This window comes from Aphis gossypii, chromosome 2 (assembly GCF_020184175.1).
Source record: "Aphis gossypii isolate Hap1 chromosome 2, ASM2018417v2, whole genome shotgun sequence".
Lineage (NCBI taxonomy): Eukaryota > Metazoa > Arthropoda > Insecta > Hemiptera > Aphididae > Aphis > Aphis gossypii.
In genome coordinates this window covers 38,010,692-38,129,382 of record NC_065531.1, presented here as the reverse complement: position 1 = coordinate 38,129,382, position 118,691 = coordinate 38,010,692, and the positions used below count along the sequence as shown (strand labels likewise).

Below are 118,691 nucleotides of genomic sequence, written 5' to 3'. Positions count from 1 at the left end.
ATAAATGTATTTCATGTTGTTTTTTGATATAGCTATAAAAGTAATTTATTATGTTTTTATAGTAAAAGAATAAGTTAAATTAATTTTTATTATATAATAAATAATAATATACGTAAAAGTTTTAAATCCCAACACAAATAATATTTTTTAACAATAAAAAACGAATAAATATCATTGTTTAATTAAAATATAATTTGAATTTTAGATAAAAAAAAGAGTTATGGTGATATATTTTTTGATTTTTGTTTTTGGTTTGTCTTTGAATTAATAGGTACATATTTAAGCTTTGTTTTATGTTTTAGTTATAGAAATTGAACATTAATATTTTTTATTTCTTTCAACTGCAAAACATTTTACAAATTTTTTTGATTTTGTCAACATTTGAACATTAATACTTATAAAAATAAATTGTAGAATATAATATTGTAATTTACACCTTCTATAAGAAATATATAATAATATTATCTATTAGTTAGCTAACAATACATACCTCCTCTGCCTCCTCCTTATCCTATACAGTATACACATTATAGAAACATGGGTATAATAGATTTATTTAATATTAATTCAAAGTGTTAAATTAAATAGAATTTTTTATTCCACTTAAATATTCTATTAAATATTTTATCAATTTAGTTCTAATTCTATACACGTAATGTAGGTACTTATATATGAATTGACTTAATATTTTCGCAAATATTCGTATACAACTTGGTTCTTTTATCAAACAGCGCAATCATATTATTTCAAAAACTATTAACATTTTTTAATAGTTTTGTATAGTTCGTAAATATTTTTGAATAAAAAAATTTAAAAGCAATTTTACTTTGTTTTTATCATTATTCTTTATTGTGCTTTTTGCTATTTTCAACGACAACATAGATTATTAAGTTCATATTTCAAAGAACTAACCAAACATTAATAATAATAAATTATTATAATAAAATAAAATTATTCAATGTATTCGTATTTCGATAAATAAAAATCAAATTTTAGATAAATAACTAATTCTTATAACTCAATACGAGTTTCAATTTGAGCGAAGTAGAAGACTAACATTTTATTCCTATACCAGTTTAATTCCATTAATATAACCTCTTGTACAAAATTATTCGAATTTTATAAATCAAGATAATATAATACCTACTCCAAAAAATATTTTGCTTTCGATTAAGAAATTAAGAATATGTGTTCACTTAAAAATAGTAAAATCATAAATTATTTTTCAAAAATGACAACATAGTTTTCTAAAAAATCAATAAATCTCTTCGGTTAAACAATCGTCCAATAACTAAGTACATACTTATACATATATATGTAAATTTCATATCAGACAGTTTCACGTAACGCCACCTAATATTTGGTACCACGTTAAGGATAAATCTTACTATACCTAATAAAGATAAATAAATATAATATATTATATATATATATTAATATGTATATGTATATTAATTCAGCAAATTGTATAATGTATGTATTATAAAAAATATGATGAGGTAGATAACTGTTGTCTGTATTTAATTGCATATAAATATAATATATGCTCATTGCTAGGCGTTATGTCATTCTAAGTATCGAATTTTGTTCCTATAACACCTACCGGATACCGCACTATTGATATTTAAAAACATTTTTCATTCGCTGTACGAATAAAATATTGAAACGTAATATTTTCATGCAATTATTGTCACGTGCGCCATATGATAAGCGTAGGAGTAGCTTCTAACTATGACAGGTATGTGTGTCGTGAATGTATGGTGTTACCTAATAATATATGATGGTCGATATGTTTAACAGAAATATACTATAAAAATAACTCGTCAGAATAAAGAAAAAATTATATTTATAAAAAAATATTACCGTGCTTATAATTACAATTTATACACAAAATTGTTAAATAAGATATTTTAAGTAGCTTATAGTTTATATATAATATAAAATATAAATATAATATAATATTGATTTAGATTTTTTAACATTGAGAAAAATCCTTCAAAAAGAGAAGAAATGTATTACTACATATTATTATAATCGTATTAAAATACAAATGAACAATAATTATATCCAAGGATTTGTAAAGAATATAGATATAATGTATATGTCATAGGCATATAGTCAAAGAATTTGATTTTTATGTAATTTCACTATCCGATTAGACATTTAGTTAAATGCCTATTTTAAATAATAAATAATAACATTTTGTGTTATTTTAAAAATTTTACTATATTTTCTATTAATTATTTATTGCTATTTTATAATAAATAAAAACTATATGTTATTTATTAATATGTAAAACACGTAGGTACATGAAATATGTTTAAAAACTTTGTAATTATAATTTAACCTTTTTATTCATTTTTTATACTATTGCAGTAGTGCACTCGTACTATCACAACTAGTTATGTAATTAGGTACCTATATACATTTATGATTTAAGTTTTAAAACAATAGTACCAATGGACATGAAATCAACATATTTTCCATATACCTACGTGTTATACATATTAATAAATAATACATAGTTTTTTTTTTTTAATATAAAATAGAAATAAATAATTAATAGAAAATATAGTTAAATTTTTAAAATAACACAAAATGTTTCATTTTTATTATTTTGCCAGACTTGAAATAGGCATTTAATAAAAAGTCTGATTTGACTATATTCCTACGACATATATGTAATAAATATATATTTTATATTTAATTTACATTTCTATGTATATTAATACTGCTAGTTATTACTATTACATTTTATTATCTTATCTATATCCATTATCCACTATACGAGTATATATTCTGTAAAGAACAATATAGAAATGTGAAAAAGATAACATTTTTAACCAAAACAAGTATACTGCAAGAGAGACTTTTGATAGAAAAGACACCCATCGCACTGACACTAATAGGTATTATTGATATAATAAATATAAATTTTTTTTTACAATAATTTCAATACGACATTGGTAATATCACTAATATCATATTACCAATATTAGTAGGTACTTAATATTAATATGTTAATATGTTTGAAAGAAAAAACTTTGACTTTTTTTTAAGTATAAAATAAATTAAATTATATACTAATATTGAACATTAGCTAAACAATCAAAATTTATAATTTAATTCAAATGTATCATATCCGTAATGGATATGAGATCACTGTAATAGTGATCTACTCAATAACGATAAACGTATACATTCGGCGCATACTAGTTGCCTCCCAAAATATACGAATTGCCTTCCGTCCTTATCGTAAATAAAAAGTTTAATTTACACTAGTTGCCTCCAATGACCAGGTAGTTCATAATTATATACGAGTTGCCTCCCAAGAATTTTCACACTAGTTGCCTCCCATATAGGATTAAGTAGTGGTTCGTAAACTTCACTAAATAGTTCTACATAAATAGGTAATGTTTATTCATTATTAAGAATATCAGACTTGGTTAAATATTATTTGCTGTCTGAGATACGACATTTATAAAAAAAATTACTCAACTATAAAAATAATAAATCAATAAGTCAAACAAAATAGGAAGTAGTAGGTACCTATTATTAGTCAATAAAATAAATGTATGCCAATTATAATAATATAATATGCATACCTACCTAAAAAAAATTATTTATAACATTGTTGAGGCTTGTATTTTTTAGCCAATATTTGTAGGTACTCAAAATTTGATATTTTTTTTACTCAGCTTTTTTATTTGGGTATCACTCTAACTATTCGACAGAGCAATTAGTAGTTACCTAGTTTTCCCCTTTTTTAATAATTAAAAAATGTTATAATAATATATATATATGTGTGTATAATATATAAAGCCATACAGGACATCCCGTGAGGATTTACCGATTTCAATACCTCCTGAAGAACTGAAATAATGGAGATATCATATTTTTGTTTTTTGTTTTTGATATATATATATATATATATAAGACTTACAGGGATAAAGACTTCGAGTATTTCATATTTTAATTTAATTTTAATGTTTTGGTAAAAAGTTTAAAAAAAATTGAAGATATCCATTCCATTTTATTGAATTATTTTTTTTGAAAATGTTGACATTTCAACATTTTATTTTTATTAACATCATGATTTTTATTATTTTTTTTAGTTATGAAAATTAAAAATTATTGTCTGATAACAATAGTTATTAAAACCACATGTTTAATATTATCACTGACACCATCATATGGTATTATCTACTTAAATAATTCATAATTTTTTATCAAAATAAAAAAAATTATTAAAAACTATGAAATCAATGAATATAAAAGATTGAGATGTCAAATTTTTTAGAAAAATTAACTTAACAAAACGGATGTCTTCATTTTTTTTCAAAATTATAATATAAAAAAAAATTTTTAAAACTTTTTTTCTAAAACATTAAATTAAAATAAAATATGAAATACTAGTAGTCCTTGGGTCTGTGAGTCTTATAAAAAAAATTGAATTAAGATATTTCCATTATTTTAATTTTCAGGAGATATCACAATAAAGTCTTCATGGGACACTGTATATATATATATAAATTTCGTGTACGACGGGTGTGTCCGCGATGCACCCCGAAACTCCTCAACCGATTTTGATAAGATTATGATCAAAGTATGTGATTTACTATAACTCATAAGATAGGATAGTTTTTATTTCGATTCATGACGTCATTTTTATTTTTTTATTAGAAATTAATTCGACAGGCTATATTTTCAAGTATATCATTCATGATTGTGGCTAATAAAATTTTTTAATATGAAATAACAATATTTGTCAATCGACTCCGAGAAAAACGGGCCAATTCGTTATTGATTTATCGGCATACACTGACTGTAGGTGCAAATATTCAAAACTATTTTTCTTTATAAAAATCTGTGGTACTACTCATAGGTATGTTTACGGGGGGGGGGGGCATTGGCCCCCCGGCAGATTGTGCCTCCAAAATGGGCGCCCATAGGTAACATATTAAGGTGCAGTATCTTTATATTTTGATTAATTGTAATTTTTTTTAGTTACGCATTTATAATAAAAAATATTCCTAAAGTTGTGAAGTTTGTAACAAAAAAAATAGGTCTCGTAATTTAAAAATTTGTTGTGTCCCTTCGGCCACCAAAGTCTGAACACGCCATGGTACTATACTACTTCATGTCTATCTCAAAATCTATATAATATATATATTATATATACATTTATAAATGTGAAAATGGAAATGTTTGGCACGAATGTTCTCTGAAACTAGTAACTACTCATTCGATTATCTCGATTTGCTTCAATGAAAGAGTAGGTACATTACAAAGCAAGTTTTAACTTTTAAGCCAATTTTTGATTCTATAAGATAATGAAAAACTGAGTTATTAATTTTTTTAATTATCGACAAATACGCACATAAGGATATATTTTTTATTATTAAGGATATTAATTTAGGATATTTTTTTATTATTAATTATTATTAGAAATTAGTATTTTAGTGAATAGTTAATGTAGTATAGCAATACATAACTTTTCTCTTGTATTTATATTACACTTCCTAGTTTTTGGTTTAGAATAAAAAAAAAAATCAAATTTGGGTGCTTAAAAAAAAAATTATTTTAAAATATGCTGCTGTTAAATGGTCAGAAAGAATAACGTTAGGCGGGATCGAGGACAGCTATGTATAAGGTTGATATGTCGGAAAAATCATCTACACACCAAAAATATTATTTATCCATGTACGCGTTACGGTAAATATTAGCATTAGCAACCAAATTTAACATGGATGCATTTTATACGGGCACAAAGTGCATGACGGATAGCTCGCATGGGCGCCCATTAAGGGGGGGGGGAAATAGAGCAATAAAATTACCCGCTCCTGGGCAAAAAATATTATGAATTTATAGTTCATATAATACGTTCGATAGGAATTCATTAGGATTTATGTGGACGGTCTGACGATTTCGATAATATTTAAATATTAGATGCGAATAAAAAAATCAAACAATAAACAATAATCTATACTACAAGAATTATTGCGTAATAATAGTGATAATTTAAGTTGTTTTGTAACATGAATAATGGAATGATGTCTTAACGTAAAATTAAACATCTTGCTATAGTTGTTATAATTTTTATTTTATTATGATTCTTACATTTTAGTATTTTACACAATTTTAAGCGATAGCTCATATTTTAACTTAATATAGTCAAAGATAGTATACCTATATACTTTTATTAAATCTATTTTAGATCTGTATAAATATAAAATGTTCAACAATATTTATTATAGCATTTCAAAATTGTTTATGATGACATATGAACATCACACTTTTAATGTACATATCACTTACCTATAAATATTCAAAACTATGTAATAGTGGTCTACTCGAAGAATGATAGTGAACATTTGATCATTTTCAGAAAAATACTATCGATAGAGGATTTGAATACTTCGGAGTCTCAAGTTTGGAATTTAATTGTTGTTATTCATAGAGTTTAAGTTGTTTACATTGACAAGAAAACAAGTGAATTTCGTTTCCGTTTGTTTGCTTTCTTCGTTAAAAATCCGAAATCGTGGATTATTAAATCACAGACTATATGAAAACTATATTTAAACTATATTTTCATAATATAGTCTGTGATTAAATCGTATTCACTATTCAAACGATGGCGTACTCTGTGAGACAGCTGTTGCCGGCCAGTGCGTGCGCTCGCCTTCGGCGAGGGGGAAACGGTGCCCGGCGACACTGTAAAGTTCAATCCTCTCTCAGCGCGCGCGCGCGCGTGTGTGTGTGTGAATGTGTAGTTCGTTCGCCGCCGCCGCCCTAGTCTACGTCCGCTGCCGATTACTGAATGGCGATAAAAAAACAACAACAAACCCAGTGCGTTAATAATAATAATAACAAAAAATAAATAAATAATAAAACATAACGTTATAAGAAAATAAAAACGGATCGCTAACAATATGGCAATAATGTCGACGACTTGAGGCGCCAACGTATAAGGAATTCCAGCATTGGCACTATTGGCAGTCCCCGAGCGCGTGTCTCGAGTCAGTAACTATAGAAATAATATCATCAAAGTAAGACATTTAACAAGAACACGTATGTATTATATTATTAACGTAATTTCGTCTGGCGGGAGGCGGAATCTTAACTAGGCGCGCGCGCGCTCGAATTGTCAGCGGTTACATCAGCCGCTGCCGCATCACCGAGAAACTCGTACAATTATAATCGTCGCGCGGCACGAACGCGGATTTTCGAATTTGATTCGCGTATTTTATCGCTTGCCCCGTCACGCATTCCGTCCGTCGCCGATCGCCTCCGTTTGTAAAACTTCGCTGCCGAAAGACTATCCTCGCACGTTAGGTACTCAATATTCGATTTCCGTTTTGGTCTGTCTCGACTTGTCGCGGTTAACCGTCTTCCGACAGTCGACGACTAATATCGACCCGCGTCCCTGGCCCCTGCGATCGCGATCGCAAGTCGTTTTTCTCAAACGCCGACGCCGCCGCCGCCGTCGTCGAGCCTATCCCAATCGAACTCTCGTTGTACGAGCGCACACGCAACACACACACACATGCACACAACACACACACGCGTGCGCGAATACGATACTACGACGATAATATTATAGTACACGACCGTGACTCTGGAACCCGAGACACGCTTCGATCATGCTTTCTGCGACGTACAATAGCGCCCCGTCCATTCTGCTGAAATGCTGATCCTGTAGCACACACGACGACGATATCGTCAGGTATTTTTTCCTTTGGGGTTTTTTAAATGCCCGACAGACTCCTGTTACACTTCCTTCGTACTCGTAGTCCACCCCCCTCCCCCGACCAACAACTGTCGACGACGATTTTGTCTTGCAAAAGTATTCGCTACCACCCAAAAGTCTCTTGCGCGTGTTCGTCTTGTGATCTGCTATTGCCGATTGTTTTGTTTTTGTGTGGCTCTCTCGTTTTCATTTGTGCATATATTATGATTTGTATTAGATGATCTGACAAAACGAAACACACTTGTACCACTGTTGACCTTTGATCGTGTAACCATGGCCGATGTACTGCAGTCCATTTGCAACCCGTTGCCACTGTCATCCAGCCAGTCCTCGATTGTCAAAGAAGGATGGCTGTTTAAACGAGGTTAGTGTTATTGTAATTAAAGCCAATACTCCTGCACTTTGTTGCTGTTGTTAACCTAGCCCATACTACATTGCTGTTTTCAAATTACTACAAAACTTTATTGCATCTTAGGTGAACACATAAAAAACTGGAGGTCTAGGTATTTTATACTGTTTGCCGATGGTTCACTCATGGGCTATAGAAACAAACCTGAAGGTCCAATGACTGAACCTCTTAACAATTTCACCGTAAAGAGATGTCAAATAATGAGTGTTGATCGTCCCAAACCATATACATTCACAATTCGAGGATTGCAATGGACCACCGTTATTGAACGAACATTTCACGTGTCTTCTGATAAAGAAAGGTTAGTATTATTTTTAAACATCTACTATTTTTAATTTTTATCAAACATCCCATCTTTACTTGTATCAATGAAATTTAAATTTTTAATAATGATATTCCTTTATTGGAATTCTAACAAAATTGTATACTTAAGAATATTGTTTTTACAAAGGTAGATACCTAAATGTAACTATAACTAGTTTTAAACACGCGTAAATATTGTACTGAAAGTTATTGCTTTCTTGAAAAACAAGTAATATAATCACTATACTTATATTTTATTAGTTTTAAATTAAAAAATGGAAAATGGAAATAAGCAATTAAATATTAAAAAACAAAAGTCATGCATACTATAGGTATTTAATAGATTTCTATTTGTTTAACTAAGTAAAGCCATTTTACACCTGAGTTTACACTATTAGTGCTTTGAATTCGTCATTCAAATACATGATAATATTTTTATTGTAAGTTGATACCTATATTGTATATTAATTATTTTATTGCTTTTACTGTTGTATGTAAATCCAAATTTACATTAAAATTTAAAATCTCTTATAATTCTTTATAAAATTAGTAGTTAATTATGAAAAAAAATTGCATAAGAAAAATTTATTTTATCTGTGGATTTTTTGTAAGATGTTGAAATCAGATTGAAGAAAAAAATAAGATTGTAAATTACTTAAATTCTTTAACCCAAAAATAGTAGTATTTATACAAGCTATACCAATATTTTTTATATGCTTAGACATACCATTCTTATAAAGATAAAATAATAAGCAATAATACATTAATTTGGTAAATCAATTATAAAACTTATAAGATATTCCAAATTTAAATAAATGTGTATTTGTCTAAACTCATGTACTACCTATTACTATTATTTATTTTATTTTTTTTAATTAGTGTTAAACTTGTGCAGTTATTATGAAATGGATTTAATATTTGTATAAATGAAAATTTTGTTTTATTAGAATTTCTATGTTGCTATTTTAATCATATCTAAATAGTAAACAATAATATCGACATGTTGAAAAAAAATATTTTATAATTTTATGAAAATGTTTTAATTAAAATTGAGAACTGCATTAAAATTCTAATTAAGATTTAAACCATATGTTCACCCATAAATAAGTGATAAGCTAGAGGTTAAACATTAACCTATGACTATTAAAATAAAATTGTTATTTTGGTCCAAACATAATTTAGTATAAAAAATGTTTTGAACTAACTGTTTTTAATACTAAAGCAAACTTATCATTCACTTACTATTAATTAAGATTACAAAACTACAATTTTAAAACATGTTTAGTTCCATTAATATTTCATAAAATTATGATAATATTATTAGTTATTCAAATTTAATACTTTTATACATAAAAGTGTCTAACATCACAGATTATATCTGTTTATTTGCATATTTAAATATATTATTTTTATTTTATAATTTCTTATTAGGTATTAGGTTTATTAATTATGTTTACAAATAATTAAGTATTAATATATTTAACCATTCTGGTGAACATATACATATTTTGTTGTGTTTAATTTTTTTCTAATTTGCCAATTACAGTATCATATGTTAAACTAATAAATGTAATTTTTGTATGTTTTTAATATATACCAAGTATCATCAACTTTCTGTAAAGGTCAGGTAAAGATATTAGGTAGTTTTTATCTTATAATGACCCTATTTGTCATATTATGGTGAAACATGTTAAATGCCTTATTTTTATTTTTTACTACCTATTTACAAATCTATTAAATATAAAATAGTTTCAAAGTACATAATTTGTTATCCAAAATAACTAGGTACAAACAATTATAGAGATAATACTATTAGCAAACACAGAGCATAAGTGATTCAAGCTACTATAAATACATCATAAAACATTGTTAATATTGTTTTTATTAAAAATTGTTATTTTTGTTTTTTTAGAACAAAGTATACAATTATTTATTAAATTATAAACTTTAGTATTTTGTTATATTTTTATTTTTAATTACTAATATTAGTGCTCACATTTGTATTCAAGGTAGGCAATATTTGACTTTTTTTTAGTTAAACGAAAAAATAATATGCTAACCTAGTGTTCCATTCTCGTATATAAGTACTGAACAAATTTAAAACGTGAAATGTTAGTTTTATGAGTACCTAGTTCTAAAATGCTATTTGCCCCGCACATTTTTCTTGAAACAAAGTTTTCAGAAAATTGCTAATGTATTTTTATGTAGTAGGTAGATACCATTCAATAATTGTAACACTTCATATTCATAAATCCTAACATTTTGTGTCACTTGTCGTTAATATGAAATATTAATTTAAAATAACTGTATTTATTTAGTATTGATACAAAAAATAGTAAACATAAATAAACAACTTGAATTCTTAAGTTATTCTATATTTAATAGGTATCTTAGAAATTAATATTATCAATACGTAAACATAATAATTATATTATGCTACAATTAACATAATTAGGTTGATCAAATTGGATTTATCATAATATGATGAATAATGATATTATCATTAAAAATAAGTTTTAAATTGAAGTTAATAATATAAAATTAATCTATATCTATTTTTATTTCAAATTTATTTTATAATTATTATTTATTAAATAATAGTTAAATGAAAAACTAGTAAATATTAGCTTCTTAAGAATATTGTTTTGTTGACACTATTTATAAATAATAAATATATAACAACATTTAATTATATAGTAATTTTATAAATCTTTATATGTTATGATTGTTAACATAATACAAAAATTCATATTTTTAGAGAAGAATGGATGACTGCTATTAAAGGTGTATCAGAACGTTTGTCTGATGTTGATGAAGTTGAAATGGAAGGCGTATCTCATTCGACTAGCATGTCAAGCACAATGTCAGGACCCAGTTCAGATGACTTCAGTGCCAAATTCTCTGTTCAAGGAACTTCTTCAAGTAAATCCACTGGAAAACGAAAAGTGGTATGTTACATAAGAATTATAAATATAAGTATTGTATTTTTCACCTATATTTTCTTTTTTAGACTCTTGAGAATTTTGAGTTTCTTAAAGTACTTGGAAAAGGTACATTTGGAAAAGTGATTTTATGCCGAGAAAAGGCAACAGGTCATTTATATGCTATCAAAATTCTTAAAAAAGAAGTCATCATCCAAAAAGATGAAGTTGCTCATACACTAACTGAAAACAGGGTTCTCCGCACTACTAGTCATCCTTTTCTAATTGTAATTTATATTCTACTGAAACTTATATCTAATTTTATTTATATTTATTGTTTAATTCTGTTTATTTTATAGTCATTGAAATACTCATTTCAAACTGCAGATAGATTATGTTTTGTCATGGAATATGTAAATGGCGGAGAACTATTCTTCCATTTGTCCCGAGAACGTGTGTTCACAGAAGATAGAACTCGTTTTTATGGAGCTGAAATTATTTCTGCTTTGGGTTACTTACATTCCCAAGGAATTATTTATAGGGATTTAAAAGTAATTATTTTTGTTTATACAAAATAATTCTAACTTTTGATTTCTCAACTAAATATTTGATATTTTTTTAGCTTGAAAATTTACTACTAGATAAAGATGGCCACATTAAAATAGCTGACTTTGGATTGTGCAAAGAAGATATCACCTATGGGTCAACAACCAAAACATTCTGTGGAACACCTGAATACTTGGCTCCAGAAGTGTTAGAAGATTTAGATTATGGACGAGCTGTTGATTGGTGGGGAATAGGAGTAGTCATGTATGAAATGATGTGTGGAAGATTACCATTTTATAACAAAGATCATGACAAATTGTTCACTCTCATTTTAATGGAATCTGTATGTTAAGCATTACTTAAGTAATATTTGTCATAGTAAATATTTTTAAATACTTTTTAGGTACGATTTCCGAGAGGTCTTTCTGCTGCTGCAAAAAGTTTGCTAACTGGTCTTTTAATCAAAGATCCCAAAAAACGATTGGGTGGTGGTCCTGATGATGCCCAAGAAATCATGAGCCATGTTTTCTTTAGTAGTATTAATTGGTTGGATTTGGAACAAAAAAAGGTAATTATTCATTACAAACTATCATTGAAAGAATTAATACAAATCTTATTTTTTGATTTTGTTTTATGTAATAAAATATTACTTTACAAATTTCCAATTAAACTAAAAAAATAAAATTTATACTAGATTCCTCCTCCATTCCAACCTCAAGTATCATCAGACACAGACACACGATATTTTGACTCAGAATTTACTGGAGAATCTGTTGAACTTACTCCACCTGACCTATCATCGCATCACCTCAACAGCATTGCAGAAGAAATGGAACAGTCACAACCATACTTCCCACAATTCAGCTACCAAGACTTAGCTGGATCAATATCAATAAGTGCCAGTTCGTGTTTCAGTCATACGTGAACAAAATAAAAATATGTAAGTGATTCTGTAAAATATTGCTTAACAATTAATTTACTACAAATGATAAACTGACTTTACCCTTCATATTTTTTCTTTTTGACATTAGGCTATTTTCTGTATATAAATTATATTAATATTATACAATATTTTGAACTAGTGATTTTTTTTTTTTTTTTTGAACGTTGGTCAAATACTTATTGAAACTTTTAACATACAAAAATCACTCTTATAAGATCGTTCAGTATTTATAGAATTTTTCATCTAATTTTTTATTTTTTTTTTTTTTTTGTATGTAGTTGTTTATTATAAATTATTGCTGTTTTTTTCAATTATTATTATTATTTTTTTTCTGTCTTGTTGAAAGTATTTGTTTTGTGTACATATTGTTGAAAATTTATTCTAAAAACATTTTACCGGCCTCCCTTGTATGCAGGATACATTTTTATCCTTACAAATTGTAAAACATTTTTTTTTTTTTTTTTATGTTTTCGATAAGGTATTTACTGTTTGTCTTAATCTTATATCATAGAGAGCTCTAGAAATAGTGTATTGGGTTATAAGGGAGTGTGATTGGGAAAAATTGTAGGTAGAAAATGTATACAAGCGGGATTTGTATTCTAGAAATTATTTAAAAGACTTGCAATCAAGTTTTTATATAATTATACATTATGAATTATATTTTGTAATATAGCCTTTACACTTTATGTGAACTTATTGTCAAATAATCATTTTAAACCAAGTACCATTCAAATTCCATATATCATAAATTAAATTGTTATTTTTAATACTGTTAAATGAATGATTATGCATAATATTAAGTAATCAATTTTAAGAGAAACTAAATTGATTTTACTTTATAAAAAACGTATGGTTTTTTTTTTTCTAACCGTGAATAGTTTATTTAGAAGAACAAAAATAAAACTATGTTTACCAAAAAATCTAATCAAATTTATTTAAAATTATAAAAGTATTTTTTTTTTTTATACATATAATTATAAAAATATTTTTCTTGTAGAACCAATAACTAATTGAATATTTATTCTTTTAATTTATCATTATTATTGCGTTTTATAGTTATTTAAAAAACAATTTAAAACTGAATCAGTATTTAGTTAAATAATATTTTAATAATATTAATTAACATTATATTGAAATATGAAATCATTCTTTCGATAGATACTCTGTTTCCTTGTACATTTTTGTATGACCTCACCCCATCAGTTTCCTTATACATTTATTTGTTTTGATACAATACTAAAAATCAAAAAACATCCAGTTATAATTTTGACGTAAATAGTTTTGTCTTGAAATCTGTTTAAAATATTTAAGTGTCTCATATTGTAGACTTATTAAATTTAATAACTGTCAAACATTTAATAATCAAATTATTCATCATTATTATATTAAGTATCACAGAGTGAACACAAATTTAATTTAAAAACCATCTTACCTCTATGATAACAAATATTAACAATAATATTTAAGTGTCTGCAGAATTGAAATCTGAAAAGAAAAGTTTAAAGCTGTTTTTTGATATTTATGTGATAATCTCCCTCATATTTTATCAACAATCAACAAATTTTGAAAACCGTTTAATTGAGGATTTATTTTTATTTTTGTATTACAAAATTAAACAATTTTGAATAAAGTATTATTTACATTTCCAACTAATGTAGAAAATTTTAATTTCACAACTATTATACACTATATTATCAATTTTATTTATAATACATATAATAAACTCATTATTGGTAAACAGCCAATCTTCAATTTAATAATTTGATGCTACTAAGAATTCAATAATTGTTCATACACTAGACTTAAAAACAATGAATTGTTTTAACTTTAAATATATTAAAATGACTAACCAATTTAAAAATGCAAGGTATTAAGGCGTTTCTGACAAGAATTACTATATGCCTCCTGTCTAAAAATTATGTTTTTGGATTGTAGTGTGAAAATGCTAAAAATGACCTCGCTATACCGTTCATACAATTATTTTTAAAAAATCCGAATTTCATTTGATACTTGTAACCAAAAAATTATTTTCACCATACAAAGCGTGAAAAATAAAAAAAAATTATTTTATTAAAATACTGCTCAATGGTGCACAATATGCAGCTGTTTCATCAATATTTATTGTGTGCTAGAGTATACAATATGTGTTCCAAACTTCATACATTACTGTTTATTATTATATTCAGATCTGAAACAGCTGAATTATCCAACTAATATTAGAATAACTTTAATTTATTTGCGATTATGAAGTGATTATTTTAAGTTGAATGTTGTTTTAATATTTTGCACTGTCAATAATATTAATTATGTTCTTAACAATTTTATTTTTATTTTCCTTAGAATCATTTCCTCCCTAAGTATCATTAATTAATTTTTAAATCATATTTTGAAAAAAGGAAATGTTTGTAATTTACACTACAAAAATGCCAAGGAAAAAATTGTTACCTCAAAAAACAAATTACATTTATCAATGATTTCTATTTGTATAAAGTAGAAAACACTATTAATTATATAAGTTTTATCTTTGTGAATTTTTTTTCGCGTAACTACTATTATTTTATTAGTTGTATATTCATTGTTATAAATAGAATATTATGATTTTTTTTTTTAATTTAACATACAGTGGGATATTTATATATATTTTTTTTTAGTTTTCTTATCTAATAAAGGTATTTTAACCTACACAGGTTCTGGATAATAAAATTGGTACTATATTAATTATAAGACATCAATGGGAACTATAACTATTGTATGTTTTTTTTCTTATATATGAAATTTTTGAATTTTTGATGTTTATAAAAACTTAAAAATGTAAGATATTTATGTAGACATATTATTATCATTAGACTAGTAAATGTTTTTTTTTTGTACTTGTGTGTATAGATGATTTAAAAAAATCCACAAATATAATTCTAAACTCTAAATGTGCATTTTCCAAGTACTCTCCTGATAATATAGTTCGCATTATGAACCTAATCATACTATGTGTACAGTAGGCGGAAAAACGACCATGGAAATGACAGTCATGAAGAAATAGAATTATTCTATTTAATATTTTGTTGATTATATTTATAACTTATAAATACTGGCGTACTGTAATATAATAATACATAAAGACTTTTCTACATTTACTCCGTCATTATCACTTACATCATTCATGGTTTAATGGTTATGATTGGATTTTGATTCAGGGTCCTTTTTTTAAAATCTGTTTATAAAATTCTCTCATGCATTTCATCGCGTACCTCTAAAAATCTCCGAGTTATTTTATACTTACAAATATACTTTGTTACATACAATTGTAACATAGGTAATTATTGTGTGTTAATCATTTTCTCAAAAAAAAATTAAAACTGTTTGACAAATCAATGATTCGTATGGCTATTTGTCAAGTCAATATTTAGTTTTCACTGTTAAATGGGTATCAATTGCTTACGGCCTATAAATGTATAGAATTACTACGAAGTATGAATCTCATACTGCTATAGAGAGCTTATAGGAGTACTGACCACTGAGCAGTCATCTGCTAGTTGCTACAGCCTACTGAGGTCGCTGCATGGTGTCATTCATACCATATAATAATGATTGATAACATATAACCTTTAAGGTATAAATATGAATGTTAGTATTAATGTAATAATTACTATTGTACAAATAACTTAATTGTCTTTAATATAAATTATATACAACGTTTTGAACCTACTAAAAAAAAATGACTACCTACTATAAAATATGGTATACTATTTTAACATAGTATTAATGCAAGCAAGGAATTAAATCCACAGATATAATATTAAACATTATAATATGTATTATATTCTGATATTCATTATACATATTATTTAAATATCTAAATATCTGATTTAATCATATACCTTTACTGGCTTTTACTCAACTAAGGTATAATAGTATAAGAATAAGATAAATGGATTTCATACATCATGATATATATAAATATAATATAATATATATTATAATTCCCCCCCCCAAAAAAATGATGATATCGGGATATAGAATATTTGCAGATTTATCAACTTTTAAGTTTAAAAATCGCATTTTAATAACTTTTCAGAATCTTATGTATTTTTAATTTTACAATTCAAATTTCAAATAATATTGTGCAAATGCTGCAAATATTATACAATTATAAATGTTTACTTATAAAGCGTTTTCCGGGATAACTATTTAAGATAGGCCGATAGATGTCAGAGGTCAATTTGTTCTTCGTGACAATTTGTATAGAATGTATGTTTTTTATTTTCGAAACATCATCACCCATTGAGCTTTTTCTAAAACCAAATCCTTTAATACCAAAATTTCTGAAAAACGTAAAACTGACGCTAAATTAAACGTTAATTTTATCTTAGCAGTGATCACTGGGTGATCGACAAAACACTAATGGAGAAAAAAAAACTTCGTATGTTTTTAATCTCTCTTATTCTATGAGGCGTTTTCAGGAAAAACTACGAAAAACTTTCTGAATACAATATATCTTTGACATTTTGTTGATGCGAACAATACAATAACCAACAATAGATAACTAAATGTACATATATCATGAAAAATTAAAGGCTGGAAAATTTCAGCATGTAGAGCATTTCAATAATTATATTTTGCTTACTGTCTATTTTGGTCAAAATACTCAAAAATTAATAATAATATACAGTACCTGTTAATAATTAATTTTGGTCTTGTCCACGTCAGCAGATGCAACGGTGCAGCAACAAGTTATCCATATTTTTATGAATGGTTTTATTAAGTATATAAAACGAATGATAACCTATAGGCTATAATGATTAATTAAAAAAAAAATGTAATTATGTAAGTATCATATAAACCATACATAAGTGAAAGGTATACAATTATTAAAAATAAACTGTAGTACCGTTTAACTATTCTCTGTGGTGCCTGTGAAAAATTTTATTCTTTTGGCGCTTAATTTTGTTTCATTTTATGGGTTTAATTTTTATAATATTATTATATATTACATTCTCACGTGTTAATCAAAATACTGCTAAATTTTTTAAATTATTGAGTCATTAGTTAATTTAATGAGTTTTTATAGCTTTTATATGGCTGTATGTTTAATATATGCAAAAATAAAATATAGGTAGTATTTATTTTATAATCAATGGTAGTATTAATGTAAAACTATACTGAGTGCGCTGAGAGAGCGCAAGTTGGTGGCGACCAAAATCGGTTTTACTGTGCAGCCCCAAACGTCACTCTGCCATTGGGAAACCAGTTTTGATAGCAAAGAGATACAAGAGGACGCGCAGAACTTGATAGCCGACTTGCACTCAGTATAGTATTAACACTAATAAATAAACGTCATCAAGTTACAATCCAATATGTAATTTTTGTATATTATACATTAATTAAACTTGATTTTAATAAAACTAAATAATTTTTTTAAGAAAAATAAATTGTACATCAAAAACCAATTTTATTTAACTCAAAGAAGTCATGATACCTTAAAAATTATAACTGAAATTAAAGAAATTAAAAAATACCTAGTGGAGACTATTTAAAATATGTAAGTATTTTAATATGTTGATTACCTAATACCTGAACCAATGTAAATATCAAATATTTAAATAATATAAGTATAATTAATATAGTTTTTTATAGTATTAGTTATTAATACTATAAAAATTAAAATTCTGCCAGATCTATAAGAAAAATTCAAACTAAAATTCTCTGATAACAAGTATACAACTATAGTTCAATAGTTGGTAATTAAAAAACAGGCACGAAAGATTGATATGAAAGTAGAAAGTATAGCAATACATTGTTATCAATAACACATTTAATAGCCATTTTTATAAACATGCCAACATTTAAAATATAATAAAAAAATAGTAAATATTAATCTAATTTTTTGGCTGCTCTGTTTTCTAGTTCGTTCAATATGTGGAATCTTCTTATTTTAGTTATATTTCCATTGACATTTGGTAAAGATTTCATAGTACGTGCAGCTAACTATAAAATATTAAATAAATACAAGAAAAATTATTTAAAATGTTTAATAAAACTTATTATTTGCTTTTCTATTTAATAACTGAAATAATTACTTCAATTTGTTGAACCAATTCAGTGTCGTTATCTGTACTGATATAATTTGTGACTTTGCCATCGGTACCAGCATTTAAACGTCCAGTACGGCCACATCGATGAATATAATCAGCAATATAGGAAGGGAAGTCATAGTTTATAATATGCTTAGTCTGAAAACCACATTGTTATAATTATGTAAGTACAGAAAAACTTCCATTTGCATCGGTGGCGACGGGATATAGAACAAATTGAAACAATTGCATCTTGTCTAATATAAGTGGGTGGTATAATTGTAACACCTCAACACTATAACTGTCAATTGTCATGATAAATATTATAATCAATATACTTTAATCTAATATTTTATTTTATAAAAGGAATGGTCAATGGTAAAAATATTAAAAATTATACAATTTGCTTCAAAGGCTCAAACAGTTAGCACCGCCACTAATTTAACCTCTATGTAACAGTACTTTTTTTTTTTTTAATACCATTAAGTTTTATGAAAAAAATATATTAACATCTTTATTAACAGGCATTCGAACTAACAATTAAAATATAATTACTCAAAAAAGTAAAATGTTACATGATTTTTAAATTATTTATAACAGTTATCTTATCAAACTTCTACAATAACGCGATAAACACGGTCTATATATTTTATAATGTTTCAAGTATTCAATATCAATTGAGAATGTTTGAAAATGAGTAATTTTTATGGAACCCAAACAATAACACTATAGCAAAAAAAAAAAAGTCAAGAAGTTAAAATGTTACGAAAAACAAAATGTTTTCACTCTTTTAAAAGGTGACTTAAATGATTTTAATTTGTTTAAAACCTCAGATATATTTTAAACTAATTTTTAGCAAATGATAAAACTAATATTACACATCTTTCAACTAAATATTCTTAATATGTAACAAATTTTTAATTTTAATTTATACATAAAAATAACTTTTTAGTGTTGTATATACCACACATTTTTCAGTGTGCTAATATTATGTAATAGACAATTATTCTGGTTCGCTTAATAACCGTTATATGGCAATTTTACTGTATACTTAAATACTTTTTACTTTTTATAAAATATATAATCAAATTACTCTAATTGTATTTAATCCTCTGGATCCCACATCCGTGCTAACCATAATGTTTACTATGCCATCTTGATATTTTTTGAATTTGCCTAGTCTAATTTCATATGGCATATCACCATGCAAATTCACTGCTTCAATGCCATTTTCATTTAAAAACATTGTAGCCCAGTCACAAGTACTTGATTTATTACTATAAAAATAAACATTATTATTAATATTTAATAGATTAAATATACTTAGTTTATTATGCAATAAATAAATAAATATTTGTGATATTTTCTGCCATAATATACTAAAGAACACATTTTTTCATTGCTTCACATTTCCTATTAAGATCTTACATTTATAATTCAATTCTAATGAGTGTCAAATAATAATTACAAATATTTTAAATTTAAAAAAGAGTTAGGTAATGTAAGTTATCAAATGATGAAATTCTAGTATAGTATGAATTAGTGTTTGGCTGCAGTCACTAAATAGCATTACAGTGAAACACCATCTGACATTACTAGCTCCCTGATGGGTGACCTCCCAAGATTTTGGCTTCAATGTCTTCCAAATGTGTATGTCCCAAATATTTGTAAAAAATAGAAAAATAAAAAATAAATTGAAAAAAAATATCTATCTAATCTATTCATACTTAATTATTCTAACTAAAATAAATAAAAATATATTATATAAATACCAAAATATTATTGTTGGAGTTCTGCTTTTAGCAAGCTTTTTTGCATGTAATAATAAATTCGATGGTTTCTCACTCAGGTTGATTTTAATAAATTTTTGTTGAACATGAGGAAGAATTGCATGTAATTTGTCTGTTTTGATCTTGTTCAAACTGTCTATCTAAAAATTATAGTTAAGAAAATTAAATACTCTCCTCCTTTTAAATTAATACAGTGTATCAGATCATAATAATATTACATCAATTGTATCACCCAATATATCAGATAGGCTTCTTGGCATTGTGGCACTAACCAACAACAATTGAGTTAAATTTGAATTTTCATTACGACCTTTAAACTGTAATAATAAACATAATAAATAATATATAATGTATGATGATCATAGACGTGTCTAGGCCTCATTCACAGGGCATGTATCTACAATAGTTCCGTACCCAAAGGTGCTGAGGGTGTTACATACCCTTAAAAATTAGGATAGGGTTTGGGGATAAAATCTCTAAATTTCAAAATAAGCTTTATCATTTAATAATAATTAAATAAATTTTTTATTAAGAATAAAAAAAAATTTTTCTTTTATCAGATAAATAAATAAAATGCAATTATTGTATTTAGTATTTTAAAACATAATTTGTAACAATTAGTACCATACATTGGCATAAATAATAGAAGAATCAATGGTAACATGAGATAGTATCATCAATTATTATAGATATAAGTCCAGATGATGAAAATCACAAAATATAATATGAAATCAGAAACTAAGAAAAAATAGTTAATATTATACATTGCAATTTATAATGTAGTTACATCAAATTTTGTGGGTTGTGCCTATGTATGACAGGCATAACCTATAGACAAGGCACACCTATAATGAAGACACTTGAATAATCAACAATATTAAAATCTAAATTGATGTATATGATTTAAAATAGTTTATTGTACTTGGAATCTAGATAAGAAACGAGTCATTAATTCATTGAAACTATCGTCCATTAGAGTATCTGCTTCATCTAGTACAACATGGCGTACATAACGCATTGAATATATGCCTAAAATAAATAATAGGTAAAATAAATGAGTATTGTCTGAGGATAATAAAAGTAAGGATTAAAAATCATACCAGTGTTTGTTAATTTGCTTAGTGCTCCTAATGTAGCAACAATTATATCATTTTCTTCAAAAACTGGATTTAGTATCTGCCTTTTTGTGTGTCCTCCAGTAATTACTTTTACATTCAATGGTAAATCTTCAGTAAACCAATTGGCAATTTCCTATGATTAATAATGTTTAATTAAAATATATTTGTCATCAAACAAAATCAATAATTTATTAATTAATTTAATATAATATAGGGTCTGAACATACTCCGATTTGTTCAGCTAATTCTCTGCCAGGTACAATAACTAAGGCTAAAGGGCTGTTGAACTGATTTTTAAATTTTACGTTTTCTTTATAAGCTAATATTTGTTGAATTATTGGTGCCAAGTATGCTAATGTTTTACCACAGCCTGTTTCAGCTGCAAGCAAAGTATTCTTTCCTTTCAGAATTGATGGAATTCCAAGAGCCTGAAAAAATTAATATGACTTAATATTTTATCAGTTTTAACAATAGGGTTTAAATATTTACTTGAATTTGTGAAGGAATGGTGATTCCGTGTTGTTTTAAAATATGAAGAATAGATTGTGATAGTCCAGTATTTTTAAATTCATATAAATTCTTTCTACTTTGAGGTAAATAATCCTAATTTAAAATAAATTAGAATGTATAAAAAAGTATAATAAAAATATAACTTACATCATTATAAATATGAATAGTAAAATAATCATCTTTAGCCTTCTTATTTTTCCATCCTTTTGATGCCAAAGGAATTTCTTTAAATTGATTATATTTTTGATTCCTCTCATGATTTAAATTTTTTTTTCTACATTTAATTACAATTTCCTAAAACCAATAAAAACCAACAATTCAATTAATTATAATATTTGTATTGTTTTAACTATTATGCTAATCATGGAAAACAAACAGAATCGATTGAATGTTGATCTTCTTCAAATAAATCTTGTTCATCAACGACATCAACGGCATCAACTGTTTCTTTCTTAACAGGTATATACACCGGATCAATGTCAGCGTAACTAAGATCAATAACTTTTTCATTTTTAGAGCTAAAGTAGCGTATCTGTAAGAATATAATGCATTTAAAAAATTAAATGCATTCATATGATCAGTATACAGTACAAAACTTGATAGTTCATTGAGATATCAACAGTAAAAACAAATATTATGATCCATACAGTAAATTTTTGAGTAATTGTTTTTAATCAATCATCAGATTGTATTTTAACTTATAAATCCATGTGAGATGTACCCACATAAGCATATACATGCTTCAATAGAATAATTGAACTAACTCACATTTGGGATACGTTTAGAGACATCATTAGATCCTGTCAAACCATATTCTAAACCCAAATGACTTATGGTATGTGTGCTGCATTGAAATGACACAGGTGCTAAACAGATCCTCTGTAAACTGAATCTTACAGCACGAGCGTGAAGTGCCATTTCAAACAATTATAAGCCGTGGTGTACGTTCTTTATTCTATTGGATACTAACGCATTATTGTAGCTGAAAAACCAATTTGGTAAAGTAAATATTAAATAAGTAAATTGTAAAAATGTACTTAATTTATGAGCAAAAACACTATATCAGTGATAACTGATGAGTGATAATAAAACTGCATAGCACGTGTGCATGGCGATAAGATAATAGATAATATTATGATTGTTTTATTCGTTTTTAAAAATAAAAATAAAATATTTTTATTTTTTTATAATTAATTTTCCGTAATGGCATGTCATACTACTCATACTAATCATACTTGCATACTTATATTAACCATTAGAACTTAGCAACCTAAACTCTAAAGGACAATAAATAAATATTACTTATTAACTTTATACAATATACTTTTGTGGGCTTGTGGCTGTCTATAGGTAATTGGATATTTAAGTGTGGTATTTTTTTCAATCGGCAAATATTTGTAGGTAATAAGTTATAACAAATTATACAGTAGCTATTAAAATATTATAATGAAATTTTAATATTATTTGCTTAATTTTCTTTTTATAAATTCGTAAAATTTTTTTTTTCAAATTTCAAAGACAAAAATAGATTACCTATGTGTGCATACGTGTGTATTGAGTAATCAAAAGTAATGACTTTATAACAGCTCTAATACCTAACAAGTTATTTTCTGAAAGTCAGCAAAATAAAGTTAATAGGTATAAGGGGGTAGGTATATAACACATTTTCATCTAACCTCCCTGGGAACGCCACTGTAAAATATGTATTTTATTATAGTAAAACACAACCAATTTGTTGCTATACCTACACTAGTACCTATACAAATCACAAATACCGCAAGGTAGCATTCTGGAGTGGGACAACACAATGAATAACTATAGCCGCAATTTGGGGGGTTTTGGTGTGCTTAGCATCCCCAAATTGATTCATAATAATTTAGATTTTAATAGTATAGGTACCGATGAGAGATGCATCCAATCTTAAAAAGAAAACTTTTATTTTGTAATCGGAAAACGTACCTAATCAATTTTACATTAGTTTTGGAAGGGTGAAAAATTAACGTTTATATTTTATAAATGTATACAAATTATAAATACAATTAATCTATATTATCATCATGTATTATTCATGCGTAAGTAAACTATATACGTACCTATGCTTATAGGTATAAGCGGTTTTAAAGTAGGTACTATATTTTTTTTTATATCTATGAGTTATCACTTATCAGTATATTGAACATTATTATATTTATAATTAAATAAATAATAATACATAATAACAATAACAATCATACAATTTGGTTACGAATTCAGAATATATGATGCAAAAAATATTATTTTTTTAAAATGTATAAAAATTATGCCTATTTGAAAAAGAATATAGTGTTAGAAATTAAGTAATAAGTTTAGATTATATTAATGGTAAAGTAATAATTATAGTTAATATTGGATTAATATTTAAATGTATGATACCAATGTCGTATTATATAGAGTATTTCATTGCGATGTTTATGTGAAAAAGTGTCACTTAGGCGATTCCCCTCATTCTTTAACTACGTCTTTGATGACTATAGTAATTTGAATTATTAGTATTAAAATATTAGATAAAATAAACTTTATTTTCAGTCAATAAATATATTATTTTTCTTTTACACATTATTTATCCATATTGAAATTATACTAATTAGCAGTGGCGTAGCCAGGGGGGGGGGGTAAAAGAGCCTCCCCCATTGGCTGTATTTTTTATACTGTTTTGAAATATTTAAATTTAAATATGGAAATTGTCTTAGAAATTTTACTAATATATTTCTTGTTATTAGTTGTATAATAGAATATTTGAGTTAAAAAAGTATTATTAAAAGTGTTTATTAATTTTTTTGTTGTTTTTGATTTTCAATAACTCATGTTAAAAGTGTTTAGCCCTCCCCAAAAAATATCCTGACCACGCCTCTGCTACTTAATAGTTGGTACTTAAGTTTTATAAAAACTTCACGGACTTCGAACAATTATGAATACCTAAATTATAATTTGTGTTTTAATAGGATTTTTATAATTTAAATTGTAATGATGACACCTGAAGGCTGAAGTAGTTATTAATATAGAGGTAATGTGCAATATTTATAACTTATTTAGTTACTTATGTTTTTGTTTGATCAAAAAGATGATATAATAAAAAAAATTTCGGTACCTAACGACGACAGTAGGTTCAAGTATATAAAAACGTTACGATGCCATGACGGTATACTTAGTAAATAGCAGGTAACCCCATTATTTTTGATTGGTAAATAATAAAAAAATACAGTCATCTGTATCCGATAATAAAATCTATAGAAGTAGGTAAGTATTTATTATAATAATTTATAATTAACTATAAATCATACTATAACCAAATAATTATAATGGTTAATGGCTAATTAATAAATGACAAAATCAGATATTTAAGACAAGAGAAGTTGATAGTTTAAGATAGTCCAATTTCTACGAGGAAACTGGTTAAAGCACTTAAAAGTTAAAGCACACTATCTTTTTTAAGTCTTGATCATATCTATCAATTTTAACGTAATCGATGACTACGATTTCGAACCGACAAAAGTTCATTCTTCGGTAATTATTGTCACAGCAAATAGTGTGAATCACGATTAAATTATACATACAATTTTTACAATAGACAAATATGAAATAATTGTAATAGAAACAAGTTTTGGTTTATGTTACCCACTTGTATACCGCACCTACCCAAAAGCCAAAACAATAAATTACCTAATAACAATTGTATAGGTATATTGGTATAACACATTAATATATTATATTATATTTGTTTATTTTTCCAAAAATCATTAACTCACTGCAAAACATATTAAATCATTTAAATCCCAATGGGCTGTCATGATGAGTACTAAAAAAATACGAGTGTCGTGTAAAATATTTAAAATTATATAATATAATAATAATACAGTACGTTGTACACTCAGTAGTCAGTACTCACAGTACAACAAATTTACACACTCGTGTATTTTTATCGCAGTGGTGCGAACGATTTACTGATAGGATGTTAGCGACGCGCCCGAAACCCGTACGTCGAAAACGCAGCCTGCTGGCGGGCGGACGGTTACGCCTGGCTGATTGCGCGCGCATACGTCCGTCCGTCTGCAGTTTGGTAACCCCTAATTATCGCTCGCTCAAACGTCGAGCGGTGCGGCGGCAGCAGGATGCGAGAGCACCGGCCCCGCCACCACCAGAGACACATCGGTCGTCGCCGCCACTACCACCACCACCGACACCACTGCCGCGCCTGTTCACCACGAATTCCGATTCGCGTCCCTCCAGCGCACCGAATCCGGTTGTGTCGTTGTTTTTATTCTTCGTGTCGGTCGGCAGTCCGTCCGTCGGTGTCGAGTGCGATGGTCGTTTGGCCCGTTAGTTATTGACGTCCGTTCGATTTCCGAGTTGGTTTTATTTATTTATTTTTTTTATTTCCGTGCAATATTTATAATAATCGTTTTTACGTGCCAATCGATCAGTGTGCGCATCGTATTCATCGCGTCCCTTAGATTAATAAAATCGTATTGTGCGGCGCACGACGAAACGAGTCGAACGAGTGTCGTCGCGATAGTCGTCGTACGAACGATAATATTGTTAGCGTTCGGCGGGTCGAACGCCGCTTTATCCCGTGCCTTGTCGACAAATGGACGTCAGCACGTCGTCTACCGACCGTTATTCCGACTGCTACGATTACTACACTAGGACGGTGGTCGATTTGAAGTGAGTAGAACTGCATACACATATTATTAAAAACGCTTTTAATATTAATTTATGAAGATAATAAGGTTATTGATGTTGTTATTACTTTACTTGTTGCACCGCACTTGTGCTTATCACACACACATACGCCAACCACTCGTTGATAATGCAGTAATAATAACGGCTGCTGCGATAGCTGCTATACCACCCTCTGCACGCGGAGTATTTAATTTCGTCGTTGTAGTCTCCACTCGTTGACCGCAGTTTACCTCCCCGATGATCCGGTTATTATTATCACCGCCATCGTTATTCGTATCTTCGTTCGCGGTCCCTTGTTTTTAAATTTGGTTTTCGAAATGACAAAATAGCACATTCGCACTGACTGCATTCGACGACGTCGAGTTAGGTGTGTAGTATATTTGTTCTAATTGTAGGAGTAGGAAGTCAAGTATACACGTGTGTTAGTTACACAATAATAATTATTAAATCACCGGCCGCTAGGCGCCGGTCTATCTTCGGCGGGAGGGGAGGGGAGTAATGTAAACGACGTGAGAATAACCCCATTGGATTATCAAATATATATATAATATGACGCCGCACATATTGAGAAACCTTGACAGTAATATAGCTGTAGACTAGTTTTAATGATAGCAGTAGCTACATCTAGTATTTTCGTTGAAGAATTTTCGATATTTTGTGTATACTTGAGATTTGCCGCACTAGTAGTCGCGTACTCAAGGGTCGTCGTGGATCACGTCAATAATTTTATATTTTATTTAATAATAATATAATATAGGTACCTACTAGATTCCTTCTGTTTCTAGTAGTTTATAATAGCGTGTTGAGACGATTTAAACGCATTAAACCGCGAAAAGTAGTCCGTATTAATTGACCAAAAACTTATTCGGGATATTGTAAACAATTTTAAGTAGAACAATGTTAGTATACTTACTTATATGGTAAATGATAATAATATATAAATAGCTATAAATGGTTACTGCGAATTTTCGTTATCGGTATCATACTATCGTCGCGTACTCGCGCCAATACAAAATGTATACTTCGCATTTATTTAATTGCTCTGTATTTGTCTCGAAGTACATCTCATATTTTAGTACTATACCTATTATACCTATCATATATTATGCACTCATTGGTTGTTTTATATTATTGAGATTGAGTCATTTATAAACATAAACGAGACCGTACGCAATAAAATTATTAAAACAGTAAATTTACGATTTTAAATATTTGTAAGAATTTAATGTACTTAAATTTTTTATTTGATTCTTTATCGAATTTTGCGCTTCCTCGAAATGCATAAAAATTATTAATATTATTATACTATGTATGTACCTACCAGCTATGTACCTATGTATATATAGTATATACCTACAGTATGCTTTTAGTGCTCTTCACTTTTTTTTTTTAAATAGAACTGTTTATTATTATTATTTTATTAGGTATTAAGGTACATATTGTACTTTGTACAATTTACGGTACCTACTAATTAAACGATTATTTGGTGTTTCAAGGATGAATCGATCATATAATAACTATAGTTACCGGTGTATTGTACAGTGAAATGACATAGGTGCTGTGTTAAAACGTACAAACGTGTCACATTTCCCGAAAAATATCAAAAATAAAAAATAATTAACATTAATACTATGGTTTTAAAAACGGTGTACGATGGTATAATACGATTATGTCGATAACCAACGTTTTATAGTATATCGATCCCTGGGGAATTGTTTTCGGGGCGTTACAAATCTGAATGTTTTCTAGGGTAATAAATCGTCATTATTTTTCTACATAAATGAAGGTACCCGGGATACCGCGTCCGTCTCGATAATCCGGTATTTACGTGTGTCATCACGTTGTTGTTCTGAACTCCCTGCAGTCTCTCAACCCGACTGTTGTTATTCTCTTGAGCTTTGTCAAGTAAGGTCTTCGCGCTCCAGTTAGGATCGTTCCATTTCAAAACAATTGAGAATCCTTTTAAAACGAGTTGTTGTACAGTGTGATTTTATACTACATAATATAATAGTATCGATACAGAATAGAAATGCTAGGGATTGAAGGGCGCAATCAAACGTGTTCAAGTGCATGTTACCGTTTCCGTTTTGAAATATAAAAAAAAAGCGTTTTCATGACATATAATAATAATAATAATAATCGTTGTTTTTTGTTATTCCACACTGTCATTAAATACCTATTTATATATTAGTTACAAACCGTGGACCGTGTATGGTGATTTTTTGTTTTTGCGTTTTAAACAAAAACGAAGCGGACGCGCGCGCTGCAGAAATTAGCAGACTAGTTTTCTTTTCACAAATATCGCGCGTTTCCATTGTTTTCCCTCGGTTCCTGTTGTGTCGTGTACACAATTATCCGACGTGTAAAGTTTACGGAACAATGCATCGTATAATAATAGGAGAAAATAATTACATTTTTATGATTCGGTTTACTTTGTTTTCTTAAACATCCACTGCCGCATCCTTGGTTGACGACAACGGCGACGCAAAGTACTTTATTGTAACGAGGCATGTTTTGTATATAAAAATTATATATATATATATATATATTTACTATGGTAACATGTACATATTATATTACGAATTAATTAGACATCGTTATTTCATTATACTTTCTAAAGCTATAAATACTGACTTGATTTTTTCCACTGTTAAACGAGTGCGCGCCCGCACTTGGTATCTGCGAGTTGGCTCGCGTGATGAGAGTGGATATTGCAGATAATATTATTACTTTACAATAAATGCGTTCTATCTGTACTTATTTATTTATTTTGAAAACGTGTTCGACTTTCATTGCACTTGTCGGAAATGTATTTTTTTGAATTGTTATTGTTATCAGATAAGTTTTGGATTGTATAAAATTATATTTAATCAGATATTTAATTGATAACAGTTATTTTGTTGTAACCCAAAAAACGTGTATTACGAGGACATTAGGTATAAAATAATAATATAAGTTATAAACTTATAACAATAGGTATATATATACATAATATTAATTTTATTTACATAAGTGGCACATGCATTAATTTTTTTCCTACAGAAATTTACTGTATTTAGTGTCATAGCCAAAATTTTGAGTAAAACGTCCTAAATAGCTTATACATGTAGTATATTAGGGTTCGATGTTGATTTGCGTTTTAAAAACGCCAAATTCAGTAATAATTGTTCGAAATTCTTTTGAGAGATAATTAAGCTGGGTCGGGTCGGGTTAAAAAAACCTTTATATAAATTCCTTATTATGACTATGATTATTGGTTAATCTATCCATGTTTATCTATATAATAATAGACTAATAATTTAAAATCGCCTTCTTTCATTTCTTATTTTCTTAATCATTGAACTTTGTGTTTTTGACACGAAAACTTGTATTATTTTATTTTTTTTTTGTATATAAATAACGTTATTGATATAATAATGCATGTATGTCATAGATTGTACTTATATTTTCCATAGATAGTATTGTTTATTTCTTTAAAAATATAATGGGTCCTCCTGAACAAGTACGTGTATACTATATTAAATTTAATATAAACATTCATGTTAATACACTTTACATTTTAAATATTTTACAACTTTTGACTTATACGATGAAACTAACTAAAACATACAATACAGGTAATAATAATTAGTACAGTGAGCCTAATAGTATAATACAATGTTTATAATAGGTAACTACTAACTAATTAGATAGGTACATTATTTGTAGTATATACAATATACATATTACATTTACATGCATTAATAATAGCCTATCCCATAATATTGCGAATTCAATAACACGTCATCTTTAGTGTTGCAAAGTTTTCCTTGTATTATTTTCAATAATAATAATAATAATAATAATAACAATGTATAGGGAAATATACATAATAAGTAAACCACAGAAATATACGTAATCTGAGTCTTGCAAAGTTATTTCGTGACGAATGTCGAAATAATCAACGTACCTATTTATTTATATAGAAATAAGAATTGTTCAAAAACGGATATTTGTAGTAGTTAGGTATTCTCTTAAACTTTCGCCTAAAAAATTATAACAATAAATTTCGGGTTTACGGTATTTGCTTACTCAATTCCTCGACGGAATAGCGCGTTATTTTCGAAATCTATTTTTACTATTGTGTTAATATACTTAAAATTATTACCAGTCTCAACAGACCGGTGTAGGCGTATGGTTTGTACAAAAAACTAAAAAATATCCTTACGATATATTTATGCATTATTTATATATTTATTGTATAGGTTTTTCATACATAATATATTATTATATAGAGTAATCACTAATCATTGTTTGCCGCCTGAGGATTTCCGGCGCGTAAGGATTCTCGCACGGAAGGTATTAATGACGAGACTGGTTTTTCGGAACGATCGTTTTGTTAAAAAACGCACAACAAACAAAAAGATTAAATTAAAAAAAAAAAAAATAAACAAAACGACGGCGGCAATAATAATAATAATAATAATAATAAAAAAAAATGTAAAAAGCCTGTCATCCAAAACCGATTTGCAATTTCCTCTCTGAACACACGCTTTTGTGTTTCGGTGCGCTTCTGTTCATCGTCGTCGTCGTCGTCGTATTCCATTCGCACGGAAGGTGTTCGTCCCGTCCGTCGTAGGCACATAACTAGTAAGTAATAGTAGTAGTTGATGTAGAAGCCTCGTCACCGACGACGACGACGACGACGATATAATTCTTGTTCGGGTTCAGTAAATATAATTTCCGGTTTGAGATTTTTTTTTAACACTACTACGGGCGTTTATGGCCACCGTATTCCGCTTCATACCTTATACCTATAGTCGTGATGTGTGTATGTGCAGCGTTGTGTACGTGTATAATTTATTTTTTTCTCTCTTGCGCACACCATGAGAACCACTGCGACTCGACGGTGCCGGTCATTGTCATTGCCACCGCCGCGCTCCGGTCCAGCTACACACACACTGCATACTGCGGGAACGGAGCACCAAAGCAACGACAGCGAAGGCATTCGGCGGCAGCGGATGTGTCAACCGCGCGCTCGTCTTTTGGTGGCCGTCCGGGCGCACATTCCGACCGAAACGCAGCAAAAATTCGTCTTTGGCAGTATTTTTATGCCATCGTCGTCGCCGGACGACAAGTGATTTCCGTTTCACTGATATTATTTTTGTGCGTGTAAACGTTGCCGTACGCATTTCTGTATACGGTGATCGAATCGCATACGGTTTGCTAGCATGTTCACGTGACGCGCCTCATCTCGGTATAGTCCGACTTGTCGAAAAAGAACACCAAGTACGCGTGAGCGTGTTTATCGTTTATGCAATTATGCGTATGTGCATAATACTGTAATTTGTGTAGGTACTGCACGTTAAAAAAGGACCACCACCACATGGTGCCATGGCTGGCAAGCGGGCTGTTTAGTATCTGTCTAGGCGAATTTTTGGATTCAATATACTGTTATATATTAATATTATGTGTGCGTGTTTATGTTTATACGTGTATCTACATATTTTTTAACGGACGATGATCAATGGTTATTGTTTGTGTTAAGTTATTTTATAGCCCGATCGCAGTTGTCGAGAAACTGTCTTCGTGAGAATTGGCTGTTTCGGTCAAACATTTAATTTTTTTTCGCTTTGATAACACACGCTGAATAGCGAATGTTTTTTTTTTGTCTTATGTTAGATCAGTTGATAAAAGGCTGCGTGGTGTATAATCATATCGATATCACAAACCTTGTATTCGTTAATCGTCGGGCGAGAGAAAATTCAAAATATGTATATTGTATAAATGTACCTCGTGCGTTGTAGTTATTGTACCAATACAAATCACAATGACTAATTGTGAAAAAATGCGCCTCGGGGTTGCAATTTGCGCGCGTTAATGTTTGTATAGCCGAGAATCGAGATGTGTATTACATATTTTGTTGTGGAGGTGTATTCAACCTTGTCTTTCGTCGTGTACACATTATAATATTCTATCGGTACGTGTGTGTCGTTTGAACTGTTTGAAGCCACCGCCCTTAGCTCAATGTGTTTCGTTACGTTTACAGGGTGGGCTAATGATTTTTTCCGGTTTTAGACAGTGTTCTATATTATGCTGGTGAATTATTGCTTGTTGGCCCAACCCTGTGTATTATAAATTGTAATATACGTAATGTGTTTATCATCATTTTTTATATGTTTATGTTCTTCTATAGTATAGTATTAATTTATTAATTAAACGAACTCAAAGTCCGTCCCTCATCTACCAACCCTGAATGTTGTGTAGTAAGCTGTGTTGGTATAAGGATGTATTATACATCATTCTTATATAGAAACAAAGAAGTAGGAACGAGTGGAATTTCGTTTGGCTGCTGTTGTTGCTGCACTCTTCTTATACAACTTAGGTACTATTTAAGAGTATACCGTATAATATATAATACGTTTTTGGTGCCCATCTTGTTTGTATATATGTAGTGTATGGGTGTGCGCCGCTGGCATTTGCAGCTGTTCAGGGATGATGCGACTAAAACGTTATTATTATATATTTTTCCTCTTTTCTTTATAGGGGTACCAGTGTACCACCTACCTCTACGGAGTACATACGGCTCTCGTCGTCGTGACGTGGTTCTGCTGGAATGCGCGATATAATATGCACCGTGCACTAGGTCTCGCAACCCGTTATCTGTGTATTTCTCTTCAACACAATTCCAAAAACCTACCAGCATAATTGTTATTATGTCAGCATACGATGTATGACCTCGTAAATCAAATAACAAATAGGTACGCGTCTCTTTGACTTGTTCTCTGGACAAATGTTATTTAAATTTTAAGTAAAGTCAAATATAAAGTGAAATACGAAAATAATAAATAAATGTTAAACAACAACATGCAGTCTAATATCTGTGTAATAGGTATCTTTAAAAAACTGAATTTGGCTGTTATGTAGTATACATTTTAGTATATGTTAATTCGACTTAAAAAACTAGATATCTAAATTTAGTTATTGCATGTTTGTGCATTGTGCAAGTGTGCAACTACAACTTACTCATTTATATAATCAGTGACTCAAGACTGTAAATACTCTTGAGCTTTTTTCTAGTCTAAAATGTTGTGCGTATTTTAATATTTTAAGCTCATATATATTATGTGCATAAAATAGTTATTTATAAACACCAGTTATAATTACTGATTTCTGTGTTTTACAATTGCAACTTCAACATTATAATATTATAATTGTAGTATACCAGTTGAAAAAGTAAATTATTTATTAAATGTTCTAATATTATGTATTATTACTTATACAATATAAACGAATATAGTTAATTTAATTATTAAGAACATTACTTTTACGTATAGATAATTTAAATAGTATACACTATTCTTAATTGTTACCGAAACTAGAGTACTTTTACTGGTTATCTGTAATTTATACTTGATACTGTTATGCAGAACGATTATTCTTTAATATGTATTAAATTATAATATTTTTATGACTTCCGGTGCTACTGTGGTGATTTGACCGTCATTTCCGATGTTTACAGCGTTAATATTAGGTCTTGGTAGTTTTTATATTTAGGTCATTAATTCAAATACTTAATTAAAATTTACAAGTCATTTTATTTTAAATAACAGTTAATTGTTATTAATCATGAATATAAATTTTTGAAATTTAATAATTTATTTATAATTTTTTAACCAAAGTCGATTAATTGACGATATGACGATAAATAATTAATATTGTACGTCTGCGTCTATTAAATTGTAGTACTGTTATAAGTGTGTCAAATCATCAAAATAATTATCTTAGACTATAAAAACATTTATATATGATTTATCTATACAATATTATTATGTAATAATATTTTACTTTCGTATAAATGGTAATTAATAAGTTAAACAAGATGGTAATTTAATTTTAAAAATACGTATTCAGTCTTTTTTTGTTAACTTTAAAAAAACTTTATCAAAAGCACATTATATGCGTTAGTACGTATAATATTAATATGCTTAAGATTTTTTGTATTAGTTATCGGCATGTTTGAAAGATGTTGACATACCTGTAGTAATATTATGAATGAATAATAATATAGATAAAGCAATTAGTCGTTTCATTATTAAAAAGTATTTATAAGACTAAGCCACTTGCATGTATTAATCTACAATTTTTTTGTGGTTATATGTGTATGACGTGTATTTCATATAGTTTTCATTCAACGAATAATATTCCAAAGTTAAGCAAATTTAAAAAAGTAATTCGTATATTGCACAAATATGATATTTTGGTGTTCATTATTATTATATCTTCGATATTATTTTAAATTATTTTAAATTGTTACTGTTATAAAATAAGTTTTATTCGTCCTTGGACAATTTGGTTTAAAGATCGTCCAAAAATGACTGAACCAAATTTAAATAGGTTGTCTAATAAGTTTTTTTTTGCATTTCACTGTTAATTAATTAAAATGAATTATAAAATATTATAGAAAATAATTTTATAAATAGAATAATATAGTAATAATAACTATTACGTTCATTATTATGTTTTATTGAATGATAAAATATAATAATATTGCAAACTTGTTGTGTCAATATTATTAACGGTTTCGTATCATTTATTTTGTTATTAGTTAATCTGTTAATAGTTATTAGCAGATACTTATTATAGGATTATTTCTATAATTATTATAAAGTGTAAATAACTGTTTTAACTTATACCTAATTTATGAGTACCTTCTACTTAATACCTATTACTTATTGTAAGATGTTTACATATTATATTTAAAAAAATTTAAATTGATTAATATGAATCGTAATTTTTAACACTTATTATTTATTTTGCGTAACTACCTATAAATGATAATATTATACAGGTTACGGTTAAATTCCTGAATAATAATTTTTATACATCCGTACTCGATGAGTCATGTTTCATCCCGCTAGTTCTATGAGAGATCTTAATGACACATGCTAGCATTTAACGTCATTATATTGTTTATAGATTCTTAATTTTTTATTTTCACATTTTTACATAATTTATTTATGTATATAGTTTCTAAAATCAATATTTTAAGATAATATTATTATGTTTTATTTTATTTTTTAGTTTCATCATTCAGTTTCCCATTAAGATCGTATTTTTACTTAAATAAATTGTTATTGCTCTTTACAGACAGACGAGTTTTTTAAATTAACCAAAATGATAGTTTAATTGTACAATAATGACCGAAATTATAGTCAGGTATTTTAACAAAAAATAATAATAATAGATGTCTATCAGTTATCTTGTTTTGTATAAGTAATATAACAAGTATAATAATATCATGACGTATTATGTTTCACAATGATCTGACATATTCATATGATGTAATTTTAATGTAAAATTGTCATCTCTATCATTATTATCTCCATGATAATATATCGTGTATTGTAAATGCATATGTAAGTATATCATGTGTTGGTCTTACTGGAATTATCTATTAATATTTTTTTAATATAAAAACGAATACTGTACTTTTTAAGTATCATTTATTAATTAATATTATTCTAAATTGTATGTTTATATTTAGTTGGTTAAATTGTCAAAATTGTCTAGCGGGTTCCCAAATCTCTAAACTTTATCTATTAATTAAAAACATTTAAACTAGGTATATATTAGGTACATATGCCAGTTATATTCATATAAACTGGTTGAATTAAATTATAAATTTATTTTTAGTATTTCATTTCAATATTTCACGTGAAAAAAAAATATTTTTTTATTTCCAGTAATGCTTATATATTGGTAATATAATAATAGGTACTCATTATATTATTCTGAGATTATTAAGTTTTCTTATTTTCTATGCAATGTTATATGTTTAATATATATAATTTAGGGTTGGATAATTAATTTAATATTTTAAAATAAATCATATTCTTATTGATATTTTGGTTTTTGAATGTTAAAAAAAATATATAAATAAAACCTAAATTGATACTTATTAAAAAAAAAACTTAACAAATAAAATATAAAACGATATAACAAAACAAATGTAAACGGTTTACAAGTCAATATTTTATAGTTTGATAAAAGTATTGTCGTATTTTTGATAAGAAAACATTAGTTCCGGTTACGTGTACTAAAATACTTCAATGTTTGAAATTAATGTTGTTTCTGTTTTTCGTTATTTTCTGTTTACTATGCTCTAGGCGAGGAGTTGGTGGAGAACATTGTAGTACTAACAATAAAAGAGCACGTGTCTGAATTTATCAAATGACCCACGCAGCCGGTTTAGTAATATTATTATTGGGCACAAAACACGGTGAGCCTGGCCTGGAGCAATAAACCAGTCTATCGTCGTAGTAACTGTATTTTTTCTACTTCTGCTGAATATACAATATTCTTAAACACGTAGGTGGGTTTCTCGGCCAAAGCCCAATATTGCATGATCGGTGTCATACAGGGTTACACAAATATATTGACTCGGCCTTGACTTCTCGTGCGTTATACAGTTTGAAATTAGTATTAGTACACGCACGCATGTTTTATTTAATTTTTTTTTAATTACATATTGCATCAAGGGAGGTCGGCAAATGCCTCTTGTATAGTACTTGTCCTTTGATATTCTACCCATACCCATACCCAAATAAAATGACATAGTATCATAATCGTATAAAATAATACAACCTGCAATGAATTAACTCTTTGAACATAATATTATACACATCTTAGACAGATATCTTAAATCGTTTTCTAGGTTAGGTGACAACGTTTTCATGAAGTATGTCATAAGTGCATTTCAGTTTCAATATATATTCAGCTCGTGACCTTCAGAAATATTGGAAAAAACGTTCGTATTCATAATTTTTTGAATTCAATGTATATCTATGTAAATTGTTTGCGCTACGATTTGGTCCACAAAACTTGTTTTAAGCATTATTTGAGAAATTATTAATTATTTTATAGGACGAGATCTAGTCCGTATTCGCCCAGATTCGTATAATTATAAAAAATGTATAGTGGGACTCAACTGGTAAACAATTATGGGATGACTATATCGTGCATTTCAAAGAATTACGTTTTATTTTTTGCTCAGCAAACTACATAAATCTCCGTCAACATTATAGACATCCCTCCTTAAATGTATATATTGTTCCGTGTATGTAATATAGACTATATTATATATTTCTCGATATATGACGCAAAAACTAGTCACCGCACAAGTATAGGTCTCTATAGGGTAAATTAAATAATATAAGACTATTTATGATGACGCGCCCGTAGGTCATAGATCATGCATTATTCGTACATGTATTGGTAGGTGTTAAGGCCTATTGCCTAACATTGTTGAAGAGTTGTCGATATGAGAACAATAGTATAATACTATAATACATATAATATGATGCGTGCATATGTATTGAAAGTAGTGGTGGCGTGTGTGTGTGTTACAATATGATTAGTGATTACACATTTTTTTTAAATACGTACGTATATAACGGGGTAACACTCGGCATACGGATACGGCAAATATTGCCTTTTTTGTCGACTGTACCTGGGCAGAGACAAATTTATAATTGTAACTCTTTTTAATTTAAGTTTTTTGTTTCGTTTTTCGGTTACACCATCGGCTACCGTAGTATGTATGTTTTGAATGTCTATGATGTGTATCTTTTATCATACTATTATCATACACATTAATGTATATCATCTTTACATTGGATTCATAAGGATTAAGGGAGAGACATCAAGACAACCGAAAAATATAAATAATATTGTACGTCAGATCCGCTATTGGGTAACGTGTTGTATTTTACTGTGTACAATGTACATGTGTGCAAAGACGAGGACACGTGTGGGTTTGTCATGCGTATATGGGCCCACGGAATGTCGCCAAATTTTGATCTCGATCGACTCCACTTATATAGTTATATATGTGAACGTTATACTACGTACATAAAAATAACACGAGATCCACAAAAGTATAATATCTTTTAGCAGACCGATTTAATGGATTTTTTTTCATAAAACTGCCCTGGACAAATATAATAGTGGGAAAATTAACCTCAGCAGCACTAAGGGGTAAATGGTAATTTCTCTTGTATACTATTCACATGATACAATTATTTTATTTTATACAGTGTTCCTCATATTCATTTTTGGAGAAGTCTCCCCCCTTCTTTAATCGCTTGTATTTGAAAAAGTCTGATCCTTGTTCTTGTTCGTAAAAGAATTGGTTTTTTTATTTGTATGTAACGTAAACAGTGCTTCGTAGTTCGTGTTTATCCAATTATCCCGCTCACCATTACGGCACCACATCATTGCTTTTATCGATTTTCCCATCGATACTGACGATACTTATAATACCGTAACACGCATTCTGGTCGGTGTTAAAATGCGTGCAGTAAAATTATATAGGATGAAATGTTAGGTGTTTTTTTTTAGGTCGATTTAGAGCGGTCATCGGTATTGTCGATGACAGAAAATCCGACTGCCGGTCCCTTGCGAGGCTTCCATTACTACGCGGTGGTGTTTTTCTCGTGTGACGTGTCTCCCACACTCGTAGGAAATTCAAATTTATTATTACTACATTCGATTACCGCAACTTCCCTTCTCACCAACGTCGCGTCGTGTGCGGGTTGCGGTGGCGGTTTGTCGGCGCTTAAAACAAACGCGTCGTGTGATTCGAACAAATATTATTTGGATTTCGGTTGCCAAACAGGGGGAAACAGTCTTTCGCCGGTGTCGTCACTCATCGTTCGTGTCGTGTAAACATTAACCGCAGACCCAGATGGGTTCTCCTGTATAGGAAATGGGGACAGAGGTGGAATAGAAGACCGACGGAAAATAAAGAAAATAAAGATTACAAAAAATGTAGGTATTGTTATATGTATGTACCTAAATTATTTTATTGTGGAATGAAAAACGGGAAAGGATTCATTGCCACCGCGAGAAAAACGTTCTGTAGTCTATGCAGGCGCTCGTATTTTAACGGGTCTCTTTAGTGTGCGCACGCGTGCACGCATTGTATGCTCTTGGTGTCTCGCGGGTGTCCGAAAACCATCGTACCGTGTTCGATGACGACGAGTACAACTACACATCGTTCTCCTCCACCTCCTTCTTTTCTCAATCTTCATCTTACTCCACCACCTCCTATTTACGACTCGCGTACGCATTTCCCCCGCCGGCCATCGCCCGCAGACCACCGCTGCGCGTACCGGCGGCCGATGGCCTTGGAATATAAAATATATAATAGTGATAATAATAATAATATTTAATAATATAAACGACGAACGTGATTTCGAACGACGCAATGATGTCGGTCCGCCCGAAGGAGCGGCGCGGTGATAATATCGTATATTATTATAATGTGCTCATGAATAAGTACGCGTTATAAACACTGCAGTACATACACACACACACACAAACGAATCGTCCGGTCAATAAAAACCACGTTTCGGCAGCGACAATTAAAACGCGTTGTGCAAGTGGTTTGTGGGAGTGGGGTGGTCCGCCAGTAGAAGTTTTTGTGACGTTCGTCCGACAGATAAGCAAACCAACTGAGTAAGCGACGACTATGTACGACGCAGGACTTTTCCTCTTTTGAGTCATAACATAGAAAACAACGACACTCAGGTGAACTTCCCAGAGGTGTAACTTCAAAATTTGGCACCGGGAGAGAAATGTTCAATACTTCTTCCCCCAATCCGGTCAAGTGTCTAGGATATCAGACAGAATTTCATTCATTTGCTGAAATTATTTTATTTAGGTACATATTTTATTCGATAATATATATTGGAATGGGGACTATCTATGAATACCATCGAGCATAATATAATAATAGAGTACCTACCTACCTAGTTGCTCACCGTTCGCACTAATACTGCAACAGATTTATAAAATAAAAATTAATTTCAAGTGTGTTTTGAATTTGAATGATCAAAAAAAAAATGTAAAATATAGACATATAGTATAATGTTAAAAGAAAATCATTGTGCATCTCACTCTTAGCGTCCGGCCTAGTTGCTACTGCACTCTCTAATTCCTCTGGATCACATCACTACTTCTGATGCATCCCTTGCGGACTCGATATCCGTATTCGGTATTCGCCGAGGAGATCCCACCGTTACATGTTGATACGTCGATCGACGTGCGATGATTGGCAAATCTGCTAGGTGTCGACGTTACTCGCCGTTAATAGCGATGATATCGATAAATAACTGTATTGTCTTTCCGGAGTAGGCTCTCCTCTCCGAACACTTCAGACAATGGCGCGATGCTTTTATAATCTATATTGAATTTAATTGGTCTAGACTGCTGGTGTCACACAAGCGCAGACGACGCGACGTTTTGACAACACAATTTACATAGGTATAAAATATTATGGATTTTGAAATCCCATTTCTCGTTAAATGCACATTATACTTGCATGACTGCGTCGTAAATAACCACCTCAGTGTATTATAATATTATAGTTACAATAATTATTAAAAGTCAACAGGTTAACACAGTAACGTGTATGTGGTTTTTAAAATTTTACGACTTGCATCGTTGGATCTTAGAAGTATTATCTCTTAAAAAATATGTATATTTATAACATCGAGGCTGTTTTTCTGCAAAAGATAATTTATTATTATTACCACTCTATAATTATATATAAAACCTACTGCGCGGGCGACTGAGATTTGTAAAGCTAGATAGTTTTCATAACTATTATTATTAAATATCAATGCATTTTTCCGAGAAATAAAAATATTCGCGTATATAATATAAAATATACACGAAGACAAACAGAAACGTCGTCAAGGACCGTACGCGCGTTATTGCGTGTATTTTTATTATAATATTATATTATACGACGAGTCGGGTGTTTATCGATACCAATCGAGTCCGTATATTGTGTGTATAGGTACTGTATACCCTGGTCCGTGTTACGATAAGACGTGTTATACGCACGTAAGTTGTATATAGTATATTAAGTATAATAGTAATAACGCGGTATTAAATGTGTGTATTTCAATGTGTGCGTATAATGGTCATGGTATTAATGTATGGTATATAAATTATGGGTAGTAGTAAATAGTAATAGTATAGTAGTATAGTTGTGTATAGTGTGTACCGTGTACCACACATAGGTCGTTCACCTGCGCATCGTCTTCTCGTACCTATTTATTATTATAATAGTGCCTGTTGTAGTTTAGTATTTCAGTATTATATATATTTATTATTATATAAGATTATGGTAGTCGTTGTTGTAGTCCGAACACTGCAGAACGGATACGGGGCAACGCTTTTATGCTGCTTTATACCGTGTGTTCACCGAAAACGAGGTCCTCCTCCCACGCAAATACGTTGTTACGGGTGCTGGAGATAATATATTTAATAATAATTACGATTTTCATTATTCACTGTCTCTCTCATCTTTCTTCTTCTCTCGCCGGTCAGATGTTACGACCACAACGTCAGTCAAGTGTTGCTGCTGCACATACCTATAAAAAATGTATAAATATAGTAAAACAATGATTTAATTAATATTATCAAACACGATTTGGAAAAAATCGAGCCAACGATGTGCAGCAGCGTGTGTCGTATGTGTTTGTACGCGCGTGCGCCCGACTTGGCTAGACCGCGTAACGACCCTACAACCACGGTTATCTATACTTATTTCAGTAGATAACCGTGGTAACGACTCGCGATCCTGGTGTCGGGGGCGTCGTTTACCGGCTTTTTCGTCCCACGAAAACGTTGCCTATTGACGTTTTCATGTATATATTTTAATGTCTATCGCCAGCTGCCTAGAAGGCGGGTAGATAATAATATTACACGTTTTCACTATACTAATATGGTGGAAATTTCTTATATTGCTACCCAGCCCGTCGCCGCCAACGGATCGGTACTTGGGGGTGAAAGTGGGAGAGGCTTTTGTTTTTATTTTATATTTTTTATTCGTACAGTTTTCATGCGACTCGTTTTTCCCCTGGGATAGTGCAGAACACCGCCATCATAACATGGCATAGTCGTACCAGAAGGTGCTCGGTCTATGCGCGAGCACTCGCGTCACGCGGTTGTACATGTAAAAAAATGATTTACCTCACCCTAAATACATAGCTTTATCCATGTTATCATAGTTGTATTTACGTATTATTGTTCTGTGTTGTGTTTTGGCGAGAATTATGAGTAAATGAAATTTTTTGGAAGAGCTTAATAGTATAAAATTTTCAAGTACATATAATAATGATTTATATGATTTTTATTATTTTGTCAGTTTCAAACCTTGCAACGTAACTTCACAATATGTATTGGTTACGGTGTCTTAAACGATCGAACTTTTTTTATCGATAGTTATTAAATGATATAGAAAAAAACAAAAATCATTTGAAAATAATCTATAAAAATGTATTAATTTATCAGAAAAAGGCTGTTATACATAAGAAAATGTTGTTTTTTATAAAGTTATAATAGTAAAGAATAGACTACTCACAAAATATTGCTTTATTCGTATCATTCAAAAAATGTTTTAAATATTGAGTAATTTATTTATATTTTGACGGATTCATAATTGATATAAATATTCATAATAAAATATAACAGCTTATTTTTTGTTGTGAATTTTTTTTTTCTTTGATATAAAATTGTCAAAATGTCAATCATTATTTATTTTTATCTTTTCTCAAGTTTTAATTCTGTTTAGTATGGCATTGCCTAGTTTTACTTCTCACAAAATTATATTATGATCATTGAGCTTAAAGCCACCTAATTGCGGGATTTTCATAGTTGGCGGATTATAGATAGCCAAAAAAAGAAAAGTTGTTGATCCCAATAATTATAGTAGGTATAGATTGTTTGAGACTCCGGTACCCGTAGTTTATTTTATTATTATTTATGTTTTCCCAGGCGACAGTTTATAATGTTTATATAGGCTATTCATAAGATACTGCGACGATCATCATACGTAATAATGCGCCGCGCACGTGTCCGATAACGGATCACACGACGTTCGGTTTTCCTGGTGTATATTATTATTATTATACCATAATGTTGTTGCAGCCGGTGGTCCGTATTGTGCACACGAGTGAGTGCTGTAGCTGCAGCGTCAGCGTATTTCGCACTTATTTTATTACGGTCTGCCTAATAAGTAATTAGACGCTATGGAAATTTTTCCGCGAAACCGTATAAAACGTAGTGTAGTGTACGCAATTTCGGTCTCATAATATTATGTTTTTATATGAATATAACCCCGGCTCGTCGGTTTGTATCTATTAATTAATTGTTTAACTATCGTCTCCCGATGTGTTCTCCTGATACGTATAAAAAAATTATGTTGACACAAGTATAAAGTATATTATAATAATGAAACCTCGCGATGTATTGCTGTAAGTGCTTATATTATATTGTTTGTCGCAGTGTTACGGGCTAACGGCTGCCTATTAATTTTTACCTTTCATTAAAAATAAAGTTTTCTCTTAGTTATAAATGCACAATTAGTTTGTTAAAAATTATAAATAAAATTGAGGTACACGATACTATGATAATAAGTTTTTTTAATTTTTAATAGTAATTTGTTCTATACAAATAATGTTTACCAATCATTACTTCTTGTTGATTATACAATTAACAATATTACAAAAAAAAAAAAAATAAATAATTAAATAAATAAAACGCATTTCATTTCTTAGTATAATATAAAACTGCTGACGGGTGTTCTAAATAAACTATCACGGGTCTTACTTTAATTAAATGTTACGTTCACGGGTTTGTTATTTAAATTTATTTGTATTTCCTTAATATTACGTTTGTACTTCATATTATTTTTATTTTAAGTGAAAGAAACGACAAATGTGAAACGCTTTTATTTCATTCACAATTACACTTTATATTTTATTCATTTAACTGCAGTGCAACGGAATAAATAGTTTTCACAAGGACGACTTGTCTTAAGTTTTGCACTGTATAATTTGTCAAACTCAAGTGCTGCACCTATTTTTGTCATAGTATTATACCTGGTGTCGTTTTAAGATTACGTAGGCATATTCAAATTTTTTCACTAGCTGCTTTTACTATTTTAATATTATATTAACGATACTAAACAACTCAGTTCGCAGGTTGGTTCAACATGATATTTTATTATTCTTGATGGGTTTAATATTTGTGTAGTATTAAAAACCTTTATTGGCAAAATATGTAAAATAATTCAACGATTATTTTATTATTCCTGGACTACGAAGTACGAATGTAGGCTCAAGTAATCTTTTTTTGAGAAATAAAATAAAATAAATAACATTTATTGAATATTTTACAAAAATAATACATTTCATATATACTAGATTATATATTTACATGCGCATTCCAAAACGATTTATTTTAGCCTTTTAGGTACAATATTGTATAAAATACATTTTAAATTCAAATAAAATAGCATACAATAGATGTCGTTACTCATTTAGAAAGACATAATTTTAATCTAATTTGACCACTCATAATGTATTCGTATTTTCGATACAGCTCAACAAACATACACGGTCTTTGGTGAAATATGTTAATATAGTGCTGTCAAAATAGAAGAAACACTAGGCCCGCCTCTATTTCGTTTTTCTGATTTTAATTTGTAATTTAAATTTTGTATAATGTAACATAGAATTATTATAATAATATCGTTAGCACTACTTATGTATTCGTATAATATTAAAAGTGATAATGCTCCATGTATCTACTCATGCAGACTGTTAAGAGATAATTATTATTTTTTTATATAAAAAATAATTATTAATGTATTATACTATTATTTTAATATTATTGTACTTTTGTTCTATCGTCTTTCGGCTCTTTTGTTTTCGCAAATTGTTTTCTTTTGTTGTGAAGTTGCAAAAAGCTAATAAAACTAACGAAAGACCTAGCTTGAAAGAATCGTCGTTGTCGTTTGTTATTTGTACATAATATATAAATGCGTGCCGTCTGTATCTACACGACGAAACATCGTGCCCGCCAAGAGAAGTAGGTCAAAAATGTCCGGTCGATTGAGCTCTAGTGGTGCTGCTCTGCTGCATTCAGTGCATCACGTAATCTGTATTTGATGGAAATTAATTTTCAGTTTCTATAATACCAATACATGTATATAGCAAACGAAGGATACTTATATATATCTAATTTAGCCTATTGACCGAAGGCAGCCCGCGATTATTTCACTGTGGCGGCGACGATGTGATGTATACATCGTCTATTCCCACAACAGCGGTGGCCGAGTTTTCCCTTGTCATATTATTTGTTTCTTCTCTTATATTCATAAAAATCGAAAATAGTGTGAAAAAAATGCAACAACGAATATTGCGTACAGTATAATATATTATTATTATAATGCCGCATAGTGGTGTATAGTTATTTAAGTCGCATCGAAGGCTGAGATTTATGGGTTAGGCCGCCGTAGTTGAGGCCGGTGGGTGGGTTGTTGCAACCCGGAAAATCGTTGCGCGCATTTCTTGGCTCGAGTTCAGCCGCCGCCGTCGTCGTACGCGTATTTTTTTTATATTTATTATATGTTTTGTGTATATCTACTACTCGACTGAGGGTCGGCCAAAATTGGCAACACATAAACATTTTAAACTATCGGGACAGGTGCACTCGTTTTGCAGCTAAAAAATCTCCTCGTAAGACCGTATAAAATATTATGCCCGCGAGAATATGCTTACGCATTTGAACAACAATATTATATTTCGTGGGAGAATGAAAAATAAAAATAACGTAGGTACCTACTGCAGTTTTTTTTCAATCCATTGGGCGTCGCATTATAAGTACAGTGTCACAGAAGTTTAAAACGCAGTTATTTCAAAACAGTTTCATACACGCTTCATCAAACATCGAGAAATTATTGATATTCTTTACTGCTTTACAACAATGTAATTTAAACAATTATTATTATTTTAATTTATCTATAGACGTCAAACTATTGATTTTGTTATACCTATGTAGTTTTTTTGTTAATCAATAATTAATATTTCATTTAAGCATAGATATTTTATATTTTTGATGACTATATAATAATTTGTATGGTACTTACCTAGGTGTTATAGTTACTATCCTGCAGTGGTATTAATAGTTTTAATTTTTTTCAAATAGTTTTATTAGTCATAAATAAAAGATTATAACAATTAACGAGTGTAAGAAAAATTAGATTAAAAATGAAGAAATGTCTGTACAATTTTTTTATTATGATAATAATAAAATTCAAAAGAAAATAATTTACAAGTTTTCACTAATACTCAATGTTTATTAATATAATTTATAACAATTATTTAGTAATTATCATTATATCATTATTATTTAGTAACAACTGTCATTTATACACGCATACTATATAAATATATCATTGATGTGAAATAATAATAATATTCAATTATTATTGTTTTTAAGACCTTCAAGCATTTCTCGAAATTTAATAGGATTATAGTCATATTATTTTTAAGTTTAACTAATGAATGGTGAGAATATTTGAATTATAAATGTATAATACATTGTTCGTGTAACTTGTAGCAATGGCTTAATAATAATATGCCCTTTAGAAAATTACGAGAAAAAAAACATAATAACAATAATCATAATAAATGTAATTAGCTAATATAAACATATAGTGTTTTACAACGGATTTATCCCTCGGCCTATAAAATAGGTATAATTGCGTCCTTCTTTCACTCGTTGGTTTTATGCAATAGTTTGTATATTATGTTATGATTAAAAAAAACATGTTATACCATCATTAGTCATTATTATTATTCCATATTTAATAATGTTTTTATTTTATTTTTTATATATATATACCTAGGGGCTTCCGCAAATTATATGGTGAAAATTATTCAATTTAAATATCGCTAGAGGCTACGGATATATTTATACGGTAACCTTATCTATGTGTTGGACTATATTAGGTAATTCTTTTATCAAACAACACTCATTATTTTTTCAAAATCTAATAATTTCAAGAAAGTTAATAGATTTTAAAATAATATGATTTTTGTTTGATAAAAGAACCGTCATCATGTATTTTACACCTGTATAGGCTGTAAAGTACATTAGGTACATAGTATTTTATGTGTGGATCATAAATCTATTATTTCTTAAATCATTGATATTAACGAGTGCTTGAATAAATTATGGGAGTATGGAATCCCTCTACTTAAAAAAAAATTTTTTTTTTAAATTGAATTAGGTACTAAATTGTTTTGAGTCAATATTTGGACAAATAAATTTATCATGACCTCAAAAACATTGTTCTTTATAATTATTATAATGAGTAATTTTATCTAAGGTTACTCAAAAACATAAAAAAAATGATTTTGCGTGAGTGCGTTATGTCTATGTTGTGTGGATTATCGAGAGAAAACAGAGTGCCAATATCCACTCTATGCGTCTATTCGTAATTGTGTTTGATGAATGATGTTGGACGATGGTTAAAAATATGTAAATATGTTAGTAATAAGTGTAACCTTCGGATACTATGAACAATTGAAACTCGTATAGGTATATTATTTTTGAATTATGATATATTATTCAGTTTATTTGTAGATAATATATATACTATGTTGTGTACAAAAACTTAATTTTTATGTAGAGTATTACAAAATTGTCCACAACCACATTAAGTGGTGTGGTAGCTACGTTATAATGAAATTATTATTACTCTACAGTCTATCGTAATGTTTATTATATGGGTTAGATTACCTGTACATTACAAGTTGTTTTATTATTGTTATTAAAGTTTCCCAATATTTATATTACCGCGTGGCGCGTGCATAATATATTATTATAATATAATTTATTATACGTTACACAAACGTGTTGCGGTCAACAATGTCCACTATTATAGACAGTAGGGCGTAGGCCCTATTAGTAACTAGTCGTCTATTATAGGCAGTCCTCTTTTCTGCGAACCAGCAGTGTGCGAATCCTGCACTGCGTCTTATCCTTGTTTGATAATAATCCTTAAGAGGACGTTACCCGTATGTGTTGTGTTTGTCTTACTAACGTACATCATAGTTTGTGTTCAGCAGAACACATTTTGTGATGTTAGCTTTAATATTAGACTAAATTTACATATTATCAAATCTAATGTATATATAATATAAAATATATTATGCTAAATTTTACTATTGATATTATCATTTTAAAGTTGTAATATTTTACATAGCTATAAGCCTATAACTCACTTTAAAATGATCATATCCATAAAAGCATATGAAATTTCCTAGATAATATTCTTACCTTTAAATTTGATTATATGTAAATTGTAAATTTAGTCTAATGTTAAAGCTAAAATCACAAAATGTGTTCTGTTGAACACAAACAATGATGTACGTTAGTAAGACAGAGACAACACGTCATGCGGGTATAACGTCCTCTTTTAAAGATTGTACAGGTAATTTAGCTACTGCAGTAGCGCTTATTTGGCTTAGTTTATTAATAACAACAATTAAAAAGGCAAAGTCCATTATTATCCAAAATCACTGTACTATTTTTTACTAGGTAAATAAAGAAGCATAATTTTTTTTCTGTAATCAATTGTTTAAAAAAGTCTGATTGGCTGATTTTTTTAATGTGTTATAAGGAAGGGTTAACCGTTAACTCGAAACATTTAATGAAATATTGACCATAAAGTAAAATCATTTACTATTTTAATATGTATGTAAATATATTTTCTCATACTAGTTTGTGGTAATACTTGATTTTGCTTATAAATTGTAGTTTATAATGTATGTAGTATGATTGTATAATAAATAACAAAGTACTGAATGCAATATAATGCTCAGACTTGATTCATTATTAATATTATTTTTATACTTGAAGGAAAATTGAGTTCATTATTTTTATTTTTTTATGGAAAACGGAACATGGGTTAAGAGGAAAACGAAAACGTCTATAATAATAATAATGTGTAACAATACCCACTACGAGTGTCGTAAATCGTTATGGCTTATTACTTAATACTTAATAGTAATTGGTTCGATTCGTGATGAATTTATTTCTGTTTAGTCGGTGAATATAAATACTGCAGCACGTGACCACTGACTGCACATTGTATAATGTGTGTTGTGTGTATGCGACTAGAAATAGAGAACAAAAAGGTACATAATATAATAATTATATTTATAGCCGGACTATAATTAGCGGAGTTGTATTGTCATATTTATTACCGCTACTACTAGGTACGTATACACACACGATAGTATCAGCGTGTCCTTGGCAGCGACAACCACTTTCCGCGGTTTAATTTTTACGCACACAAGTATGACTTCTATAAACAAAAAAAAAATACATTAAATTTTACGCCCGTTCAATACTTACATTAGTTATATTTAAATTGTTTGATCGTTTGTATTTGTTTAATGTTATTAACCGGTCGATTTTGATCATATTGCTACAGCTTCGCTGCGTAGCCTACGCAGCAACATAAGTAGTACCATTTTCTCTCGGTCACGATCTAAAAACACTAAACATCTAAAGCGACTCGATGACGACGATTCAATAAAAGGTTTACATTTTTTTATTCTTCCACCAACGTTCACTGTGCGCATTTTTTTGTATATTATAATTTATAATACATAAGTGTTATAAAATATAAACATAAATTATCATGATGTTCGTGACATTGTCGTATCTTCGCTCGCGCTTGCTTGTACTTTATATTAAAAACCGCTCGAAGTCCATGTTTGGATTTCAGACCTTCGGGGCATACCAGTATAATGTTATTATTGTGTGAATCGTATATACGATTCAAATTAAAACATTTTTTCTATACGCTGTCGCACCATTACGTATACCTATACGTTATACAACGTTATCTTTGGGACTCTATATTATTAAAGATACGCGTTTATACTTTTACTAACGAAATATAACAATTTTTTAGATCGATTAGTCGTTGAATTCTAAACCGGGTTAACGCATAAGGTATACTCCACGGTGTGTGCATGTACTTGTACGATAAAATAGTTACGTAAGTCTGGGATGGATAATACGAGTATACATTATGTTTAATGTATATTCTCTATTCTATAATATTATTTCTATTCCGTACCGTTGTCGCTGTCCTGTGTGTGTGCGTGTGTGTTATCGACGTGATGAGAATGGGACGAACGAACGCGCCTTGCTCGCATAATAATGTGCCACAGCTAGATTGTTGATCGTTGTTGATCGTTATGAATGCGTATACAGATACCGTTTTCGTTTCGCTGTCATTTTGTTTATTTAACATGTGAACGGAAAACTAGATTGATTCACGTGTTATGCACAGTTACATACGAAAACGGAGCCCTACGACAATACCATCATATTATTATTACTCTCCGACGGCTTTCGTTCGGCTCTTCGATATTAATTGTTCTTATACACTTTTTTAATTTTTTTTTTTCATAGACGACTTATAATTTACTCACATCGATGCGTATCATACTCATCGTTAATATTAATAAATTTTTCGTGACAATATAATACTCTGGTCGTGTCAACGCCCGGCAATCGTCTCGGTCCGCTCCAATTATAGAAGATCTTGCCGTTCTTATTTTTTCGTATTCAATATGATATACGTGTGACGTGTATACATAATATATCATACATGTCGAATGTGATGTCTCTCAATTATGTCTTCGAGAAATCACGTTTCTAAGCAAACGTAGTTTCAGATGACAGAAGTTGTTCAACCACACTTTAATTAATATATATAATATACATTATAGTATAAGCGCTACGTTTTAAAAATAAATATCAAGTTGTACAAAATATTATATATTATAATATAATATTATTTATTATACTGTATATTTTATGCATGGCTGTCATATAGTATATCGATTGAACACTATTTAAAAACTTAAGTCATGTCAGAACATCAAAATAAAAAATATTTAGAAGTCCATGTAATCGTGCAATGGTTCATTAAATGAAATGGTAATTTTGTATCAATTACTGTTGATCTTGAAAATTGTCAATACTGTTTAGTTGAAATTTAAAATCTGCACCAATTTATATTAACTTTTGAAATTATTTGAAAAATACCGTTCTTAGCATTATAATATATTTTTATAAATATACATGCACTGGGTTCTATATCGCTTTAGAAATCTTAATAAAACCATTGCGCATCAATATATTTAAATTTTATTTTATCGCCATTAATTAATAACAAATTGAATTTTAGAGCACGCATACCCTTAAATTGTGTTGTCTCCTTAACTTATAAAACATCAAATTTCAGTTCAATTGTATGTTATTGGCTTTATTGCTTTAATATTAGCTTGAATTAATCTATAATCAAAATTAAAACTAAGGACATTATCAGTATTTTATTGTTGGCTTTTCAGTATGGTGGTTTTCCCGGATGTGTAAAGGAGGCCCTATTTCTTTTGAAAATAGAGAAATTACGTGGTTCATATAATCATATTATTTTAATTATAAAATGGTTTTTGTTTATATTTTCAAATTAAAGACAAATTTATGAGTACGTATGAAATAAATAAAATATAAGCTTAAACATTATATGGAAGGTAATAATTAAGAATGTCCCGCATTCCCGTGACCGGAATGCCCTCGGCGTGACATGGATAAAATTTTAATATTGTGCATAGACGTACAGTATTACACATTGTATACTATACAATATAGCTGCTCCTCCACATATTATTTAAGTGTCCCATATCAATGACGACTGCCTCCTAGTGCCCGAGTGACTGCTACTGCTATAGTGCTATAGCTTTTTATGGTATTTTAATTTTTCTACGAGTTATAATCCTTTTACGTACTCATAAACGTCTTAAAAATGAATGATGTAATAAACCAATAAGATAATACAAATAAAGTTCTTCCTTTAAAGCTTGAATCATAAGTTAATTCACTTAAATATTTAAGCCTAGTGTATAAAATTGGTTCATGCTGAGTTCAAATTTAGTATTTTTTATGTTCTTAAATTGGGGACATTACATTCAGGTGTGGCATCCTCTTTATAGGGAATAATATTTGTTATAAGTTACTGTTGAAAACCCCGTATTTAGATAATATGTAGAATAGCAAAGGAGGCAATTTAGATGCGATGTTCATGTTTTGGGGGTGTAAACTAGCTGTTTATCCGTGTAGTATTATAGTAGATATAGTAAATTTGATATGCCTACAAATGGATGACTCGCGATTTTCTTTAATCGAACAAACTGTATCAGAAAAGGATAGAATTTCTCGGAATATAGCTACTGCAGGTTACACCCTGAATTTATTTTAGGTATACGTGTCGCCGCCTGCATTGCATTCTAATCGGTATAATAGTATATTTTGTTCGTCTTGTATACGATTTCCTGTGCATCGAAATTCTCCCTCGTCCCCTATATACATCGTCACGACTATGTCCCAATGGATATAGACCAATGTCTGTATCATCCCCTCGTGGCATTCCGGTCAATTAAATTGGTTTGCCATCCGACAATCATGCAGCCCGCAGGTCAAAATGCGCAGCCGCCCCCGCCACAATGGTATTCGTTATGTATATACTGTATGATATACCTAAATGCTTAATAATATAATATAATAATATAATGCTATTAAATAGAGGACTGCGCGACAGATGGTATATTGGTCCACAGGATACGCTGCAGCGATGCACACGAGGAGGAGACTTCTTCGTCGCCTCTCTCAATCGCTCTCATTGCTCTGCTGCTGCCGGTCCTTTGTGTTATTTTATATGCGTACGTTGTATATTGGGTAGGTATTTTATAGTTTGTCGTACGCGTTTTCGTCTCGGAATTTCGAATTTTATTACCCCGCAGGATGTCTCGTCAGTCGGTCGGTGTGCGTTTTGTATGCACGCACAGAGTATTATCGACCCTCAAAAATATCTCAACCGCAACGACGACGATGACGACATTCCATCGCGTGCACCTAAGTTAGGGGATGCGCGTTGCAATAATTGTGACGGTATACTTAATGTTTTTACAATTTGACAAATTTATAATTATAGATTGAGAATTTAATGCATTAAAAAACCTTATAAATATATTATAATCTCAACAAATTCAGTTTAAAATGTGCTTTAAAATGATAAAGAGATGAATTTAATTTTAATTTTTTGTCACTGATGTATTTCTTATGTTTTTCGACCTATGTTACGACCTACGTGGCGTCGACAATAGTTCAGCCGGATATTCTTATGGTCTATGGCGTGTCATATTATATTATTCATATAGAACACGAGATGACCACAAGTATACGATAATAATAATAATAATGTGTACTGTCTAGTGACATTCAAAGAATACGTTTGGGGAGGGGGTAGTAATTAATATTATCACTACTTGTGTGACATCTTAAAAGTAATTAATTTAAAAAAATTTATACATTCAATTACAATCGTATTAAAATGTAAAACACTTTTAATTTGTAGTACCTGATCACCTATACAGTACTCTTTAAATTTAAATATTGCATTCATTACAAAACTATTACCTATATTCTATAAGTATTTAGCTATTGATATAGTGTAAAAAAATAAGAAAATTAATTAAATTAATGTACAATGTATAATGTATAATATACTTTATGGTATGTGCATATTGCATAGTGCATTATAACCAAAATAGCTTATAACCCGTATACTGTGTATACTGTATATATAGTATACACTATAAAATCACTTATTTAGTACAAACAATTTAAAATAGTTGATTATAATTTAAAACCGTATATTATGTCTACTATATTAACAAAGTTCTATTATAATAATATATAATGGATGTATTGGAATATATATATATATATATATTATATTATAATATATGCAGTGTATTATAACTAATTAACTATTACGCGGCTATTTAGTTTATGTATTACGCTGCCGTTGCTACTTACTGCGTTTTTATTTGAAACCTTAAACCTATACCGACTCAATTTACATCTTACTTTTTTTTTGTGGCCCCAAGATATTGTTTGTATTACACATTTGCTGTTGTTTAATAATAATTGATAAGTATATAATATTCATTCCAAAAATAAATAAACCATAACCTATAATCATTTCCGTTTTTATATTATGTATGTAAATTGTAGGTACAAGGTGTATCACAATGTTACAAATTCACAAATAAATTTATGAAATATTCAAATTTAATTCCTATGTAATACGATCAGATCTTACTGATACACCCTGTATGATAAACACATAACTAAAAGCGTGTTTGTGTATAAAGTTTTTGAGTTTTAAATATCACTACAAATTTCCATACGCACGAAGTTTGTTTTCGTATAATTTTTTACTTTCGATATCTAAATTTCAATATTATACTCGATGATCTAATAAATCCATATATGAGTGTTTGCAAATAGTTATTTAAATTAAGGCCCAACGAGTAGATATCTCTCATGTTAATCTATACATAAATAGAAGTATTATAAGAACCTTAACATATTTTTACATATTTTATTTGTAATTTGGAAAAAATATACGCGATGGATTTCTCAACATATGTTTACGTAACAGGTTGTGTGTCAACGTTGTTCTCCTCTGCAATAGCAGGCGACACGTTTTCCGGCAACCTTTTTTAATTTAGTTTTTTCTTTTATTATTCTCAAATTCAAACTTCCGCCGAATTTTCGAAATGTATTATTCATAAATCGGCGGTATTCTCAATAACGCCATTGAAGTTGTACCCAACGTGCGGGAGAGAATTTATGATGAATTATTCATAATATAATACGAGTATATATATATTGTGTACACATTTCAATCGGAGATTCGCGTGGTGTACAATAATTAGCAGTCATACACGACACTGCACCAGTGGCGATTCGTCGTTGGCTGTCCTTATCTGCTACGCTGGCAAAAAAAAAAAAACAACAAAAAACGTGCGATACATTTCTAACCGTCTGCATATATGTATATATATAGTAATATATACATATATGAACGTCGGCTTGCGAGCGATCATAAACGCTCGCCTGCAAATTAATTCGCACTTGTCCGTATACAGCAGTAAATCGTATGCATTTTTTTTATTCTGTTATAATAATAATAGGTAAAGATTTAGTTTTTTCCGACATTCGTATATTGGTGAATAGATACCTACAATTATTTCTAATATCATGGGGTATAAAAATATATTTTGTAGAGAGTTTTGTGAACTGCAAAAACTTCAAATCGTTTAATTACATCGTAGGTATGTGTAATTTTTGTAAACGAAATTCCTAAAAATAAAAGAATCATATTTCTTTGTTATTAAAATTTGGTATAGGTTTAGGTATAATAATATCATATTTTAATATTATGTTGCATAAATAATTATTATATTGCAGTATACATTTTTTAAATGTCATTCTCAACCACACTGTACTTATGATTGTTTTCTTCTCGTTTTGCAGTGGACTGTGATGATAGGCCTAGAAGGAGGCGCGCGTAACGGCGGCACTACCTCCACTAGCACGGCGCGTCAACATGCGGCCCAAGCGATGGACTATTACAACAGCAACGTGTTGCGGGCCCGCACCAACGCCGGCCTGTCGTCGACCCGCGGACAGCAGCAGAGGCCCGTCCAGGATCCGTTGTACCGAAGCAACTCCAGCCTGGAACTCACTCACCACTCGGACTACCATCATCACCACCACCACCACCATCACCCCCACAACCATCATCAGCAACAGCAGCAGCAGCATCAACAACGCGGTGTCAGCGCCGGCCACCACTTTGGTGGCAGCACGGCGTACGTCGATTCCCGGTCTGCGGCCACGGACAGACCGATGGTCAGCCCGCTGTTAAAACGGGAATACGGTAGTCACGGTTCCATCGACGTCATATCTTCGGACAGGAATTCGGCCGGCAGGGCGTCCGCCGGTGAGAACTTTTTCGCACTGCTCCAGGACTACCGACCCACCGTGTTGGACATGATCGACGGAAACAGTGAGTTGTCATACGTAATACGTAGTTGTAATACCGTGTCCTAACTTACTTATTTCAATCGACGGCTAACCCCATCCAACCTTCTCCCCCCCCCCTTGCTCGGATTAATGTCCGTTGTGCCCCGGAACACCAAACAAGCATATAATATTACACTAGTTGGCTACTTCTAAATTTTTCGACTGTTCTCGTTAAAAAATAATAATAATAATAATAATTACCTTTTTTGCATTGGTATGAAATAAATAACATAAATCACTCGAGTAATATCATAGAAATTTCGTTTATAAATTATTAAACAAAGGTACATAAGTACTTTTTCGTAAAAGCGAATTACAATTACCGCTGTTGCAGTAACAATAATTATATTTTAAGCGTTACGACACTATAGTATAATGTAACTTTTGCCGCGTGTTGATCAAAAACACCCAATATCAATTAATAATTTAATATGTTAGTACCTTTATACATAATTACATGGAGTAATACCTCGTACAAGTTATTACTATATACGCATAGTTGAACTAATTCATTGTTCACAACTCCCTGTTCTCACTAATTTTGAAACCTAATAGGACGCCACACCATCTATAATTTATCATTGTAAATGCTTTTGAGCGTTACCGTGGTTAAAAAGAACTATGTTTAATTATTTTTTTTTTCTTTTTATCCGTGAGTAAAAAAAAAAAAAATTACTGAGTGCTATTCACAGTAGCTTTATCAAATTTTTATCACGCATGTAAAATACATTTTTCCATATTATAACGTTTTTATTTATTTTTTATTGCTTGAAGACAATCAAATTTGTTCATTTATTTAGATTTATTTTTTTCTATTTTTTTTATTTTTAATTAAAAATTATTGAGTATTTTTATTGATACAAAAAAAAATAAAAACGCTATGACACAGATATATAGTTCTTTTCAATGTAGTGTGGAATTGTGATAAATTTATTGTAAATAATGTCATTGATTATATTATACTTATGTTTGTCTGCGTATGACTAATTTTCAATATTATCTCATAATCTTATTACACACGGCTGTTGTAGGTATGACACGGAACTACTAAAAACATATTTTGTGAATCAATGTTTATTGTTGTATTAAATATAAAAAATTAAATTTATATGTACCGATAATCGATCTAATGAAGCGATATAAATTTTGAAAACAGAAAACGAATTTGAATTTGTAGTCAAGTTTACTGGAGATTAACTTTTCTACATTTTTGAATTTTTTTTTTAGAATTTGGGGAAATGTGAAAAATTCAATTACAAGTATACTTGACGAAAAATTAAAATTTGTATATTTTTTGTAGAATTCTTATCACACCAGTAGTTCAGTATAAAACAATGGGTATATTAGAAATAAAACACGTTTAAATTTCCTTACGTTACGCTCATGTTTAACTGACAGAAAATCCCTATACTATAATCTATACTGTTTATTCATTTTTATTCCTTTGGTCGTTTAATTATTACCATCAAATATAATTTTATTATAATAATAATTTTTCTTGCGGTAATTTGTAAGTTTTTTTTTTTGAAATTTCTTTTAAACGCGAAATCGCGTGTCCCCTTAATATTCAACCCCCATCCAAGCTTGCTCATATCCGCGTACAGTCGCAGTGCGTACACTGTACACGCATAACATGTTATTTACATTTTGTTTATCATCAGTTCTCGAACGTCACCGAGAGCGTATTTTTTTATCGACTTTATTAAAACGTCACCGTCATTCACGCCGTTTTGTTATTTCCATATACAGGTAACAACCGAGAATTTGGGTACCGAGAAATGCCGGTCGACACGCCGCCCGACGATAGGATTGCGTCAGCCGTGACGATGAGCAATGGCGGCTCCGGTGCGTGTGCCGTAGACAAGACGAACACGTCGCCCCAGGGTCCCAACTCGAGCAGCCCTAAGCTTAGGCTCAAGTTCCACAGGTTTTGGGGAGCTAACAACAAGTTCTCCAGGACCACGGACGACACAACTACCGGTGGTCTGCCGGGCGCTCCTGTTTCCAGTACACAGGCGGCGGGCGTTGGATGCGCAGACTTCACAGGTGACGAGCGACAGAAACGACGTGGCTTCGCCCATTACGACGTCCAATCGCTGACGGCCACGGTGGGCCTGGCATCGAAGCTCCAGAACATGTTGTCCAGGCGGAGAAACACGGCCACGGGCGCTTCGGCCGCTTCCATGTTGGCTGCTAGGTCGTCCACGCCGGACAGTGGCGACGAAGACATCGGAGACGGCAAACACAATAATCTATTGGACAGGTATGCGAAATCGATTGAAACACGTATCATATACAATGGAATGCATCATCTTTGCCGTTGTTGTTGGTATATAACGAGATATGTACCTATACTAAATAGGTTTCGCGCAAAAAAGAACCGCTAGGGCTATAGTCGAAAAACCAAATTTATACAAAGGACAATATTTACTTAACGTTTTTATTTTATTTTATTTATATCATGGCCCTAAACAAAATTATTCGAGTTTGAATAACATAAAAATAACGGTTTTTATAACAATAAAAAATACTTTTTTTTTTTAAAATGAAACGTTATGTCGCAGCAAATATTGTCTATGGAAGACCGTGTATAAATTTGATTTCTTAACTTTAATTGTACATAGCTTGACTTATTTTCACGCGAAATTATTTTTCTATGTATTATATTATTAATTATTATTTATTATAATATTGTTATTACTCAACAACTAACTATGTGGTATTAACTATTGACATGCCACGTATATTATTAATATTTAAAAATTAGATTTAAAATTTTAATCCTTCTCAAAATATCATTTAAATAATAGCCTTTAATATTATCTTCTTTTCTCTAAATATTATAATTTTTTGTTTGGCAATAGCTGTCCATTCTTTCGAAACGAACTTGGCGGTGAAGTTGAACGGGAAGTGAGCTTGACGCAAAGGACCCAAGCTGGACAGATATCCACACTGAACAACGGAAAACTGTACCACAGGCCGCGTATGGCTTACGGTATATCGGTCCTCGAGTTTCAATCCGGAGAAACACACTGGACTGACAGCATCTGCCCTATAACCTATTCGAAATTGATCGAGACCACCGACGAGGGAGATCTGTACTATCGATCGTTCTTTTTCGGTCAAGGTAATATAATATTATATATTACATTAAACTCAACGATAGGTTCCTAATCTTGTACTTATTTAGTTGGTACTTAACCTAATAATAATTAATATCCAATTTTATATAACTCGGTGGTCGGCTACCGGCGGGCCGCTTTAAATTCTAAAACGGTGAAGTATTTTTATTTTTACATTTTAAAATTTTAAACAGCATTTTTTTTCATAGTTAATAGACAATATAAATAAAAAATAGTTTTTTTGAATGGTAACAAAGTGCAGGCTACTTATAGAAAAACCATTGAAATTTAAAAATTTATTGAAAATGCAATTTTATAAAAACCTAGGGGTTTACAATCACTCATTATTTAAAAGATATATAGATCGTTTGTAATTATGCCAATTAAAATATTTTCACTACCTTTCAATTTTTTTATTTTTTTTTCGAAATGCGAGTTAAAAGGGTGTAAGTGCACCGTCTCACAACTTTTATGACTTAATCACATTAATTATACAATATGTTTATAAATAAATATAAACAATGGTATTGTACTGAATTCTCATACATGGGTTTTAAATTGTCGCGACAAATTTTAAAAATAAATACTAAATATACTCCGTGTCGCTCCAACACATCTTTGGCTTGGGATCAAAAGTCTTAACCCGGCTAATCTTTAAATGTTTTGTAAATATGTTTATTAAATTGAACTATATAGTACATGTATAATTTAACAGCGGAATATTTGGTCTTGGATTGACTGAATGAAAATGGGTTATCGACTGAGATATTATAGAGAACGAAATAGTTCTAGTTTCTAGGCCAAAGAAACAATATTAGCAATTTAATACAAAATGTTTCGAATTATATTGATTTTAAAAATGTAAAGAATGAAAAAGTTCCATTTTACTATACACCAGTAACATATTTGTGTTTAAGAAGTGTTAGGAAGACCGATGAAAGAATTCTGACAATATATATACATTTTATTTTTAAAGGGTAAAAATACTAAAAAGATTCTATTTGTAGATAGAATTTTTAAAAATTCTTTAAAGCCGGTTTTCAAGTCATCTTTATAATTTATGATAGCTTAATTTAATTACAATGTTAATAAATTCATTGAACGAAAATTTATATTTTACATACCTATTAAATTTAATTTTTTATACTTAGAAATAATATTTGTAAATTTTTTAATTTTAAATTTGGTTTTCTGATAAAATAGAAAAAATGAGATAGAACTTTTTCATCACAGCCTGACGAAATGGGGTATATCATCATAATATTATACTCTAGATTTTAACTTCTAAAGTTCTTATTTTAAAATACCTTGCAAAAACTGACAATGGTTATAGATTATAATTTATTATTATATGAACATTTATAGCAAAGTCTGCAATAATTACTTATCTATTAAAAAAATTCTAAAGACCATAGTTAAATGCTGCTAATTTTAAAGAATAAATTAAGTAATTATCACTTTACTTAAATGCATTAATGCATACTGTTCTAATTGTTTTAATAGCAATTTAAATCTTATGTTTATGTGCATTACAACTAAGTTATAACTTTAAAATACCATAAACAAAATATTAACTTTTTAAATATCTGTTTTTAGAACACCAAAATTGGTTTGGAATGGATGAGACGTTGGGACCTGTTGCTATAAGTTTAAAAAGAGAAAGAGTTGAAACTGATTTAACATCTAATGGTTGTAGTTCAAATCCATTGGTTATGTTTAGATATCGGATTATCATCCGAACAAGCGAAGTAAATACATTTTAACAATCTTTATAAATAAATATATTATATTATGTTTTTGCATTATTTTTTTTTCAATCATTAATTGTCGTTTTATTTTTAGTTGCAAACTCTTCGTGGTTCTATTCTCGAAGATGCTATTCCCAATATCAAACTGTCCAGTAGTTCTAAACACATCAATACAAAAGATGTTTTAGAATATATTGTTCCAGAAATTCCTCTTCAATGGTAAAAATAATTTATTATTTAAGTTATTGAATGTACTATGATCATCAACTAAATATCTTACATGCATTTGTAGTTTAAGGTTGGGTGTGTCGAGTAACAGAGTTGAAGAACTATTGCTAGGTCTAGATGAACAAGGTATTTCTCATACCTACAAAGTTGGAGTAATGTATTGTCGTGCTGGACAATTTACTGAAGAACACATGTATAACAATGAAGAAGCAGGCTTAGCATTTTATCAGTTCATGGACAGTATTGCTCAAAGAGTACGCTTAAAGGGTTTTAACAAATACAGAGCAGGATTAGATAACAAGAGTAAGCCTTTACTGAAAAATATAATTTATATTGAGATTATTTGTTGACATTGTAAATATTTTATATCTTGTAGCTGATTCCACTGGACTTTATTCATTCTACAGTCAATTTCAAAATTGTGAAATCATGTTCCACGTGTCTACCATGTTGCCATTTACTCCAAACAATAGGCAACAGGTATATTAATTTAAATTTTCGTTTTAAAACAAATATTATAATTTATTTTTTTAACATTATATAGCTTCTTCGAAAGCGACATATTGGAAATGATATTGTTACAATTGTATTTCAAGAACCTGGAGCTCAGCCATTTTCTCCGAAAAATATTCGTTCTCAATTTCAACATGTATTTATTGTGGTCAGAGTCATAAATCCGTGTACAGAAAACACTCAGTATAGGTAATAACTAATGACTTTTAAATGCACATTTAATATTTTTAAGTAAGTTTTTTATTTTTAATATTTGTTAACCACAATTTTAGCGTTGCTGTAACAAGATCTAAAGAGGTTGAAATGTTTGGTCCTCCTATTCCCTCAGAAGCTGTATTCAAAAAATCCAAAGAATTTAGCGACTTCTTATTAGCTAAAAGTATATATAAATATAACATTAAAACCTAATTTTGTTTTAAGATATTTGTATAACTCTAATGAACTTGCAGTTATAAATGCTGAGAATGCTGCTCATCGATCCGAAAAATTTGCTACAATGGCAACTCGTACAAGACAAGCGTATTTAAAAGACTTAACATTAAATCATTCATCAAATACTACTATTGAACCAGTGCAAAAGTTTTGTAAGTTTGTTAATTTAACCTTAGATAATACAAAGAGTTTTATTTTAATTAATATATTTTTGTTTATAGCAATGCTGTCATTTAGCAGTAAGAAAAAGGAAAGGTGGCGACCAAGATTTCAGCCCGACGCTTCTCAGAGAGGTGCTATTTGTTGGCAAGTAGTGTTAGAAGAAGGCAATGGAGTTATTGGTGGGCACTGCCTTCTGGCTATATCATCAGACTCCATGGTCCTCGTAGAAGAAAATAACCATGACATATTATTAGTTATACCTTGCAAGTCTATATTGGGCTGGACAACTCAAACTAATAGGTGTGTATTTAAATACTTTTTAAGCTGAAACTAGAATATTTAATATTTTTAAATATAACACAATATTTGTTTATAGTTTGAGAATATATTACCACGAGGGTGAATGTGTTACCTTACATATGCATGAAGGTTGCAGTGACGGTGATAGAGATGAATTAATGGAAGTTGTAGTTAGATTACGAGCAGTAACTCAAGGGTCTGTTGCCCAAGAACTATCATTACACCGTAATTCTTTAGGCCAATTAGGATTTCATGTCCAACCTGATGGCCTAGTTACACAAGTAGAAAAATCTGGCCTTGCTTGGGAAGCTGGTCTTAGGCAAAACTCTAGACTCATAGAGGTATGATGATGCGACTTATGTCATGAGTACAGTTTTTAAATTGATTTTAATTATTTATGTCCAATCATAGATATGTAAGGTAGCTGTTGCCACACTCACACATGATCAAATGGTGGATTTATTGAAGACTAGTGTTCTTGTCACGGTCACCGTAATTCCACCTTTCCCGGATGGTTCACCTAGAAAGTACGTAGCCCATAGTATTATGTAGGATTGTTTAATTATTCAGTTCATTATATTTCAGAGGTTGCCATATTCAAAATTGTTCCTATCGCACTGACAACAATAGTTCTCCAAAAGGATATGAGAGTGAGTATGAAAATGTTGCAGGTATGTCAGCTGTAACTAGTCCTAGAAAACAAACAGCACTGCAACAACCAGTTACTGGCAATCATAGAAAAATGTATGTAGTAACTAATGTAAATATGGTCTCTTGGATTTTATTAACTTACAGTTTTTAATATTGTTATAGGTATGAACGTAGCCTGTCACCACCAAGATCTAGCAATAGTTCAGGTTATGGTACCATGGGCAGTAATAAATCCTACACGACACCTATGGATTCTCGTTTTCCTCAAAATCCTGAGGTAAGTTATATAAATAGCAGTTATGCAATTGGCCCCATAATCCATTTAGTTGAATTCCTGAATAACTTGTACAATATTGAATCTCAAATGAAGTATTAGTTGAATTCCATTTTTCTTTCTTATTTTATTGATTAGATAATCTTAAATTCTGAGTTTATAATTATACTATCCGTAATGAAAAACAAATAAACAGATTATAAGAATAAATTTAGTATTTGGACTCAATTGGACTATAAAATTAAGGACTCAATTATCCGCTATATAAATATAATGTTTTTTTTGTGTAGGTTATTTATATTGATTACTATATAATTTTGTTATAGGGTACATTAACGAGTTCATCAAGTGGGCATTCATCTGATGATCGTTGGTATGATCTATTAGAAGTTCCATTAGAAGATCCTCCACCTGTCCCCACTAGGTTAACTCCAACATCAACCAAAACCCACTCTAAAGTGCATGCAAGCAATTCATTACCATTGTCTACTATGAATAATTCATTTTCTGTGTATTCGGATCCACGGAGTAGTAAAAGTGTCGCTGCTCAACAGTATGATTTTGTGAACAAGTCTTCTGACCTTAATAATGATCTCCATAAACAATTTGACGAACGCTCAGAACAACCACGAAGATCAACAAAACGATTAGTTAAGGTTAGTTATACAAATACTGAAATACATAAAATATCATTTGTATTTTATATAATATAATATTTAATCTTATTATTTTACAGGCAACAAGTGGTCCTGAATTAGAAAATACAAATGGTTTGATTGACACTAATCACTTTAAAAAGAATTTGAGCAATGGTAACATACCAGAAACATTAAATGAAAGAATCCTTGTAGCTAGTGAAGGTAATTTATTGTCATAACACTATAATTAAAATACTAAATAATAAATTTACAATTGATTTTTTCTCTATAAAAAAAGATGATGTTTCTACAATTGGAAGTAGTAGTACTGGCTCACCTCATAGTCATCGTAAAAGTTTGAAGAACAATGGCAGTCGGAATCAAAGCCCTCGATCAGGATTGGATCGAGGTGAACCAAGACTTAGACCTGGTATCTCTGGTCGCAATTCAAATGCAAGTAGTAGACTCAGTGGCAACATGAGTACATTACAAGAAGATCTGATGAAATTAATAGATCCTGACTATAATTTAGATTCATCTATCATTGTAAGTTTTGGTGATTTAATCTATACAGCTAGCATAGTAACATTATAAATTAAAAATTATAACAGGATACTAAAACCACAATAAATAAGAATCCATCCAGAGAAAATGTGTCAAATGTAGAGCAGGGTCAAGTTATTCTCACCAAAGCACGTCCTGCCACTGTGATATCTAGTGCACCAAGTCCAGCTCTAAGTGAAATGAAACCACTGAATCAAGTTGAAAGGTATTAAAAATATTGATAACAATTAACAATATAATTATAGAATTAGAGATATTATCATTTTCTTGTATATTATATTCTTGTACTTTAAATAAATAAAATATATTTTCTGTATTGATAAAGTTATTTATTTTTATAGTGTTGCTGATTTACCACTACCAGATACTCCGATTGACCGAATGAATTGGAAAATTCTTGTTGATACAGCTACTGAAGCATTACGTAAAGTATCAGCTGGCGCTCAAATTAAAGAACCAGAGGCTACTTCTATCAATGAAAACAAAGATCAAAATTGGAGTAACATGAATGGTAGTGTTACCATATTAAATTCTTCTAGTACGAACAAGTAAATATTTTTCTATTTTCTATTAATCAATATTTTACTCAGCAGTCTGTTTAACCAAACTATCTATTTATTAGAACAAACATGAGTCCAGATGATTTAGAAATGATGTTACGAAGTGAAATGGAAATGCGAATGGAATTGCAAAACGAGGTAAAACATTTGAGAGAAGAAAATCGTCGATTACAAGATGAATCTAATAGTGCTGCACAGCAACTTAAACACTTCACACACTGGTTTTTCCAAAACATCGATAAACACCCTGACTGAAAGTAACAGTTGTTTATATTTTTTTGTTTTTTTTTATTATTATTATTATTATTATTATTATTATTATTATTTTATATATATAAATATATATTATTAATATACAACATTATATGTATTATATGTATATAAATGTTTTACTAAAAGAAATGTGTGCTGCTCATAGTCACTGTTGTTTCATGTCGTTACAATTTAACTTCTTATATATTTTTGAATTAGTTGAGTACATTATTTTAAGTTATTATTTTATATTCAAGGTAAATGCTATTTATTTTTACTAACACATTACATTGCCAAAAGACTGTCTTTTATGTTAATTAATAATTTTAGATTAACTAAGTTTACATAGTTATTATTATTATGTTTTTGTAAATTTGTTTGTCGATATATTATATGGAGTTAATATGTTTTACCAAAATTATCGGCCCAAATAATCAAAACCATAAACATTATGTAATGTTTGTAGTTAGTTGAATAAATGCAAATAATTGTATGTTTCTATTTTGCGAGTAAACGACTAACAGTATTATTATCATTAAAGTTACTTATTGTTGTTTCATTTAAAGGAGTAAAAAATGTACTGTTAATAAAAGACACAAAATATATTTCAGTACCTACCAAATTGACTACTCGTAGGTACTAGCTATCTAACTATTAAGTTGTTATACTAATTTTTTTTTTATATCTTATCATTACATATTATTATATATTATTATAATTGCTACTTTTAAATACGTATTATTATGATTATTTTGTTACTCAAACAGTATCATTAATTAATGAATAATATAATTGTTTATTTATTTTTTTAAATAAACATTTTTATCATTGTGCCTTTTGGTAAACACCAATTGTGAATATTGACACATTGTATTATTATTAAAATAATATTGTTATTGAATTTAATATTGTTAAGCAAGTGAAACATAATAGTTATTTATATAACATTTAATTATTTTTTGTAAACTTAGTAATTATTATAATTATTTTGTCGTTTTTTTATGCACACAAGCACATGGTCTTAGAACAGTGATACTTAGACGTTTTAATTAATGTATGTGTTCATTCAAGATATACACCATATTATATATGTAATTAGTAATTACTAATTACATTGTTGGGCAATTTGCTTTAGTATGAATTTTTCTGTTCATTTGTATACATTAAATAGTTTATGAAATTAAATACAGGTCATTATCAAACAACATTTTTGTCTCACTATGTCGTGTTGGTGCTTCTTTTTAAACAATATTATAATCATGAATCGTAATGATAATTTTATAACTTATTATTTATTATTTATAGAAGTGATAAATCAAAAATATAAATTATGTATAAACTATAAAGTATTAATCACTCAAATAAAAGGTGATGATATGAACACTCAGTCGAGCTCTCGAAAAGTGAGCTCGATGTATGAAGTTCAAAATTATGTATTGTCAGGACCACCAGGGGCTCTCAGATTTTTAGTATTGAAAATATTTGTTATGTTTATTGTTGGTTGACTGGTTGACAAGGCGCCGTGTTACCCATATTCAATGAATAATATAAACTTATAATGTTAGCAACTGTTTGTCAGACTCAACATTTTGTATAGCATTACTGCTATACTTTGTGTATTTTAGTTTTTATCAACTATAATTAAATTATGGTTGATATTAGGTATCATTTTTTAATATAGGTATATAAAATAGTTAATGTAATATTTCTTGGTCATTACATTCCTGACAATAAAAATAAATATAAATAAAAATATAAATGTAAATAAATAAATATATATAAATATAAATGTCGTATTGTGGTGATATAATAAAATACGTAATTCAAAAATTTTAAAAAATGCGCGAATTGTTCTGGTACTCTCTTATTAAAAGCAGCCACCGGTCGTTGCTGTTCGTTTCACGTCATTCTGATTCCAAATAAACCAATTTATTTTTGCTTTTTTTATGTAAATGCTTTTTTGGTTTTGTTTTTTCTTTTAAATTTTTTATTGCTTTTTTTCAATTATTCCAGCTGTGAATTTTTTATATGTTTATTAATTATTATGCTATTGTTGTAAAAAAATATAAATAATAATTTATGTAAAAACCCAGAATGCCGATATTCGATTATTATTGTTTTCGTTATCGGGTTGTTTAATAATTATTAAATACTTGCAGTATCTATATTCTATACGGTCAGTAATCAGTATGCCTACTATATCGATCACTTCAAAGTTCAAGATTTAAAATTTAGTTTTGTAATTTAAAACCTCTTGTATGAAGTATGCGCACCGATCACTTCAGTGGATGTAAAGAGTTCGTTTTTTACCAGGCACGGCGCCAAGGGGGGGCAAGGTGGGGCTCTAGCCCCCCCAGAAAACAGATCAGCCCCTTCGCCAGCCCCCCCACTAAAAAATATGTACGATAGATATTGTGTAAAATATCAATATTTAGCTTATATAATATATTTGTCACAACTAAAAAAATTGAGGAATAAATTAAATTTATTATTTGTCTAATAAGGAAAAAATTTACTATAATTTCAATAAAATGTGTTTTGAAATTTGTAAAATAAGAAAAAATCTTTTATTTATTTTTTATTACCTTTATTGAGTACTAATTACTAGATGAAAATGAACAAATAAACGTATCCCAAATCATTGAATTAAAGATGATTGAAACAAATTGTTCATTACTAAACACAATTACTTTAATTTATATTTATGAAATGTAGGTAAGTAAAAGAAACATAATTATTCATTCACAAAGGTATGTAATATTAAAGTCATAAAGAACTTATCATTTTTGTGTATCATGTCATCATTATGAATATAGTTGTTGAAGGTCTGTGATTAGACATTTTATTACATAAGGTACAAAAAAAAATATTTGACATTATTCTTAAAACATTTTTTAACTATTCAAAAGTTTGTATATATTATCTGTTTAGACTCTTAGAGCATACAATATAAAACGTATGTACTGTATAGATAATAGCTATATTATGTTATATGATACTAAAATATTTATATTTCATTAAAATAACCTCAGTATTTGTTGAAAAATTTTAGCCCACGTAAAAAAAGTATTTGCCCCACTCTGCCTCCCCTGGAAAAAAATTCTAGTGCCGTGCCTGTTTTTTACGTATAAAAATATTATGTTCGACAATAGTCAGTTTCACTAGGTACTGAAAATCTAGGAAAATACATGGTAGTTAATTTTTTATTAAATTTAAATTAATATTTCAACATTTATTATTTATCTTTTTAACTAGTTGATGTTAATTTTTGGTCGTGTTTTTTTTAAAAATAAATATGCTTTAAAATCCGAGCCCTATTACGTATTTTCGAATTAAAGTAATTTTTATTTTCTTATTTCGTTAAAATTAGATTAAATTAATGGGTACATTTTTAACAAATTATTAGCTATGTTTTTTTTTAATTCTTTTAAATAAAATGTAAGTCCATTGACAAATTTATAGATTATACTAATAAATAAGTCTAAAAATTAATTGTATAATATTATTATACACAACATTTAAATTTTTTTTATTCATTTTTATAACTATAATTCATGTTCTGTTTAAGTTGCTTATTATGCTTTAAAATCCGAGTCCTATAGTGATGACAGAAATAAAACGTGCATCGTTGTAATTTGTAAAATCAATAGGTACCTACACTTATCGATCCACACCTACCGATTCTCAAATAAGGAAAAATAGAGAAATTGGAGAAAGCAGTAAAAAGTAGATTAAAAGCTTGTAAATCGTTGATATAGGTATTAGAGCATTCTAGGCACTGGTTTTTTTAAGTTTTACTTTTTAAAGTATTTCTTTGGAAAGTTGAAAGTTGAAATACACAATGATAAATACATAATTGGATATATCCATTTACTATTGTCACTATGTATGGCTTTTTAATTTATTTATTGTTCTATAAATTATATATATACATATAATAGGCATTTGACTACAGAATTGAGATTGGAATAATAGAAATAGTCAAAAATTAATAGGTATTGTTTTGTGATGTTATAATAAGATCACCGGTAGTACCTACGGTTTACTTTTTTAAACAGTAACAGTACATTCTGTGCCAGTAAATTGTATTCGGCAGGATTGTTCATGATTGTTTATCAGTTAAAATTCAGTTTATCACTTTTAAATTTGACGCTGATAACACATTATCACTTAATGTTAGAGTAAAAAATAAAAATAATTTAGGTAATAATTAATATTATTTAGTTGATCGCGGTAACTCCGGCTTCACGTTCAACATGGCTAAAGTATTTGGCGTTTTTAAGACTATTAGGAACAATTGGAAGAAATCTGTGTTCTTCACTGCTGTCCTGTCGTATGGTGCCAATTTCGCCAACGAAAAATATGAGTGAGTACCTATCAATTCCTGCAAAGATCTTTTTCGATTAAGTATCTATTTATCTACAAACTATTGGTGAGGTGATATAGAAACTATAATATTGTTTTTAATTATTTAGGTTGTACTAAATTGTAGAGTAGGTACCTACATATTTCTAATTTCAATGATGAACCCTCGCTAACAACTAGCTATGCATCTATTGGTTAGTTTTAGATTGTTTAGAACAATTTTAATGGTGTAATAAATTAATTAATGTTATCCATTATAATATGACATTTATTTCAATAACATTATAACATTATTCACTGAGTGTTTTGTATTTGCTAATATGACATGTTAAAAATGTAATTTATTTTTATTTTTAGGACTCACATGTTTATGTCTCAATGCTGTAAAATTGTTTCGGCTTATGGAAATATGCCATTGCCAGTAGATAAAAAACCTAAAAAAGTAACGGTTATATTAAATCCAGCAGCTAACAAGAGGTATATCATATTTTAAAAAATGTTTTGGTCTTAACAGAATTATTATTCTCATTTTGGTTTTATGTTGTATTCAGAAACTCTAAATCAGATTTTGAAAAATATTGTGCTCCTCTATTATACTTGGCTGGTTATTCAGTTACAGTCCTTACAACAGAACGAGAAGGTGGTGCTAGAAGTTTGGTAGAAAATTTAATTGGTGAAACTGACGCTCTTATTGTAGCTGGAGGTGATGGTACCTTATCAGAGGTATTTTTAAAATTATTATTATTTATACAGTTGTATTATATTTAATAAAAAAAGGTTTAAGTGAAATGTTTAAAAAAAAGGCAGGGTATAATTATATACATTTTATACCTATGATATATGTACTTAAGTATAACCAAAAAAAAAAAAAAAAAAATTGATGCCCCACTGGCCACCACCATAATTTGATTATAGTAAAAAAATAAAACAAAATGAGTTGGGAAACACTTCTTTCTTATCCTAACTATATTATCTGTCTAGTGTTTACCTACATTATTTCACCTATTTCAAAAACCGTTAGTCTTCTCTAAGTTAAATATCATCTAAAAACATGGTTTAGCCTGTATAAAATATTAAGTTATACCTTATAAAAAAATGATAAATAGTATATTTATTTAGATTTTTAAACCAAAATTTAAATTATAATTTATATTTTAATGACTACTTATTAGTTATTAATTTAATCCTTAGGTTTATTTTTAAAAGTTTAACTAACAGCATATTAGTTATGAAAAAAATGAAAAGTACATAGTTATTACTAATAAATTTAAATAATAATTGTATAATTGTGTTGTAGGTAGTAACTGGATTGTTAAGGCGTTTAAAGGGTGATATATCTCTTACTGAACATTTACCAATTGGGATTTTACCTCTTGGACGTACAAATAATGTTGCTCGACAATTGTTACAACCCCAGGATGACAACCATGTACATTTTCTTACCAATGCGACAATGGCTATTATAAATGAGGTTAATTCTGCTCATCCAGTTGTAAAAATTGAAAATTTAGAGGTTATTGTTGTTCATTAATTTTGATTGAATTCAATTTATACAAATTTAAATTCATCTAAATTTTAATAAATTTTCAATAGAGTCAAAATCCTGAAAAATGTGTCTATGCTTTAAATAGTATTGAATGGGGTGCATTAAGAGAGGCTAAAGTAACACGTGATCAATACTGGTATTTTGGAAAACTAAGAGATTTGGCTGCTTTTGTGTTTGGTAACAAATTGATCCACTACACTTTGGAAGCAGATTTAGAATACAGTCCGCCATGCTCTGGTTGTAGTAATTGCTACAAAAAAATAAACTCTGCTATGAATAAGTCATCAGGTTTATTTTCCTGGATAAGTTGGGCTTTTTCATTTAATAGGAATTCTGGTGATTACTAAATTCTAAGTATTAATTATTATAATAAAATAATTATTTACAATCATAAAAAATATTAATGTTATAATTACAGGTGGTATAGATTATTCAAAAGTAATCAACCCTGAATGCAGTAATTATTCAAAAGTTCCAATCAAAACTTTTAATGTTAATATTAATTTAGATGTCAAACAAACACCAGTTTTACAAATTAATGTTTGTCCAGAAAATATTTCTTACTCTGAATTTGTGAAAGAAGGTTATTCAAAATTTAGAAATGAAAATAGTAAAATTCAAAATTTTATTATAGAAGCAAAAGATGTGACTGTAACACCTCATATTGATGAAGTATTACCAATATTTAATTAATTCACTAAAAATGTGTATAATATTGAATATAACTTACATCTTAATTACATATGTATTTGTTTTTTAGGAAAATAAATGGCTATCAATTGATAATGAGGATTACGAAGTTAAGCCAATGAGATTGTCATTGCTACCAAATGCAGTTTATTTATTCAAGCCTGACAATTCAATAAATAAAAAGAAAAATGATCAAGAATCAAGTTTGTCATTAGATAAGTTTAAAAACCATATTGGTTTAAAACAATTTGTTTAATTAAATGTTTATAGTATGGACTGAATATAAATATATACATATACTTATTATGTATATTATCTTGTACAAATGTTTGATTATTCAATTTGTAAAAATAGGTATATCAATTCCAATGTATTATTATAAACTTTTTGTTATTAATCGTTATCACAAGAATTTCTTTAATTAAAGAATAATTTAAAAATTGACCAATTAGCTAGTGAACTGTTACTATACATTTATATTTTTTATTTTAGATTAATGTTATGTGTTAAATTAAAATTGTGGAGTGTAGATTTTCAGTTATGATATACCTACCAGCTGAAAATTAATGTAGAAAAGTAGGTATTAATAAAAAAAAATCATCTTTATACAACCAATAGATAAAAAATATAAACTGATATAAATTAGATTTGGGCTGTTATTTTTTTAGAATACTGGGTCCTAGACCTTTCAGACTATTTTTGAGTGTACATTAGGGTTGCCACAAAAGTTCAAGTACTGAGTACTGACCAATGTTTACAAAAATAATTTCAATAACATTTTTTAATTATTTTTGTTATAAAATTTAGAACCAAATGTAATATTTACATTTTCTTTTTGTCATTGTTGAGTGTTGACTGCTCGTGAATTATAAAACTATTCACTGGTTGTACTTTACGAATATACAAAATATACAATAAACGAGAATACAGACGTCAAACACGTTGGTTAGATTTTGAACTAATGCATGAAAGTTGACCAGCAGGATATTGACGAATCGGCGATTGTAAGTAATAAATCATAATTATCAGTAAAAATAATCATTTCATAGAAGTGGAGTGTGATGTGAAATTATATCAATATAGGTTTTAGAATACAAATTTATAATTTTTGGTACTTATATCTTATAACTTATTTACACTTAATTGGGACTTTTAATGGGTTTGATGATGATGTAAACATCTTTAATTAAACATTATTATAGAAAAGTTTTTTTTTTTACCACTACTGATTGGACTAACATAAAAAACGTATTATCCCGTGTATGATATAAACTATATTAATTTGATATTAATATGAATATATTGTGTTAAGTCTTAAAATAAAAATAAAACGGTCTAATGTAGATAAGCAACTTTTGAATATTATATAAATTAAACAATAAAAGTTACCTAATTACTAAATCACTGCAATGGTATTATAGGAATGGGATGATTTATTTTTCTTGGTTGTATTGTAGGTCTATTGGTATACTTATTGCAAACAGATGTAGAACTATTTAAATGTTTATTAGTTATTATTATTGAAATAATTAATTTAACTGTTTTTAACATTTACAATTTTTTTCATGCTTCTTTTGGTGTTGAATAGACAATAGTATAAAAGTTTATTTCATAAAGTCTCATGAAACTAATATATTAAGCATTTTGACTAGTTGTCTGTCATTGACTTTGGGATAGATAAATTTCTTATTAGAAATTATAGTTTTGTTTAGCCTATAATTTTTTTTTTTTTTTTTTATAAGTATTATAATTATTATAATTTACAACTGTGAAAAACTATTTGGTACCTAAATATAAAGTTACAATTATACACGATAGTGTGGAAGTACCTATAATATATACTAGGGATGGCAAATCCATGGCACATGTGTTCGAGGTTGCACACGAAAATTTTTACTATAATATATTATATAATATTATAGGTAATAGGTAACATAAGTCATAAGTGCGCGCACAGGGGAGGCTGAGATTTTCAGCTTCCCCAATATCTTATGTTACACCTACAAATCGGGGGGGGGGGGGGGATTGGAGTCTGGACTCCCTTAGCTAAGATATTGTCTCGCCTGCCAAGAAGACCTGCGCACGCTTATGATAGGTATCTAAACATATTTAAAAATTTTTTTTACAATATTAAATATAACATTCCATATAATATTTTTCATGGCACGCTCTAAAAAAAAAGACCTTTGGCCTTTAGGTGATCAAATATTTTCATGTTATTGAATTTGTTATTGGAATGCATACGGGCATACGTATTATGCATATGTATTAATAATACATATAATACAGTATTATGAACATGATATTTATTCATAGTACTATTTACTACTATATTACTATATTATGTATCTACACAAGTGCCAAGTGCTGGGAGTGAGGGTTAGTATTTACTATTAAGGGGCCTTAACCTTCTCTCACTCGAAATACTTCGATCATCCTCCGTGAAAATTTAATTTTACTTAATGTCTTTGGCTCAGTAGTATTAAATATCCTGAATAATATAAGTGAATGAATTAGTTTTAATAAAAATAGTAAAATGAATTATTGTGAAGTTAAAATTTACTGCTTTAGTGCTTTGTATGTTAGTATTGTTTGTAAGACGGAGACGACACGTGTGGTGTAGCATCACAGAATAGATAAATAGCATCTTCCTAAAGCAGTAAATAGAGATTATTGATTAGAATTAGTATAAATTATCATTTATCATAGGTTAATATTTTGAATATTGAAGATATACATAATAATGGTTAACGCACAGTATTACAGTAGGTAGTAAAAAAATATCTACAATCTAAAAAATAAAATAAAAAGCACTATCCACCACCAAGGTATTAAGAATTAGTTTTATACAATAGAATTATATTTTATTACTTTACTATTACGAGGAAAGTAGTAAACAATTAATATTATTAAATATTAAAAGTAAAAAAAAAAGTAATTATAAATCAAAATCAAGATATTATAATATTATGTTCAAATATATACGGGTTACAATTTAAATACTTACGAATGACCTCGCCAGGTTGTAGCGGTCCCATGGTGTAATGGTTAGCACTCTGGACTCTGAATCCAGCGATCCGAGTTCAAATCTCGGTGGGACCTTAGATCTTTTTTGCACTTTTTTTATATACATTTAATTTTTTAATACAACGTCTAATTTTTCTATACTCAATTACAAATACTATAAAACTGTCAACCATTTTCAAATTTTTGTCAATCCCACCCAACGCGTAAAAAGTTTATAGGGAGGTTTAAAACTTATATATATAAAAAAAAAAACGCATGGTACTGCTCTTATATTTGGTGGAACAATAGTGGTGTCTAAAAAACAATAATGACAACACATTTAAATATTATTTTTTAATTGTACCTATAATTTAACATCATAAGAACAATAGTCACTTAATCTTCAATACTTATCGATTTATTATAATAAATTAATGCATATTTTTTAACGTATAGGATTAGATCGTGACGTACTGACGTGTATTATTGAAATATTACAATCTTAAATTTGTATTTATTTATACATTTTGTACCCATGTGGTTGACATATAGAAACATGCGTAGTAGACGACAAGTGCGAGGTAGATCACATACGACAAGAATACCATATTTAACATTACATTAGAATAACTAAAAAGTATCGAAGAAGCGGAGTATCCAAAGAAATAATCGGGGTCTGTTGGATTAAAATATAAAATTGGTGGAATGGTAAAGCACCGAAATCTCACTCAGAGTCGGCAGATAAGGACCGTACTCAATCGGGTATCGCCGATTATTATGGACACGTACAAATGTGTAGTTAGATGAAGTATTCAAGTATGTACCTATTTATTATTTATGTGTATAATGTAGTATAAATAATTAAAAAAACAACAATAGTATAAAATAGATAGGTACTTAATACCTATACTATGTTATGATATTTTTATAAATATTTTCACTTAGCTCCCACTTCTAATCAAGTCTCCGGAGCCACTCCTAGGCATACATACTGGACAATGGACATAATACGATTTAAATGTACTTGGTGTCTTTGTCGCTTGGGTTTTGATGAATAGAATATAAGGTAATTACTAAAACAAAATAGAATAATACATTTAGAAACAAAATAATAAGAATGTTGATTTACAGTGATAAATAAAATACTAAATAGGTACTAAAAGTTATGAAATCAATGACCATCACTGAGTACACCCAGCATAGCAACTACACCAACTGGGGCCCATATGTAAATAAAATTAATGAGCTCCTTTTTAAAAATATAATTTCATTACATATTTTTAAATTTTTGTCACTGAGCCCTATACAATCAGTGGCGTAGATACGATTTTTTTCCGGGGGGGGGGGGGTATATTATATTTATGATACAAATTACGAGATATTAGTACCTCGTTTTTATTTTGCTCTAGCCATTATATAAAATACCTATTTTGGTTTTAGGGGGGTTGGAAACCCCTTACACCACCCCCGTAAATACGCCACTGCTTACAATAAGACTAGGGCTCTAGGACCTGAGTGTTTGACATACGCAATAGTGCAATACATAACACGTCCGACCATTGTAGCAATGCCAGTGAAAATAAAAACTTAGCAGTTGAAGATTACGTATTCGATGTAGGTAATTCAATAACACTTATTAAAATAAATATTGGTAAAATCAAAATAAATGTATCAAATTAATATTTTTGAGGCCCTAATATGAAACAAAAAAAAGTTGTTTATAATGTTATATTTTTATTCTCATAAAACGTTAAATAATAATATATCTCACAAAGGTAGGTACCTAGGTACCTATTCGTTTCAAAATTTTTTTGAGCTATTGCCAAAACAAACTGTTTTTACCTCTTATTTATACATTTTCAATTTCTCATTACACTGTTAATAATATTAAATCCCAAGTTAAGTATTAACTATCCATAGACTTCTGTATATAATTATAATATATATATATTATATAGAAGTCTGTGTATCTACCTACCTATCTATCAAGTGTATTATTATAAAATAAATTTTTTAAAGGTTTAGGTATTTATTAGGTAAATCGGTTTTTATTTCATAAAAAAAGTAATATTAAAAAAAATCTCAAGTCTTGTGGTCTATTGGCTACGGTCCTCCACTCTTATGGTTTTCTATCCTCCTTAATCCAAATTTCAATAAAATAAATAAAATAAAATAAATTACAAATGTTGTCCGTTTGCTTATAAAATTAAATAAATACCTAAATAAATACGACGGTTCCATGGTGTAATGGTTAGCACTCTGGACTCTGAATCCAGCGATCCGAGTTCAAATCTCGGTGGAACCTACTAGTTTTTTGCGTTTTTTTTTGAATAACACTCACAAACTTTAAAAGTTTATAAAAAAAGTTGAGACTGTACTATTAATTTTTTCCATATTAGATATTTGAAAAATTACTAGAAAATTAGTAGGAATTAAAATTATCGTCGCTATATATTTTTGATAATTTTAAATACGTAAATATATGAAGAACCAATTACTCAACTTATGTAATTTCTTACAAAGTGTCAATTACTAATTAGTATCACTTTGTTAGGTTAGGAACGTTGTAAAAATTATTGTTTAAATTTCAATTTAATTTGTGTGATCATTTTTATTTATGCAAAAAAGAAAAATAATATATAGTAGAAGCCACTAATTAGGAACACTCAAATATTTATAATTAACATAATATTATAATATTTATATTTATAATTGATAAAATCGTCTTATTGAAACAAAATGTCTAGAGACGGACCGGTCGCATATTAAAACATTGAAAATCAATCGGTAAAAACAAATCGATTATTTGAAACAATTAGAACCAAGGTACTACTATACTATTATAGTACCTGTACTAGTACTACTACAGTTAGTACTACGGTACTACATTAATATTATATTTACTGTCGTTACGCATCGATACTGTATTTCACTTGTCAAATTAATTTTGTTTATTTTTTCTGTTCTTTATCGTATAAGGTCTTTACTAACTTATCGTTTTAGATCAGTTTCGAGTACGTTAAGATGTTTAGTATTTCGTCTTAAAACAAAATTATTCTTGTGAAAATATCGTAATCATAAGTTAATCGGCGTAAAAAACAGACATCGATAGATTCATATTTTGCACAACATAATATAAAATATATATATATTTTTTTTTATAGTAATTAAAACCAATCGCTTATTAGAAACAATCGGTTAGTTAACACATTTCATCCAAGTTCAAAAGTGTTCCTAATAAGCGGCTTCTCCTGTATTTGAATAGAGTGGTGATTATGTATTTAGTTATAATAGTATATAATAAAATGACAAACGATTCCTATATAATAGATATTAAGTGTAAAATTCACATATTTGCGTTGTTACTTAGGTATATGTGTGTTATTTAGTATATACACAAAACCAAATTTGATAATTAAATACCAATTACTAAAACAACTGAGGTCATAATAATATGTTAGTATTATGTTGGAAATTATTTTGTTACATAATTATTAAATGGATCTATATACAAGTAAACCATTAAGTATAAAATTATAGATATACAAAACATAATTAATTATTTGTATTCATATTCTTATACAATAATATTATAAAGAAATACATATATAAATTACTCATACATTATTGATGCTTTCTCAAAACATTAAAAATAATTATGCATGTATTTGTCATTTGAACTTGTTTTAACCACATGCTTATAATATTATTTTCTTTGAATTCAATCAGTGAACTCTAAGGAAAATTATACTGAAGAACACTATCTAATACAAAATTTAATACAATAATAATTTAGTAGTTATTACTAAAAGAGAAAAACACTGAAAATATAGATTGTGTAAAATTAAAAATACTATATTAACGCTTTTTAGATTATAAAATAACAATTTTAATTTAAGACTGATTATCAATTTTTTTTTCTGTTTCAGACTTCTTACACAGCATAATATAGTGAAACTGAATTTGGAATTTATGATAATGTTACTATTTCATTGAACTTCAGTAATATTAAGCATTGATGCTTTTTTATACATTTTATATAAAAGCAGAACATAATATTGTTGTTTTGGAAAGATATTTTTGGTAACAAATTAAGTTTGAAATTTATAATTTTTTCAAACAGATATTTTTAGATTAAGATTGTAGTTTGGTATAAAAAACATAAAAAATAATATTTTTCTGTGTATAATATACTAAAATAGCTTTAAAATAAATATCCTTATCGTCTATGCCTTTTATAGTGTGTGATTTTTAAAAATTAACTAGAAAAAAATGTATCAATTTAAATGTTCCAACTGCACATTTACCTACTTAAATCTAGCTTCAATGATTACAAATATACAACTAATCAATCATGTATTGTTATCACTGTACACTTGGGCTTGACATTAAAAGATTGAAATCTCTTCTTAAAATCCTATACTATAAATAAACAACAACTTGTTATAATAATATGCGTTAAATTTAATAGATACGTTTTTGAAAATTAATTATTTTTTTTATTTGTTTTCGTCCGTGTCAATTTTTTTTACTTTTCTGTAGTTTCTATTAATTATTGTTATTACAACTATGGGAATATTTAAATTAGGTCGGATTCAAGGCCGTAAGGGTAAGGGTTTTATTGCCCCGGGCGGCTGATAATGTAAGGTTGGCTAATTGTTTTATATTTAAATTATATAAAACGAGTATTTGGTATAATGAGGCATTTTTTTTTTGTCCCAGGGTAGCAAATTCCTAAATACGGCCTGGGTCGGATTATGATATTTTTTCCGTACCTAGTGGAAATAGAATTAGAGTTAGACTAGTGTTCATCAAAAGTTCATGATTTTTATCACATCAATAAGACAATAAAGTTATTTAAGTTTTTTTAATTCGAATAATAAATTACTTATAGATTAACACTGTAAAAATTATTGTCTAAATGACTAAATTATAAAGTTATAACAAGACTAAAATGATCAGATAATTTACAGAAATTTAAAAAAAATTGAAACACTTATACGTTATAACTTACAACTAATATAACTTAGGTACTGTATGTGTTTATTTCTTTTTTTATACAATAATTATTAAACAAATGACAGATGGTATTCATTATGTAGTGTAAAATCAAAGAGACATGTTTGCAATAGTGTTGTATCAGTGTTATTTGCACAAATGAATAATATTATTGAAACAACGTAAATCATAACGTGTGTATCATATGTCCAAGATATAATATGATATTTAATCATTTGGATTTGAAGTTGCATTTATTAATATAGTTAATCGAACGAACGATTAATGTATAATGCAATTAATTATTTAAGTATGTTTGCAATAAATAATTATTATTATGCACTATGATGACTTGTCAACAACTAACTACAGTGTGCATCTTTATGACCACATATCAAATCGTAAGTAAAATATTTGCTCGGTATTCCAATAATTTGCTTCTTTTCATGTATAAAAATTTGAAATATACATTAAACAATATTTCAGTTTTTGGATTTCTTTCAATTTATATTAAAGCCATAATACATTTTAAAATGATATTAAAACAGTAAATTATTTTATTATAATGTCACGGAGTATATGGACAACACAATATTTATCAAAATGTTTAAAAACACATATAAAATTGTAGTTTTCTTTGAACGTATTATAATTTATGTTCAACCAAACAGTTTATTAAATATTATTATATCCACACAAGTTCCAGCTTTAACACTCATACGGTCCCTCAGAAAAAAGTAAATAAGTAGTGACAACATTTAATGTATCCGAAGTTATTGTAATATAAATATGAACTATAACCACAGCAAATTACATAAGCATTTTATTTGATAAACATAGTTCTTTATTATTATTACTACATGGAAGTATGGAACTTACTTAAATAAATAAGTTTTAATAAACGGTTAAGTTAGATTTATTGTTTACAAATTAGTCACTATTGGTACATTAATATGTCAATTAACAGGGCAAATTCAATATAAAAAATTACATATTATAAATTTATAAATGTCAAGTACCAAAATAATATTATTTTAATATTTATTATTCTGTTTAGAATTTTTTAATTTAATATAAAATATAGGATATTTTTGGGTTTGGTTAGGGTTCTCATTAGTTGTGGGCCCTAGACGTTTGCGCACCTTGCAGCCCATCCGATATTTACGCCACTGCTCGTGACTCGATACGTTGATGTACAGATGTCGGAAACTCGTTATCTAGCAGTACATATTGGATATGATATTTTAAATCAAACTATATTTATGCGCTACAGTGTAAAAAACTAAACGTACGTAAGTTTGTTCCTAAATTTTGTAATATTTTGTAACTCGCAGGCACCTGCACAACGGGCTTTAAATAGTCTCGTTATACCAGGTCAGTCAGGTCTGCTGAACTACAACCTGTTACCACGGCCACCAAAAGGATACCATTTCGAACCGTATGGATACATCTTGAATAATTATCCAAGCAAATCGTATACGATAAAATACGGTTTATCGAATAATATTAGGAATAATAATCGTGGGAATTCGGCCAGACGGGGCACTGGTTCCAATAGGAAACCAACTAGGAAAAAGAAACCCAAGAACCCGTCATCAGAAGATCCTTCGTTCTCAGAACCGCCAGCGAATTCAACAGGGGACCCACCAACCGCTGAACCTGCCGAAACTTCACCTCCAGATCCTACTGCGTAATTATGGGGGGGGGGGAAGATATGGAGATATATCCTTATTATGGAGATGTTTTTTTTTGGCGAAAAAAAAACAAAAAGGAAAATTGAATTTATATTATAATTTATGAAAACTATATTTAATTTAATTGTTTACTTTATTGTGTTTGAAAATTATTATTATCCTATTTATACCTCATTTAATTTATAATAATACATTAATATAATATTGTGATCTATGAGATTTAATGGTCAAGAGGGGTGTGGGTGGCATAGTCCCACTAAAACGATAGTATAAACTTATATAGTTATATCCCAATCCCACCCCAGAACCAATTCCAAATTACACCACTGGCAGACTCCAATAATCCGTAGAGCCGAAGAGCGAAACGAATGAACGGCAAAGTCGATTTATCAGCAGTTTTTCAAAAATTACTACACCGTTACATAGTTATAATTTTACTGTGGAGTTCAAATATTGTTCCTATTTGGTCGCGTCAATAAATAGCGCGTAAATTGATCGCGAGCGACTTTTTATAGTATGACAATTTGTAACGTTGTATAGAATTCAATAACCAAATAATTATTAAAAAAAAATTATTATAGTAATAAATATTTCAAATCACAATTAAAATTTAGCTGCCTAAATAAAACCGATAAACAGCTATAACAGGGGTGGCCAAACCGCGCGACTCGCGTCATAGACTTTTGCGGCTCGCATCTTATCGTAACACTTTTACAAAAAAAAAAAAATTTAATATGAATTTATGTATTGTATAATAATATGACCTTTTTTTTACATTTCGAAAAAAATGGTGTACAAAAGACAGTATGGAGATGATTGCGTTTTAAAAATAAGTAGGATAAAAATAGAACAATATATGTTGCAGGGACGGAGCCACCATTAAATTTTTTTATAAAGATTAGAGTGCTAAAAAAAAAATTGTTTAGATTATGATTATAGAACAATTGAAATAATACCTATAGCACATAATTTCCAGCTACAGATATAATATTATCATAGTTGTCTAACTTATAAATATAATCAAATTTTTATACTATACCTGCTTTTATTAGGCAGTTAAATTTTAATTATTGTGACTTATATAATATTTATTACTATAATATATATTTTTAAATAATTTATTTTATTATTATTTTTTAACATAAATATTGTATTATAATATCTATTAATATTGTCAAATTACTCAAATTGTTTATATAACTTTTATTAGTTAAGCTTTAATTGTACTATTTTTTCCTACAATGATTATTTTAATAATTGTTCGCGGTTGTTGAATTCTATGCGACGCCAAGGGCGGATACAGTAGTCCTTAACGAGAGGAGGGAAATTATTAGTCACCCACTAAAAAAATATCATCATTTATTTCAAAAAAAAAATTACAAATGGAATATATGATATTTTTCTATGAAACCTGGGGCGGGAAATTGCCCCCATTGTCTCCCCTCCCTTGTACGACGTTACAAATTGTCATACTATTAAAAGTCGCTCGTGATCAATTTACGTCCTTTAAATTAACCGTTATCAATTATCAGATATCGATTGATGAGTATCCGTACTTATATTAGGTACCAATAATAATACCAATAATGATTTTAATTTGTTCTGTTTTTACGGCATATTTATAATGGTATTATTAAGTTCAAATTTTCAATATTATAATACACGATTAAAGGTCTATAATTATGTATTTAAATATTTAAACATGTAATTGTCGCATGACGTGATATTTGTTAGTACCTATTGCATAAAATTTAAAAGACTATGGGCACCGGTCTAATGTGTGACCTATACAAACTATTTTCCTATACCAACATGAAACGGGGAAATGTGTTTGTTTTTATGTAGAGATAAAGACGTGTGGTGTATTGTCGTGGTATGTGTGATAAATGTAAGCCATTCAGTTACGATCTCACTACCTTCGTCGAATTACGTTATTGTAAGTTTTAGTAAAATTATGGTTTTTATCAGGAGTGCTATATTAGGATATCATTTTAAATATAATGGCATATTATTCACAATGAAAAAATGTACTTACAGTACTTATCAGCACTAAATAAAAAACAAACGTACGTAAATAAGAAATAACGAAGAGAGTGGTGAGCAATTGAGAACATGTGAGAAAACGAGTAAAAAACGAAACTCAGTGGCACCAAATTATACAAATCACGATGAACTCTAAACAGGTAAGAAGGATAAATATATAGGTAGTATAAAATATGAATTATAATAATTACTATTAAAAATGCAGTTTAAGTCGCAAATTGGACCGGTGTCAAAACATTATTATATTTATTTTAAGTTTTAACCAGATCAATGTGAAAAAGTGTCAAATGGTTACCTCTTTGCTGTAAATTAGATGTCGAATATGAGTCTCACTGGTTGGATGTGTTGAATTTGAATTCAAAGATTTATCATTGTATACGAAAAACGATTTTATGCCGAGACGGTCTGTCAGCCTAAATGTATTATTAATTAAGTGTATTTTACAATAGGTATGTATTTTAATAAAGCAATTAAAGTTTATTTATTTTACTATTAATATTACGGTAGGTTAATTTAATTTTCGTCGAAAACATTGCATTTATTATCATAATAATAAACATTTATACCATATAATAATATTATTATTAATTTTTGATTCAATACCAGATTACCTAATCTTGGAACAGTGTGAACAGATTTATAGTATACAAGTTGAAATTAATCTATATGTTTTATAAATATCATAACCTATTATAATAAAATTCATAGTATACGTAAAACTTTAAAATTTCTACTAATAATGTTTTTGAATAATGATAAAATAATTAACATAGTTTATTATCATTAAAATATGTTATGTCATCCAAGTTTAAACTACTTCAAATATTTACAAAAAATAATTGTGAAAATATATTTTTATATTTTTTAATTCTTGTATAAACTGTTTCGTGTTAAATGATTATATCTTTGTTATAAAAATTGAAAAATTCTCATATCTTTAATATTAAATAGCTCAAAAAAAATTTAAAAAAATTTGAAAATTAAATCATATATAGAACATTTTAATATAAACATTTGGTGTTCAGATATTTACGGTTATTCCGCTTTTTATGAATAACAACAAAAAACAAGAATCATCTGGGAAGAAATATTTATTATCCAGGTGAATATTTAATGTTGTAAAAATTTGAACGTGACTCGTTTTTATGCGCACCCCCAGCCAAATCAAAAAATAAAGTGAAATGTGGCCCGGATCAAAAAACTGTATAGGTAGGTACATTGAATTTATATTGATATTTTCTATACGTTTCGAATGTTGTCAACTATTATATCACAAAATTAAAAAATCCAACATGTTAATATTATTATATTATGTTATGTCATTATGTGTACTGTTTGTATTATAATATATTATAATTACCTACAATACAATCGATAAAAACCAATAACATTTATAGTTAACGTTAATATCGTACTTCGTCTTCGTGCTGTAAACTTTTTTCAATATTTATCTTACTCTTTTAGTATTTCGTTGAGTCTCCAGGTTTTTGAAAGTATATTTTATTTTGTGTTAATTGTTGGGCACGTATGTAAATTAGTAAATTCATTATTAAATAATTATGTCTCTATCAAAGTCAAGTAGTACCTAATAAACGAAAAATTGCTAATGAACATAGGATTTTTCAATAAATCAAAATGATTAAATATCATATTATATCTTGAACATAATAATATGATACACACATTAGGTTACGTTTATGTATTATGATTTTCGTCGTATCGATAATATCATTCATTTGTGTAAATAATACTAATATAACATGATGACAAACATGTCTCTTTGGTTTCACTCTATGGCCTATGCTATAGGTAGGTATATCATCATTCATTTGTTCAATATTATTATACATTTATCAATTTTACAAATTTTTACGACGTCATCAAATGTTCAAACATTTCAACGTTTTATAATGCTTTATCATTTATCGAGTTTTGTTTTATTGTTATTATTCATAAAATATTAATCGTATTGGCGATTTCGTTTTATAAGCAACGAGCTAACCGTCCGCGGTCGGCGAGAGTAGTCGGAGCGGCTGATTACTCTCGCCGACCGCGGACGGTTACCTCGTTACTTATAAAACGAAATCGCCTATAGACTTGAATTAATATTTTAATTTAATTTAATCTTTCTTTGTCTATACATTATAAGATTCTTAAAATATTAAGACAAAGTTTAAGCTATTTAGAGGCATTTGAAACTATTACCGTTTTTTTCTTTAACTGTGCCTGCAGTTGTTAATAAAATAATGTATACATAAACCAAGCATTTTCTACTAAATAGTTTAAAAATTATACAAAAGATAGTCATCATTATTCATAAGCTATACATACAGTGAATAAAAAAATATTAAAAATACATTGTAATAATTTTCTTTTATAACTGTTAACAGTTCAATTTATGATTAAATTTCCTCAAAATCACGATATTTTGCAAATTATCAAGTAAAGTTCAAAATGAATAACTAACAAAGATTTGAAAATATATTACAACATTTTTCATTAGTAATTATATCAAGTTTATAAATCTATAATTTTTTCAGAGGTATTTATTTAAAATTCAAATGTTGACGAAATTGGATGTTAAAAGAAAAACAATGGTTTTTTAGGTTTTATTAACTATAAGTTGTAATAACAAATATATTATAGAAACTGGTATTTTTCGATTATCGTACCTCAACGGTCGGTCTACCGGCGGCGGCGGTCGGGATTTAATGATTCCGATATCGTACCCCATTAAATTAGTTGGATTTATAATTTATTTAATTTTAAATAACTTATTTTAAAACAGTATACTAGACAAGACAAGTATAAATTAAAATATCATATAATAAAATGTTATGCGAATAAAGGTAATATATTATATAAATACATTTATGCTTGTAGGTACCTAATACTTAAATAAAAACTTAATTATAAAAATAAAACTTTTGTTTTTAATAGTTTTTATATGGTATTTGATGTAAATTAAAATGTAAAACGAGCGACATTAATTACAATTGATTTTAACACTTAATTCGGTGGTAATGTGGGTAGATTTGTCAATAATTCATTTCTTTCAATTCCGCTAGATATTAAATAGTTTGTAGTTTTGTCGAGACCGTTGATTAATTCATTTACTTTATCATCATCATCAACACGTTCATCAATATCCAATTCCTCTATTAATGCTTCAAATACTTTTCGATTGTTAGTGTTTGGTTTTGGTACCAATTTTTGAAATTCATCAATTTTTTCCAGCAACTCCTTGCCATCAAGTTTTTGTACAAATTCAGGCTAAAAATCAATAAATATACATGACATATTATTATTTGTTATATTATTATTGAATGCAAGGCGTTATTCAATAAATGATTTCCTAAAATTTTTTAAAAAGAATTTCAAGAAAATATTTATATATTTAAGACTTATTTGGTAAAAAGAAAAATAAACTATTTCCAGAGAACAAAGTGACAAAGTGCAGTTATTTATTTTTGAATCACAAAAACCAAAATAAAGTGTAGGTATATAAGACTTATATGTTAAAAATTAGATTTTTGTAATCTCCCCCTTTTTTAATAGATTATTTTGAAAAGTACTGGATTTTTATATTTATAATTCAAATCCAATTTTCTAAAAGAAATCAACCTTATAGTTGTTAATTGAGGTTGACTTTTTCTAAAAGTGAAGCCCGACACATACACACACACAAAACTAAAAAAAAACCATTAGTGTAAAATATTCATTGCTTTAGAATTTAAAAGAATCATTAAACTGAAGTCCGTAATATTGCGCTTATGTACTTAACGAATGGCGGACATTTTACCCCCGACAATTTTTGGCATAGTAGAATATTTTCCCCCCAATATATTTTCGATGCGGACATTTACACCCCATTTTTTTAAGTTTATTATTTAATAATAAATAATTTTTTTTTCAACAAAATATTATTTTTTTTTCATAAATACATGTATCAATTATACGCCTATCAGGGCCAATGCCTAATGCGGCCAGTGGTCGTTGTTGCCAAAATTAAATAAAAAATAATTTTTTATGTGCAACCAATAAGTATAGATGTAGCTTCTCTAATTCTAAATCCCGGTGCAATTTTTAATCCCATTCCGCCCCTGATATCTACTATAATTACCTATTATAGTAGATGTATATTTTTGATAAATTCAACTACTTGAAACAATAAAATAATAGTAATATTATATTTAAAAGATGGTCTAAATAAAAAATAATAGTACTAGCATACTGTATTATTCGCTTGTAACATTGAAATCTAAAATTGTATATCTAAAACCCAATCAATTGCTGGGTTGTCAAAAACTATCTTAATTATATGATTTAGAATATTAAGATAAGATTTTTCTACAATTTTTAACCTATTTTACTTATATACAATTTTTTTACGTTTTATTATATTTATGAAAAAAAAAAAAAAAATTCTTATTAAATAATAAATAATATTAAATTATTAAATAATAAACTTAAAAAAAAAATGGGGGAAAATGTCCGCATTGAAACATTTTGAGGGGGGGGGGAATTGTCCGGCTACCGTACTTAACACAATAATATATTACTTGTACGTTAAGTGGTGACTAATGACTATATCTACTTATACAATATATAATAGGTACGTAATATGCTCATTTTATAATATTTTAATATTTTAATTTTAAATGCGTTGTAGTAATCCATAAGAAAATCTAATTGAAAATTATTAAATAGTTATAAAAATAATTTACACGACTATGTTCATAGTGTACATGTTTTATACTTGTAAACACGAATAAACTTACCTGTATAGTCATAGATTCTTGCAAAACTAGTTTAAAATCTTCTCCGTCTACTTCGACGTTATTGTTTTCATCGTCATCGTCATCGTCATCGTCATCGTCGTTGCTCGTGTTCTCATCATCGCCTGAATTGTTTCCATCAACATTATCGTTATTGTAAGGTTCTAAATCCTCATCATCGTCTAATTCATTATTTTCATTAGATAAGTTTTCGTTGGTGTCGAACTCATTTTTCATCTCAGTTATTACATTATTAACACTTTGTTTTCCATCTTTTAAAAGTTTATTGGATAATATAACATGTTTTGTTTCACCATCTGTTATTTGATGTATCGATTCAACGCCTTTTTCATACTTTTTCGTTACGATTGTCTCGGTTGTAGGGGTTTGAGAACTGTCTATATACGTTTGTGTTACTATCGTCTCGACTTGGTTTTTATTTTTATCAGTTTCGGGTGCGTTAAAGCCATTCATAAAACTACTAAAAATACTCATTTTGCTTTTCACTGTATCGAATATACTGTGCTTTTCTTCCGACGAATTGATGTTTTCTTTGTCTGGGGAATTATCCGGAACGTCGTCTCCGAGATGAGATTTAAAAACATCTTTCAACTTGTGGAAAATACCTGTCGCATATTCACTAATAGAATCGCCGATATTGGATTTGGTCTGAAAATGAAATACAGTATTGTTATTTATATGAAATAAAGTAAAAATTTTTAGAGATATTTAAAAAAATCAACACATATTTTACTGTCGTTAAACTAGCCAACTAGCGTGTAAAAATAAAAATAGCAGATATAAGAATTCAACAGTAAAAATTATCAAAATTCAAAAACATACAATTTATAAAATAGTGTATATACTATAAAGGAATTAGATATAGTGAAACTTTATCAAGTATCAATCAAATAGGAGGAATGTTTCAAAACTTAGATGTATTGATTTCGATTACGACCCTATAATCATGAAAATTGTGTTTTTTCTCATCGCATAGGTGTACACAATAACTCTAAGTAATTTGTTTTTTTTCGGGAGAGATAAGTTTTATCCCACACCAATGCTTCTATATAAGGCAGTGATTCCCAAAGCATGAATTTTTTAATTTTGATGGTGATATCTCTATTACATAATATGTCTTTATAGTACATGAGTAGGTACATATATATATATATATATATATGACTTTATATCACAATGAAATGTCTGATTATTGTGTTTAACAAAATAGGTAACTTATTTAATTTAAAATACTAACCAATTGTGATACCTATGTAATATATTATATGTAGTAATGTGATTGTATTTGTTTAAGTAGAAAATTGTAAAAGTATAAAAAGATTGGCAATTACGGCTCGATGATATACACGTACCGGAGGTTTGGCATTCGCGTAGTTCATGATCCCTTGAGTGGTGAGTGCCGCCACATTCACAGACAACGTGAGTACGTCGTGCTCTGACAAGTCGGGCACGATATGCGTGGCCACCTTGTTCACCAGTGGAAGGTACGGGGCGACCTCAACCAAGGTTCTCCTCGCGTCCGTCCCGATGCTCAAGATGTGCGTCGCTTGTGATTGGCCTGCGTTCAGCAACCCGTTGTAGATCTCCTCGACATTCGCTGCAGTCGAAGCCATATAGGCGGCAACAGTGTTGGTCGTGGTGTCGGCGTTCGAAGCGGTCGTCGTATCTGCAATTACTTCCTTGCCTTCATCAACGGATCCGCCGCCAAACAGCGACGGGATTTTCAACGAGAAAAATCCCCGTTTTTTCCTACAAAGGCCTCTGTAGTTCTGCAGATACACGATATCGTACGTAGATGGGTCGTAGTTATCAAGTATTTGGTTCAATGTTTCCACATGATAATTTCTTAGGTTGAGAGCACCCACGTACCCGTGCACCTACGATGTGCGTGCGTGAGATATAGTATAAAATATCATAATTAATTATTATACATATAACTCATATAGGCATAAAACAAAAATCATCTTAATTATAACACAGTGCAATAGATTCTTGTTATGTCGAACGTCACTATCTAGAATTAAAATGAAATTTCCTCGAAGTTACCATTATATTTAATAGCGTTTTACTCTCGATAACTTAACATACAACCCGTCCAGTTCATCTTGGCCCGTCGGTGACCGTTACCATTATTATCTTATAATGTAAAGTAATACCAATAAATACGTATGTAGTTTGTGACGTCACCAGATGGCCAATATCAACTGGACGGGTTATACAATTAATCATTTTTCGTTATGTCGAGTACGCCAATTTTTATTTTTATTACCGTAAAAAACGAATATTTATCTAAAATCCTAGCGTGAGTTAAGATGAATCATAAAACGAGGAGAAAGTTACTGTAGTTAAACAAATCAATATGCTAAACACTCCTTAAAAGAATTAAAATTCTTTTGTCGAGACTTCTAAAACAGGTATGAAAGCAGATGGTGTTTTATCTGCATTGTAGAGGGTAGACGTAATATAAAAAAATTTTATTAACAGATTTTTTTAAATTGATTTATTAAATAGTTTATTGTTTTATTTTTATAAAACCATGCTTTGACTATATGCTTGGTCTGAATTCGTCCGGACTATCGAGGCTCTACTGTACTTACTTACTGTATACTGTATATACCTACTAATTACTTAAAGAACACGTAATTGTATTTTAAATATTCTAATATTAGGTAATAAGGATTTTTCATAATTTATTTGGCTATTGTTCTTACAATTTATAACATTTTAAGTTTAATATTCTGAAGATTCCAAATGAATTTCCACCTACACCTGAGATTAACTTATAACTAGATATGTATATTTTACTGTGAGCAATTAATTATTATATATTATATATGTATGATTTATTTATAAATATATGTGTATAACATCCACGATAAAACAAAATGGAGTATAATATATGTATATAAGAAAATGAATAATTAGTATAAGGCGTATCTTAACTATCAAGGACGTTTTTGAAGTGAGTGACCCACCCAGGACCCACCACAAATGAAGATCCGAGGTAGTCTCTAGTGTACCCAAAAGATTTTGACCATCTGTTTAAATAATGAACAAAATCGCTCATAAAATGCATTACGTATAATATAAACTATAGGTGGAATTTGAAGGCGATGTTCGACTTACAATATAGTTGCACGCTGTTAAAAAGACGAACACAACTGCATAATGATGAAAATGGTTCATAATTCGTCGATGTAGTAAACGTGTACCTACGGCGTAGATGATAAGTATATTATATTATTATAAAATTAAATTAAATCATTAAATCATATCGCACTCAACGGTTAATGCGTTGCAAATGTATTTAAGGTATACGGAAGAATGTTCGCAAAAACTCGAGCGGACGACTATACAAAGTGACACAGAATGTAAAATAATAAAACCGAAAAATAAAGGTATGAAGTCAAATTCTGTACTGTCACAATGGCACGGCACGACGTAAAATATTAAAAACGTAGGCAACAGAACATTATTATAATTTATTGTATAATCGTTAATCATTTATTGCGTTCATACGGTTTTGCGAACCTATTATCTAGACACAAAGTATTATTCATTTGTGCAAACACAAGTAAGCAACAAACATAAATTAGGTACACTGTCAAACGGTGACATTTAAATTTTGTCAAATGACGCTCATACTTTTATGAGGAGTATATTATGTATACATCATAATGTAAATTAAAAATTTTTTTTATAAAAAATTCCAATTTCAATCGCATGTCCCCACGGCCATGATTATTATTAATTATATTATAAATGCGTGCACCTAGAAATTATATGAGTAGTATTATTAGTAAGTATTTACAATGCTTCGTACATGCGCTGTGATTTATCTAGATGCCTAAAATAATAGGTAGGTAGGTACGCAAATTAACTTTACTGCATATAAAATATACTACAAAATATGTCTTCGAGCTCAATAAATGAAGAAAACAAAATATGCATATGCGCATACAATAAACTGCAATTATTACACACAGATCATACAAATTACGGTAAAGTATATAAAATAATACCTGATATTTTGGTAAAAGTGCATATTTTAACGTTGCGAATTTAACATAGGTTAAGAAAGAAGAGTTTTGTTTTATCTTAGTGAATTAATTTATATTGAGTTTGGTATTCTTATTAATTACTCTCACCATTCACCATATTATAATTTTACAAACACTGCGCATTAGTTGTTCTCCAAGAGTACCGGAATTTAAAAAACTGGCTCATTATAAAAAATGCCATTTCTCTAATTAAACCTTTATGTATAGAATTGTAATATAATTAGTAGGCGATTTTATAATTTATTTTTAATTATCTGAATCACCATACAATTTAATATCGGACACCTGCAATAAAATAAAATTGAAATAGGTAGAAAAATTAAAAGTTTAGTATTATATAGAAATTTAAGTTATTCAATTTAATAAAATATGTACAAACTACAAATGTTCATATTGGGAGCTATCAATCAATAATTTTACCACTGTAAAAAAATGACAATCAAAATGTATAATTATTGACACGTGATGCCTAAACTAACATTAGTCTAAACAAGTTGAGAATTTCATAACAGTTGAAAGTGTTATGTTGATAAATAATCTATGAAATATGGCTATGTTAAAAATAATCCTGCAAATTATATTTTTTAAATAAATTTCCAACTAATACTTGAAATTATTATCACAATTCATACTGAAAAATGTGGTTTGTGTTCTCATCAATAAATACATTACAAAACAATCTTGAATATTCACTCATTCATATAATTGTTTTGGACTAAGAACTAAGAAATAAAATAATTTATTATCTATCTTATTAAATATAATTGTATTAGGAATGTTATAACTTCGTTTTAATTTTACGTTAGAAACCATCTATACCGTCAACTTTGATACTATAAACTGGCACGCCAGGGAGTATAGTTGGAAAGCAACACAGACAATAATAAATAAGCAATCAAACTGATGATGTCTTGAAATTCTCAAAAAAAAAAAAAATATTCAAATAATAACACGTTAATTATTTGTAAAAATGAATTTTGAAAAAGTTCATTTTTATGAAATAGCTGTAGCAGAAATAAGCAGTGTATCATCTACCAGGCAATAAGCGCTTGATTAATATCGACGGCTAGTGGATTCACGAATTATTTTTTTTTTGATGCGATTGCCAAAAAAATTTTAAATGGGTTTGAATTTTAAAAAACCGTCTATAAATGCGTTGCTTTATTAATATACATGCATAATAACATGAAAAATGTCAAATTTTTTTATCTCATTAGGTCTATAGCCACTTGTTGTCGGTTTTTTCGAAAAAAAACTAGTTTTTCGTATTTTTCACAAAGTAAAATTCATGCCATCATTTCACAAACGAACTATACACATTGAAAAAACGTCGTAGTATCGTATAGAACAATAATAATTTGAAATATCTCCGATTTTAATGTCAAAAACTACAAAATAATGTTTTTTTGAAAAAACCAGATTATGTTCAATACTTGGTGAAGGAGTAAGTTTTCAGTTTCAAAATTTCACATATATGATCTAATGCGTTGCTTTATTAATATACATGCATAATAACATGAAAAATGTCAAATTTTTTTATCTCATTAGGTCTATAGCCACTTGTTGTCGGTTTTTTCGAAAAAAAACTAGTTTTTCGTATTTTTCACAAAGTAAAATTCATGCCATCATTTCACAAACGAACTATACACATTGAAAAAACGTCGTAGTATCGTATAGAACAATAATAATTTGAAATATCTCCGATTTTAATGTCAAAAACTACAAAATAATGTTTTTTTGAAAAAACCAGATTATGTTCAATACTTGGTGAAGGAGTAAGTTTTCAGTTTCAAAATTTCACATATATGATCTAATGCGTTGCTTTATTAATATACATGCATAATAACATGAAAAATGTCAAATTTTTTTATCTCATTAGGTCTATAGCCACTTGTCAGTTTTTTCGAAAAAAAAATAGTTTTTCGTATATTTCACAAAGTAAAATTCATGCCATCATTTCACAAACGAACTATACACATTGCAAAAACGTCGTAGTATCGTATAGAAGAATAATAATTTGAAATATCTCCGAATTTAATGTCAAAAACTACAAAATAATGTTTTTTTGAAAAAACCAGATTATGTTCAAAACTTGGTGAAGGAGTAAGTTTTCAGTTTCAAAATTTCACATATATGATCTAATGCGTTGCTTTATTAATATCCATGCATAATAACATGAAAAATGTCAAATTTTTTTATCTCATTAGGTCTATAGCCACTTGTTGTCGGTTTTTTCGAAAAAAAACTAGTTTTTCGTATTTTTCACAAAGTAAAATTCATGCCATCATTTCACAAACGAACTATACACATTGGAAAAACGTCGTAGTATCGTATAGAACAATAATAATTTGAAATATCTCCGATTTTAATGTCAAAAACTACAAAATAATGTTTTTTTGAAAAAACCAGATTATGTTCAATAGTTGGTAAGGAGTAAGTTTTCAGTTTCAAAATTCACATATATGATCTACTGCGTTGCTTTATTAATATACATGCATAATAACATGAAAAATGTCAAATTTTTTTATCTCATTAGGTCTATAGCCACTTGTCAGTTTTTTTCGAAAAAAAAATAGTTTTTCGTATATTTCACAAAGTAAAATTCATGCCATCATTTCACAAACGAACTATACACATTGCAAAAACGCGTCGTAGTATCGTATAGAAGAATAATAATTTGAAATATCTCCGAATTTAATGTCAAAAACTACAAAATAATGTTTTTTTGAAAAAACCAGATTATGTTCAATAGTTGGTAAGGAGTAAGTTTTCAGTTTCAAAATTTCACATATATGATCTACTGTGTTGCTTTATTAATATACATGCATAATAACATGAAAAATGTCAAATTTTTTTATCTCATTAGGTCTATAGCCACTTGTCAGTTTTTTCGAAAAAAAATAGTTTTTCGTATATTTCACAAAGTAAAATTCATGCCATCATTTCACAAACGAACTATACACATTGCAAAAACGTCGTAGTATCGTATAGAACAATAATAATTTGAAATATCTCCGATTTTAATGTAAAAACTACAGAATAATGTTTTTTTGAAAAAACCAGATTATGTTCAAAACTTGGTGAAGGAGTAAGTTTTCAGTTTCAAAATTTCACATATATGATCTAATGCGTTGCTTTATTAATATCCATGCATAATAACATGAAAAATGTCAATTTTTTTATCTCATTAGGTCTATAGCCACTTGTTGTCGTTTTTTTCGAAAAAAAACTAGTTTTTCGTATATTTCACAAAGTAAAATTCATGCAATCATTTCACAAACGAACTATACACATTGAAAAAACGTCGTAGTATCGTATAGAACAATAATAATTTGAAATATCTCCGATTTTAATGTCAAAAACTACAAAATAATGTTTTTTTAAAAAAACCAGATTATGTTCAATAGTTGGTAAGGAGTAAGTTTTCAGTTTCAAAATTTCACATATATGATCTACTGCGTTGCTTTATTAATATACATGCATAATAACATGAAAAATGTCAAATTTTTTTATCTCATTAGGTCTATAGCCACTTGTCAGTTTTTTCGAAAAAAAAATAGTTTTTCGTAGATTTCACAAAGTAAAATTCATGCCATCATTTCACAAACGAACTATACACATTGCAAAAACGTCGTAGTATCGTATAGAACAATAATAATTTGAAATATCTCCGATTTTAATGTCAAAAACTACAGAATAATGTTTTTTTGAAAAAACCAGATTATGTTCAAAACTTGGTGAAGGAGTAAGTTTTCAGTTTCAAAATTTCACATATATGATCTAATGCGTTGCTTTATTAATATACATGCATAATAACATGAAAAATGTCAAATTTTTTTATCTCATTAGGTCTATAGCCACTTGTTGTCGGTTTTTTCGAAAAAAAACTAGTTTTTCGTATTTTTCACAAAGTAAAATTCATGCCATCATTTCACAAACGAACTATACACATTGGAAAAACGTCGTAGTATCGTATAGAACAATAATAATTTGAAATATCTCCGATTTTAATGTCAAAAACTACAAAATAATGTTTTTTTGAAAAAACCAGATTATGTTCAAAACTTTGTGAAGGAGTAAGTTTTCAGTTTCAAAATTTCACTTATATGATCTAATGCGTTGCTTTATTAATATACAAGCATAATATCATGAAAAATGTCAAATTTTTTTTTCTCATTAGGTCTATAGCCACTTGTTGTCGTTTTTTTCGAAAAAAACTAGTTTTTCGTATATTTCACAAAGTAAAATTCATGCCATCATTTCACAAACGAACTATACACATTGAAAAAACGTCGTAGTATCGTATAGAACAATAATAATTTGAAATATCTCCGATTTTGATGTCAAAAACTACAAAATAATGTTTTTTTGAAAAAACCAGATTATGTTCAAAACTTTGTGAAGGAGTAAGTTTTCAGTTTAAAAATTTCACATATATGATCTAATGCGTTGCTTTATTAATATACATGCATAATAACATGAAAAATGTCAAATTTTTTTTTCTCATTAGGTCTATAGCCACTTGTTGTCGGTTTTTTCGAAAAAAAACTAGTTTTTCGTATTTTTCACAAAGTAAAATTCATGCCATCATTTCACAAACGAACTATACACATTGGAAAAACGTCGTAGTATCGTATAGAACAATAATAATTTGAAATATCTCCGATTTTAATGTCAAAAACTACAAAATAATGTTTTTTTGAAAAAACCAGATTATGTTCAATAGTTGGTAAGGAGTAAGTTTTCAGTTTCAAAATTTCACATATATGATCTACTGTGTTGCTTTATTAATATACATGCATAATAACATGAAAAATGTCAAATTTTTTTATCTCATTAGGTCTATAGCCACTTGTCAGTTTTTTCGAAAAAAAAATAGTTTTTCGTATATTTCACAAAGTAAAATTCATGCCATCATTTCACAAACGAACTATACACATTGCAAAAACGTCGTAGTATCGTATAGAAGAATAATAATTTGAAATATCTCCGAATTTAATGTCAAAAACTACAAAATAATGTTTTTTTGAAAAAACCAGATTATGTTCAATAGTTGGTAAGGAGTAAGTTTTCAGTTTCAAAATTTCACATATATGATCTACTGTGTTGCTTTATTAATATACATGCATAATAACATGAAAAATGTCAAATTTTTTTATCTCATTAGGTCTATAGCCACTTGTCAGTTTTTTCGAAAAAAAATAGTTTTTCGTATATTTCACAAAAGTAAAATTCATGCCATCATTTCACAAACGAACTATAACACATTGCAAAAACGTCGTAGTATCGTATAGAACAATAATAATTTGAAATATCTCCGATTTTAATGTAAAAACTACAGAATAATGTTTTTTTGAAAAAACCAGATTATGTTCAAAACTTGGTGAAGGAGTAAGTTTTCAGTTTCAAAATTCACATATATGATCTAATGCGTTGCTTTATTAATATCCATGCATAATAACATGAAAAATGTCAAATTTTTTTATCTCATTAGGTCTATAGCCACTTGTTGTCGGTTTTTTCGAAAAAAAAACTATTTTTCGTATTTTTCACAAAGTAAAATTCATGCCATCATTTCACAAACGAACTATACACATTGGAAAAACGTCGTAGTATCGTATAGAACAATAATAATTTGAAATATCTCCGATTTTAATGTCAAAAACTACAAAATAATGTTTTTTTGAAAAAACCAGATTATGTTCAATAGTTGGTAAGGAGTAAGTTTTCAGTTTCAAAATTTCACATATATGATCTACTGCGTTGCGTTATTAATATACATGCATAATAACATGAAAAATGTCAAATTTTTTTATCTCATAAGGTCTATAGCCACTTGTCAGTTTTTTCGAAAAAAATATAGTTTTTCGTATATTTCACAAAGTAAAATTCATGCCATCATATTACAAACGAACTATACACATTGCAAAAACGTCGTAGTATCGTATATAGAACATAATAATTTGAAATATCTCCGATTTTAATGTAAAAACTACAGAATAATGTTTTTTTGAAAAAACCAGATTATGTTCAAAACTTGGTGAAGGAGTAAGTTTTCAGTTTCAAAATTTCACATATATGATCTAATGCGTTGTTGCTTTATTAATATACATGCATAATAACATGAAAAATGTCAAATTTTTTTATCTCATTAGGTCTATAGCACTTGTTGTCGGTTTTTTCGAAAAAAAACTAGTTTTTCGTATTTTTCACAAAGTAAAATTCATGCCATCATTTCACAAACGAACTATACACATTGAAAAAACGTCGTAGTATCGTATAGAACAATAATAATTTGAAATATCTCCGATTTTAATGTCAAAAACTACAAAATAATGTTTTTTTGAAAAAACCAGATTATGTTCAATACTTGGTGAAGGAGTAAGTTTTCAGTTTCAAAATTTCACATATATGATCTAATGCGTTGCTTTATTAATATACATGCATAATAACATGAAAAATGTCAAATTTTTTTATCTCATTAGGTCTATAGCCACTTGTTGTCGGTTTTTTCGAAAAAAAACTAGTTTTTCGTATTTTTCACAAAGTAAAATTCATGCCATCATTTCACAAACGAACTATACACATTGGAAAAACGTCGTAGTATCGTATAGAACAATAATAATTTGAAATATCTCCGATTTTAATGTCAAAAACTACAAAATAATGTTTTTTTGAAAAAACCAGATTATGTTCAATAGTTGGTAAGGAGTAAGTTTTCAGTTTCAAAATTTCACATATATGATCTACTGCGTTGCTTTATTAATATACATGCATAATAACATGAAAAATGTCAAATTTTTTTATCTCATTAGGTCTATAGCCACTTGTCAGTTTTTTCGAAAAAAAAATAGTTTTTCGTATATTTCACAAAGTAAAATTCATGCCATCATTTCACAAACGAACTATACACATTGCAAAAACGTCGTAGTATCGTATAGAAGAATAATAATTTGAAATATCTCCGAATTTAATGTCAAAAACTACAAAATAATGTTTTTTTGAAAAAACCAGATTATGTTCAAAACTTGGTGAAGGAGTAAGTTTTCAGTTTCAAAATTTCACATATATGATCTAATGCGTTGCTTTATTAATATACATGCATAATAACATGAAAAATGTCAAATTTTTTTATCTCATTAGGTCTATAGCCACTTGTCAGTTTTTTCGAAAAAAAAATAGTTTTTCGTATATTTCACAAAGTAAAATTCATGCCATCATTTCACAAACGAACTATACACATTGCAAAAACGTCGTAGTATCGTATAGAACAATAATAATTTGAAATATCTCCGATTTTAATGTAAAAACTACAGAATAATGTTTTTTTGAAAAACCAGATTATGTTCAAAACTTGTGAAGGAGTAAGTTTTCAGTTTCAAAATTTCACATATATGATCTAATGCGTTGCTTTATTAATATCCATGCATAATAACATGAAAAATGTCAAATTTTTTTATCTCATTAGGTCTATAGCCACTTGTTGTCGGTTTTTTTCGAAAAAAAACTAGTTTTTCGTATTTTTCACAAAGTAAAATTCATGCCATCATTTCACAAACGAACTATACACATTGGAAAAACGTCGTAGTATCGTATAGAACAATAATAATTTGAAATATCTCCGATTTTAATGTCAAAAACTACAAAATAATGTTTTTTTGAAAAAACCAGATTATGTTCAATAGTTGGTAAGGAGTAAGTTTTCAGTTTCAAAATTTCACATATATGATCTACTGCGTTGCTTTATTAATATACATGCATAATAACATGAAAAATGTCAAATTTTTTTATCTCATTAGGTCTATAGCCACTTGTCAGTTTTTTCGAAAAAAAAATAGTTTTTCGTATATTTCACAAAGTAAAATTCATGCCATCATTTCACAAACGAACTATACACATTGCAAAAACGTCGTAGTATCGTATAGAACAATAATAATTTGAAATATCTCCGATTTTAATGTAAAAACTACAGAATAATGTTTTTTTGAAAAAACCAGATTATGTTCAAAACTTGGTGAAGGAGTAAGTTTTCAGTTTCAAAATTTCACATATATGATCTAATGCGTTGCTTTATTAATATCCATGCATAATAACATGAAAAATGTCAAATTTTTTTATCTCATTAGGTCTATAGCCACTTGTTGTCGGTTTTTTCGAAAAAAAACTAGTTTTTCGTATTTTTCACAAAGTAAAATTCATGCCATCATTTCACAAACGAACTATACACATTGGAAAAACGTCGTAGTATCGTATAGAAGAATAATAATTTGAAATATCTCCGATTTTAATGTCAAAAACTACAAAATAATGTTTTTTTGAAAAAACCAGATTATGTTCAATAGTTGGTAAGGAGTAAGTTTTCAGTTTCAAAATTTCACATATATGATCTACTGCGTTGCTTTATTAATATACATGCATAATAACATGAAAAATGTCAAATTTTTTATCTCATTAGGTCTATAGCCACTTGTCAGTTTTTTCGAAAAAAAAATAGTTTTTCGTATATTTCACAAAGTAAAATTCATGCCATCATTTCACAAACGAACTATACACATTGCAAAAACGTCGTAGTATCGTATAGAAGAATAATAATTTGAAATATCTCCGAATTTAATGTCAAAAACTACAAAATAATGTTTTTTTGAAAAAACCAGATTATGTTCAATAGTTGGTAAGGAGTAAGTTTTCAGTTTCAAAATTTCACATATATGATCTACTGCGTTGCTTTATTAATATACATGCATAATAACATGAAAAATGTCAAATTTTTTTATCTCATAAGGTCTATAGCCACTTGTCAGTTTTTTCGAAAAAAATATAGTTTTTCGTATATTTCACAAAGTAAAATTCATGCCATCATATTACAAACGAACTATACACATTGCAAAAACGTCGTAGTATCGTATAGAACAATAATAATTTGAAATATCTCCGATTTTAATGTAAAAACTACAGAATAATGTTTTTTTGAAAAAACCAGATTATGTTCAAAACTTGGTGAAGGAGTAAGATTTCAGTTTCAAAATTTCACATATATGATCTAATGCGTTGCTTTATTAATATACATGCATAATAACATGAAAAATGTCAAATTTTTTTATCTCATTAGGTCTATAGCCACTTGTTGTCGTTTTTGAAAAAAAACTAGTTTTTCGTATTTTTCACAAAGTAAAATTCATGCCATCATTTCACAAACGAACTATACACATTGGAAAAACGTCGTAGTATCGTATAGAACAATAATAATTTGAAATATCTCCGATTTTAATGTCAAAAACTACAAAATAATGTTTTTTTGAAAAAACCATTATGTTCAATAGTTGGTAAGGAGTAAGTTTTCAGTTTCAAAATTTCACATATATGATCTACTGCGTTGCTTTATTAATATACATGCATAATAACATGAAAAATGTCAAATTTTTTTATCTCATTAGGTCTATAGCCACTTGTCAGTTTTTTCGAAAAAAAACTAGTTTTTCGTATTTTTCACAAAGTAAAATTCATGCCATCATTTCACAAACGAACTATACACATTGGAAAAACGTCGTAGTATCGTATAGAACAATAATAATTTGAAATATCTCCGATTTTGATGTCAAAAACTACAAAATAATGTTTTTTTGAAAAAACCAGATTATGTTCAATAGTTGGTAAGGAGTAAGTTTTCAGTTTCAAAATTTCACATATATGATCTACTGCGTTGCTTTATTAATATACATGCATAATAACATGAAAAATGTCAAATTTTTTTATCTCATTAGGTCTATAGCCACTTGTCAGTTTTTTCGAAAAAAACTAGTTTTTCGCATATTTCACAAAGTAAAATTCATGCAATCATTTCACAAACGAACTATACACATTGAAAAAAACGTCTTAGTATCGTATAGAACAATAATAATTTGAAATATTTCCGATTTTAATGTCAAAAACTACAAAATATGTTTTTTTGAAAAAACCAGATTATGTTCAAAACTTGGTGAAGGAGTAAGTTTTCAGTTTCAAAATTTCACATATATGATCTAATGCGTTGCTTTATTAATATACATGCATAATAACATGAAAAATGTCAAATTTTTTTTTCACATTAGGTCTATAGCCACTTGTTGTCGGTTTATTCGAATAAAACTAGTTTTTCGTATTTTTCACAAAGTAAAATTCAAGCCATCATTTCACAAACGAACTATACACATTGAAAAAACGTCGTAGTATCGTATAGAACAATAATAATTTGAAATATCTCCGATTTTGATGTCAAAAACTACAAAATAATGTTTTTTTGAAAAAACCAGATTATGTTCAATAGTTGGTAAGGAGTAAGTTTTCAGTTTCAAAATTTCACATATATGATCTACTGCGTTGCTTTATTAATATACATGCATAATAACATGAAAAATGTCAAATTTTTTTATCTCATTAGGTCTATAGCCACTTGTCAGTTTTTTCGAAAAAAAACTAGTTTTTCGCATATTTCACAAAGTAAAATTCATGCAATCATTTCACAAACGAACTATACACATTGAAAAAACGTCTTAGTATCGTATAGAACAATAATAATTTGAAATATTTCCGATTTTAATGTCAAAAACTACAAAATATTGTTTTTTTGAAAAAACCAGATTATGTTCAAAACTTGGTGAAGGAGTAAGTTTTCAGTTTCAAAATTTCACATATATGATCTAATGCGTTGCTTTATTAATATACATGCATAATAACATGAAAAATGTCAAATTTTTTTTTCACATTAGGTCTATAGCCACTTGTTGTCGGTTTATTCGAATAAAACTAGTTTTTCGTATTTTTCACAAAGTAAAATTCAAGCCATCATTTCACAAACGAACTATACACATTGAAAAAACGTCGTAGTATCGTATAGAACAATAATAATTTGAAATATCTCCGATTTTAATGTCAAAAACTCAAAATAATGTTTTTTTGAAAAAACCAGATTATGTTCAAAACTTGGTGAAGGAGTAAGTTTTCAGTTTCAAAATTTCACATATATGATCTAATGCGTTGCTTTATTAATATACATGCATAATAACATGAAAAATGCCAAATTTTTTTATCTCATTAGGTCTATAGTCACTTGTTGTCGGTTTTTTCGAAAAAAAACTAGTTTTTCGTATATTTCACAAAGTAAAATTCATGCCATCATTTCACAAACGAACTATACACATTGAAAAAACGTCGTAGTATCGTATAGAACAATAATAATTTGAAATATCTCCGATTTTGATGTCAAAAACTACAAAATAATGTTTTTTTGAAAAAACCAGATTATGTTCAAAACTTTGTGAAGGAGTAAGTTTTCAGTTTCAAAATTTCACATATATGATCTAATGCGTTGCTTTATTAATATACAAGCATAATATCATGAAAAATGTCAAATTTTTTTTTCTCATTAGGTCTATAGCCACTTGTCGGTTTTTTCGAAAAAAAACTAGTTTTTCGTATATTTCACAAAGTAAAATTCATGCAATCATTTCACAAACGAACTATACACATTGAAAAAACGTCGTAGTATCGTATAAACAATAATAATTTGAAATATCTCCGATTTTAATTTCAAAAACTACAAAATAATGTTTTTTTTAAAAACCAGATTATGTTCAAAACTTGGTGAAGGAGTAAGTTTTCAGTTTCAAAATTTCACATATATGATCTAATGCGTTGCTTTATTAATATACATGCATAATAACATGAAAAATGTCAAATTTTTTTATCTCATTAGGTCTATAGCCACTTGTTGTCGGTTTTTTCGAAAAAAAACTAGTTTTTCGTATATTTCACAAAGTAAAATTCATGCCATCATTTCACAAACGAACTATACACATTGAAAAAACGTCGTAGTATCGTATAGAAGAATAATAATTTGAAATATCTCCGATTTTAATGTCAAAAACTACAAAATAATGTTTTTTTGAAAAAAACAGATTATGTTCAAAACTTGGTGAAGGAGTAAGTTTTCAGTTTCAAAATTTCACATATATGATCTAATGCGTTGCTTTATAATATACATGCATAATAACATGAAAAATGTCAAATTTTTTTTTCTCATTAGGTCTATAGCCACTTGTCGGTTTTTTCGAAAAAAAACTAGTTTTTCGTATATTTCACAAAGTAAAATTCATGCAATCATTTCACAAACGAACTATACACATTGAAAAAACGTCGTAGTATCGTATAGAACAATAATAATTTGAAATATCTCCGATTTTAATGTCAAAAACTACAAAATATTGTTTTTTTGAAAAAACCAGATTATGTTCAAAGCTTGGTGAAGGAGTAAGTTTTCAGTTTCAAAATTTCACATATATGATCTAATGCGTTGCTTTATTAATATACATGCATAATAACATGAAAAATGCCAAATTTTTTTATCTCATTAGGTCTATAGCCACTTGTTGTCGGTTTTTTCGAAAAAAAATAGTTTTTCGTATATTTCACACAAGTAAAATTCATGCCATCATTTCACAAACGAACTATACACATTGAAAAAACGTCGTAGTATCGTATAGAACAATAATAATTTGAAATATCTCCGATTTTGATGTCAAAAACTACAAAATAATGTTTTTTTGAAAAAACCAGATTATGTTCAAAACTTTGTGAAGGAGTAAGTTTTCAGTTTCAAAATTTCACATATATGATCTAATGCGTTGCTTTATTATATATACATGCATAATAACATGAAAAATGTCAAATTTTTTTTCTCATTAGGTCTATAGCCACTTGTTGTCGGTTTTTTCGAAAAAAAACTAGTTTTTCGTATTATTCACAAAGTAAAATTCATGCCATCATTTCACAAACGAACTATACAAATTGAAAAAACGTCGTAGTATCGTATAGAACAATAATAATTTGAAATATCTCCGATTTTAATGTCAAAAACTACAAAATATTGTTTTTTTGAAAAAACCAGATTATGTTCAAAGCTTGGTGAAGGAGTAAGTTTTCAGTTTCAAAATTTCAAATTTATGATCTAATGCGTTGCTTTATTAATATACATGCATAATAACATGAAAAATGCCAAATTTTTTTATCTCATTAGGTCTATAGCCACTTGTTGTCGGTTTTTTCGAAAAAAAACTAGTTTTTCGTATATTTCACAAAGTAAAATTCATGCCATCATTTCACAAACGAACTATACACATTGAAAAAACGTCGTAGTATCGTATAGAACAATAATAATTTGAAATATCTCCGATTTTAATGTCAAAAACTGCAAAATAATGTTTTTTTGAAAAAACCAGATTATGTTCAATACTTGGTGAAAGAGTAAGTTTTCAGTTTCAAAATTTCACATATATGATCTAATGCGTTGCTTTATTAATATACATGCATAATAACATGAAAAATGTCAAATTTTTTTATCTCATTAGGTCTATAGCCACTTGTTGTCGGTTTTTTCGAAAAAAAACTAGTTTTTCGTATATTTCACAAAGTAAAATTCATGCCATCATTTCACAAACAAACTATACACATTGAAAAAACGTCGTAGTATCGTATAGAACAATAATAATTTGAAATATCTCCGATTTTGATGTCAAAAACTACAAAATAATGTTTTTTTGAAAAAACCAGATTATGTTCAAAACTTTGTGAAGGAGTAAGTTTTCAGTTTCAAAATTTCACATATATGATCTAATGCGTTGCTTTATTAATATACATGCATAATAACATGAAAAATGTCAAATTTTTTTATCTCATTAGGTCTATAGCCACTTGTTGTCGGTTTTTTCGAAAAAAAGCTAGTTTTTCGTATATTTCACAAAGTAAAATTCATGCCATCATTTCACAAACGATCTATACACATTGAAAAAACGTCGTAGTATCGTATAGAACAATAATAATTTGAAATATCTCCGATTTTGATGTCAAAAACTACAAAATAATGTTTTTTTGAAAAAACCAGATTATGTTCAAAACTTGGTGAAGGAGTAAGTTTTCATTTTCAAAATTTCACATATATGATCTAATGCGTTGCTTTATTAATATACATGCATAATAACATGAAAAATGTCAAATTTTTTATCTCATTAGGTCTATAGCCACTTGTCGTTTTTTTTTCGAAAAAAACTAGTTTTTCGTATATTTCACAAAGTAAAATTCATGCCATCATTTCACAAACGAACTATACACATTGAAAAAACGTCGTAGTATCGTATAGAACAATAATAATTTGAAATATCCGATTTTAATGTCAAAAACTACAAATTATGTTTTTTTGAAAAAACCAGATTATGTTCAAAACTTGGTGAAGGAGTAAGTTTTCAGTTTCAAAATTTCACATATATGATCTAATGCGTTGCTTTATTAATATACATGCATAATAACATGAAAAATGTCAAATTTTTTTATCTCATTAGGTCTATAGCCACTTGTTGTCGGTTTTTTCGAAAAAAAACTAGTTTTTCGTATATTTCACAAAGTAAAATTCATGCCATCATTTCACAAACGAACTATACACATTGAAAAACGTCGTAGTATCGTATAGACAATAATAATTTGAAATATCTCCGATTTTAATGTCAAAAACTACAAAATATGTTTTTTTTGAAAAAACCAGATTATGTTCAAAACTTGGTGAAGGAGTAAGTTTTCAGTTTCAAAATTTCACATATATGATCTAATGCGTTGCTTTATTAATATACATGCATAATAACATGAAAAATGTCAAATTTTTTTTTCACATTAGGTCTATAGCCACTTGTTGTCGGTTTATTCGAAAAAAACTAGTTTTTCGTATTTTTCACAAAGTAAAATTCAAGCCATCATTTCACAAACGAACTATACACATTGAAAAAACGTCGTAGTATCGTATAGAACAATAATAATTTGAAATATCTCCGATTTTAATGTCAAAAACTCAAAATAATGTTTTTTTGAAAAAACCAGATTATGTTCAAAACTTGGTGAAGGAGTAAGTTTTCAGTTTCAAAATTTCACATATATGATCTAATGCGTTGCTTTATTAATATACATGCATAATAACATGAAAAATGCCAAATTTTTTATCTCATTAGGTCTATAGCACTTGTTGTCGGTTTTTTCGAAAAACTAGTTTTTTTCGTATATTTCACAAAGTAAAATTCATGCCATCATTTCACAAACGAACTATACACATTGAAAAAACGTCGTAGTATCGTATAGAACAATAATAATTTGAAATATCTCCGATTTTGATGTCAAAAACTACAAAATAATGTTTTTTTGAAAAAACCAGATTATGTTCAATAGTTGGTAAGGAGTAAGTTTTCAGTTTCAAAATTTCACATATATGATCTACTGCGTTGCTTTATTAATATACATGCATAATAACATGAAAAATGTCAAATTTTTTATCTCATTAGGTCTATAGCCACTTGTCAGTTTTTTCGAAAAAAACTAGTTTTTCGCATATTTCACAAAGTAAAATTCATGCAATCATTTCACAAACGAACTATACACATTGAAAAAACGTCTTAGTATCGTATAGAACAATAATAATTTGAAATATCTCCGATTTTAATGTCAAAAACTACAAAATATTGTTTTTTTGAAAAAACCAGATTATGTTCAAAACTTGGTGAAGGAGTAAGTTTTCAGTTTCAAAATTTCACATATATGATCTAATGCGTTGCTTTATTAATATACATGCATAATAACATGAAAAATGTCAAATTTTTTTTTCACATTAGGTCTATAGCCACTTGTTGTCGGTTTATTCGAATAAAACTAGTTTTTCGTATTTTTCACAAAGTAAAATTCAAGCCATCATTTCACAAACGAACTATACACATTGAAAAAACGTCGTAGTATCGTATAGAACAATAATAATTTGAAATATCTCCGATTTTAATGTCAAAAACTCAAAATAATGTTTTTTTGAAAAAACCAGATTATGTTCAAAACTTGGTGAAGGAGTAAGTTTTCAGTTTCAAAATTTCACATATATGATCTAATGCGTTGCTTTATTAATATACATGCATAATAACATGAAAAATGCCAAATTTTTTTTCTCATTAGGTCTATAGTCACTTGTTGTCGTTTTTTTTTCGAAAAAAAACTAGTTTTTCGTATATTTCACAAAGTAAAATTCATGCCATCATTTCACAAACGAACTATACACATTGAAAAAACGTCGTAGTATCGTATAGAACAATAATAATTTGAAATATCTCCGATTTTGATGTCAAAAACTACAAAATAATGTTTTTTTGAAAAAACCAGATTATGTTCAAAACTTTGTGAAGGAGTAAGTTTTCAGTTTCAAAATTTCACATATATGATCTAATGCGTTGCTTTATTAATATACAAGCATAATATCATGAAAAATGTCAAATTTTTTTTTCTCATTAGGTCTATAGCCACTTGTCGGTTTTTTCGAAAAAAAACTAGTTTTTCGTATATTTCACAAAGTAAAATTCATGCAATCATTTCACAAACGAACTATACACATTGAAAAAACGTCGTAGTATCGTATAAAACAATAATAATTTGAAATATCTCCGATTTTAATTTCAAAAACTACAAAATAATGTTTTTTTTAAAAACCAGATTATGTTCAAAACTTGGTGAAGGAGTAAGTTTTCAGTTTCAAAATTTCACATATATGATCTAATGCGTTGCTTTATTAATATACATGCATAATAACATGAAAAATGTCAAATTTTTTTATCTCATTAGGTCTATAGCCACTTGTTGTCGGTTTTTTCGAAAAAAAACTAGTTTTTCGTATATTTCACAAAGTAAAATTCATGCCATCATTTCACAAACGAACTATACACATTGAAAAAACGTCGTAGTATCGTATAGAAGAATAATAATTTGAAATATCTCCGATTTTAATGTCAAAAACTAAAAAATAATGTTTTTTTGAAAAAAACAGATTATGTTCAAAACTTGGTGAAGGAGTAAGTTTTCAGTTTCAAAATTTCACATATATGATCTAATGCGTTGCTTTATTAATATACATGCATAATAACATGAAAAATGTCAAATTTTTTTTTCTCATTAGGTCTATAGCCACTTGTCGGTTTTTTCGAAAAAAAACTAGTTTTTCGTATATTTCACAAAGTAAAATTCATGCAATCATTTCACAAACGAACTATACACATTGAAAAAACGTCGTAGTATCGTATAGAACAATAATAATTTGAAATATATCCGATTTTAATGTCAAAAACTACAAAATTATGTTTTTTTGAAAAAACCAGATTATGTTCAAAACTTGGTGAAGGAGTAAGTTTTCAGTTTCAAAATTTCACATATATGATCTAATGCGTTGCTTTATTAATATACATGCATAATAACATGAAAAATGTCAAATTTTTTTATCTCATTAGGTCTATAGCCACTTGTTGTCGTTTTTTTCGAAAAAAACTAGTTTTTCGTATATTTCACAAAGTAAAATTCATGCCATCATTTCACAAACGAACTATACATTGAAAAAACGTCGTAGTATCGTATAGAACAATAATAATTTGAAATATCTCCGATTTTAATGTCAAAAACTACAAAATAATGTTTTTTTGAAAAAACCAGATTATGTTCAATACTTGGTGAAAGAGTAAGTTTTCAGTTTCAAAATTTCACATATATGATCTAATGCGTTGCTTTATTAATATACATGCATAATAACATGAAAAATGTCAAATTTTTTTATCTCATTAGGTCTATAGCCACTTGTTGTCGGTTTTTTCGAAAAAAAACTAGTTTTTCGTATATTTCACAAAGTAAAATTCATGCCATCATTTCACAAACGAACTATACACATTGAAAAAACGTCGTAGTATCGTATAGAACAATAATAATTTGAAATACCTCCGATTTTAATGTCAAAAACTACAAATTATGTTTTTTTGAAAAAACCAGATTATGTTCAAAACTTGGTGAAGGAGTAAGTTTTCAGTTTCAAAATTTCACATATATGATCTTATGCGTTGCTTTATTAATATACATGCATAATAACATGAAAAATGTCAAATTTTTTATCTCATTAGGTCTATACCCACTTGTTGTCGGTTTTTTCGAAAAAAAACTAGTTTTTCGTATATTTCACAAAGTAAAATTCATGCCATCATTTCACAAACGAACTATACACATTGAAAAAACGTCGTAGTATCGTATAGAACAATAATAATTTGAAATATCTCCGATTTTAATGTCAAAAACTACAAAATAATGTTTTTTTGAAAAAACCAGATTATGTTCAAACTTGATGAAGGAGTAAGTTTTCAGTTTCAAAATTTCACATATATGATCTAATGCGTTGCTTTATTAATATACATGCATAATAACATGAAAAATGTCAAATTTTTTTATCTCATTAGGTCTATAGCCACTTGTTGTCGGTTTTTTTCGAAAAAAAACTAGTTTTTCGTATATTTCACAAAGTAAAATTCATGCCATCATTTCACAAACGAACTATACACATTGAAAAAACGTCGTAGTATCGTATAGAACAATAATAATTTGAAATACCTCCGATTTTAATGTCAAAAACTACAAAATTAAGTTTTTTTGAAAAAACCAGATTATGTTCAAAACTTGGTGAAGGAGTAAGTTTTCAGTTTCAAAATTTCACATATATGATCTAATGCGTTGCTTTATTAATATACATGCATAATAACATGAAAAATGTCAAATTTTTTTATCTCATTAGGTCTATAGCCACTTGTTGTCGGTTTTTTCGAAAAAAAACTAGTTTTTCGTATATTTCACAAAGTAAAATTCATGCCATCATTTCACAAACGAACTATACACATTGAAAAAACGTCGTAGTATCGTATAGAACAATAATAATTTGAAATATCTCCGATTTTAATGTCAAAAACTACAAAATAATGTTTTTTTGAAAAAACCAGATTATGTTCAATAACTTGGTGAAGGAGTAAGTTTTCAGTTTCAAAATTCACATATATGATCTAATGCGTTGCTTTATTAATATACATGCATAATAACATGAAAAATGTCAAATTTTTTTATCTCATTAGGTCTATAGCCACTTGTTGTCGGTTTTTTCGAAAAAAAATAGTTTTTCGTATATTTCACAAAGTAAAATTCATGCCATCATTTCACAAACGAACTATACACATTGAAAAAACGTCGTAGTATCGTATAGAGAATAATAATTTGAAATATCTCCGATTTAATGTCAAAAACTACAAATAATGTTTTTTTGAAAAAACCAGATTATGTTCAAAACTTGGTGAAGGAGTAAGTTTTCAGTTTCAAAATTTCACATATATGATCTAATGCGTTGCTTTATTAATATACATGCATAATAACATGAAAAATGTCAAATTTTTTTTTCTCATTAGGTCTATAGCCACTTGTTGTCGGTTTATTCGAAAAAAACTAGTTTTTCGTATTATTCACAAAGTAAAATTCAAGCCATCATTTCACAAACGAACTATACAAATTGAAAAAACGTCGAAGTATCGTATAGAACAATAATAATTTGAAATATCTCCGATTTTAATGTCAAAAACTACAAAATATTGTTTTTTTGAAAAAACCAGATTATGTTCAAAGCTTGGTGAAGGAGTAAGTTTTCAGTTTCAAAATTTCACATATATGATCTAATGCGTTGCTTTATTAATATACATGCATAATAACATGAAAAATGCCAAATTTTTTTATCTCATTAGGTCTATAGCCACTTGTTGTCGGTTTTTTCGAAAAAAAACTAGTTTTTCGTATATTTCACAAAGTAAAATTCATGCCATCATTTCACAAACGAACTATACACATTGAAAAAACGTCGTAGTATCGTATAGAACAATAATAATTTGAAATATCTCCGATTTTAATGTCAAAAACTGCAAAATAATGTTTTTTTGAAAAAACCAGATTATGTTCAATACTTTTTGAAAGAGTAAGTTTTCAGTTTCAAAATTTCACATATATGATCTAATGCGTTGCTTTATTAATATACATGCATAATAACATGAAAAATGTCAAATTTTTTTATCTCATTAGGTCTCTAGCCACTTGTTGTCGGTTTTTTCGAAAAAAAACTAGTTTTTCGTATATTTCACAAAGTAAAATTCATGCCATCATTTCACAAACGAACTATACACATTGAAAAAACGTCGTAGTATCGTATAGAACAATAATAATTTGAAATATCTCCGATTTTGATGTCAAAAACTACAAAATAATGTTTTTTTGAAAAAACCAGATTATGTTCAAAACTTTGTGAAGGAGTAAGTTTTCAGTTTCAAAATTTCACATATATGATCTAATGCGTTGCTTTATTAATATACATGCATAATAACATGAAAAATGTCAAATTTTTTTTTCTCATTAGGTCTATAGCCACTTGTTGTCGGTTTATTCGAAAAAAACTAGTTTTTCGTATTATTCACAAAGTAAAATTCAAGCCATCATTTCACAAACGAACTATACACATTGAAAAAACGTCGTTGTATCGTATAGAACAATAATAATTTGAAATATCTCCGATTTTAATGTCAAAAACTACAAAATAATGTTTTTTTGAAAAAACCAGATTATGTTCAATACTTGGTGAAGGAGTAAGTTTTCAGTTTCAAAATTTCACATATATGATCTAATGCGTTGCTTTATTAATATACATGCATAATAACATGAAAAATGTCAAATTTTTTTATCTCATTAGGTCTATAGCCACTTGTTGTCGGTTTTTTCGAAAAAAAGCTAGTTTTTCGTATATTTCACAAAGTAAAATTCATGCCATCATTTCACAAACGAACTATACACATTGAAAAAACGTCGTAGTATCGTATAGAACAATAATAATTTGAAATATCTCCGATTTTGATGTCAAAAACTACAAAATAATGTTTTTTTGAAAAAACCAGATTATGTTCAAAACTTGGTGAAGGAGTAAGTTTTCATTTTCAAAATTTCACATATATGATCTAATGCGTTGCTTTATTAATATACATGCATAATAACATGAAAAATGTCAAATTTTTTTATCTCATTAGGTCTATAGCCACTTGTCGGTTTTTTCGAAAAAAAACTAGTTTTTCGTATATTTCACAAAGTAAAATTCATGCCATCATTTCACAAACGAACTATACACATTGAAAAAACGTCGTAGTATCGTATAGAACAATAATAATTTGAAATATCTCCGATTTTAATGTCAAAAACTACAAAATAATGTTTTTTTGAAAAAACCAGATTATGTTCAAAACTTGGTGAAGGAGTAAGTTTTCAGTTTCAAAATTTCACATATATGATCTAATGCGTTGCTTTATTAATATACATGCATAATAACATGAAAAATGTCAAATTTTTTTATCTCATTAGGTCTATAGCCACTTGTTGTCGGTTTTTTCGAAAAAAAACTAGTTTTTCGTATATTTCACAAAGTAAAATTCATGCCATCATTTCACAAACGAACTATACACATTGAAAAAACGTCGTAGTATCGTATAGAACAATAATAATTTGAAATATCTCCGATTTTGATGTCAAAAACTACAAAATAATGTTTTTTTGAAAAAACCAGATTATGTTCAATACTTGGTGAAAGAGTAAGTTTTCAGTTTCAAAATTCACATATATGATCTAATGCGTTGCTTTATTATTATACATGCATAATAACATGAAAAATGTCAAATTTTTTTATCTCATTAGGTCTATAGCCACTTGTTGTCGGTTTTTTCGAAAAAAAACTAGTTTTTCGTATATTTCACAAAGTAAAATTCATGCCATCATTTCACAAACGAACTATACACATTGAAAAAACGTCGTAGTATCGTATAGAACAATAATAATTTGAAATACCTCCGATTTTAATGTCAAAAACTACAAAATTATGTTTTTTTGAAAAAACCAGATTATGTTCAAAACTTGGTGAAGGAGTAAGTTTTCAGTTTCAAAATTTCACATATATGATCTAATGCGTTGCTTTATTAATATACATGCATAATAACATGAAAAATGTCAAATTTTTTTATCTCATTAGGTCTATAGCCACTTGTTGTCGGTTTTTTCGAAAAAAAACTAGTTTTTCGTATATTTCACAAAGTAAAATTCATGCCATCATTTCACAAACGAACTATACACATTGAAAAAACGTCGTAGTATCGTATAGAACAATAATAATTTGAAATATCTCCGATTTTAATGTCAAAAACTACAAAATAATGTTTTTTTGAAAAAACCAGATTATGTTCAATACTTGGTGAAGGAGTAAGTTTTCAGTTTCAAAATTTCACATATATGATCTAATGCGTTGCTTTATTAATATACATGCATAATAACATGAAAAATGTCAAATTTTTTTATCTCATTAGGTCTATAGCCACTTGTTGTCGGTTTTTTCGAAAAAAAACTAGTTTTTCGTATATGTCACAAAGTAAAATTCATGCCATCATTTCACAAACGAACTATACACATTGAAAAAACGTCGTAGTATCGTATAGAAGAATAATAATTTGAAATATCTCCGATTTTAATGTCAAAAACTACAAAATAATGTTTTTTTGAAAAAACCAGATTATGTTCAAAACTTGGTGAAGGAGTAAGTTTTCAGTTTCAAAATTTCACATATATGATCTAATGCGTTGCTTTATTAATATACATGCATAATAACATGAAAAATGTCAAATTTTTTTTTCTCATTAGGTCCACTTGTTTTCAGTTTCTTCCAAAAAAAAAACTAGTTGTTTGTATTTTATTGAACAATAACAATATGAAATATCTAATATTTTCAACTCAATGGCTTGCAGGTACACCTTATATAGTAAATTTTTAACAAAGCAAGTTTCATGGTTTTTCTTTAAATTTTGTTTTAAAACCATTTACATTTAAATGTATTTTTATTTTTAATGACTCCCAATATCTAAATTTATATATCTCAACAATAGTCTTTATTATATTATCAAAGGTCAGAAGTCTTAAATACATGTTAGTAAATAATGTGATAAATTATGTGAATAATACGTTCACTCTACTTTTATAACAAATTATTTATAATTATAAAAACAGCAAACACTTCGGATTAATTTTTAAATTACACTTTAATAATATTTAGGAAATTGCAATCAATAAGATGATTTCTTTTTAGGTTCATTTTGTTTTAATTTAAACTACAATAGGTAATATATTTACTCTTCGTTTTCTCATCGATTATTTATTAATTACTAACTTTGAGTATTCTCGTATTTATTTATATTATTACACCTATAACTATTACGATACTCCATTTATCCATAAAATTAGATTATTACTTCATGCATAGGAACGGGTGGTGAGGATTTGGATGGTTGTATCGTGGTTAGAAGTATTTTGTTTTTTGTTAACTAATAACTATACATCCTCTCGCTTCTCGGTGAATTGAATTATGGTGATGATATTTACAATATTAAAATGTATAAAATTATGGTTATTATAGAACGGAGCAGTAATAAACCGATTTTGCATAATATTATACTATATGTTATAATTGTTATCATGGTGAGTCTTGACTGTCAATCTATTCAATCATGGGCGCCCATGGGTAATATTTTAGGGGGATCAAAATTAAAAAATTCTCTAATGTACCTAAAATACTTAAGATTTTATGTTATTTTCACATAGAAATGTAAATATTTATGCCATTTTTAAAACAACAAGTTCATAAAATGTTTATTTTTATTTAATTGTTCTGTTTTGCCCCCCCCCCCCTAACAATGGGTGTATCGTAATTATACATAAAACATCACGGATATATCAAAAGTTTTTGGTATAACGACAACAGCATATGTGACGCGATCGTATCCGACGGTTATCGATGTATAACAGATATCGCCACGTGTGTGAACCAATCGTAGACGACGATGGGCAGTACCCTGTTCGGCAGACGACCACAATTGGTGCTTTGCAAGGCTTCTCTGATACAACGGACAAGACAGTGCCTATACGGGTGCGGATCACCGCCAGTTCAATAAACACTCACAGTCCCACGAGAAAGAGCAACGCACCAACAGTCTGATGTTGGAAGCGAAGGGATGGAGTCGCAACAATTATACGCGGGCCACTGTCGGTCAAGAAGACAAGGAGGAATCTCCCCGAAGAAACTTCCATACATATAAAAGGTACTTAAGTTATTTTTTATTTCCACAACTTGTTTTAGTATTAAATGTCGGTACCTACTCGTCCAATATGCCACACGTTTGATAGTTTAGTATATATACTATCTGTACCGTAAATATTTTATAAACCGTCATATTTTTATGTTGGTTTAGTATGATCAACATTCAACGCGTATCTATACTATCTACAAATGTAAGTTGTCTTACCTTTGTAATGTTGTATTTCTACGAATTTAAACTACAGTTACACTTCCCATTTTTATCTTTATACGTAAAATGTAAAAAAGTTAGTTAGATATCGCTGTTATGCGTATATGGAGTGAAATTATGTTAGGAATCCTTTTTTTATACATCGAAATACATTGTTTTCAAAATATTACCTTCCGAATCACGTTTTCGACTATTTTCCAGAACTTTTTTCAACTCACCACTACAAATTATTTAATTTTTAATTTTGGTATAAGTTTAATCAGTAATAAACCACGTATTTTTAAAAAATTGTGCACATCACTTCATTTTGAACTATGTGTCGATATAAATTACTCATAATAATTAATATATCTAAGTATATGTATTATACTATACCTAAAAGTATAAAGTCGATAATATTTACGACAGATATTGGAATGGTATACCAATAAATATCCTTGTTTTTAGATTCCGTACTAAGCCCATATCTACGCACCTATATAGAAGTATTTTTACCTTTTACTACTTCAATTTTCAACTTTGTAGGCACAGATTTCTGGTAAATGACATTTTAATCCAATATTTATATTACCTATATATCGGCTGTCTGGCTATCTATATTATACAGCGTGATCAAATTTGATCACAATTCCAGTAACAATGCTAATTATATCTTAACTGCATGCTCCAGGCTCCTGGATTGAAATGAAGATTTTGGAAGTTGAGAGAGTTGGTGCCTATATTCAATAGGTTAATAATAACTAAGAAGTTAAGAATAAAAATATAAATTCCACTTCTAAAAAAGTAAGTACTACCTACTAATATTTAACCTATCTATTTAATAAATACTGCCTTTTG

The 118,691-nt window shown here is 28.5% G+C and overlaps 6 protein-coding genes, 1 long non-coding RNA gene and 2 other non-coding genes across 12 annotated transcripts; 6 read left to right on the top strand and 3 right to left on the bottom strand.

Annotated features, from left to right (window-relative positions):
• The first annotated feature begins 6,762 nt into the window (after window positions 1-6,762).
• LOC114129076 (RAC serine/threonine-protein kinase) lies at window positions 6,763-15,742 on the top strand. Of its 4 annotated transcripts, none has more exons than XM_027993713.2 (9): window positions 6,763-7,019; window positions 7,968-8,114; window positions 8,226-8,460; window positions 11,221-11,410; window positions 11,473-11,670; window positions 11,743-11,934; window positions 12,006-12,272; window positions 12,333-12,497; window positions 12,624-15,742. In XM_027993713.2, exons 2-9 carry the CDS (start codon window positions 8,024-8,026, stop codon window positions 12,852-12,854), a joined length of 1,569 nt encoding a protein of 522 aa, XP_027849514.1. In that variant the 5' UTR covers window positions 6,763-7,019; window positions 7,968-8,023; the 3' UTR covers window positions 12,855-15,742. The 4 variants fall into 4 exon arrangements, with proteins under 4 accessions (XP_027849514.1, XP_027849511.1, XP_027849512.1 ...); XM_027993710.2 differs by having other exon boundaries at window positions 6,763-7,049; XM_027993711.2 differs by having other exon boundaries at window positions 6,763-7,071.
• A 2,921-nt stretch (window positions 15,743-18,663) lies between these two features.
• Window positions 18,664-23,423, bottom strand: LOC114129080 (probable ATP-dependent RNA helicase DDX28). The gene is made up of 12 exons (XM_027993716.2): window positions 23,127-23,423; window positions 22,735-22,890; window positions 22,506-22,652; window positions 22,338-22,451; window positions 22,076-22,276; window positions 21,831-21,981; window positions 21,653-21,759; window positions 20,949-21,047; window positions 20,713-20,870; window positions 20,034-20,217; window positions 18,947-19,099; window positions 18,664-18,854 (listed from the first exon to the last, which is right to left on the bottom strand). Exons 1-12 carry the CDS (start codon window positions 23,274-23,276, stop codon window positions 18,741-18,743), a joined length of 1,734 nt encoding a protein of 577 aa, XP_027849517.2. The 5' UTR covers window positions 23,277-23,423; the 3' UTR covers window positions 18,664-18,740.
• A 2,696-nt stretch (window positions 23,424-26,119) lies between these two features.
• On the bottom strand, window positions 26,120-27,308 carry LOC126549641 (uncharacterized). Its single transcript, XR_007603742.1, has 2 exons — window positions 27,145-27,308; window positions 26,120-27,069 (listed from the first exon to the last, which is right to left on the bottom strand). It is a non-coding gene; the product is annotated as an uncharacterized LOC126549641 (long non-coding RNA).
• LOC114129083 (signal-induced proliferation-associated 1-like protein 1) lies at window positions 26,327-67,593 on the top strand. Its single transcript, XM_027993719.2, has 22 exons — window positions 26,327-27,059; window positions 56,391-56,925; window positions 58,692-59,205; window positions 59,807-60,069; window positions 61,661-61,812; window positions 61,907-62,031; window positions 62,105-62,343; window positions 62,417-62,520; window positions 62,585-62,742; window positions 62,826-62,932; window positions 63,003-63,137; window positions 63,207-63,447; window positions 63,524-63,788; window positions 63,859-63,974; window positions 64,033-64,191; window positions 64,261-64,375; window positions 64,699-65,028; window positions 65,109-65,232; window positions 65,309-65,556; window positions 65,622-65,779; window positions 65,916-66,122; window positions 66,197-67,593. The coding sequence occupies exons 2-22, from the start codon at window positions 56,400-56,402 to the stop codon at window positions 66,387-66,389; spliced, it is 4,479 nt and encodes a 1,492-aa protein (XP_027849520.1). The 5' UTR covers window positions 26,327-27,059; window positions 56,391-56,399; the 3' UTR covers window positions 66,390-67,593.
• A 2,964-nt stretch (window positions 67,594-70,557) lies between these two features.
• Window positions 70,558-73,634, top strand: LOC114129081 (acylglycerol kinase, mitochondrial-like). The gene is made up of 7 exons (XM_027993718.2): window positions 70,558-70,752; window positions 71,109-71,228; window positions 71,303-71,474; window positions 72,049-72,264; window positions 72,345-72,633; window positions 72,716-72,969; window positions 73,058-73,634. The coding sequence occupies exons 1-7, from the start codon at window positions 70,643-70,645 to the stop codon at window positions 73,241-73,243; spliced, it is 1,347 nt and encodes a 448-aa protein (XP_027849519.1). The 5' UTR covers window positions 70,558-70,642; the 3' UTR covers window positions 73,244-73,634.
• A 2,383-nt stretch (window positions 73,635-76,017) lies between these two features.
• Window positions 76,018-76,089, top strand: Trnaq-cug (transfer RNA glutamine (anticodon CUG)). The gene has a single exon. It is a non-coding gene; the product is annotated as a tRNA-Gln (tRNA).
• Window positions 76,090-78,226: 2,137 nt separating this feature from the next.
• Trnaq-cug (transfer RNA glutamine (anticodon CUG)) lies at window positions 78,227-78,298 on the top strand. The gene has a single exon. It is a non-coding gene; the product is annotated as a tRNA-Gln (tRNA).
• A 2,914-nt stretch (window positions 78,299-81,212) lies between these two features.
• LOC114129078 (uncharacterized) lies at window positions 81,213-82,816 on the top strand. The gene is made up of 2 exons (XM_027993714.2): window positions 81,213-81,392; window positions 82,326-82,816. Exons 1-2 carry the CDS (start codon window positions 81,336-81,338, stop codon window positions 82,683-82,685), a joined length of 417 nt encoding a protein of 138 aa, XP_027849515.2. The 5' UTR covers window positions 81,213-81,335; the 3' UTR covers window positions 82,686-82,816.
• Window positions 82,817-87,465: 4,649 nt separating this feature from the next.
• On the bottom strand, window positions 87,466-93,044 carry LOC114129079 (AP2/ERF domain-containing protein PFD0985w-like). Its single transcript, XM_027993715.2, has 4 exons — window positions 92,654-93,044; window positions 90,880-91,404; window positions 89,510-90,175; window positions 87,466-88,001 (listed from the first exon to the last, which is right to left on the bottom strand). Exons 1-4 carry the CDS (start codon window positions 92,711-92,713, stop codon window positions 87,738-87,740), a joined length of 1,515 nt encoding a protein of 504 aa, XP_027849516.2. The 5' UTR covers window positions 92,714-93,044; the 3' UTR covers window positions 87,466-87,737.
• Window positions 93,045-118,691: the final 25,647 nt, after the last annotated feature.

Bases quoted from the DNA above. Each gene is read 5' to 3' on its own strand.
- LOC114129078 (XM_027993714.2), top strand. From the start codon at position 81,336: ATGATGACTTGTCAACAACTAACTACAGTGTGCATCTTTATGACCACA. The intron at 81,393-82,325 runs GTAAGTAAAATA...TGTAACTCGCAG, and splicing joins TTATGACCACATATCAAATC to GCACCTGCACAACGGGCTTT.
- LOC114129076 (XM_027993713.2), top strand. From the start codon at position 8,024: ATGGCCGATGTACTGCAGTCCATTTGCAACCCGTTGCCACTGTCATCC. The intron at 8,461-11,220 runs GTTAGTATTATT...TCATATTTTTAG, and splicing joins GTGTCTTCTGATAAAGAAAG to AGAAGAATGGATGACTGCTA. The intron at 12,273-12,332 runs GTATGTTAAGCA...AATACTTTTTAG, and splicing joins CTCTCATTTTAATGGAATCT to GTACGATTTCCGAGAGGTCT.
- LOC114129081 (XM_027993718.2), top strand. From the start codon at position 70,643: ATGGCTAAAGTATTTGGCGTTTTTAAGACTATTAGGAACAATTGGAAG. The intron at 72,265-72,344 runs GTTATTGTTGTT...AATTTTCAATAG, and splicing joins TAAAAATTGAAAATTTAGAG to AGTCAAAATCCTGAAAAATG. The intron at 72,970-73,057 runs GTATTACCAATA...TTTGTTTTTTAG, and splicing joins TAACACCTCATATTGATGAA to GAAAATAAATGGCTATCAAT.
- LOC114129079 (XM_027993715.2), bottom strand. From the start codon at position 92,713: ATGAACCATTTTCATCATTATGCAGTTGTGTTCGTCTTTTTAACAGCG. The intron at 90,176-90,879 runs GTACGTGTATAT...TTTCATTTTCAG, and splicing joins ACGCGAATGCCAAACCTCCG to ACCAAATCCAATATCGGCGA. The intron at 88,002-89,509 runs GTAAGTTTATTC...ATTGATTTTTAG, and splicing joins AAGAATCTATGACTATACAG to CCTGAATTTGTACAAAAACT.
- LOC114129080 (XM_027993716.2), bottom strand. From the start codon at position 23,276: ATGGCACTTCACGCTCGTGCTGTAAGATTCAGTTTACAGAGGATCTGT. The intron at 22,277-22,337 runs GTAAATATTTAA...TAATTTTTTCAG, and splicing joins CCATTCCTTCACAAATTCAA to GCTCTTGGAATTCCATCAAT. The intron at 21,982-22,075 runs GTATGTTCAGAC...TATTAATCATAG, and splicing joins AATTAGCTGAACAAATCGGA to GAAATTGCCAATTGGTTTAC.
- LOC114129083 (XM_027993719.2), top strand. From the start codon at position 56,400: ATGATAGGCCTAGAAGGAGGCGCGCGTAACGGCGGCACTACCTCCACT. The intron at 61,813-61,906 runs GTAAATACATTT...TTTTATTTTTAG, and splicing joins TTATCATCCGAACAAGCGAA to TTGCAAACTCTTCGTGGTTC. The intron at 62,743-62,825 runs GTAATAACTAAT...CCACAATTTTAG, and splicing joins ACAGAAAACACTCAGTATAG to CGTTGCTGTAACAAGATCTA.